The 144,179-nt window shown below is 40.4% G+C and overlaps 5 protein-coding genes across 13 annotated transcripts in view; 2 read left to right on the plus strand and 3 right to left on the minus strand.

Annotated features, from left to right (window-relative positions):
- LOC144522358 (PDZ domain-containing RING finger protein 4) overlaps window positions 1–3,705 on the plus strand; it is a 142,432-nt gene extending 138,727 nt beyond the window's left edge. For both annotated transcript variants that reach the window (XM_078257368.1, XM_078257369.1), the window contains one exon: window positions 1–3,705. This exon is cut by the window's left edge and continues 269 nt beyond it. In XM_078257368.1, the coding sequence (XP_078113494.1) occupies window positions 1–1,204 (1,204 nt within the window). In that variant the 3' untranslated portion in view covers window positions 1,205–3,705.
- A 49,863-nt stretch (window positions 3,706–53,568) lies between these two features.
- On the minus strand, window positions 53,569–61,256 carry gxylt1a (glucoside xylosyltransferase 1a). Of its 3 annotated transcripts, none has more exons than XM_078257372.1 (8): window positions 60,898–61,256; window positions 60,205–60,297; window positions 59,267–59,450; window positions 58,733–58,864; window positions 58,384–58,575; window positions 57,821–57,944; window positions 57,458–57,630; window positions 53,569–54,987 (listed from the first exon to the last, which is right to left on the minus strand). In XM_078257372.1, exons 1-8 carry the CDS (start codon window positions 61,113–61,115, stop codon window positions 54,826–54,828), a joined length of 1,278 nt encoding a protein of 425 aa, XP_078113498.1. In that variant the 5' UTR covers window positions 61,116–61,256; the 3' UTR covers window positions 53,569–54,825. The 3 variants fall into 3 exon arrangements, with proteins under 3 accessions (XP_078113498.1, XP_078113497.1, XP_078113499.1); XM_078257371.1 differs by having other exon boundaries at window positions 58,384–58,635; XM_078257373.1 differs by lacking the exon at window positions 60,205–60,297 and having other exon boundaries at window positions 58,384–58,635.
- Window positions 61,257–62,144: 888 nt separating this feature from the next.
- LOC144522361 (YY1-associated factor 2-like) lies at window positions 62,145–66,497 on the minus strand. Of its 2 annotated transcripts, XM_078257379.1 has the most exons (4): window positions 66,339–66,495; window positions 65,906–66,031; window positions 63,240–63,392; window positions 62,145–63,096 (listed from the first exon to the last, which is right to left on the minus strand). In XM_078257379.1, the coding sequence occupies exons 1-4, from the start codon at window positions 66,362–66,364 to the stop codon at window positions 62,856–62,858; spliced, it is 546 nt and encodes a 181-aa protein (XP_078113505.1). In that variant the 5' UTR covers window positions 66,365–66,495; the 3' UTR covers window positions 62,145–62,855. The 2 variants fall into 2 exon arrangements, with proteins under 2 accessions (XP_078113505.1, XP_078113506.1); XM_078257380.1 differs by lacking the exon at window positions 65,906–66,031 and having other exon boundaries at window positions 66,339–66,497.
- A 15-nt stretch (window positions 66,498–66,512) lies between these two features.
- Window positions 66,513–87,905, plus strand: LOC144522360 (periphilin-1). 5 transcript variants are annotated; one of them, XM_078257375.1, is made up of 11 exons: window positions 66,513–66,571; window positions 69,253–69,313; window positions 70,687–70,760; window positions 71,774–71,989; window positions 72,688–72,749; window positions 74,877–74,939; window positions 75,497–75,669; window positions 78,919–78,995; window positions 79,838–79,972; window positions 87,029–87,193; window positions 87,696–87,905. In XM_078257375.1, coding segments are annotated over exons 2-11 (1,086 nt in total). In that variant the 5' UTR covers window positions 66,513–66,571; window positions 69,253–69,312; the 3' UTR covers window positions 87,816–87,905. The 5 variants fall into 5 exon arrangements, with proteins under 5 accessions (XP_078113501.1, XP_078113502.1, XP_078113500.1 ...); XM_078257376.1 differs by lacking the exon at window positions 66,513–66,571 and adding an exon at window positions 66,578–66,738; XM_078257374.1 differs by lacking the exon at window positions 66,513–66,571 and adding an exon at window positions 67,864–68,052.
- A 62-nt stretch (window positions 87,906–87,967) lies between these two features.
- On the minus strand, window positions 87,968–113,680 carry prickle1a (prickle homolog 1a). The gene is made up of 8 exons (XM_078257381.1): window positions 113,336–113,680; window positions 94,915–95,118; window positions 92,922–93,035; window positions 91,933–92,070; window positions 90,932–91,135; window positions 90,523–90,709; window positions 89,556–90,422; window positions 87,968–89,439 (listed from the first exon to the last, which is right to left on the minus strand). The coding sequence occupies exons 2-8, from the start codon at window positions 95,101–95,103 to the stop codon at window positions 88,592–88,594; spliced, it is 2,547 nt and encodes an 848-aa protein (XP_078113507.1). The 5' UTR covers window positions 95,104–95,118; window positions 113,336–113,680; the 3' UTR covers window positions 87,968–88,591.
- Between the last annotated feature and the right edge of the window lie 30,499 nt (window positions 113,681–144,179).

Consider the following 144,179-nt stretch of genomic DNA (forward strand, 5'->3'; position numbering starts at 1 on the left):
TGAGTACGATCTGTTCTACAGCCACCGCAGCACCATTGAGTGCAACATGGGAGAGCAGGGCGGCGTACAGCATGAGCTACGTATGCTCAATGAGGAACTGCGCAGCATCGAACTAGAATGTCAGAACATTATGCAGGCCCATAACCTTCGTAAGGGCCAGCAGTCTCCCTCCACAGGCCACTCTGCACCCTCAACCAAAAACCAAAGCTTCCATCGAAGTGACCCCTCAAGGGGTAAGCTGGCTGACATTAATGAGAGGCTGGAGAAATCAGACAAGGACAGCTCCAGTGCCTATAACACAGCGGAGAGTTCACGAAGCACTCCTCTGGCAATGGACCGCTCACCGGAGCACTCACTCCAGAGGATGGTTAGTCTCACCAACCAGAGGAACCTCTGCAGTGGTCTTGCCACTGGTCCTTCTCTTAGCCCAAGCCCCATCCCAGCATGCCTTGCTTCAGTCCCAGGGGAAGGCAGCAGCCATGAATACAGCAATCCTTCTGAGTCGAACCAGACAACTCAGGCTGAGGAGGAGAGCAGGGGCAAGTTAAAGCCACGTTCTTCCCATATTCCTTACTTCTCTCCATCCCACAGTTCCCAGCAGAGGCAGGTCAACATCCCAGCACATGCCCGCCACTACCAGAGCTACATGCAGCTGATCCAGCAGCGCTCAGCTGTGGAGTATGCTCAGAGCCAGCTCAGCCTGCTCAGTGTCTGCAAAGAGCCTCAGAGGCCCAATAATGAGCCCAAGATGGAGTGGAAGGTCAAGATCCGCAGCGACGGCACGCGCTACATCACCAAGAGGCCTGTGAGAGACAAGATCCTGAGGGAGCGAGCCCTAAAGATTAAAGAGGAGCGTAGTGGGGGAATGACAACTGATGATGATGCAATGAGTGAAATGAAGATGGGGAGGTACTGGAGTAAAGAGGAAAGAAAGCAGCACTTGGTCAGAGCAAAAGAACAGAGGAAAAGACGAGAATTCATGCAGCGTAGTCGGCTGGAAAGCTTGAAGGAGAACCCTCAGAGCAGCAGCGAGGGTCGCAAGGAAGTCAGCATTATAGAGCTCAGCCAGAAGAAGATGATGAAGAAACGCAACAAGAAGATCCTGGACAACTGGATGACCATCCAGGAGCTGATGACTCATGGTACTAAGGCCCCTGAGGGAGCCAAGGTGCACAACGCCTTCCTATCAGTCACTACTGTATAAAAGAAAAAACACACACATTCTACCCGATGCGGTATAATATACTTGCCTCGTTAAATGTGGCATTTTTATGAGGACAATAGGAATATTTTTCACACTTTGTAACACAAAAAGCATTTTGTAAAGAATTTATCAGTGGTGTCATGGGATTATCTTCATGCTTTTCAGTATTGTTTTTCACATCACTCTGCGGGACAAACATTTTTCTATGAAATTATGACTATATAATTATTTTATTACTTCGCTCTAAACATTTTTATCTTTTCAATTCTATTTTCATATTTATGTTGTAACCATAAAACTCAAAATGGTTGTATGAGCATCTTAAGACAAGTTAAGTGTTTTCTGTTGTGTAATTTCTATACAATTGCAACACACAATGAATCAGTGGGTCTCCAGCCTTTCACTTCCTTTTTAAATGCTTCTTTCATTAACGTATCTACTTATCCTTTAAAGCTGAAATCAATAACTCACTCAATGTTGTTGAGAGGTAGTTGAAATTATGTTTCAGATTATTGGTGCTTAGACATGGACAAGAAGTCCAACTAGTCACAAAGTCTACCACACATCAGGAAATTATGATAGTTTAAAAATAAAGTTAAAGTAAGGTACAAATTTCAGCTTTAAAAGATGATAGCTTGAAAAAAAGAGTTGAGACAAAATAAATTCTTCGCTTTAAATACGAAATTATCTTACATTACAATCATAGTACTGTAATTGTTAATAGTAATTGTTAATATGAGCAAAAGTTTCAAGTCAACAACACAAATAACTTTTGCTAATATCATTTTTATTATCAGCAATTTTTATAAAAGCATTTTTTAAAAGTTCCAATACCTCATGTTACAGTGAAATACTTAAGAAGCTGCTACACTGACTGGTCAATTGAAAAACAACTTTGTGGACACAGGATTTATGTACTATATATATTGTACTTATGAGATTTTTTTTCGCATTAAGGACACAAATATCCCAAGAGTCAAAAATATTCTGACTCATTGCCAGTGCTGCAGCTTTGTTTGTATGTTTTTCAGCTTTTGATAAAATTTATTTTCTATTCAGTTTTATTTTTCCTTAATATTTTGAGGTTTTTATTCTACATATTCAACAACAGATGGACCTGCTCATAGCTTTTACATACTAGTATTTTTACGTCATCAACATACACCTTTACTCAGCATAGCCTTAACAGCAAAAATGGAATCAATGATACAAACCCCAATTCCAATGAAGTTGGGGCATTGTGTAAAACGTAAATAAAAACAGAATACAATGATATGCAAATCCTTCTCAATCTATTGAATACACTACAAAGACAAGATATTTAATGTTCAAACAGATAAACTATTGTTTTTTTTTGCAAATATTCACTCATTTTGAATTTGATGCATGTTCCAAAAAAGCTGGGACAGGGGCATGTTTACCACTGTGTTACATATCCATTTCTTTTAACAACACTCAAGCGTTTAGGAACTGAGGACACTAATTGTTGAAGCTTTGTAGGTGGAATTCTTTCCCATTCTTGCTTGATGTACGACTTAGGTTGCTCAACAGTCTGGGGTCTCCGTTGTCGTATTTTGCACTTCATAATGCGCCACACATTTTCAATGGGAGACAGGTCTAGACTACAGGCAGGCCAGGCTAGTACCTGCACTCTTTTACCACAAAGCCACGCTGTTGTAACACGTACAGAATGTGGCTTAGCATTGACCTCGCCCCATCCTTGCTTGTGAACGACTGAGCCTTTTGGGGATGCTCCTTTTATAACTAATCATGACCTGTTCACTTGTGGAATGTTCCAAACAGGTGTTTTTTGAGCATTCCTCAACTTTCCCAGTCTTTTCTTGCCCCTGTCTCAGCTTTTTTGGAACGTGTTACAGGCATCTAATTCAAAATGTGTGAATATTTGCAAATAAACAAAGTTTATCAGTTTGAACATTAAATATCTTGTCTTTGTAGTGTATTCAATTGAATATAGGTTGAAAAGGATTTGCAAATCATTCTATTCTGTTTTTATTTACGTTTTACGAAGTCCCAACTTCATTGGAATTGGGTTTTTTTGTACAGTACATTTGTGTGGCCAAACTGCAATAGAGAGGTATTATTCAGCCTTATTTATGCATAGTATAATTTGAGTTTATTGTAACTGGAAAAATGTTTTGCGGCCAAATTAAACGTGTTAGGATGATTGCCACTGAGCAGGACTCAGAACACAGCATATTAGATCATTGAAACCCTAAGCTGGTGAAATGAATGGGTTGCTATTTATCAACAGACTTTATAATCCAGTTACATGTACAGTATACTCATTCCAAATGCCTCATTTTTAACTGAAATATTGTAAATTGGAAATTTTAAACCAATCCCTGTATTTGTTTTGAGTCAATGTCAATGGTCTAATTTCAAGTAATGCGTAGTTGGCACATTTGTAGCCAGGTAAAATGTGTGATAATGGTGATCTTTGCAAAATAAATGATAATAAATTATTGTTTTTTGGTATCATATCACACTGGATCATGTTTTCTTTATTCAGACATTTATGGAAGAAGCTAAATCTGCTGCAACTCTGCAGTGCTTACCGGGCGCTTGAACTGTATAGTAAAACATTCAGCTGGTAAATGACGAACCTTGACCATAAAAATGATACTAAACTCAGCAAGGTTCCAGCACACTACCTTTGTTATTTTTCTTAGTTGTTTCTTAGTCAGATGTGTTTGAAATTTGAATGTCCTGTAAAGTGGTTGACGTGAACACCGTAAAAGTGAGCAACAGCAACAAACTGTGCTGTTCTTTTAGTCTTTGGTGAAAATGCTGAGGGACAATGTCTAAAGAAGAGATGTGGAGGGTGTCAGGGAATAGGGTCATATCAGGAACGTTAACAGCAACAAAAACTACATCAAGTCACTCCGGGGTCAGACCAGTCTGATGAAGTGAAACCGAATTTCTTGTTCACTGAACACACGTTCACCTCGGATATCTCCTTAGGAGTGGCTTTTTTTATCTCCCTTCTGTGAATATGTTAAGTGATTAAACAGAAGGAGATTTCAATTAAAATTACCTTTCACTCGGATGGCTTTCTGTTCATTAAAATGTACCAACTACTTAATCATTGCTATGGCCTTGTCATATGCAGGGGAGAGCTACTGGGACACTCTGGTCTTTGTATTATCTTAAATTGTCAGTGTGCTATAGCTGATACACTACTGCCTGAAGACTGTTCCATTTTAAGAAACTGATAAAATATTAGTCTTCCTGATGTCATACTTGTTTTCTTTTGAGTAGAAAATGTTCTTGGTTACATATAGGCAACTGTGTTTTTGTTGCCAAGTATTCATTTTCACTGTTTGGTTTTCTTTTGTTATACTTTTAATATTTTCATATTTCCAAACACTTAATGTGTTCAAACTGGCCTGTAAATCCAACTCCTTACATTACAAAGCTGTTGTTAAGCTTCTGTATCACTATGAAAGCACTTACTACTGACATACGCTACTTTATTTACATGCAATACTGTTCCATAATGCCAGGGTATCACATTTAGGGTGAATCTCAGGTTGTACTCCATGCCAAAGCCTTCTTTTTCCAAAATAGTCTGTGGAACTTAAAAGTGTCTCCATTTATACACCGGAACCTTAACATCCAAGTTGGTATTGAAATGTAGACGCCTGCCATCCCCCGAGCCTATCTGCTCTTCCCTCATTCATTAATTCTCTCACTCTGTATAGACGGAGACCATTTAAATGCCAATCAAAAGCCGCAGAAGAAAAATTGGTGCAAGACGACTTTTAACAATCAACGCCAAAACCAGCCCGAGTGCTTGCTAGCTAATTAAGTTCATCCCTGCGCCCCTGAAAGACCCAGTCAGGTGTAATTAAAATCGAGCCTGTGACAGCCATGGCATTTGTCAGAGCTACCCAGCAGTTCAAATACCAGTAATGACAGAAATGTCAAACAGATAGCAGTGGTTCGTCTCCTCTTCAGTGCTCCACTCATAAACACACACAGAGCCAATGCCTCTGTTATGAATGTTTGCTGATAACCTTTAGGATTCCCTGAACAGCAAAAACTACAAATTCTCTACCATTATTTACCCAGGGAGGCCCATATTTATTGACATACAGATCCACTTGACACGTGATGGGGCAATCTACTTTATAGTGCCTTCTCTCCCATTTAATCTCAGAGGCTTGTAACAAACTAGTAATTGCCTCGGATCATGCGTCTTTCGATGTCACTTTAGAAATTGAAGGCAGCTTTGATCTTTGATATCATAACTGCTGTGTTGTGATAATTGGCCCTATCATGCCAGATGTAGCAGTGTGTATGCGAGTGATATGGACAGCTACTGCTGAGCCAGCTGTTCTGAATTTAAACGCCTTAATCAAGCAGAAGACCATAGCGAGTCTGTTGATAGAGGATTATGGGGCATGGAATCACCTAACACCTCTTCCCAAAGTCACTAGGCGTCATCTTCAAAGGAATAGGGGATTTCTCTACAAAATTTGATGGCTATCCATCCAATAGGTGAGATATATCAATCTTGACCAAAGTGAGGGACCAACCAACTAGTGGTAGTAAAAACCGATCTGAGCGATCGGATCACAAGTGGACAGCTAGTGGACAAGTACAGATGAAAACACTTTCAGGACACATTGAGATTCGATCACTCAGAGCACATTCGGAGGTGGTCTAGCCACGTGTCCACATGTCCACATTCTTATAGCAATGAGAACGAGAATGTGTCCTGGGCCACATTAAGGACCGCCTACTCAACTGTGAGCGGAACTATGTACTCAATCAAAGTATTTATCATGTCACAGAAACCACTGAGAGTGAATCGTGTGTTTGGATGTTATTATCATACTGTGATGTGTTGCTGTTTTTGTTCCGGTGCTGCCTGCTCTTATATCCCTGGCTGTCTGGAGCTAGTGTATCTCCACAGCGTTGTCTGTTGTAAGCCGGTGAACTGAGTCGTCAAACCCCCGGCTGTGAACGGTTTCATTTCCTATATATTCTTCACAATAAAAGTCCCCTGTTATTTTGTTATTTAAATGTTTTTATTATGAAGCAGCAAACTCAGGAAATATTGGGTCTTCATCAGCAGTAACTTAACTCGACTCCTATAAGCAAATATGAAACATAAAATAAAGCAGATATAATATGGAAACTAAACTTTGAACCACAGATTTAGTTAGAAGCTACTGTCTACGAACGTACTGAGAGCTGAACTCACAGAGACTTTTAAAAACGTCTCTCTCCTACACAGGTCCCTCCAGTCAGGAGACATCCTTAAACACAGTAAAAACGCACAGCGGTGACATTTTTCTAAGATAGTCTCTTTTAATGTACTATGAACTTTGGAGATTCTGGGCTATCGAAACATGGAAAGCCATGATGTGTGTTAATTACTTCAGACTACAGTAAGTTGCCTCATTTGCAGTTTAAAAAAACATTCACTTATGCCCACCATAGTTGGTAGTCCTGAAAAACTCAAACACTTTGAGGGCCTCAGCACTTTCAGTTATGCTGAAAGTAAGACATTCTTTCAGATTCAATTCACTTTTCATTTCCAGCATCACAACGTGCAGAAAACCTTGTTTAAAGCCAAATGTTTACAGGCAGCTACGAATATAATATGAAAGTTACACAAAATAATAGTTTTAAGGATTCATTTAAAATCCTCATCCTCTGTTGTCTCACTATTTGCTTCATCACAGCTTTGTGTATTTAAACTCTCTGCTGGATATGTTTGTGTCCTTATTGGCAGAGATCTTTTATTGCTTCTGTGAACCATTTTTACTTTTTTTCCCCTTTCTTTCACACCCCCTGTTTTATGTGCTATTTGTTCTTTAATTTTCACCCCAACCAAATGCATTAGGGAACCTATTAAGCAAAAACGTGAATATTTCAGAGATTACAATTAATTATTCATAAAATGGGTGAACCAAACTGCAATACATACCGCAAAGGTCTCAAACATGTACAATTTGGATCACAATTAGAATATGGATAATACTCACTAAAACATATTGTATTACCGTTAGCCATTAACACAGATATGTGAGTATATTATTCATAGACGCATATAGCAGATTTTAAGAGCTGGGTAATACCCGCTGGTGGAAACATAATCTCTGCAACATTCAGCTCACACTATCTAGCTATAAATTGCAGGAACGTCTGTGTGTGTGTGTGTGTGTGTGTGTGTGTGTGTGTGTGTGTGTGTGTGTGTGTGTGTGTGTTATGCGCATATCTCTAGAACCATTAGTCCGATGAATTTCAAACTTGACAGGTGTCTTGCTACGGTGCCAAGTTTGACGTTGTTTGGATTAGAAATGCAAAAGATATCGTTAAATATATATCGGTAAGAGAGCACACATTGGCTTTTGACGCTCTAGCCGCTGGCCACTCCCCATCTCACACTGCACAGCACGGCACCTCAGACGCACAAAAGTAGCACTACTTTGGACTGTCTTTGACTTTGAATAAACAAACGACAACTCCCGAATTTAAGGACGTTTCAGAATCCCACACATGCAAAGCACAACCAGCTACAGACAACAAGTGGCAGACAGAGCGTGATGCCACTTACAGGCAGGCTACCAGACACTGCTTTTGAGTCACATCGTTGTCCGTGTTTGGGGGCATGTTTGGTGGGAAGGTAACCTGCACGTCACATGCAGACGCCACATGCAGAACGCTTTACAACAGCGGGGGGGTGTTACCGCCTTTGACTCTTTTCCTGCTTCCAACGTTAGCTACATGATTGCTGGATACACCAATCTTACTTTTCTTCACTTTCCTGGAGAACGGGCAGATAGCTGAAAGGAACATCACGACTGTTGTTGGAATAAGGTTGCCGAAAAAAGGCGCTACGCTTTTCCGTGTCTATTTTTTCACTAAGAGGAAACCCAACAAAAAGCCATTTGCCAACACTAAATATCAAACAAAAGCCAGACACTATATAGTATTAAGTTGCTGTGAGCTGTAGCCTACATTCACCACTTCTAACCAGAGGCAGAATATAAAGTAATCTCTGAGATTATTCCTTCACAGCGCTGTGCAATGCAAGAAAATCTCAGAGCTGAACCGGGCAGACACAGCACTTTTCATCAGACTCACCCCGGGTTAATTAAGTCTACTGCTAACTAATAACATTAACGTCACCAAAATACCCCCGCGACTCAAATCCCCTCCTTCACCGTTACCTGTCAAGCCACTACACCTGTAATGAACACCTGAAATGTTAAATTCAATTAACAATCCGACACAAGACAACACCTTCTCTCTCTCTCTCTGCGCGCGCACACACACACACACACACACACACACACACACACACACACACACACACACACACACACACAGAGTCTGGTTCTGGTGGTTGCTTGATTGAGTGCTCTCATAACGGGCCAGGTGGGTAGCGCAATGCCATGAATCCATGAGGCTAATGTCTGATTACTCCACATTGTCATTGTGATATTTTGTGATTACATTCTGAATCTGCAACGTTCTCTGTCAGGTAAATCAGTAAGTTAGTAGTAGGGTATACAGGGGAGTTGTATATGAAGTGGTTTGGGGTCCTTCTGTAAGTAATTTTGGAATACAATTTGGTTTTGATGAATTTTACAAGCAGCAATACCACAGGCCAAGCTATCAGCCCATTCCAAACAGGCACATTTTCAACGGGCACTGCACTAGTTACTCAAATTATACAACAGGTTTACTGCAGTGTATTCAAACAACCAAACAGCTTTAAACAACTTCACTCGTAAATAAATACATGTTTCTCCTTAAAATACAGGGGGCATAAGTAAGTACACCCTAATGTGAAATTCCCATAGAGGCAAGCAGATTTTTATTTTTAAAGGCCAGTTATTTCATGGATCCAGGATACTATGCATCCTGATAAAGTTCCCTTGGCCTTTGGAATTAAAATAGCCCCCCCACATCATCACATACCCTTCACCATACCTAGAGATTGGCATGGTTTTATTTCAGTTAGCCGAATAGCTGGTTTGATTTGCATTGAGAAATGAGCTTATGGAAAGTACCCCCATATACCCCATTATTAACCCCTAGGTTCGTTTTGCACCGAAATTGTTCTTTAAAAGGTTGCATTTTTCCTCATTTTTTTAATTAAGGCATTAAGATCAATTTCCAAAAGATGATTTTTTTATTCCTCTTTTTAGTCAACTTTAGCATGGGTTCATAAACTTATGAGCACCACTGTACAAAGTACCTATCCCAGTCCTTCAGACACTAGTATTTAGTCAGAACCCAAATTTAGATCCTAAATATTTCTTCAAAAATGATACATACAATTATGCATGAATTATACCTCCCCAGTCTAAAGTGGTAAACTGACTCTGACCCTGGTGTTTTCTCTAACCTCCAAGTTTGAGGTTGATTGACAAGCGTGGTCAACGTTGCAAATGCTATGCTGTATACAAATGTAACATGTTCATCGTCTCTACAAATCCCATTAACATTCCTGTAAAGTTTCTGTTTTTCTTATTCATGAGCTGTGGGTCAGAGTCCGTATCCAATAGAAATTACTAATGTGATTCTGAGTCTGTGATTGCATTGCTGAGCTTGAGAATTAATAAATGTCTGGCAGTCACTTTTATTACACAATGTAAACATTGATCCCCCTCCCCCTTCCCATGATATTTCAGTATCAGCACAGTTGCTGAGAAGAGGGTCCTTTCATTAGTCATGGTAAGCTCATCAGTTCCTGTTTCATATTGTGTATGTCACTTTGTGCTGTCATGAAGGAATTAACTGGACCGGTCTTCACATTGATTTAATTGGCTCCTAGTGTGCTTTCTAATGAAACTATAGCTTGTAGAGTAGAGTGTGAAGCGAACTGATGTCTGCACTTCTGCTATTATTAGAGTTCGCGGCAGGGTATTTTGCTTGTTCAGTCACCTTCTGGGTAGCAGGACACCTACACTGTGAGTAATGAGATTTTTACCAGGAAGCCTTGCTGGTCATAGCTCAGCTCTTCACTGCTTCCAGGCTTTGCCACAGGCAAGTCAAGCTGGGAATGATCCACAGTGCATCTGCAGAGAGCGAGCCAGTGAGTAATGACCTCACTAAATGTAGACAGCGCTTCTTTTGGATCATTGACATGTTGCAAATAAGTCAACTTACTTATAGTTGCATTGACTATCTTTGCAGTGAGAGGAAACTAAAATTCTAAAATCTAAAATAGATTTAAACCTCAATATCCCCCATTCACATAACATGACAGCAGTAAACTGCACACTGCAGAATTTTTAACAACCCAACTGGTGGGTAATAATTTTTTAAAACACAGGACAGGGCAATTTCACATTCACAGGCAGTGGTAGCTCTTCCCTACTGTAGCCCCACTTTGTGATTAAGGCTAAGAGAGTTTTTACAGAGAAAATAAGTCATAACCAGTACAGCTTGATTTGAATGTTTTTGGGATTAAGAATACATTTTATCTTTAGGAATGGCAAATGTTGTCCAACATTACCTGCTACCTTTACAAATGTGTGTGTGAGTATGATTGTGCTACCTTTGAGTGAGTAAGTGATAGATAGCCTCATATGATTTTCTAATGTGGAAATGTTAATGGCCCCATCTCAACTGGTGCTTTGTATGGAGATTGACTGGGAAAATTGCGCACATTAAAGCATTAACAGAGCCTTTTCTCAATTAACCATCACAATTCTGCAACTTAAAACATTCCCTCTATTTTAGTACCTTACCTTTATCTTCCATAATTATGTGCATTTCCTAGTTTACCATTTTAAATCCTTTGAAGTATCATTGATGACTACTCGTGAAAAACCTGGTGTCAACTCCTGTAGGTGATAATCTGCATTGCCTTTGAAGGAAGCTGAACAAGGTGTGCTGCTGCCCAAAGGAGGTTGGTGAACAACAGAGGGATTAAGTGAAAGCAAAAGGGAGGCTGATGCAGTCGACTGTACAACAGTGAGTCTTTCTCACAGTGACTGACCTTGAGGCTGGGGTGCACCATTATACTTTATTACAGTAGGTTATAGAAGTCTGTGCAGGCTTAATGATTCACGACTACTGATTTCATAGTGCTTTGCAGACCATTTGACAGTGCTGATAATGTAAAAAGAAAAACTATGACGGAAGAGCCACTGAGGATAACTGCTTTTGTTTCAAATGGCCTTTGGTGTCAAAAAGTAAAGTTAGATGTGACTTGAGCTAGTCAGCTGAGTAACACCACCACCGTACATACATACATATACACACACACACACACACACACACACACACACACAGCATGCTATACCTATATCCCTACCCTCTCTTTACTTTCTCCTCTCTATTTGTGGGGAAAAAGTTGCTACTATTAAAAGACCCCCCCAGGCACATTTAAGAGGTCACATTTTGAGGGAATTTGGAGTGACACATACATCACAGGTTGGCTTTTGCTAAAATACTGCTATAAGTTTTAATATCAACCCTTGCAGTCTCACTAATAATAGTGCAGATTCAAAAAGTGGAGCAATACTCATTGGGAGCAACACACACCACAAAATGTACCAATGCTCCAAATGGCAAATAGGCTATACATCACTGTCACCTAGATGCTCTGTTTTCTGAATATCATATCTGCATGGCACACTGGTTGTTAGGTCTCCTGTGGATTGCTTTATTGTTGCAGAGTAGCTACAGTATGGACTCCAAGATGTGAGCTAGATGTGTGATAATTCTGTTTATCTGTTAAACTAGGTTAAGGAGACACGAGCCATACATAGTTATATGATGTTGCAAAGAAAAATTTGTCACTATTGGTGAGAGACTCCAAGTGTTGTTTGCGCATGAACAACATGCTTTTAGGGATTTCAATTTGGATTTCTTTTTTTTTTTAATGCAAAATGTAAAACTCACATATTCTGCTGCAGTGGTTCTGCTTTTACATAGAATTATCTAGGATACCCTTGAGCTCAAAACTCCTCAGGTGTGCCCTCTGCTCTCTGGGCACCTGGGGATATGAGCACAGAGAGAACAAAGACATCCATCGTATGTAAAGATATGAGCATCACTGTTGTGTTGCAGGCGGCAGTAGCCGGGGGCGTTGACTTTATCGATCTTTCTCCCTCCCCTTTGTAGAATATTTTTTTTTAACTTCAAATATAGGCTAGCTAAGTAATAATTATAATTTAATTAGGACTGTCAGCATTAACGCGTTAATCGCGATGCGATTAAGGGTCGAGCATAATTCGTTAATTTTTTATAATCGTATTAATCGCATGCCGCCATTTATTAATTTATTTTCACTTAACTCGGCTTTGCGTCGTGCCTAACAGGCTACTATTTTGCCGTACTTCCTCATAACACATCCTGCTATTGCAGGAATAGCAATGCAGATTTCAGTGCCTCATTCTGGTGCCACTGATATGTCTGCACTTCTCTCTGATGCTCTGAAACAGATGTTACAGTCAAAAGAAACATTGCTGCACGTGACGCTAGTTAGCACTATACTCGACAGCAGCTAACGTTAGCCTACCACTAGCTAGTATCTAGATTAAACACGGTTACAATGCTGACAGCTAGGATTCCGACACCGGGATGTAACAATCTGCAGCTGCTGTTGTTGGAAAAACACAGATGGTGCGTTCAATGAAACTGGTAATTTACAGCCTCGTGGTGCATTCAAAGTTGTTCATTCAAATGTGTGACTAGATTAAATATATAATAAACAAATATGAATCTTAAAATCAAGTTCATAAAGTAAAAAAAAAAAAAACTCAAAGAGGGCAAAGGGAGAACAGAAACAGTATGCTGGAACAGACTACAGCAGGGCTCGGGAACTGAGGATTGTGGAACTCGGGGATCGGGGAACTGAGGGTAGTGGGACTTGGGAACCCCGGGGCTGCGGGCAGCAGCGACGGCGGATCCCCTCTGGTGGCCGACAGCGAAGACGAAACCCATCCGGCGGCCGAGCTTGAAGGCGGAATCTTTGGGGGCCAAGCAGGTCGACGAAGGTAGAGCCCCTCAGGCGGCCGAGCAGGACGGCAAAGACAGAGCCCTTCTGGAGGCCGAGCAGGACGGCGAAGGATGAGTTCCTCAAAAGCGCAGACAGGATCGCGAAGATTCTCAGGAGGTCGAGCAGGACGGCGAAGGTGAAGACCCTCTGCTGTAATGTTCTTTGCTCTTTATTTATATCTTTATTTTTAACTTAATACATACTATGTAAATATACTTATATTGTTTGTACCTATACTTATATTGTTTAATATTCAATCTAAAGAATGTGTGACGTGCACCAACACCACCAAAACAAATTCCTTGTATGTGTTAAAAAACGTACTTAGCAATAAAACCCTTTCTGATTCTGAGAACAGGCAGGATGTCGAAGACTCTCGGGCTGCCGTCGACGAAGGTGAAACCCCTCTGGCGGCCGAACAGGACGTCGAAGACTCTTGGGTGGCCGTCGACGAAGACGAAACCCCTGTGGCGGCCGGCGGCGAAGGTAGAGCACCTCTAGAGGCCGAACAGGATAGTGAAGGCAGAGCCACTCAGACGGCCGAGCAAGGTGTCGAGGACTCTTAGGAGGCAAATCCTTTCTGAAGACCGGCGGCGAAGGCGAAACCCCTCTGAAGGCCGGCAGCAAAGGCGAATCCCCTCTGAAGGCCGGCGGCGAAGGCAAAACCCTTCTGGAGGCCGGCGGCGAAGGCGAATCCCCTCTGAAAGCCGGCTGCGAAGGCAAAACCCCTCTGGAGGCTGGCGGCGAAGGCGAATCCCCTCTGGAGGCCGGCGGCGAAGAAGGCGATACCCCTCTGGAGGACAGGCAGACCGAGCAGGAGAAGGGGCAGCTGGGTTGGAGACAGGCGACGAATCAGCTGGGCTGAAGACAGGCGATGGGTCAGCTGGGCTGAAGACAGGCTACGGGTCAGCTAGGCTGAAGATAGCTGGGTCAGGGTCTGTCAACAAGGCAACAGGATCAGTAACAGGCAACAAGGCAACAGGGTCAGGAGTTGGCAAATCCGCCGACAGGTTAACTGGAGCAGGAGTCGGCCGGACCACCGACAACACGGGGAGCAGGAGTCGGCCGGACCTCCGACAAAACACTGGGGACAGGAGTCTCTGGGAAGCCGGGCATCGGCAAAGTCTCTGAAGCGCCGGAAACTGGCAAAGTCACTGGGGTGTCGGGCAAAGACTCTGGGAGGTCAGTCGACGTAGACTCTGGACGGCTGGACGTCAGCTGAGACTCTGAACGGCTGAACAGCACGGGCTCTGGTCCGCTGCACAGCACTGGCTCAGGTCCGCTGCACAGCACGGGCTCGGAACCGCTGGACAGCTGAGGCTCTGGAACACTGGTCAGCTCAGGAACACTGGTCAGCTCTGGAACACTGGACAACTGAGGCTCTGGAACACAGGTCAGCTCATGAACACTGGTCAGCTAGGGAACACTGGACATCTGAGGCTCTGGAACACTGGTCAACTCTGACTCTGGTCCGCTGGACAGCACGGGCTCTGGCCTGCTGGACAGCACAGGCTCGGGGCTGCTGGACAGCACGGAGGGCTCCGGTCCGCTGCACAGAACCGAGGGCTCCGTTCCACTGAACAACACCGAGGACTACGGTCCGCTGCACAGCACCGAGGGCTCTGGCCCGCTGGGGAGCGGTTGAACCAGTGCATGGCGTCGGGGACCATGTCGACCACGTCCCCTCTTACGGCCTCCACAGTTCCCAGAAAAAATAACCAGGCCGGTACCCTCATAGGACTGCTGGTAGTCGGTGGTACTCATTGACCACGTTGCAGGCTGGTTGCAAACTGGTAGAGAAAGTAGCTGACTGCTAGCAGGCTTGGAGGCAGGAAGGCTGGTTGGCTGCTGAAGCTCAGGAGGACTGACAGGCTTGGAGACTGGAAGGCCAAACTCTCTCTCAGTAGCCTGCCAGCGAACCTCCATGAGGTGCCTGGCAAAAACTGGGTTTTTCTCATGCAAATCACGAAAGAAATTAATCATAATTTCTCCATCAGAGTCCCAAGGGTGAAAATGTGGTTCAAAATCAAAAACTGCTGGGTCCATACTTTGTGGGATCATTCTGTTACGGCTTGACGAGGGATAGACAAAGCTTGGACCCAAATGCAGATAAGAAGGAGTTTATTGAACAAAAATGTACAAATCAGATTGTCCAGGGGTTGGCAGGCAGGCAAACACAAAATAATCCCGAAAGACTTGAAGACCAGGAAGCAAAAAAACACAGGAGACTAGTAGCCACGACAGCACACGACATGACGCACCACAACGAACAATGATCCCGCACCAGACAAAGACAACACAGAGACTAATACATGAGGTAACACATGAGGTAATACAAGGCTGGGCAAACACATTAGGGCAATCACAAGGGAGGGAAAACTAAAGACAGGAAGTAAATAGACAAGACAAGGGAGACAAGACAGACTTCAAAATAAAACAGGAAACAGAACATAACAGAAACTCACAATCATGACACCCAATGTCTCAAACCCAAACCAAAATAGAAACGGATTAAACTAAACAAGTGAGACGTAGGCCTATTTGCTTCCATGGTATCAGCTAGCCTGAAAGCTTCACACAAGAGAGCCGTTTTCTGTTGTTGTGAAAATGCATTCATCTCATAATTATGAGATCTTTTCTCAAAATTACGAGATAGGAACTCATAATTACAAGATCTGTGGAACTCATAATTACGAGATCTCTTCTCAAAATTACGAGATAGGATCTCATAATTACAAGCTCTTTTCTCAAAATGATGAGTTGTTTTCTCAATATTACGAGATAAGGTGTCTACATTTTTATTTTTATGGTGAATACACTTCCGTAGTTATCAGTTCTTGATGTATTTTCTTTGTTTTCTTTTTGAAAAGATGAATCATACTCTTTTGGGTTTACTGTTAATATCATAAGCACAACAGGCACCTCCTACTGTACTGATATACTGGTTGTTTTAAGCAAAATACAATTTTGTTATTTTATTTTTTCATTCAACATTGGCATAACATGCTGCTGCTCAGACAAAAGACAAGTGGGTGTGCCATCGCAGGCTTTATGGTACAGATTGGCTTTGCTCGCTGTTCAACATCCTATTATTTGATAAAATAGGCATAATGTATTGTAGCGTGCAAATGAATAGTAGCCTTCTCTAATATTCTCTCCTTTTCTATTGCAAAGTCCTCTCCCTTTCACATGCTCATCTCATATTATTATAAAAAAAGGTTTTGTAGGCATGTTGTAAATTAGATTACATTCAACAGTGGAAGCTGAATAGCTTGGCTAATATTTCTTTTGATGATCAGAAACACACAGTGACCTGATAGTCATTCATGTATGGTCATATTGTTGGACTAATGCATTGCATTAATTCAACCAATGATCCACGGGGCTCAACATTTCTTTCAAATATGAACATCCTGTTTAATTTCCTATCCTTGGAGGTTTTTCATGAGAATCAGAAAACTGCACACAAAGAATATAGATCTACAATTAAAAGAATGTAGGTTATGCAAGGTGTCTTAAAAAGGTGCTACACTGGTTTTCCATATTTTATGTATATAAATACAGGTTCACATTTTTATAAATGTTAATTTCCAAAGATACACCATAACAGGTGCATAATTGGCCGTCATCAGAGCAGAAGCATCATTTTGATCCATCATAGTAATCAGATAATATAGTAGTATGAGAGTTTAGGGTATAAACAGGGGTTAAATTGGGATTTGTTATGTGGGGTGGGGTTCAGGGTTGCTAGCTACCAAAGGCAACCTGCAACCGCAAACTATCTTGCGATAAAGGATGGTATCATTTTGTAAAAGCGAAAAATTGTTTAAGCAGAATATCAGAGCAATTTCCATTCTGTTATTAAACCTGTCTGTTTCTGACCTATTGTTCTCCCTACCTTGACATCCAAGTATCACTCTCTGCCATATGTGGTGTTTGACTGACTTACATGTGCACGGAGGTCGCTTCTTTTTTCTACTTTTTTCTTTGCTGTGCTATGTTTGAGTTGTCTTGTTAAAATGTACATTACACTATTTGTAATACCATTAATTTTCTTATAATATCCAACAAGTTTGTTTCCAAATGTTCCATTACTTTTAATGGATGATGCAGGGACCACCCTGTGCGCTGTCCATCCAATGCCATATTTACAACCAAATTAAAAATATTTGTTGTTCATCTACACATAACAAATTGTTATCTCACTATTTAGGTTTAAACATTAAAAAATATAGCTCCCAAGTCTCAAAACTCCTGCCATTGGTCTTGCTAAGTAACATCTTCAGGAAGGGATTCACAAGGCTGAGCAAAGAATTTAGAAAATCCTCACAAGTTTTGAAACCGGTAGAGAAAGAGACATTTTACTGATAGTTCTCAATGCTTGCTGCATTCTGCTACATGATTTTAAAACCAGCAGAGATAACGTTGCAAAGTGTGCTTGCCCTTTCTCTCTCCCTCATACGGCTGTCTCTCTTTCCCCCGCCCTCTGTCACAGACACACAGACAGGTTGCGTTCTCACTGTCAGTCTGTCTGGCTTTGGTCACATTTCCTCTCCAGTCCTCGGTCCTTTCCTCTGCAGCTGTCCCTAGGACGCAGGGTCCCAGCTTCACCATGGCTAAGGTTCTCTACTTAAGTTATCTCTCTCTCTTCAAATTTTGTTATTCTATAATGATATTACCGTTACTACTTTAGTCTAGATGGAAACAGGGGTCCACGCGCACCCCCCCGGCTTTTTTTGTGCCACCTGATTTTTTTAAATCCTTAATGTGTCTATTTTCAGAATCAAAAGAAAAGAATTATATAGAAAGTGGCATAACATTTGAAGTTAACACATTTTCCCATACAATTCTGACCCCAGGAATTTAATGGAATGGTTATTTTTAACATTTGACAACATATTGACCCTATTTCTGGACAAAAATAGCAAAAAATGGCCAAAGATGTGTAGAGGATCAACTATTTTTTCGTTTTCTCAAGCGCATAGGGTGATTTATTTTCACAACCTGTTATTTCTTTATCATTCAAGTGTCTATTTTAAGATTAAATTGGGTACCAAGCTGAAATAATGTCCAAAATGCTTTATTTTTAACCCTTTGCACCAAACCCAAAAAATCTAAATATGATATAAAGTGGCATAACTTTTGATGCAAACAACTTACAGAGACAAATGGACACATTTTTCTATACAATTCTGTCCCAGGGAAATTGTTATTTGTTATATTTTACAACATCTTGACCATCTATGGTCAAAAACAGCAAAAGAAGCTAATTTGACAATGTTTTTATTATACTAATAGCAGCCTGAAATGGGTTTTATTTTAACCTTTTACTGCACCTATCCTGAACCTGAAGAAATTGAAAATAGCTTTACTTTTGAACTAAACAAAACAAAGGAAAAACTTTAAAAAAAAAAAAAAACTTTTCCAGTTTTGGAAAAGTGGGGCTTTGCATTTGGCAGTTGGTGGCCGTCAATTGGTACCTGCAGATCGCCATCTCCCACTGCTCTCTCTTTTGGAAAAATTTCAGTAAGTATTTAAAACTATAATTAAGATACATATACCTTTGTAGTCATAACTTAAAGTAATTTTTCACTATAATCACAGGCTTTCGGGAATCAAATCTGTATTCTTGACTAGCAGTGTTGGTAGCTTAATGGTAGCTTGCTAAAGTTTTTGTTTTATTTTCAGGCTCAATACTTACAAAACATACATACTTACCATGGGGAAAATTTAACATTTAACACAGCTGAAGTGCCTCCAAAGAGGATTCGTTCCCTAACATGTATGTTATGTCTCAACTCTTTCTGAGTATGGTAATTTTACCACACTCAACACATGCAAGGGGGGGCCAAGCGAGAAGCTATCATATCTACACAGTATCCGAGATATGAGACTCTGTGAAGCAGCCAGTTCACCATACCGCATGATGGATATTTGTGAACAGATTCCATTAACATTAGAGGACTTGCCTTTGGATACAATTGGCTATCACCAAAACTGCTATAAAAACTTTACAGGGAAAATAGATCGTTCACAAGTGTCAAAGGCTTCTACATCTGGTGAATTATATCATTGAAAAAGGACTCTCTGCGCCATGTCAAATCTCTGTCAATTCAATCTGAAGGAGCTTCAAGAAAGTATTCCTTCTTGTTTCCCAATCAGTGTATTTTCTGTGACAAAGCAAAATCCAAGTTCAAGGGCAAAACTGAAGAGCTTACAAAGTTTCAGAGTTGGAAACACAAGGAATCAGCCTGGAAAGTTATTGAACCTAGGGCACAGGAATTAAAGAAAGAGGCTCTTTATCGCAAGGTGCAGGGAAAGGACCTTTTTGCAATGGAAGTATCATCCATCATGCAGAAACAACTTCAACACAGAGTACCAAACCCATGAGCGTGGAAGGGAGATGGCAGAAAAGGCAGCAGACAACATTGACAGCCTGCAGGCCCAGAAGATAGCAGCACATAACAAGTCGTATTGTGTGGTAAAGGATTACATTCTTAGGAATGTTATTGAATGCAAAGAGGTTGTCCAGCTAAGATCCATGTGCAACTTGTACATGAAGACATTGGAAAATCAAGGTTTTCCTAATCCTGAATACCGCAGTGAGAAATTGGCAAGACAGTTACAAGGAGACAAAGACATCTCTCATGAACTCACATTCTCCAAGGTGCAACACCGTGGGTGTATTGAGTCGAGACCTCATATACAGATCTAGCATTACTGTAGATGAAGCAGTTGGATGTGCGTACAAACATGGAACAGCTGACCAACTTCCAGAAGCAGCACTCAGCCTACATTCTCACAATATAAAGGCATTCAAAGAGTCAAAGGAGCTACCATGGCCCCGACAGGACAGGAGCTAGATGCTGTGAAGATGGACGTGCTTCTTCCAGAGCATCTTGTACAATTTCTGAGCTCAGTGGTGACTGGGACACTTAATGGCAAAAAGTGCGAGAAGACACAGAGGCTAGTCTATTCGATTACACAAGATGTGTGTCGAGCAGCAACTAACAGCAAGTGGAAAGTCCCAAAGCACATCCTCCTATGTACCACACTTTAACACCTCTATCAAAGCAAACAAGTGAGTTATAAGTTAATTTACTGCTTACGAGGTCCTACATTGTCAATGCTGAACTCTTTTTGATACAGGTATTTCATTTTTAATATTTACTAAAGCAATTTTCTTTTCTGTCTTTGTAGCTCACAACCATCCTTTCACGACTAGGACACTCAGAAACATATGACTTCAGTATGGAACTTGAGACAGCAATGGCCAAGGCTTCTGATGACAATTCCACCCACCTGACCCCTCAAATCATCACCGGCTAGGGAATAACTGTTTTTCACAGCGAGTGGGACAACCTGAACAGAATCACAACCAACGTTCACGGCTCAAATGTTGTAAACAACGCCGGGGGAATCATGATTCAAGAGGTGAAGGAGAGCCATGTGAGCACCAAGAAGAGGACCCTTCCTCTCTATGACAGGTCATCCAAGATGAGAAGCCTTAAGATCACACCTCCCGAAACGCTCCCACAGCTGGCATTCAAAAGAGCTGGCCCCAAATTCCAACAGTGCCAACTTTACCCCTCCTGCTGAGAACCAAGAGTCATATGATGTCTCAATGTTGCAGAATAACTTTCCAGGCTGATTCCTTGTGTTTCCAACTCTGAAACTTTGTAAGCTCTTCAGTTTTGCCCTTGAACTTGGATTTTGCTTTGTCACAGAAAATACACTGATTGGGAAACAAGAAGGAATGCTTTCTTGGAGCTCCTTTAGATTGAATTGACAGAGATTTGACATGGCGCAGAGAGTCCTTTTTCAATGATGATGATTCTTTGGACCTTTTTGGATTTTTTTCTGTAGTTTTTTTTAGTTTAAAATTTAATTTTATAAGCCACTTTATATCATATTTAGATTTTTCGGGTTTGGTGCAAAGGGTTAAACATAAAGCATTTTGGACATTATTTCAGCTTGGTACCCAATTTAATCTTAAAATAGACACTTGAATGATAAAGAAATAACAGGTTGTGAAAATAAATCACCCTATGCGCTTGAGAAAACAAAAAAAATAGTTGATCCTCTACACATCTTTGGCCATTTTTTGCTAATTTTGTCCAGAAATAGGGTCAATATGTTGTCAAATGTTAAAAATAACCATTCCATTAAATTCATGGGGTCAGAATTGTATGGGAAAATGTGTTCATTTGTCTCTGTATGTTGTTTACTTCAAATGTTATGCCACTTTCTATATAATTTTTTGATTTTTCGGGTTCTGGTCGGGTGCAGCAAAGGGTTAAAAATGAAGTCTTTGGGACATTATTCCAGCTTGGTACCTTGCAGATTCTGAAAATAGACACATTAAGGATTTAAAAAAATCAGGTGGCATAAAAAAAGCCGGTGGGTGCGCATGGATGATGTAATTTATTTGTTTTTGCGTATCAAGCACAATGTTTTTCTTAAAATTGTTACTTATTCCTTAACCTCTTGTCTTCTTCCTTTGTACCAACCTTTCTGTACTGTAGGTGCTGTTATACATATAATGGTACCCCTTATCTATGATTACAATGTAAGTAATGGGCTGTAAACATAAATTTCTCAAATACACACTAGAGTTTACCGACAGCCATTTCAGTGAAACCTTGTAATGTGAAAATCTGAAGTAAAACTACGTAGATAAGCACATATGACATAATGAGAGCGATATGGTGATAAACAGGTGTGATAAGGCCTATTAAACATACATAAAGTAAGGCATTATTCAGCTTCTACAGCCTCTACAGACGTACACTGGTGAACAACTTGACATCCACCTGTGTCTTTTAAAAGAATGATGGACATTATTACATCTCATGCCCCATCCACTCTAATGTTCACTATTAATCTCCTTCAGGCCTTGAAACTATAGTGACCTGGCATACACTAGAAAGGTCAAATTGGAAATGTGTACACTTAATGCAAATTTTGTGAGTATGAGGCTATACAAATTGAGAGATTCTTAATCTCAGACAGAAAGGTTAACCAATGTTAAGAAGGTGGATTTTCCCTGTTGTTGATTGTAAAGTCAGTGGTGATGGTGAGGATTTAAGCTATCAAACAACACGTTTCCTGTTAGTCATTGGAGCTTCTTGTATGGTGCAATAATACTTCAAACTCTGCCATCTCTCATCCCTATGCTGCTGCATTGCTGTATGCATTATGGGTTCATAGTGTGGAGAAATGAAATGGATTTGGCAATGAATTCTATCTCTGTGCGAACATGGCGGATGAAACAATTCTTGCAAAGCTGTATGACCTTCGACTACACCAAGATGGAACCTGACATAACCACCCGTTACCAGCTATTTACATTTGGCCTCACACTCAAATGCCAGGGATGCTATGCAACCATAATGGCTTACATTCCACAATGCCCTGTCATAGGGAATTGCCACATCTGAAAAAGAGGCAATTGTTTTTCTGTGGTGACAGTTTAGCCATTTATGCAGTACAATATGTCAAATGCACATCCTGCCTCTTAAGGTGGGGAAAACAAACATGTTACCCTGCACTAGCATGACACCTTTGGGGCATTGCTTAAACAAATGCATTGTCTGTTTCAGAGAAAAGATTAAACCGGTCTATGAGATGTCTATCAGCAGAGACTTACCCACCTTTGTGGGTGAAGTAGCAAAGGCAGTGGAAGCTGATTTGTCAGTCAGAAATCAAAATCAACACCCAGAGCTAAATGATGGAGGACAAAACATGCTAATTATATTCACCTGTCAATCCGTATCGGTCCTGTTTCACTGTCAGTCTACATCAACATCCCTTACCACATTATTTAAAGACTACAAAAAGGGCATTCCAACTCTTTTCAGATGTGTTAGTTTGCCTACAGCCAGCTGTAATTTTGAAAGGATGCAACAAAATGTGCAATTAATTGCATTCAAACCATTTTCTGAATTGTGATAGCTTATTATAAACTTAGTAATATACTGTATCTTTATCAGCATACAAATCATTCCTGACCTCCAGTTGCCCCCTCCCATGTCTTCCTGGCTCATCAGATGTTGCTGCCTTGCCTTGCTTGCTTCTTTTGGCAAACCTGGTGACGTGATTCACAAAACCATAGGTTTAGACAGTGAGGTTTACGAAAACTCTTTTCAACGATACTCTTTGTATCCTACATTAATTATTTAAGTACAGTCACAATCTCCCTCACTATATAGTGAAAATGGCAACTGGCACATACTTTTAACACATAGGTACCCCAGTTTTGCCAGTCAACCACGTTGTGAGTAGCGAGATCTCTTCTTGCTTTCTTTGATGGAAGGCCATAAAATATTAAATTCACAAGAGCTGTCTGGGGCGATTCGTTATTTGACGTGGGCTGTCAGCCTTCTAATAATCTACCTGGGTTTTGTCTCATTTGTGTGTGCCCATCGAGGTGCCTGTAATCTCCTTCATTATTAATCTCACAGAGCAGAAATGTCACGCCGGCAGCCTTGGTGCACACTCGGCATCATTTAATTCTTGTTTACCAGCCTTCCTCTTTTACCCCAGTGAAGCCACCCGCAACCGCCACAGCAGTATGCTTTCCCCTAAAGAATAGGCTTTTCATTCTGTCAGGAGACAGAGAATTTGCATTGAGATCTATAGTCTTCTCCCTGCCGCACGCCCCTCTTATCATTCCCCTAATGAATCACAACAGCTATTGTGCCTTGCATCTGTGTGTTGGTGTGTGTGAGCGTGTATGTGTGAAGATATCTTCAGAGCTCCTTGAGGAAATTTTCTAAGCTGAGCTTTTACCCTCTTGTTGCATGTTCTACCTCCTGATTAATGTGACATCACAGGGTTGTGTACCTGGGCAGGACCCCCAGTTGGAGTGAATACAGATGGAGCTTGGCTGTTTGTGGTTTTTGTGTGAAAACTGAAGCAGAAGTTTACTGAAAGAGATATAAGGTTTAAAGTGCCCATATTATGAAAAAATAATATCTGGTGCTTCCACACACATACAAACTTGGAAAAAAAAACATCCATGCTGTTTTGAGTGAGATACGTGTTTCTGAATGTGTCCTGTCTTCAGTCTCCGGGTGAGCTGTTCAAAATCTGAACGGCTTTCTACGTAACTAGCCGAGACGAGGGGCCTAGGGGGCTAATCGTTAGCATGCTAGCGCTAGCATGCTAGCTCGTTCTCAATGGCAAAACACTGCTACAACACACACAAATTCACCCTAATCTACAAAATAAATTGTATAGAACTACTTACATGTTCCTGTTCTGCAGGTATTCCACACAAAGTTGGAAGTGCGCCCTCATTTAGAAGAAGTCTCCTGGCTGTACAGGCCGAAGTTGCAGAAACACCTAGCTAGCTCATGTAATCCTTACCAAGCTACTGCACATGTGACTGACAACAAAGATGTTACAGAAGTTACGAGGTCTCACTCTGTAGCTAAAACAAAGACCTGACACAGGGTGAAGAGGAGCTGCAGCAATGTGCAGTACAACAAAAATATGGTGTTTTTTGAAAATTAAACCATGTAAACCTAATCTGATACAATCTCAAATTACAATTATGAACCTGAAAATGAGCATAACTCCGGATTTCCACTGGATGTGGAACGTCTGCGGAACGGCTGCGTGCTCCGCCTTCCGTCAATACCCACTAGGTCCGGATTTGTTGAGGCTGCGGCCATGACTGACAGCTGTAGTCACAAGGCCCCACAAGATCTCGCGAATTCACGTAGAATAGAACCACAAAACCAACACCAGTTTGTTTCCATCCAGAGGAGTAGAGGGGAAACAACTCTGTGCTGTGTTTTCAAGGTGTAGTGCAGGGAAATATGATCCGCCCTGAGCATGGTGTATTTTATTTTGAAAATTAACTGGATGTTTTATTTTGTTTCTGTGCTCGACTTCCTGTCCCGCACAATCTGAATTTTGCTGAATTGCTGCGGAGCTCTCCAGTGTTCGGCAAAAATAGAAGCTCTGCGTATCTGCTCCGGAGGGCTGTGGACCGCCGGAGCTGGGACGCAGTCGGAACGCAGCCGTTCCGCAGTCAGTGGAAATACACACATTGACTTTAATGGAAACCTAATGACTCCACCGACATTCCGGAGCGGATCCGCAGCCGTTACACATCCAGTGGAAATTGCCGGTAATATGGCCACTTTAAACAATAAATGTTATGTGGGCTGCTGGAATTGAGCTTTAAATTGATAGTGAATTCAATCAAGAATCAAGCTCCTTCACCTTGCCCTCCATTAAAAGTAAAATATTATTTTATTTCCACAAATGTTGATGATAAACAAGTTTTCTCCGGTGTCAGTCCCGTCTATTGTCGGTCGTATTTTAAGCTGGACTAATCAATATTAACAAATTGTCACGCAACCCTGAAGTGCTCCTAAACGCTCACAAAGTTTAGGCATATTTCAGCTACTTGTTTTGATTTATCTGCCCGTAACTGTACTGTTTTGATTCACTCACAACACAACTGTTTCCAATGGCAGCGTTTTTTTGTGAAAAAGCACTAACCCCCACAGTGCGCTACCTGACCAGCCTGATATTTTTCTCAGGAGATGGTGGAGACTAAACCAGAGCTATAAGGAGAGCATTGATATGAATATTGGACTTACATTTTGTCAGGATGTGTAAATAGGTAATTGTTTGCTAACACGTTTGGCATATTAACTTTATAAGGTGATAGTAGAAGAACTAGAATAGTTCAATGTTTTGTTCACAGCTACATCCCAGAAGTGGTTGAAAATTATAAAACAGTGAATACACTACGATAATGAACCATTTCAGTAGGCTAACTGAACTTTGTACTAGTTAACCAAAACCAAATATCTAAAATAGGGCTGCAGCTATCGATTATTTTAGTAATCGAGTATTCTAACGATTGTTCCATTGTTTAATCGGTTAAGAAATACTTTTGCTTTATAGTAAATATAAAAAAGAGAGGTTTCCTTTTCACAAAAAACAACATTTTGTATTGCTTAAATTGTACACAATTACAGAGATAGACGCTAATATTTTTAAGCACTGGCCACATGGGCCAACAAGCCCCTGGCCCAAATGTAAATCTTTTTCGCCCCCCTTCCCCTTCATGCCTCTGGCTCTTTACACTGGATATGCAAATGAGCTGTTCACTAAGCCCAGATAAATGTGACTGTACAAAGCTTACAGTAGGGCTATTAAACTATACTGTTCAGGGGGACACATTTTCTAATACTGAGTGAAGTTTAGAAAGAATGAAGAATGCAAACATCATCAGCATCATCTGCATGGTCCGATGTTGTCATTGACGTGCATAATAATTAGTCATGTGCAGGTGCCGCTGGTAGAGAGAGGGGCTGGTTTGTCTCCACCAGCAGCTACATTTACAATTTGACTTCCTGTCATTTTTTCCGCCTGTCTCTTATCTAAGCCCTTCACTATTTTCACTCTTTCTTCATTTGTAATCCGCGACTTCAATCTTCACGGCATGTGTCCACAGCCCGATAGTAATAATCATCCTTGCGGAAACACAGTGAGAGGTAGGCCTACAACGTTAAACGAAGCTTCGAGGCAAAGAATTTGGCATCAATGATTTTTTATAATCAAATTACTCGTGGAATTGTTTCAGCCCTAATCTAAAAATACATTATTTTTATTTCATCGCTCAGTGGAAGTGTATTAGAGCAATAGCCCCTGCAAACTGCAATGTAATGTATGTAGCTCATCAAGACTTTTTCTCACAGCCTATATATTTTCAGGATACTAACAACAGTTTCAAAGACATATCTATTTATTTATCGTTTCTATGTGCAAAAACCCTCAACAACAGAAACGATTCACTCTTAACATGCTTCTCAACAGCCAGAACCAGAAACATTAGCTCTTATTGACTACAGTTACATCATTACATCATTTGTCAACCTTTGGCTGCTGAAGAAATGCCTCATGCTGCCCATCAACATTCAATTACATGCTAGCTGTAGTTGTATGTTTTGCCTATATCGGCCTTTGGATTAAAGTACGGCAACACAGCTGGTGGAGGTATGAACCCAGATTTAGGATTAAGACAGAAAGGCTGTCTGGAGGTCCTGGAGGGGCTGAAATGGGAGGTTGAGCATGTCTCTGAGAGTGTACATATGTGTACCACAGAGGCCTTGGCAGTTCAGTGGGCCTGTATATTAGCACTTACCAGCTGTTCTTTCTTATGCCAACTCCTATTTTGTTTGCTGACAGTCTCATTGGCAGCTGCATGTGAGATGGGGAACTGCACCTGTCAGAATTATACATGGGGCCTCAGCAGCTCCACAAACATCACAACAGATGGAGAATGCTGAAGAGGGTGGCCTGTGTGGACCACCTCTTTTTATATTTTATTTATTTTGCTGATATTCAATAATCTCCCCCAGATTATTTTGTTTTAATAGTATGACTACAGTACTGGAGCTCAAAAATGTGACGTCACTCTTGCCCCAAAAAGTACGCTCTTCTCATCCTGTAACCCTGAAACATTATATGAGCACAAAAAGTGAGGAGAAAATAAGTTTTCCCAACAAATTTGTATGATAATAAAATAGCATGGTTCAAAGTACAGTGAAAAGAGGGCAAAAGGATTTTTTTCCCTGTATCATATCAAGATGAGCCTAAGTATAGCTGGTATTTTTTAGCTAATTTTTTGTCATAATGTGTCATAATAAGAAGTCAGAAACATATTCTTATTGTATCTACACTGCTACATGCTGTCGCTTACTGCCTGTACTGTACATCTACACACTGTGGTTCCTGTTTATGCTGCTTACTTCCATATACAACTGTTTGTAGCTGTGTTCATTTCTCTCTCTACCACCAGACTTCTCCTGTCTCTTTTCTTATTAACCATACTATCGCAGCATCTCTTCTGCACAATGTATATTCCATATCTCAATGATGTGTGACTGCAGGCACTGCTCAGAAAATCTTTGGGGAATTCAGTCACAGTCTTCACTGAATCTTTGAATGCTGCTTGGCTTAATATTGAGAGTAATACAGAGAACAGAACCTGTACCACCAAATGAAATTGGATTAGTATTCATACTTAATGATTTAATTTTGTGTGTTCCTGACTGACAGTTTCTTTTAATTTGGTTAAGCATTGTAAATTCAGAAAAATATGCTGATCAGAATTGAAATTTAAGCCACCAAAACTGGTAATTTGTTGAAACAAATTAGCACATGCCCACAATTTAATAAAATGTTTTTGAAGCATAGTCTTGATTTACACAGTATGTTTCAAAATTATTTCAACCACTTGCCAGTAGTTGATTTTTCCTCATTGCATTAATTAATTGTGTTTATAATTAGACTGCTAGTTTGTTGAATAAATGCATAATTAATAATACTTTTTAAAAGGTATAATGGCTCAGGGTTGGTTAATCAAGCGTTACTTCAGGTTAAAAGCTCAGGGGAGGAGTTATTATGACATTGCCTGCTGACAAGGCTTGTGGTGTAAAGTGCTACTGTCAGTACAAAATAGTACACAAGGATAATCAGCACTCCCATCAATATGCAGATTTGAGTGATGTTACAGACTTTGAACACACCTCTCCTACACCACAACTCAGAGAGATTATACTGTCTTTTCACACGGAATACACGCAACTTGCAAGTTTTATCTGTGGGTATGCAAAATGATGCTTAGTTTACACAACATGGTTCATAAAGTGTGTAAACCTGTCTTAATGAGAATTACCAGAGGAGCTTTTATGTAATTCATTTGCGATTTGTAACCTGCAGTTGCAATAATAGTAAATGCTCGCTCCACTCTGTTGTCATTGGTCAACCAAATTCAAACAAGCCACTGGGCGGGCTGTGCTTGCTCAGGCAACACCCATGGGCAGCACATATGACAAACTGGGCTGGCATTCTCAATCAGTGACTAATGACTAATTGAGGAAGTTCAAACAGGAATTTGAGCAAGGCATTTCAGGCAGTTGAGTTTCTAGTGATCTATCACTACATCACAGGCGTGTTTTCACAAAATAACCAGCAAATGTATATCTATGTCTCTATTACTGAATTCCTTTTCAGATGTTGAAAAGAGTATTCTTTTAAGTCTATTTATTTACTCTTCCACGTGCACCCCATAGCTCAATAAGAGCATCTATACAAATTTGAGCTTCTTTTGTTTTCTTCTTTCTTTTACAGATACATATGCCTTACACGGATAATTGACGATAAACTTCTCGTAGATACTTTACTTCTCATGTTATTCAATCTCGGTGAGAATGATACAGAGAAACTATGGTGTGGATAAGTCAAATTACAACACCATTATCCCATTAGAGGGCTCTGAACTGGGTTTGTTGAGTGGATGAAAAAGAAATATTACGGCCCTTGTGAATAGGTCTGCCACTATTTTAACTGACTGCAAGACAGCCGAACAATACCCCTTACACAAGGAATAAGCGAGGGAATGAAGAAACGCTGCAAATAATGAATGTACTGAAATTGTCTGGAATAATGAGCCTTTTGATGGGGGGATGTTCGATCATTTGTTGTCAGCCGTGGCCCTCAGACAGAGGTACCATTCGAAGATATCATCATTTCATTCAACCTGTCTATTCCTATTCATATTCAAAAGACCCCGGCGGCGGGGGCGAAGGGAACACGTGTATGAAGTACAATATGCAGGAGCGCCATTGTCTGTAAGAAGCAAATCTTTTTGAAATGCATTATCTGTCAAATTACTCCGATATCAGAATGTAATGAGGCAGACAGGCAGTGCAATAAAAATCAGACAATAACCTAGTCACATCTGACATCTAGGTAGGTGTGCTTAAAGGAGAATTCTGGTCGATTTCAACACGTAGCTCTGTTGTTTGGAAATGTGGAGTGCTGTCACTAGCAAGAAAAACTAAAACAATCGGTGCTGCCTACACCGTGTTATCCCCCTGCTAGCATTAGCACCCAACAGGCTTAAATAGGGCAAGTTTTAAATGTGTTTTTAGCCTCTAAACATGCTCGAAATGTCATTACAAGTGCCTACCCATGTGCAATGATTCCTTCCAAGGGAACACAGCAAATTTGACTGGAATATTGGATTGTATGAGTTCGACAATCTAGTGTGGACTTGACCCGAAAACAGGAAATAAACAGAGGTATGTGCACTGGCTGGATTAACGCAACTTTTATGCCTTTCTGTCACATCTACTGCAGTCAGATTCGCTGTGTTCCCTCGGAAGGAATCACTGCACATGGCTAGGCACTTGTAATGACATTTCGAGCATGTTTAGAGGCTTAAAACATGTTTACAACGTGCCCTGTTTAAGCCTGTTAGGTGCTAACGCTAGCAGGGGAATAACACCGTGTAGGCAGCATCGATTGTTTTCGTTTTTTTTGCTACTGACAGCACTCCACATTTCCAAACAACAGAGCTACGTGTTGAAATTGACCGGAATTCTCCTTTAAGTAATAGTAATATAAAGGATTTGATAATCTGAGACCCGCACAACAACAAACTCTCTCTGCTTCGATATCAGTGTGCATCAGAAGAGCCATGCATCAGATAAAATGAGCAGAGCGTTGGCCTATTAACTGAGTGGTAATCTTTTGAAAGGTAGCACTGATGATTCCTCTGTGACTCTCACAGATGGTCTGCTCCTCTCCATCTCTGGGAAGCCTACAGAAATATGAGCAGTTAATGAAAATGAATGGCCAGGTCTATGCTACTTGATTGCCAGAGCTGCTTTCATCAATACATCTAATAAAGGAGTCACACCTCCTAGTGGAACAGAATGGACCTGTGATGTAGAACAAATGAAATAGTTTTTATCTCATCTGCAGCGCTATAGTCTACTTCTGTTTTCAGTGAAGCAGTTTATCTAGACCAGAGAAGCATGATGGGTCACATGGGACTGAAGTAATGCAGCTCAATATGGATTACAGAGTGGGTTGATATATATATATATCATATAGTTTGAAAATTTCACAATTTCAATATTTGACATTTTCTGCCTCACCACATTTCATCTCTCAACTGCAGTAAAACCATGGCAATTGTGTATAAATTGTTGTTTTAATTAATATACAGTAGCAGACAATAAATAGATTATTACGTTATGTTAATTCAATTTAAACTATGTGTCTAATTACCCCACAGGCAAAACATTTCAATCAAGTCATTGGATCTGCTGAGTGTTCACAAATGGAGGGTCTGCCAGCAGAGAAGCCTGCTTCCATGGCCTTCTACAGAGAGCTTACTTAGGGTGAAACATAGAGGTTGGATTAGCTCTTTCCATGGTAAGCTCATTCACATACCTTAGTATGGAAGCACAATCTAAATGCAAATTGCTAGCTGATTTTGTTGTACCTCTGTCCTTGGGCATTATGAGGTGAACTTAATAGGTTAAAGGTTGTTTTATTGCTGAGAGCAATAATTGGAGTCCTACCTGTTGTTCTGATATGTCAGCCATTCAGAAGTGAGCATCTCAAGGACCATGGACTCCTTCCTTCTTATGTGGTCTAAGTTCATCGTCTAAGGTCATTGAGTGAGTTCCATGTTTTGCACAATGCTTGCTGATAGCCCTTAGTATTTTTGGGCAGAATATATTAGGACTTTTTCACCATAACAAAATCAGAATCAGCTTTATTGGCCAGGTTTGTGTAAACAAACAAGGAATTTGACTCCGGTAATCTTTGCTTCCAAAGTACAACACTCACTTAACATTAAGAATAAAAACAGAAATGACGGTAAAAATATAAAAAATACTGTTAGTGTACAGTATAACAGTACAATAGAATTTACAATTTTACAAAAAATATACAAAAGAGAGGGAAGGAATAGTGCAATATCAGTCAATAGGATTTAAATACAGTCAGGTCCATAAATATTGGGACATCGACACAATTCTAATCTTTTTGACTCTATACACCACCACAATGGAGTTGAAATGAAACAAACAAGATGTGCTTTAACTGCAGACTTTCAGCTTTAATTTGAGGGTATTTACATCCAAATCAGGTGAATGGTGTAGGAATTACAACAGTTTGTATATGTGCCTCCCACTTTTTAAGGGACCAAAAGTAATGGGACAGATTAACAATCATAAATCAAACTTTCACTTTTTAATACTTGGTTGCAAATCCTTTGCATTCAATTACAGCCTGAAGTCTGGAACGCATAGACATCACCAGACGCTGGGTTTCATCCCTGGTGATGCTCTGCCAGGCATCTACTGCAACTGTCTTCAGTTCCTGCTTGTTCTTGGGGCATTTTCCCTTCAGTTTTGTCTTCAGCAAGTGAAATGCATGCTCAATCGGATTCAGGTCAGGTGATTGACTTGGCCATTGCATAACATTCCACTTCTTTCCCTTAAAAAACTCTTTGGTTGCTTTTGCAGTATGCTTCGGGTCATTGTCCATCTGCACTGTGAAGCGCCGTCCAATGAGTTCTGAAGCATTTGGCTGAATATGAGCAGATAATATTGCCCGAAACACTTCAGAATTCATCCTGCTGCTTTTGTCAGCAGTCACATCATCAATAAATACAAGAGAACCAGTTCCATTGGCAGCCATACATGCCCACGCCATGACACTACCACCACCATACTTCACTGATGAGGTGGTATGCTTTGGATCATGAGCAGTTCCTTTCCTTCTCCATACTCTTCTCTTCCCATCACTCTGGTACAAGTTGATCTTTGTCTCATCTGTCCATAGGATGTTGTTCCAGAAATGTGAAGGCTTTTTTAGATGTTGTTTGGCAAACTCTAATCTGGCCTTCCTGTTTTTGAGGCTCACCAATGGTTTACATCTTGTAGTGAACCCTCTGTATTCACTCTGGTGAAGTCTTCTCTTGATTGTTGACTTTGACACACATACACCTACCTCCTGGAGAGTGTTCTTGATCTGGCCAACTGTTGTGAAGGGTGTTTTTCTTCACCAGGGAAAGTATTCTTCGGTCATCCACCACAGTTGTTTTCCGTGGTCTTCCGGGTCTTTTGGTGTTGCTGAGCTCACCGGTGCGTTCTTTCTTTTTAAGAATGTTCCAAACAGTTGATTTGGCCACACCTAATGTTTTTGCTATCTCTCTGATGGGTTTGTTTAGATTTTTCAGCCTAATGATGGCTTGCTTCACTGATAGTGACAGCTCTTTGGATCTCATATTGAGAGTTGACAGCAACAGATTCCAAATGTAAATAGCACACTTGAAATGAACTCTGGACCTTTTATCTGCTCCTTGTAAATGGGATAATGAGGGAATAACACACACCTGGCCATGGAACAGCTGAGCAACCAATTGTCCCATTACTTTTGGTCCCTTAAAAAGTGGGAGGCACATATACAAACTGTTGTAATTCCTACACCGTTCACCTGATTTGGATGTAAATACCCTCAAATTAAAGCTGAAAGTCTGCAGTTAAAGCACATCTTGTTTGTTTCATTTCAACTCCATTGTGGTGGTGGATAGAGCCAAAAAGATTAGAATTGTGTCGATGTCCCAATATTTATGGACCTGACTGTATGAGTACAGTGCAAGGCAGATCAGTGCAATGGTAATATATTAATAACAATATTGTAACTGTAGGAATTGAAATAGACATGAGGTAGATGAGCAGAACAGTGGTGATTGACTTTGTTCAGTGTAAGACTGGGGGCTATTTCTGAGTGTTCAACAGAGTGACTGCTTGGGGAAAGAAACTGTCTCTGTATCGGCTGGTTTTGGCGAACAGTGCCCTGTATCTCCTACCAGAGGGAAGGAGGGTGAACAGTTTGTGACCAGGATGTGAGGGGTCTGCAGAGATTTTTGCCGCCCTTTTCCAGGTCCTGGATGGAAAAGTCATTAAATGCCCACACTATGGACAGCCTTGTCAGTGTATGCCATTTAGTGGGCATTGTTTGGATATATGACATATACTGTTAGGGACATATAATTGTAGTGTGACTGGCCTCAAATGGACACAAATCCTTAACTCCAGCTGCACTAATGCCATGACCTGCCCATAAGGATATACAGTGCCTTATTACGTTAAACACACAATTGTCAAACTGTCTGAAAACAGGAATTTCCAGGATTCAGTTATCAGATATAATAGGTAATAGTAGTGACCAAGATACCATAATTATTCCTGCATTCAGTGAAAATATGAATTACTGAATATTTGTACATCTTGTTTTTTTAAATTCAGATGCCTCATAATGGTGAAATCAGAAATGACATTTTTGTTTAAGAACATGGAATGGTGTACAATGAATAATCATTATCTCACTGAAACTTAAAAGGTAGGTTGATTTTAAAAAAAAAGTTTGTTTATGAATTAGAAATAATTATTAATCATCAGTTCACTGAAACTCAAAAATTGCCCATGGTTTATTTCTGTTGTTTAGCCAATCCTCTTTATGTAGTGGACAAAATAATGGAAACACTTTGCATACCACAATACAATTCAGCAGCTTCACAAACTACACCCTCCAAAATGACCATATAGTTAAATCAACACCTTTTTAAAATTGTTTCAGCAAAACCTGAACATTATAACCTTCATGAAGGTAGGATTTATTGCAGGACTGTTGTATTAGACTGCATTAGTTTTAGCTAGGTGTACTTAATAAACTGTCACAGAGTGCACATGTGTACATTTGTCTAACATTATCTCTATATGCCGCCTTTGAAATCCAAAACAAATGAAATCAGTAATGTCTGAGATCTCACCACAAACCAACAAAAATCCAGAATCAGCAACAAGTCTTTGGTGATCAGAGGACAACAGGATGAATCAGTGACGACAAAAATAAAAAACATCTGGCGAGATGAAAGACTGGTCTCTTTCTGCAAGTGCTTCACTCTAAATTGTATTTATTTAGGGGACTTGGAAAAGCTCCTTTTGGGAGTTGCTGAGGCCAGAAAATATTATGTTACACCTGGATAAAAGACACCGCCGACTTACTGCTGAGATGAATTGCTATGTGAAGTGGGTTAAGCCTGCTCATTTGTTTAAAGGACTTAGCATCAAAGGGAAACACCCACAATATGTTTGTTAATACTGGATATTCATGTTTGCCCATCTGTCTGTTCATAATCCACAGCTTTGTTTCATTTTCTGGTAAAATGGCTCTATAAAATCAGATTCCTGTCTCATCTGAGCATGTCTGCTGTTGGTTAAGGTACTTGTCATGACTCATTCAAGTTAATTACCTTTCTAATCAATATGAGGCTTTAACCTTTTGTGACCTCTATGTTGTTGTGATTCCATTTAAGTTCAACTCTGGGGAATATGAACATATCTAAGAAGAGGAAGAGGGTAATTACTCTTCTCAATATGGAGAAAATTGATTTCCTCTACCACTGAAGTTTTTTGTCTAATTAATTCACAACAGGCAAAAGGCTAAAAATCAACAATTGTATGAAGTCCATCTGCTGAAGAAAAATGTATCAAACACCCTCTAAATAAAATGTTTTTCACATTCTCATTTGTCACCATGTGAGAAACAGACACAATGACACAAAAAACTCAGCTATTTTCACAATCTTCATAGTTTAATCTAAATTATGTCAGTTAATCTTAAAAAAGGAAGAGCTTGATTGCTTGTCTTCTGAGTTTTGCAATTTTTTATCATGACAAAAACCCATGGGTAAATTAATACTAATCCTACAGATCAAATAAAGTTAATTTAAATGGCTCAGGTATTCAAAACATCAGTTCGACAGCATCTCAACTCAAGTTCTCTGGCTGAGTTTAGAAAGCTTGGTGATTGGTTCTCTGATTAATTCCTCTTCCCCAATTCCCCCATTCCTCAGAATAATTGTTGTCCTGTCACCATGACAAGTTGTTGCTCATGTAAACCAGAGGGGGCAGACCTAGAGCCAGTTAAATTAACTCAAACTAAAGTGCTCAGTGGACTGGGTCACAAGCCAGTCAAGTCAGAGGTCACCTATCATAGATACATGACTTACACAGTTTTTCTCTAAGCTTATAAAAATATATAGCCCATGTTACCACAAAGCTTATATTCTGATACAGGTAAAGATCAGTACTGAATACTGAACACTAATAACATTCACATATCTAAAAGTTTATGTTCACATCAAATATACTATGCATGTATCAAATACATGACTTCACACACTCTTGTCTATGTTTGACACAAGGATAGCAAATTCACAAATACCACACAGTCAACAGCTGACTGAATAACCAATAATGAAAAATTAGAACACATTTAAAATTATTCAGAGCAGGCTCTGTCTCTGCAACTGTGACTGTCTGTGTAGACAGTAACTTATGCCAGCTGTGGAAGTCTGGTAATGTGAGACTACTTATGCCACAACACAATAGGTTCAGTGGCTTGGTTTCAATTCACAAGACAACATCAACAAGAGTGCAGCAAGAACAGCACACAGACAACCAGCCAGCAAAGAGGGTGTATCTGACACCGGGGTGAAGTAAGTTTAATGTTTGACATTCATCGGTTTTCGCGGATGTTACCTTAAAAAGGTCCCTGTCAATGCCTCGATTCCTCCAGTTTCAGGGTATATTGGAGAGCTTATTTAGGCAGACATTTCACAATTTTAGTTAACTCAAAATCACAAAAAAAGATGATGCAGTTCAGAGTGCAAATAACTGAATATCTGTCCAATGCGCCCGTCACTATAGACGTAGTTACATAAGTAAAATTGCAACACCACTTATTTTAATCTTCAATAACTTTTGTTTTTCAACATAGAACTCTCAAACAACTTTTATTACAGAGTTGCAGCCATTAAACATTTCACACTTGTGAGTTAGTAGAAAGAAACATTTTTTTATGTATTCTGTAAACAAAGCAAATAATGGTTTATGCACATTTCAAGATTGTAATTTTAATAGGTTTCTCATTTCTCAATATATTGACATCAAATCACCTGTATTATGTGTCAGACATCCTCTCACAACTTTCACAGCTATTAGTTTGTAAAAAAAAAAAAGAATGTATCATTTTCATCATCAGTGAGTTATTGTGTAAAAAAAAAATGGAACTGATAGTGTTGTGTGACAGGGAATACTAGGACCCAAACGCAGAGAGCAGGCAGGCAGGTAGGCAGAAGATTTGAACTCGAGGATTTATTGAAACAAAAACACAAAAATAAACCAAGGGAGTCCTGAGGCTTCAGCAGGCAAAAAACAATTGCAGAAAGGAGTAAAAGGGAATCCAAAAAACAGAAGTACAAAAAAACCAGGAACTACAGAACTGACACAGGGAAAGCACACAAACACACACAAACTAACCGGGCAAGGACACAAAACGATCTGACACAAGACAAAGGGAACACAGGGGCTAAATACAAGAGGTAATGAGCAAATAAGGGACAGGTGATACAACGGGTGAAACACATTAGGGCGGGGCAGGACAATCAGACAAGGCGGGAAAACACAGGAAGTAAAACTAAAGACCGAAAACAGACTATCAAAATAAAACAGGAAACAGAAATATGCAGTCAAAACAGGATAAACCGAAACATAAACAATCCTCAGAATAATACAAACTCAATCAACAGGGAAATACAGAAAACAGAAAGATAATAATCATCAAAAACAGGGAAACAGAAACACTCAGCACCACAACAGATAGTTATGAATGAGCTATTTGTGGTATAGTTTTTTATGTGTTTATCTGTAGAATAGCCTATTAACTATATGGAAGACCCTGGGTGTGATTCTGTTCTTTGTTTTATTTGCTATTATTGTACTACCTTTGCTATATTTTCATAATAATTGCATGATGATTATGATTTTTAATGCAAACCCTACATTTAAAATGATCTTCAAGTATAGATATGTCAAAAAAGTGATAAAAAGTCATATAAAAGCATGTAGAAAAAAGTGGTAAAGAGTCATAGTATAGTTTATTAAAAAAGGGGATAAAAAAGTAATATGGATAAAGCTGAATGGATCACCTAAAGAAGCAAAAGCCATCATGGTAAGGGAGTTGAAAGACTTGGACAAACACAGATGAACAGATATCTCTGCTTCGAATGGTTAATAAGACCTATGATAACACAAAGAAATAATTGCATGACCTAGAATTCGAAGGTTCTCGAGGTTAAATTATATTTTTGCCATAATTGCAGTGTGAATGTTGTACGTTGAAAGGCTGATGACTGGATGACTCCTGCCTGACTCCCATCTGACTCTCGCTTGACTCCCGTCTGACTCCTGTCTGACTCTCGCTTGACTCCCGTCTGACTCCCACTTGATTCCTGTCTGATGATATGAGTAAATAGAATGTAAAAAGGGTAGGTGTAAAAAGCAAATGCTTCAACCTTTTCAGTCAGTATTGATTAGAAATGAGTTAAGATGACACTGTATAAACCTTTTTTTTTTTTTTTACCATTTATGTATGTGATTTGTATCTATGTGATTGAAATAAACTAAAGTTAACTAAAGGAGGAAAAAAAACACTCCTGCTTGACTCCTGCCTGACTCCCGCTTGACTACTGCTTGACTCCCGCCTGACATCTTCTGTATCCAGAAGTTTCAGATTAGAGAGAGCAAGTATGAACTAAGAAGAATGTGCATGTTCCTAAAGATAAAGATTAGAACAAATGTAAAACAAAGATGTAAATCGGCAAAAGAAGTAAACGTGGAATATTTTAGATGAGGAAATGAAAATGTGTAACACGCTACAAAGATATAAAAAAAATACTAAAAAGAGAAGATGCTAAACAAATGTAAAAGTGAGGCATGTATGGCAATGTGTATGTGAATGGGAATGTATTTTGTTTAGTTTATTTAGTTATGTTTCATATCTTCTGCACGTAATATGGCAGGAGTAGTCTAGGAAATGTGAGGACAGTAGCTGTCCAAAAAGGGCCTGTTTCTGTTCTCCTCCTGACATTTCTGGTAGGAGAGGCAGTGCAACTGTTACTGGACAAGTAATTAAAGATTGAAAGCGATGGTATTGCAATTTTACGACGGTCCTATCTACATCTGTAGTGACAGGCGCGTGGGACAAACATTTAGTTTTTTGTGCTCTTAAATGCATCGTCATTTTTGGTGATTTTGAATAAATGAAAACTGTGAAACATCTGTCTAAATTAGCTCTCCAACATACCCTCAAACTGGGGGGAAATCGAGGCACTGACACAGAGCTATTGAAGGTAACCTCCGTGCGACCTCCGCTGCTCGGAGCTCCGTGCACTGGCGCCACAGAGGGAAGCCAAACACCATTCATCTAAACACACTGCCCACACAACGATGACACAGAGCTGGTTTAAAAAAAAATGTGTTTATCTGCCAATTTGTGTTAGCCCTTTGATGGATGTATGGCCGGTCCAAGGTTTTTCCCTACCCAATGCATATGGGGATATGGGTAATTTAAAATATACATATGGTCTATTTCTCTTATTGCCACAGACCCCATGAAAAGAGCAAAACCAGCAATGGATTGGTCCTTTCAACAAGTATTGTCTGTGTAGCCAAAACCTGATATAGCCCATTCTTTTGTGCAGTAGAGCTGTCCAAAAACTATTAAAAACAGATCGATGAGCCACACCGTTACACTGGATGCTATTGTCTTTTATTACCAGGAACATGGGTGCTGTAGTTTATTTTGAGTCAATCCCACATACACTATCCTGCTGCACTTTATTATTGCCTTAGTTACATTGTATTTGCATATTTGAATGTGCATGTAAATGTGGCCAATCATTTTACACATCTATTAAACAATCTATCTTTACTGCATTCTCCATCTGATGACTTGCACTGTGACCACATTGACGCACCAAAAAAGATTTGCTGTGCTACCAAAGCTACTGCTGATCCACAATAATAGAGGAGAATTTCTATTCAACCGCTATGCATGTTGTTGTCATAGACCGCAAGAGTGGCCACAAGGAAAACAGAGAGATAGTGTTTATTTGTATTCACTGTATAATGGAGGAGTATGTGGGAAAAACAGGAGATGCAGCCTCTGATGGGAGGATGTCTTCTGGGACTCCAACACCTGAATAATAATGACACAGACTGACAATTGAGAAGAGAGGAGTGGTTTTTAAACCAACCCTGTCACAACAGAGCCAAAACAATGGTATTTTAAGTAAAAGGGATTATAGCTTTTAGTCATTGTGGGAAGACTGGTAAATTCCCAGAAGGCAACATGGGTAGAATAGAGGACTTACAATTTGTGGATCTTCTTTTCCTCCACACAAAATTGCACAAAGTGACAGTACAGAGGGGCACAGCTGAAGGTATATAGTCAAGTCAATGCAGATAGGCTGAAGCGTGATTTATACCTCTGCGTGGACGGAGTATGGGCTTATCTGCTAATGTAAGCTACCGACCATTACCTTGAAACCATCCAGAAAATAGACAGTACTGTAGGGTGATTTAACGTCACTGCTCATTTTACACACAAACGCTGAGTGAACATTACTAGCTACATTTTTCATGTTGGTTTTGAGTGGTATGCACCCCCACTAACCTGGAAAACAGTTTTGAATCAGTAACGTTACAACAGCTTGTCAGAGGAATACACACAGACTCCTGCAGCGGCGAGTCAAAGGCAGAGGGGCCATCACAGCAGCGTGGCTAACATTAGCTTCTTGTCTCATCTGGGGTCTGATAAACAGTAAATTCATCAACTTCAGTGTCCACAATGCTATTTTCCAATAAACTGTAGCTGTCATATTTCACGGGCGTGAGTGCGGATTTCATGTTGCGGCTTTCGTCACTGTTTATCACTTATTGAGTGGAGTAGTACTCGCCCTGTTTATTTGGTTGCCATAACTTCGCGAGTGATCACGTCCTGTCACTGTTCCAGTTGCTCTGCTCACCCTAGGGGGAGAGAGAGCGGATGACAGTTCGCTTGAGTTCAGTAGAGCAGACAGCGCTACAAGTTTATGACTTTTCATAAACAGCTGAAGGAGCGGTGGTGCGCGGTGTAAATAGCGGAAACCCTGTTGTGGGTCTGCCCTATTTCTGATACCGTGGCGCTGAAAATTTTACCGTGGCGGACCGCCACTATGCTATCGAACGCTCGTACACGCACTGTACAGTGGGGGGATGGAGCGGGGTCACTAAAGAGGCGTTTTCATCCAAGAGACACTGTGATTGGTGGCTAGGATATGGAGCAGGGGACTGACAGCGACATAACCAATCACACTATGACAGACGCTTCACTTAGCACAAACTGCAATGTTTATTTTTAAAATGTATGTAGCCTACTGGCAGTCTGGCACACGGTATCGGCGCCTATGCTTGGTAGTGTTGCATTTCCCCCTATTCATTTCCTGGTTCTCCTTCTCCATAAACAACATGAAATCAAGGAGAGGGATAACTTTTCCTGCTACAGATTTCCCACCGTGGTCAGAAAACACATGGGAGACACTTTGTTTCTCTCACTATGAATTTAGAGTCGCTACTCGCTCCGAAGATAATCACTGTCACTCTCTCACTTCTCCCTCTCTCGACCACACACTCCCCACACACACACATGCCGGGTCGACGGACACACCAACGCACAAGTATAAACAACAGGCCACTTACGTAGGCTACGCCGAAAGCCCCGCGTGGAACCTCCGCAGAAACATAAATCACGCTTAAGAGTTTCAGTTCACATTTTCAGTAATTCTAACCATGAAATCTATTATTATTATTATTAAACTCAATTTGCTCACGATTTTATCTCCTCTCTTTATGTAAAAATGTGTTCTCAAGCAAGTCATTTGCAATTTCATGAATAATGCAAGTGCAAGAAATCAAATTGCAACGAAAACCAGAAATATGTTACACAAGGTTTAACATAATAATAAAGCCTCCACTGTTGATTATCATCCAACTCTGTCTATTGCTGGCTTCACCTCAGCTGTGTTTTTCTCTGCATTTCACACCTTAGTCTTAGCTGATGGAAAGAACAATCATATTATATCAGTTGAATGATTGCTCTTAACTTGTAAAGAGTAGCATTACTGCTATCACTTGGAGTCAGGGAAATATTACTAAGTGCTGTGGAAGATTAAATGGGACAATGCTCTTTGTGAACAAGCCATATAAATGTGATCAGGATAAGACATCTCCCCAAAATATTAATTGAATTAGGAATTTCAATAGAACCCTGAATAGCTTGTGATGAATGTGTGAGGATTTAGACCTGTATCTGTTGCTGAACAGGGCACATACTGAGTTTAATTGGATCGAAAGCATGATTATGTTAAGTAGCTAGTCCTGCTGAGTTGTACTATTTCCTATCTTCTTGCATTTACACATTTTCTAATGAAATTAAAGGAATGTGCAGTGGCATGAAAGGTTGTTTATAGTGTTAGCATGAAGCCAAATTATGCTTTTATGACTTCTTTTTTTATGATTTTATGACTGCTCTGGTACTCAAAAGTGATGTTGATTAGAAAGCAGAGCAGGAAACACTAGCAGAAAGCATTAGAGAAAACGCTGCTATATTATAATGCATAATCAGAGGGAGTGCCATCATCTCATAATGCAAGACAAGCCCGTCAAGGCTGACACCTGGAAGGTGATGTGTGATCTTTAATCTGAATTTAAATTAATTTGCATTTAATTTATAAAGGCCCAGTCAGGTTTCCTCTTCTAATTAGAACCAGAGATTGAAAACTATTTTTCACCTGCATGCTTGATCATATCCATTAATGGCTTGTTATGCGAATGATCATGTTGCCAAACAAGGATCTTTTGCAGGTTCTCAAACAATATTTACAAGCCAAGTTGATCAGTTGTTTTCTCCTCTTCCCAATGCTAACAGCAGCTCATGCTCATAACACTGAATGTAGCTAAATGTTTGTGTGCCCTCTAATCAGCTTTATACAAACAAACCACCACATAATGGTATCACTACAACAGCTGTAACAAACACACTGAAAACATGCCTTGCTAAATTTCCTACTGTGTAAAAGAAATAAAAAGCTGTGAAGCACATTTCACCTGTTTAAGCAGCTTTGTTTTTTTTGTCTTTTGTTTTTTAGAAATTATTAAAAGGATGTCTATTTTCTTATTTTTCTATTATCTTATGGGCTGCTCTTTCACTTTCCCAAAATTTTATTTATGAGGTACAGAAAATATTTAAAACATGTATTCAACATTTCTAATAATGATAGACTTTTGTTTGTATTTATTGATTTGCTAGGGTGCTGGCTTGGTGGAATAACCACTCAACTTTAGAATAAAGTTAGATTATGTGCTGAGTGAATGAAGCTGCTTTTTGGTCCTGTGGCTCTTTGGCCATTTAGCCCGGCGCGTATTAGCCTATGTATGAGTTATTCTAACAGTATATGAGTTGGTATTTAAACACCTTAATATATATGTCAGTCACGATAATGGTGAGAAGGATTATTATATTAGCATTTGTGTGTTGGTGAGATAATCATTTGAGAAGCCTAGTGGATTATCCTCCGATGTCACACGGTAGACCCCGGTGATCTGCAAACAGGATTAGAACTTAATCTTATTAAATTGTCATTAACCTGGTAATAAAGTTGCAACCCTTCTGCCAAATAAATCCAATCTTTATTAGAAATGTCAAATATTACCTGCATTCTGCATACATTTCTTCATGGACTATGTATTGCTTCATCCCATATGTCTAGAATCCCCTGCTCCTTCCACCACCACACCTGCCTCCCCCCCCCTCCACCCTCTCAGTCACTCTCTCATTTCTCTATCCTGTCCCCTGTGGAGCTTTCACATTTCACCACAGGTATGAACAGCTCCACCTGCAGCCTTGATTCCATCCCATCAGCTTTCATTAAGACATGTCTACCATCCATCGCTCTGCTCATCACTACAATCATCAATTCCTCTGTCAATTCCGGATCAGTCCCCACAACACTCAAGCTTGCATCAGTCACCCCCATCCTCAAGAAACCTAATCTAAACCCGGACACCATGTCCAACTTACAACCCATATCCAACCTCCCCTTTCTATCAAAAATCCTGGAACGTGTTGTCGCTGCTCAAATTAAAACCCACCTCTCCTCCAATAACCTGTTTGAACAATTTCAATCTGGATTCCGCTCACAGCACTGAAACAGCCCTCCTCAAAGTTACCAATGACCTCCTCCTCTCCTCTGACTCTGGCCACCTCACCATTCTTATCATGCTCGACCTTACTGCAGCCTTCAACACCATCAACCACTCCATCCTCTTGGCTTCTCCTGGCTCTGTTCCTATTTCACCAACAGACAGTTCATACACATCAACAACTGCACCTCCTCTGTTGCTCAAGGCGTCCCCCAAGGTTCGGTGCTTGGTCCTCTCCTTTTCATCGTTTACATCCTTCCACTCGGAAATATCATATGCAAACATGGTCTTCACTTCCACTGCTACGCCGATGATGTCCAGATCTACATTCCTACCAAATCCATCACCACAGCTACATCCTCCACCCTGACCAACTGCCTCACCGATATTCAAACCTGGATGCAAACCAACTTCCTCCAACTCAACTAGAATAAATCCGACTTGATGCTCATCAGCCTGAAATCCCTCACAAAGAACACCCATAACTTTAGTCTCACTGTCAACAACTCCACCCTGTCTCCATCTCCACACATCCGTAACCTGGGAGTCATCTTCGACAGCAACCTCACTTTTGAAAACCACATCAACCAAGTTACCAGAACTGTCTTCTTTCACGTCAAAAACATTGCCCGTCTCCGCCTATCACTCACCGTCTCTGCTGCCGAAACTTTGATTCACGCCTTCATCACTTCTAGAATTGACTACTGCAACAGCACCCTCTATGGCTCACCTGCAAAAGCCTTAAATAAACTCCAATACATCCAAAACTCTGCTGCCCGTCTCCTCACCCATACCCGTTCCCATGATCACATCACTCCCGTCCTTCAGAACCTCCACTGGCTCCCTGTTTCCCAACGCATCCAGTTTAAAGTCCTCCTCCTCACCCACAAAGCTCCCCATAACCAGACTCCTTCCTACTTCACAGACCTGCTCCACCGCCACAATCCCCCCTTGTGACCTCCGCTCCTCCGACGCAAACCTCCTCTCCCCACCACTCAGGACCAAGCACCGTACCTGGGGTGACAGAGCTTTCACCATTGCAGCCCCCTCCCTCTGGAACTCCCTACCCATACACATCTGTGACTGTACTGACCTGGACACATTCAAAACACTAATCAAAACACACCTCTTCAGATTAGCTTTTCATATACAATAGTCTTACATTTCTCACCGGTTTTATTGTTTTTAATTGCTTTTAATATGCTTGTTTTATGTGTTGGTTTTATTGCTTATCTGTTTTTAATGTGCTATATGTGCTGGCTTTACTGTAAAGTGTCTTTGAGTACCATGTAAAGCACTATATAAATACAATTTATTATTATTATTATTGTTATTATTATTATTATTATTATTATTATTATTATTTTTATTATTATTATTATATTCAATTGTAAAGGGTGTTACGGCAATACAAGTAATCAAATTATAAAAACTCAGAGCACCAAGTGTAAATGTTTCACTCAATGTAACAATTTAGAAATTACTCCACATCACAGCCCTTCAATTGATTTCTCTTGAACACCTCTATAGGTAGAATATTGAGTGAACGGAACATTAAATGGCTGCAGGGTAAAGGTAAAAGGGAATCCATGCATGCAGAAGGGAGATAATGAAATAGAGTGAAGTCAGACCCTTAAGGTTGATTCCGGTGACTCGCTTTAGGTTCCCCTTTAATTGAAATCTGGTTATTCTCTAGTCATGATGGAGTAAGTAAAATACATTTTCCTGACACAGTAATGACTGCTCCATTTTTAAAGTCCTCTGATTTTTCTGTAATGGCTGCTTTTCTGTAAAAATAATGTTTTACTTTAAACAATATTGTTGATGTGATGTTTTATGGACATAAAGCAGTTTATTATTAAATGGCAATTTACTGAGGGAGCCAGTTGAGTTCAGTTACTCTGGCTATAATAATACTGGTGGCTTTGGGAGAAAATATGTTGCGCAGAACAAGATGGTGGACTTACAAATTCATATATCATAGTCATGAGTCCTTTTGGTGAAGCAAGTTGGCACTGAGTTGTAACAGACAACACAGGATCAGAACACAACAGCAGCTGCTGTAAAAACTCACGATCCAAGTGAAAAAAGTCTTCTTGGAAGAGGTTAGGAATTGTCTTTCAATTCGAGTAGTTACTTTACAAAATAACATCAGAAATAGGTTTTCTTTTTTTTCATTTTTTTTTATGATTTCTTTTTTTGGGCATTTCAGGCCTTTATTTTTGACAGGGCAGCTTAGACATGAAAGGGGAGAGAGAGGGGGAACGACATGCAGCAAAGTGGCCTCTGTGTCGAGGACTAAGCCTCCGTACATGGGCGCACGCTCCACCAGGTGAGCCACCCAGGCGAGCCACCCAGGCGCCCAGAAAGAGGTTTTCTTGAGAAATATTCCATTACATTCTCTTCATGTAACCTACACTCACCTACTATCAGTCATATCACTGTAGAATTAGGCTTTCTATTGCCCCAAGCATGCATAAATAATGATAATGACTTACAGGAGCTTTGATGAGGAACCATCTCTGGGTTTTGGTGGTCAAAGTGCCCTTCAAAAATAATAGCGGGGTCTGAAAAATGGCTTTCTTGTTGCAATTTGTACTATATTCCTTATTTGAAACCATACAGCTCATTATGCAGTTTGCAGCTTGGTAACCCTAAATTGCATCGTTGCTGTAATGTGTCTGGTTAATCTATTTCAGTGTTACAAATGCCTTAGAGTGCAAGAAATAGAATGCGAAATTAGTTTGGGATTAGGTATTTATAATAGGTTTCACATGAGGGGCATGTCTATGTTTTTTTTTTTTTTTAGAAAACCCAGTTCATTTAACACTTTCATCACAGCCAACAGTTCATGAGGTGGAGAGAGACCTGGAGAGAGAAATGATTCCCATTCTGGACTGTAAATAGTCAACATAGTCAAACCTTTATGTATATTTGCAACAGCCTTTTAACCAAATGTTGTTAAATGAAAATATCTTGTGGAGTTTGTGGGACAGCCCATTTAGCCCTTGGGATTTACTTTGAATGTACTTTCAACTCCAAATGAGAGAAACTTCTCCGGTCTAAAACCAAGCTTGGAAATTCACCCATTAAAAAGTCTGTTTGCACTGACTCATTTGACCATGAATGTTTTTCAAGGTATACAAGGATTGTCCTTTTCCGTGTTAGAGATAAATGTTGTGGCAAATCCATCATGTGTCGACGGCTGTCAGACTCTGGGAAAAACAATTAAAGTTTCCAAGCATGGGTCGAGCTGCTCCAATAGTCAATGAAGCAACCTCTGTGTGTGGGCCCAGGGACGGTACATTCATTAGGAAATGCCAGCAAAGGAGGGATGCATGTGGAAGACAATTAAATGACCTACAGTATACAAGATTGAGGACTCAGGGGACTAAAAAGATGAAGGGAAAGACAACTGATGTGAAAAACAAAAGAACAGAACAAAGTTTGCTAAGTTCACTGTAATTATTTAGCAATAGAAACAACTTGGGTCAAAACAGGAAATGACAGAAAGTCACATAGGCTACAAGAGGTCCAGGAGAACTTTAGCAAACAAACCAAAAATGTGAGCCAAAGCTAGCCCCAGGTCGTTGGCATGCCTCCCAAAAGTCAACAGTCACACACACACACACACACACACACACACACACACACACACACAGACATAACCATATATTAATTTGCATGCAAACAGACAACACACACATTCCTGGCATTTGGCCAAGTCACAGACACTTTATTGCCACTGATGCTGCTGTCATGCCGGTGCCTGAAAGTGGATGCCCGTAATAGTCCATGCAATCAATCAGTTACCATGAATCACATGCTCGGCCCATTAATGCTGCTTGTCAGTGGTGTCTACAATGCAATCAAGAAAGTGCGGAGTATTGAATCATGGGGCATATTGTTCACTAACAATACTTGGCATGGCATTGATTTTAACCAATAGTCCTTTAGCCCTCAGGCACTGGGATGTGGCTCATTGATGAGACACTTTATCAGGGGAAAAAAGGTCAGTGGAAGTGATTGATACCCTCTTTTATGAGTGGCAATACAGATGGTATTACGTGTGCATTTTGAATGCTCAATCTCAATGACATTTGCTGTAACTGGGCCGCAAAAAGCCAATATAAGTGTGAGACTGAGTAATAACATCCTTATTTTTTCATGTTTGAATGTTATGCATCTATAAAACATGCCATGCTATCTTGTATGTGATAGCAGCGGAGGCAAGAGCCCTTGGGGTCAATGTGGACGATCTTTGAGCTGTTGTTTATGGCTGTTGAGTGAGAGAAGAGCTACCACCCATGGGTAGCGATAGAGTATAGATTATTTGTTGAAACATTGATCCACACAATGTAGCTGTAAGGCAGTGTGTCATTAATCTAGTTTACCTTCCTAATCTTTGAGGAATAGATTCAAATAATTTGCTAAAATGGGGTTTGCAAATTTAGAAAAGTAGATCCAGGAATAACTTCTTTTTTTATTTACACATTTTATATTACATTTACATTTACAATTACATTTTATTAGCTTATTTTTTAGCAAACTTTGACACAGATTTGCACTGTTGACAAACAGCAAGCCGTCCTGACAGTGCTGGGGGAGAGCTGAAAAGATAGAAACTGGAGTACAAATGGCAAAAATACATGTTTTGAATAAACAGTGTGAACTAAACGACCCTGCTAACTTATGCTAGTTAATTAACAGTTAGCAAGCTAGCTATAGCATGGAGAGCTCATCCGCTACTTTAATAACTCTTTATTGAATAAAATTATGTAAAATCCTTGGAACAAAAAGACAGTAAACGGCCCAGTACAGAGGAAATACAGAATAAGCTTGGAGAACTATTGGGACTGACTAGTATGTTCCCAAGTTGCGAGCATGTCAGTCATTAGCTATCCAACTACATTAGTTCACCAAATATCTCTAGTTTCTAAGATAGATCAACTTTTCTTTTCTTTTTTTTTTATTAATTTTTCATTGCAATTACAATTTTCGTGTTTTTTTGTCACAAACTCAGACACAGTGCATACATGTTCATTTAGCCTCATTGCATTTAAAACAAGGGTCAGGTATATTACTGTTGTATTTATTCAATTTAACAGGAGTTGTGTATGTCGGCATCAGCCAATATGGAGTAGCTGTAAATTAGAGTTAGCCGTTTTCTTCCAGTCGTTTTCTGAAATCTCCTCTTTTAAGTCTGCCCTCCATGTCTCAAGTCTGGCTATCAATGTTTCTTTAGAACCAGATGCAAGCCAGTTATATATTGATGAAATCAATCCCCTCTTATTGCAATTGTTTGTTATAATGTCTTCTAAGGATGTACAGGAATCCAAAGAGAGTCCAATATGTTCATATGTCCTTTTACCTCATATTATACATTAACCATATTAAGAACTATTGGATGAGCAGTATGTGTTCTTAAGTACTTTAGCTTCGCTGAATACAGGTAAAAATACAATGGTATCTTTTTCATCTCCAGAAGAAAAATAGAACATTATAGTTCTCAATTGTGTTACTAAATAGTACCAATAAAGATTGGGACATTTCAACCCCCCAGTATCAAATGGAAGATATAGCAGAGATAAACGGATGCGAGGACATTTCTTATTCCATTTAAATTTCCTGAGGACTGCTGTGAGTTCCTTAAACATTCCTGCAGGTGGGGTGAGAGGGATATTTTGAAATAAATACATGAATTTAGGCAATATGTTAATTTTTAATATATTTAATATCATGGATATCGGTAAGGGCATCCACCTTTCTATAGATTTATGTACTGAGTTCATTATTACTTCATAGTTTGTTGGTGCTATAATTTCTAAATGTAGTGTGATTTGATGCCCAAATATGTAAAATTAGATAAGAGCTTGAAAGTAAATAAGTATTGGTTTATATATTTATACATTATGAAATCCCTGCCTTACCTTTATAAATCCATTTTGGTCATCCCCCACAATTCTTGGAAGCACACCCTCTAGCCTTTTCGCCAAAATTGTACTGAGGATTTTAATTAAACTTATAGGTGGAATAACCTTAGCGAGCTAGCTGTGTGGCCCTAATGCTGGCAATGCCAGTCTGTCAGTCAGTCGGGCAACCAGTTACAGTATGTGGTCCAGACTCCAGACTGAAATAACTATTCAGATGGATTACTATTGGATGGATTGCTCTGAAATGTTGTACAGGCATTCATGTCCCCCTCAGGATGAATTGTAATATCTTTGACTTTTCATCTAGCATCATTCAGTCAACATTTTTATTTCTCTAATACTTTTGTTTAGCAAACACAAAACTAATGCCATTTTCATATGTACTCTTAATCTTGTTCCAAACAAAGTTGAACTGAAATTAGAAAGAATCCAAATTTGCAATATATCAATAGGTATATCAATAATTGTAACGTGACAAGATGATATCCATACTTTCCAATTGCACTGAACTAGCGATTTCATTTCATTTTCATATGCATTTTTCTCATATTGTTCGGCTTACAGTGGCAAATTCACTTCTCAGCATGATACTGAAGGATCCATGCATGGGTAATGCTCAACGGTATATTACATTAATTGTTTTAACTCCTGGCATATTAGCAGAAAATACCTGTCTCAGCAGTGCTGGCAAATGTATTATTGATCAAAATATTCAGTTAAATGATATCCTTTGTAGCAGGAAAGGTAGAGAACAGAGAGATAGCTGCACAAGGGGAAAATGGAAAACAGAAAGGGATTTTCTACCTGTTCCATTGAACTGTGTTAAACGTCTTACTTTTCTGTCATCCCTGTCCTGGTTTGACACTTTGTTCAGTTTATCAAACTGACAAGACACATGACTCACTGTCTTGACTAACTGGAGTCTCACCCTAACTCAGGACTTCTGTCTTGCAAAATGATTCTTTAAAAGTACACTTGATGATTAAAACTACTGTGTTGTCACGTATTGAGTAATATGATTTATCTATGAAAGCCTCAAGAGCCCTTTTATGTAATCATCATGTCTTCCTTGCAGCCCTTAAAACATATCAAGCTGTACAGTATGCATGAAGCCTTCCTTAAACTCTGAAACACAGTGTCATGGGTGAGTCATCACCCAACACAGCTCTGTCGGGCTTTCAAGCCTCTTTTAGCTCATTGTTTTGGTTTTAATGCATGCACAGTGAAGCTTTGGCAAAAGCTCAAACAACACATATCTTTTCTCTTATGTTTTGCCTTTATTACTAAATTTCTGCTTTTTCTTCCCACTATAATCTTCTGTCATGTCTGCTTTCCCACACTGCCAAATTCTGACATCACCTTATCTGACCAATAATATCTTTGCCTACTTTGCCAATCAGTCCTTGGATGCTATCCTATAGCTATCCTCAAATTCTGTCTTTCAGACCTACTCTTGCACAATCCAACACCCCCAACTCACCAAAATGAGCTCCAGGATGTTCCACAAGATTCAAATGAGATGTTCACACTTGATGCTCCAAAAGGAGGCTAATAGTCAAAGTCGTTCTCTGTTGCTTATCCACCCGTCCATCCATCTTCGTCCGCTTATCCGGGGTTGGGTCGCATAGCAATAAATATTGTTATATGCTTCAAATTGATTTCACCTTATTGAACTGTATGGGGGCTTTTGAGCAACTTTCATCAATCCCAGTATGCAGCGTTTTCCACTAATATGGCTCTGATGAACCTGTTCTACCCTACTTGTAATCTTTCTCAGGAGTTGGTTAAGAACAAAATAGAGCTTAAAACAACATTCGTTGATGGCACGAAATCAGCAAAGTCAGTTTAGTATTTCCAGAAGGAAATTATACTATACAGATTTTGTGTTTTAGGTTAATTCCTATTTTAGCGTTTTTTTTAAATCAGGAAACATTTTCCTACCATGAACGCATTTTATACCTCTTTGTTGTGTTATGTCTAAGTACACCACATTCCTAATGTCACTATATTTACATTTCAGTTATGGCAAGTTAATTACAGGGATGGGAGCAGAACAAATATGCTTAAGGCCCACTAACTCTCAGGGACCCTAAAAGTTTTGGTTAAGGAATGTGATGGAATCATAAATACCATCTTTCTGTCTTGTTTTAAAGGGTCACGAAGATGCCAGAGTAAAAGCCAAAGTGAAGTCAGGGGACACAGTCACACAACTCAACCTTGAAACGGTTATAATCAGAGTGAGTGCACATCATTTTTATACCTGGTCCCAGATGTAATGCACTCTGCGATCTGAAAAACAGATCCTGTCATCTTAAAAACTCTATATGTCCTCTGCACATAACTGTTGATGATGTAACTCCACACTCTCCTCATGTAAAAAGGATGTTGATGACTTTGCTTTGCCTAATGTTGCATAATTCTTTCTTTGTGAACCTTTTTACTGTGTTGGTCCATTTGCCTCCGACTGTTTCAATTTATGCCTGGGCTTTAAATCGTTATCGAACATTACGGAGGCCAAGTGGTGCAAGCAATAACATGAATAATCCATTGGCAGTTCCTGTTAGACCGAAAGAGAATGAGACCTCAATCACCATTATACTTAGGGGGAGTGAAACCATGCAGTACCAGCATTTGCCTTTCCCCCTAAAAACTGAATATGCTTTGCATATTGAAGTTGTAAACATCGATCTTACTAAGGATTGTGCTTGAAGGTATTCAATAATATAATTGAGCATTTCTCTGCAAATGTATTTTTGGTAGGGATTTTTTGTATCCCCACAGCAAATCAAAATATACATTCCTTAACCCCTTAAAGACACTATTGTGAGTAGAAAAAGTAGTACTAAAAGCTTTTATCACAGAGCTTCTCTTTTAAAAATATGAACCAGAGTCAATGTATGACTTTCCTTATAGTCATATAACTGTTGCTCATTAGCTTACAATACAACCCTGAACTGCCTAATATGCAAATATTTTAGAACTACTGCTAGGTTTCTACTGGCTTCACATAAATCAAGCTTTAGATGTAAGTTGTAAAACGTCTAAGAATACAGAAAATGTTTTCCCCACTCACTGCACATTTTGTAATTTCTCAGGAAGAAAAATGGATATATCTAACAGCTTCTTAGAATAGAGACCATTTTAAATTCATCATGCATAACAATTGCCTATTCCAGTCACGTCTGTCAATCTGCCTGTGAAATGAAGAGCCAGAGGCTACTGACCCAGACACATCAGCTCTTTTTCAGCCATCTAACAACACTTTCTGAAGTCTTCCCATTCATTTCTTATTTTTAGCTTGCTGCTGCCTTCTAGGACATGGCTCGTGCTCCATCTTTGTGTGGAGCGAGTGGGCAACAAGTACAGTTTATGCAAAGTGGTTATCATGACTGGTGCAAAGGCTTAATAAGAATACAAAATAAAATAGGAAACAGTGAATTGAGCATTGAGGAATTTCAGTCAAATAATTTAATAACACCATAATACATTTGCCTTATTACAAACACTTGTTGTAATTCCTTCCTTTTTTTGTGCAATATTCTTCGGGGTAATATGCAGCCAAAAATACTGTATATTTACTCTTAAAGCAACACAAGGTAATTCCAAACCATATTACATACTTTAGAGCAGTGTCCAATTTAAAATGCTAAGACTTTTTCCAATTCAGCTTTATCACAAGCATACGTATTTTAGAGATGCTACATACTGCTTTACAGACACCATTGGAAATGCTTTTTGATAAAATATTTACTTCATTTTCATTTGATATATACTTCAATGTCTATTCTGGCTTTTGAGTAATACATTCAAATGACAGATATGATTCTGTGTTGTTACAATCCCCCATTTTCTGATATCAATAGTGCAAATGTTTTGCTAAACCTGTCTGGCAGCCGATTTCATGACACTAGCTGGCTTGGTTGAAAACGAACCGATCTCTAGGACATTGTTCCAGTTAGGAAAACATGCTCATATTGGTCAAGTTACTGAAATTACCTAAATGCTATTACAATGTACAGTAAACAATTCTTTGACAAACTCCCATACCAGAATATATGAAACCATAGCCTCATGTTAACATTTTAAGGTAGACATCAAAAGTGCATCCTTTCACAGATGTCCAACAATAATAAATAATGATCATATTCTATATGTTTTAAGTATTCTTAATGAGCATTTCTTGTTTAAAAAGATGTGACAAACACATACCTAAAAAATGAAGATATCCCTTTTCCATGATATACTGCACTGACAAAAACTCTAGTACAAAACCTGTATGCAAAATTATAAACTCTTATAAAATAATCTTGATAAGAGTACATATTTAAGTACCCTGCTGCATTCATCTTCCCCCAAAGTCCTTAGACAATTGTACAAAGTGATTGTAGGTTCTTTCTAAAGTGTCGGTGCATTTTCCCCCATATGGCGAGAAAGCATACGTATGTGACCTGATTGTGTATTCATTAGACAGATATGTACCAACATTGGCTTCACTTAAGAATAGAAAATATAACCTGTTCAACAGATTACCCTTCCCCATTTCCAGTCTTGATATGCAGTTTGTAAACCGATAATGGTTCAGAGCTGACCTGAGTCTGTTTGTCATCCAGCTCATTGTCTTCACAGGAGTGTCTTACATTTAAGTCTTTACTTCCAGAGAAACATTAAGACACTAATCATGATATCAGTGACATAAGAGTGCTGTCCTGCTCATCTTCTCTGTGCGGCATCTTGTTGAACAGACATGATGCTCTGTTTTAACTTCTTCGTGAACAGGTGACTGGCTCTTCCACAGTAGGTATTTGTGGTGGCCTGTAGCGACGCTTCTAGCGGCTGAAGCAGTGAGGTCTCCATGTCCTCACCAAATGTGTACTGTGATGAAGAGAAAAGTGTGCAGGTATTATATTTTTGATTTCAGAATGAAGAGCAGATTTTATTACAGCTTTTTACATATGGTTATGGGTCTTTAATTTAGCCCTTCTCCTAATCCTGACATTACTCAAGAAAGAGTTTGATTTTTTTTTAAATCAAGCAGAGGTATGCGTTTTTATGCCTGTTGCCTGTTGTGACAGCCATGATCGTACAATAACAACTAACAAGAATTAAGTGCCACATTTATCATTGTCACTTCAAGACAATACCATTCTGCATGTGATTAATAACTGTCAATTCAAAGTGTGTTTGGATGATGAATATCTGTTACCACAACTATACAAGAATGGGCTCAGTAGGGCGTAACAGCATTGGTGAATTCTAAGAGCTGCAGCATTCCAGATATGCTTCATTATTGGATGCTTGTGTCACCAAGTGAACAGCAGAGATAAAAACGTCCAGCTCTTGTTTTTGTATAGGAGGTACACCATTCATTTACTGCTTCAGTAAATAAGAGGAAATCGCTATTTTATAGCATCTCATTTGACTCCAGTTTGGCCAAGCATTAGGTAACTCAAAGCACACTTTCTTTATTATCTTTCATATACTGCATCAGGCAATAAAACACCATTAACAGCTTCCTATCGATTTTAATGTGGATGCTGGTGCGTTGTCCACACAGCCATCATGATGTCTCAAACTAGCATCAGCACTAAAAATTTAACAACTCTTCTGTGGGCATGGCTGCGTAATGGTAGTGCCCTTTATTACAAGCTCCTCTGCTGGCTGGGAGAGCCTCCCTTGGGAGCGGAGCTGACTAAGGAGCTCTTGGTGGGATGGAAATGAGAGTTTCCTCCAGAATTGCCTGCTCTAGGCTTTAGGATGCTGTCCTCAAAGGACTGAGTGGGAACAAGGTGGGAGGGGGGCTGAGGAGCTGGAGCAACAGGAAGCACTGATAAAAGCTTCAACAAAATATAGCAAGCTTATGACAACAAAGGATAAAATGCTCTTCAGTAAGACCAGGCTATTTTCTAATGAGCTAATTTTACAACAAAGCCCTGTATCTTACTTTTATCTACCTAATACAGGACACATGTTATGATGATGACTAATGACAAACCACAGGACTTCTCCGCCTCCTAAAATCAGAAGTCTGGTATGTGCTGTCTGGGATGCTGTATGCGTGTTTGTGCTGTCGGAGAGACTGAGACTGAGTGCCCCATAATGAAGCCCGCTCGTTTACTTAATGGCTGAGAACATTGCCCGCACTGGTAGTGGCCAGGCTGAGCCCTGTGGAGGTAATGGATGGAGACCAGCTAATGAAGCTTCCCTTACTCCCCTGATTGCTGCCTGCATGTTGACCGGTGTGCTGAAATCAACAAGAGCAGATCGAAGGCGAGCCGCCAGCACAGCAGTGAGAGAGCTCTCCGGCTGGCTTGCTCGCTTATCGATGACGGATGTGTAGTGGACTTTTAAGCTATGAAAGCTGAAAACGCATAAATAACGCTTAGTAAATTTGACAGATGTCATTCTTTTTGTATTCAAAGTTCCGTGTTCATTTTGAAGTGCCAGTATTGCACTGGCGGTGCTCTGTAGGGCATCATACCAACGTAAGGATGCTACAATTTTGAAAATGTTTAGTTTACAGAATGTGTAAAGAGACAGCCAGAACTCACCAGCTGTTCCAAGTGAAACAGGCCTCATACAAACCCAAGGGGAGAATATTCAGAGGATGAGGATGGTGATTCTATATTGTTTTCTTATTATCAACAACAAAACAACAATGAATTGCTCCCACAAACAAATACTGTCTGTGTCCCAATTCTGATATAGCTTATACCTCTGTGCCCTTGATAACTTAAATTGTTGTCCAAAAACTTTTAAAAAGCACATCAATGAGCAACACAGTTTCATTGGCTGACATGTTTCTTCACTTATTAACTCTAATTCTTCACTTGATTTTAGTCTTTTAGTTGACAACATTTAAAGCAACCATTCCAGTGGTCAAAGCAGGGTGGGGCTGATTTGTCTGGTTTGGGAGAGCCAAGACAGGATGACTGAAATGTTTAACAGGCTATTGATTAGGCACTGGTGGAAGGAAGCATCCTTGAGAGAAAAGCAAAGGCCTGGAGTGCCTATTGATAATGTAATGGCAAGAAAATGGTTCTCCAAATAGTCTGGTCTACCTACACAACTGCCCTCTAAAGAAACAGAGGCACCAGAAAGAAAGTCAATAAAAATGATTGCTCCTTAGTAGAATAAACAAAGCCTTTTAAAACTGTACTTCTCCATACATTAAGTTATCCAGTTAGCCGTGTCTGGAACTCTTAACAACATTTTTGGATGAATAAATATACTCAATTCAGGAATCTTTTACAAGACATGGTGATTGTTAACAAATATTGTTTTTCTATTTCACTGCAGGGGCTCAGAGAAACCACAGACTTCTAGTTAGAGAGGCTGTCTCTACCTTTTGGATGGCCTCGTAGACAGCTCGAAATGCAGGCTGCTTGTCATCATGGTAAACTCCCCTGTTACCGTGGAGAATGAAGACACCTTCCTGATCAGCCTGTTGACAGTTGCTGCCATAGATACAGTGGTCTGGACGGTAGTTCCACTGGCAGGGGAACACATATAGGCTTTCTGTAACACAGCAAGAGACATGATTGGATCGATTAGGATTGTCAATAACTGGGTTACAAACCCTCAAATGTTTGTTTATTTGATGGTAAATGTCCAAAACAACAAACGTCTATAGTGAAGCCTCGTTTGTGTCCTGAACTAGCGCAACATTCAAGACTAAAAATAATGATGTATATGTGATAGCACAAACCTGGGTTATAGTGAAATATGATATTAAGAAGGTCCTGGTCACCCCAGGTGATATTGAGTTTATACTTCTGGAGAAGGGGCATCAGAATTTCCTCCCACTTCAGTCCAACTATTGTCATGTCATTCTAGAAGATAAAAATACAGCAATCAAGAGAGCATTTATATCATTTTGCATCAGGAAATCATAACTCTGCAATTCTGGAAAAATGATTCCTTTTGCCAACACTTCAACTCAAATAAACTGTTTTTTAGAAATTACAAGAGTGACCTCAGCTGGTCAATCTTGGTGCTACAGCTACTACTACTACTACTACTACTACTACTAATTTCATAATAATACTAATTTCAGACCTGGGCATAATACAACTTACATTTTAGATGTTTCACATCTGCTTAGCACTTCTTGCCTTCATAGGTGAGCACTTAACCTTAGTTTTAATGTCACAATGGCCATCATGCTACACTGGTAACATATTAAATTGGCAACGATACATAGCAACAGCTGAAAGAAGTTATCATGCTGCAAAAAACTCACAAGAAAAATATATTCTACTTGCACATTACCTTAAAGGATTTCTCCCTGAGGCGCGTCATGTTCATGAGCATGACCCCTGAGTTGATTCCTGTCTTGCCATAGTAAGGATGGCGGGCAAAACGGTTGTACCAGCCGATGCGTGGCTCTTCGTGCTCTGGAGCCATGGCAGCTAAGTGGCTCGATTTGAAGTGAGAAAGAAGGGCCCAGATGTCCTCTACTGGCTGCAAAAAAATGATATCTGTGTCCACATAGAGCAAAGAATCCACCTCCTTTAGGATCAGCTGGAAAACCGACCACAATAAAAACATATCAGTACATTTTGCAAATGTGTAATTGTTAGAAGTTATACGCATGCATGAAGGATGACTTTAGACGTACTGGCAGGAAGAGCCTCTGAGAGGCACACGGTTTGAAGAGCTTCTTCCACTCCTTCACATTCTCCTTGGGGAAAGTGATGGGGTAGATGGTGAAGTTAAACTTGGTCTGAACAGTCCTGGGCCAAGAGTCCAGCTTTAAGAAAAGATAAGCACCAAGAAAAATTTTACCTAAACAATATCCACACATTGTAAGGTTTTAACTTAAGATGTTCTTTGAAAAACGATGCATCTCAGCCTTTGGGCCCCAAAAAATGACAACTGTGTAAAAAGAAGGCTTTACTGTAAAAACATCCATACATTCAGAATGACTCTTTTTCAAACATGCCATGAGTTTGCTTGCACAATTTGTGCAATCGTTGCAAGAATGCTTTCTTAATGTGATTCTGTATACGCTAGTTGACAATGGCATCAGCCACAGATTTAATCATAACTGGGCCATTGCTTTAGGAAACTGTACAACCAGAAAATGAATACTCCGGTACTCCAGTGTAACTACAGTACATAAAAGTTCTGGTGTTGTTGGGATGACACTTACAGCATTTCTGAAGCGGTCATGTAGATCATCCTCAGCAAAGATGTAAAAGTGTAGAGGCTTTTTGCTGAGGAGAACAGCAGACTTCAACATAGTAAGAGTCTCCTCTAGCCTGGGGCCACAGGCCACCACAGCCAGGTGACTTCTTTCATCACTATGTTCCTCGACTGCAGAGCCTGACCTCTCTCTAAGAGCCAAGACAAAGTGAAAAGGAATCAGTAATTAACCCCAGTTGTTATTGGTACAACAGCACGGACACACAAGTGCAGGAGAGAACAAAGTAATGAAGATATCAGCAGGCTCAGCTGACTGGTGCTTAGCCCTGTAGGGTTGGAACTGGTATTAGGTTTAATGAAAGGACCACTTTGACAGTTTTCAATCATATCTCTGTATACATGTCATAGTATGGCATGTTACATACACAGTTATAATTGACAACATTATTTTAATTTTGTACAAGGCTCTAGTTATCCCCCAAATCTGCATCTGATGATGTTATTAAACTGTAACAAGACAGATTCAAGAAAGCCCCAAGACCTCAATTATCATTCTCTCGGCAAAAACTTAGACTAGACTAAAGATACTACTCCACCTATGACTGCATTGTGTAGAGTAGAGATGATAAAACAAGTACAATAGACATTTCAGGTTAAAATGTAAAAGTATTTGTACTCCAAATTACTACAGCCTCTAGGTATTCATGATGATAACAATGGCTTTACCCTAACAACTCAAAGTGTTGTCACTAAGTTTGAAGTTTGATTTCTGAGAACTGCTTGTACTAGCTATGACTTCAAAAACTCAAGAGTAGTTTCAAGGTATGAGTGCAGGAACAGGCTGAGCATTTACTCTTAACTATGAACCTAGGAAGTAGGTGAAAGTTGAGAGTTATAAATAACAGTAGTATCCATTTATAGAGATGCACACAAAATCAGTCATACCTAAGAGATGATTCCAATAAGCAGTTCACTCCACAAACATCAGCAGGTAGTCTCCAATATGGATTCCAGTAAGAAACTGACAGTGATTTACACCTGACAGAATAAAAACATGATCTTTTGCATCCTCAACGTTAAATCTCTTCGACATCAGCCATGTTTTGGGATTAGATCTGCATCTAAAGTTAGTAGTTTAACAGGTGGCCGTCCTATAAATCCAGCCAAAAGCTAACGAGGCACAGAATTAGCTAGCTAGCTAGCTAGCTAGTTGGCGAGCAGTAACGTTAATGGTAAATCAATTATCTAGCTAGCTAGCTAGCTAGCTAGCTGACAGGTGGTAGCTTTTAGAATTATAACAAAAAAGTCATTAGTAATAACACATAAAGTTATACACCGTGGGTGTAAAACAGCACAATGAATACGCTGGCTATATTTTCAATTAAATTATTATCAGCCTGGTAACGCTAACAAGCTAAATTAACCGAGTCATACGTTAACGTTACGTGCCGTTGACGTCAGCTTTAGCAACTCAATTAACGGTAGCGTTTCAACTGCAACATTAACGTTATTATTTTAGTCCAATTTAATAGTCACGCTAGCTTCAAAGCAACTGCAAACGTATGTAAAGCTAACCACTAGCTAAGTTACTAATGGGCTCAGTAATTAAATGAAATTAACGCTAACCAAACTAGCTACCTGTCAAGCTCTTCTACGCGGTCTTGAAGGCCTGTCAGTCCAGGCCTTTTCCTGAGAAGGTGCCCATAATCATGACTGCGCCTGTCGGGTATCCCCTGTTCTTTCAGGTTCCTGTCGTCTCTGTCCTCCAAGGTGGAGGCGAGTTGATTGAACACATACAACAGTGAAAAGAAGGTGAAGACCATGCACAGGAGAAATGCTTTAAGATAGCATCGCATTTTGCGTTTCAAGTTTTATGCGCTAACGGAACATTTTTGTTGATCTCAGCTACCATCTGATGATGTGCTACCAGCTAACAATCTATCTCATAAATCAATTCAGAAGCTAGAGTAAAATAGCACAGTTGGTGTTAACAGTTTTCCGCCCCACCCACATCGGTTAACGTTACACGTGTTTCGTTTGATCAACCATTTCTCCAACCAGTTACAGTGTGTGTACAGTAGACAGCCAGGTAACGTTAGCTAACAAAAATTCAAAGCTTGGTGCATAATTACATATATCATTGATATTGTGTCACACAGGATGGGAACACAGGGTCAAACATTCTGGTAGATGGTAAATTAGTTAAAAATGAGGATTGTGGAAGTGGTGTAAATACAACCAGACCCCTGCCTGAATTATCAGCAATGTATACTTTTAAGTATCAAATGTAAAATTGATGGAAGTGTAAACTTTACACATCCATCAATTTTTTCTTTACACTGTAAAGTCAATATCAGTTTCATTTTGTAGTAGCTGTTCTTTAACCTACAACAATGCATCTTTTTATAATTGAGCACATATTTAGTTTGTAGTGAATGAAAAGTACAAAGTTTCCCTCTGAAATGCTGTGCGGTATAAGTATAAAGTAGCAGTTGGAAATACTCAAGTACCTCAAGCTTATACTTACAGTATGTATAGTATGTGAGTAAATGTAATACTTTCCATCATTGCTTTTAGGGCCTTCCTTTGAAGACACAACTACAACAAGTGTAAGCAAACAGTGCAGTGAAGTGTGTAACTCATTGATTGACCTGAACTGGCTCCATAAGTTAAATACCAAGTCAATTGCCTTTTCATGTCTTGCCTTCATGGAACATAGCAGTCATGATATGAAAAAGGTTGTTAACACATTCAAAAATACAATATATTAGCTGTGGCGATGCAATAGAAAATAATTGAGGAAAATAGTTTTGTTCCAGTAAAGCAACTTTTAAGAAATCCATGTGTTTTACAAACTGTTCCGAAAACTGAAAAACATATCCAAGTATCTACAACTTATTTTATTTAACATTATTTTACAATATAAACCATTCTATAGATAAAATCATGCTCAACTCTACAAAGTGAATGAGAAGCATACTTAGAATAATTATTCAATATTTTTTCTTAAATGTTACAGTTAAAAAATGATTGCATCCAATGGCATAAAATGAGAGCTGGATAAGGCTATTAACCAACAGTGTTATGGTTTAATGATAATGGCAAAGTGGAAATAATGAAAAAAAAAAATTTATGAACATAGGATGCCATTAAGTGCAAATAATGATAACAAAATTCAAGGATAAACTACAATTCTGAGATGACTTCTTCCTATTTTCTTTCATAATGCATCATTTATTCGGTGCAGCAAAAACCAGCTCAGTGTGATGCAGATGTAACACTGAGGTGTTAAAACACAAGTAACCACAACACGTGGCACAGTGTCCACTGACATTCAGGATTTAATGCTACGGTTCCTTTTTCAGTTCATCATGACAGATCTTGCTGCAACAGTTCTTGGAGTTGAGCATACAGCATACGTCCTGACTCCTGAATTCTTTATCATTATGGGAAGGCAGTGAAAAATACAGTCCCAAACAAAGTGAATGCTATCATATTGGCATGTATAGTATTATTAATGCATGTTGAAGTTTAATCTCTAGTCGAGGCTGTTGAGAGTGCAGAAGAATGGGTTGTGCTGACTGGGAGTGTGAAGGTTAGTGAGTATCTCCATTAATCGGCGAGCCTTCCCCGCGGGGCGAAGAGCATCTGGAGACCCCTCGTTCAGTGTTATCAGAGCTTGAGCCACTTTGGCTGTGTTGGTCTGCTGAGGCAGCACTTGTTGAAGTGGACGTGGGTTTGGCTTTCTCCTGAAAGTCTGTGATTATTACAGTCAAGTCTCCAACTGTGACCTCTAGATGCTGGGCGCTGCTCCTGTCTATGTTTTTTAACCTGGGCCTGGTGAGGAGACAAACAGAGACAAACAAACAGATTTGAAAACTGCTTGGCTGATACGAAATATTTCAGTGGTGGCAAAGATCAAAGACCACTGAATATGAATAGCTATTCTGCTATTTCCTGTGAAAACATTAATTTATTACCTCATCTTTTTATAGCTTTTCTTTTTTAGTGTTAGTTCTTTATCACTCTTGTCTTTCTCTGATTTTTCTTTCTTCTCCTTTTTGGGGAGCGTGGGTGGTGCAAACTGCTGATTTGCTTGCTGTGCAACCAGCTGAGAAACAGGCCGTGGTTTTCTGAAAGAGACCCAAAAAAAAGTTATTAGCCTTATAGCTACATTTATATTACTGTAAGTAGGGTGAACATGTGGTTTGCACTGCTGAACTGTATAACTATTCAATATTACCAGGTGGAGCAGGCGGCTTCAACAATTACTTGAATTGGAAAATCCTGGCTGAATGTTAACTCTCCAAAACTCCCTAAAGCTCTGATAAAAAGTTAAAGGATAGGTTTCAGAATTGTTCAAGGCCATCTTAAAATAGTAATCAGCTTCCCATGTGTGCACTAAAACAGGTTTTGCTTGCTGTAATCATTCCTCCTGGCCGTGAAACGATCTATTCCGAAAGCCAATTCCAATGTAAGTGATGGAGGACAAAATCCACAGTCCTTTTTCTGTGTAAAATTACGTTCCAAAGGTTATCTGAAGTTAAGATGAGGCTGCAGCAGTCTGGGTTTATAAAATGAAGTGGGTATCTTCTAAAGTTAGTCTATTAAGTATGAAATGTCCTCTTCCTGTTTCTCCAAACAGTGTTTGCTTGATGAGCTGTAGTGGAGGTATAGTTAATATAAAAAGAGGGAATTTCACACTAAAAGCAACACTAACTTTGGACAGGAGAAATTATTATAGCAAACAAATCAAATCAATGTCCATATGTGCACCTGACTACTGTTTTAAGACCAACTTGAACATTTGTAAACATATCCTTTGAAGACATGCAAAAATGTCCTCTGCATTCTGCCACCACGGCACTATATTTAACAAGAGCACTGATGAGCTTGGCAATTTAGGCCCAGCTTTAACAATCTGATTGGTTTAAGAAATAGGCACAAGCAAGATCACTTTCTTCAACAAAAGTTTGTTTTTTTAAATGCATGCATGTCATAGTCCAGAAAAAAAATGGATGGTATTGGTATGGTTGGGTTACAAAACTGTAAGCTGGTGCAAGTCAATTGTTACAATCTTTATGGAAAGACCAACATATCACATCACAGCACTGACGCATTTCTCTCTTTTTCTTCTCTTACTTTCATCATTTAAGCTTTCAAATTTTCCTAATTTCAATTTTTACTTGTTACTTTCTCATTTTGTTTTAGGAGCATTGGTGAAAAGTTTCACAATGACTTCCCTTCATTTTTGGTCAGATATGCGATCGGCCTTACTGGCACTGAAGACTATGCTAACTCAAGACTGGCAGACTGGGATACATAAAGTGATCAGGTCTGCACTAGATCTTTTGAGATATTAATAACACCACTGTGCCGTTAAAACTGCCCAGAAATTAATAGAGGTAGGCCTATTTTCCCCAGGAGATGCCTTCACAGACCTAACTCTTTGCCACCCGCTGCCTGTGAGTTACCTTTTTCCTCTTTTTATACACCTTTCCTGGATAGGCTGTGATGTAGTCATAAATTTATTTTATAAATTATGATACCCGGTATGATCTATCCTGATGGGTTTACTCTCATCTAGTCTATGTACACACACAACATTTCACTTCCGGGATTGCTCCAGCGCCGCCGGAAATTCCGCCTGATGTCCCTCATTTAGGCCAGCTATACGTTGCCTTGAGCTTTCTTTGTGTTTGCATTCTAAACTCCGGTGGCTTTATGAGGACTGTCGGTTGTGTCTCCTCAGATCTCTGCAGGGTAAATCCAGACAGCTAGCTAGACTATCTGTCCAATCTGAGTTTTCTATTGCACGACTAAAACAACCTTACACGTTCCACCAAAACAAGTTCCTTCCCGAGACTATTTTGCAGAGGCGCCGTTGCTCCGTACGGAGCTCAGCGCCACCCAAGACGATTGTGATTGGTTTAAAGCAATGCCAATAAACCAGAGCACGTTTTTCTCCCATCCCGGAATGCTGTGTGGACTCGCCAGACCTTTCTCCGCAGAACTGTGGCGGAAGGTCTGACAAAGCGAGACTACTCTCATCGCTCAGTTGCCAGTTCATTAGATCCCCTAGCTAAAACTGATGTAGTCTTAATACCTGCCCTGCAATAAACCCTACCTTTATCATGTTAAGTTTTTAAAGAGGTGTTGACTCAACTCTATGGTAACTTTGGAGGCTGTGGATTGTGATTGTTAATGGTTGTAGTTTTTACCCAGATATTTTCTATTCAGTCAAGTGTTGAGCTGTATTTACTGCATTTACCCCCACACTGAGTTATTCATTTTCTAAGTTTTCAAAGGCTTCTCCCCAGTATCAGGGATTTAACTCTAGTGGGGAAATGCTTATTTCGGTTTCCCTTAAAAGTCCCAGAATTTGCCAACACAAGGATGACCTCATGGTACTGTAACGTATAGCCCTGACTACTCTCAAAAATCCATAAAGTTCAATCAACAATTATCTAAAACCTTTTCAACAAAAACTGAACATTAAACCCGTCATGAATACAATATTTATTGCAGAGCTGTTGTTGATAGATGTACCTTAAAAACCTAAAACCGAGTATACTTTTTTATCGTACAATTAAAATAGTTCTGCAGTGCTTTGTTCCTTAAAAATAACAGCTGCAGTTATTCTTACCGAGTTGACGTCCCCTTCCTGACATCACACATCGTGCACTTGAACGCCTCAGCGGTGTTCCTGAACGTGCAGACGCTACAGTCCCAGTACCCATCGTCGGCGGAGGGCTTCGATTGCCGCTTTGGCCTTCAGACAAAAACAAAACAAAACCACTGTGATAACGCCACAATTTAAATGAGCGCAATGATTTCAAAGAAACCCTGTTAGGTGAAGATTACCAGAACAGGAAAGACACTGCTCTAAAGTTCTTTTCTGCTCAGAAGTCAGTCTTTGAGGAAAAGGGAGCTTTCAGCTCACACAGGCAGTTGCCCCATATTAAACAAGCAGCCAGCCGCCATGAACACCAGTAAAACAGCTCCATCCATTGACCGAGCTTTCTGTTCTCAAACGGCCCGATAAAGTCTTCTTTCATAGAAACTAGCGACAGTTTTACCTTGTAGGGCTTTTCTTGTCTCCCATTTTACGAAACTTCGACTCACTGGAGTTAAAAAGGATCAATGTTACAGGTGAAAAACGTATTTAGCTGCTACTCAGCTGTCGTGGAAACTCCTGTCGAAGGGCGGTCACGTGACACGGGTTCACCCAATCACCTTTAATGTAATCACAACAGAGGCAGACATAACTACGATACATGATGAAAGGCGCTTTGTAAATTTTTACAACATGGTAAGAGGAAGGTGTACGCGCGCTTTAATGAGGAATTGGGAAGTGGAAACGTATACTTAACTGTTTATAAATCTGCGCTTCAATACATTGACATATTAGGGATTTGTGGGCTGTTTTTGTTTGTTTGAAGAGTTAATATAGTTTTACTTGCGTACTACAATTTCGAGGTAGGTGTGGCTACTTTACCTGTGTTTGTATTTCCATTTTTAAGATAAAGTTAACCTCATTGGTTCCACACATGGAAACTGAACAGTCACAGCAGCAAAAAGAACAATAACATGCATATGTGACCTTAAAAACGAATAACACTATCTTAATTATGACAATCTCCGATGTGAAGCTTGAAAAACAAAAAATAAAACCGTGCATAAAGCAGAAGATTAAATTAAATTAGATTAAATTAAAGAAGTCTGTTGATTCACAAATAATCGCACAAAATGTGAGGAAATAATGTTGCAGTCAATAACTAAAAACAAAAAATGTATTTAAATGATAATGGTGTACATCTTTACTTTATACCTCTACTCCTTATTTATTTATTTGTCAGCCACTTGTAGATACATTTAACAGTTAAGACGTTATATAGCGAACCTAAGATGACTTTAGAAACTACACTATATTGCAGCGAGCTGCGTGGAAGTAGCCTTAAAGCCAACGATATAGAACTCTGTAGACGTTCATTCAGAAAGCATGTACACGCGATACACAAAGGTCATCTACCCCAGTGTTTCAGTCATGGTAACCCAACAAATGTAACTAAACATGAACACATTATCAAGACTTAAACCTAGGTAACGTAAATGCATAACAAAAACACTAACAGAACATAATTTTCCCACTTAAACTAAACACTTAAACAACACTAATACCCTAGTCCCATGATGCTTTGCACTGCCATGCAGAACAGTTAACACAACGGCATCCTGCCGGCCGTTACAATATTGTTATTGATCAAATTTCCCTACTCAGTATATGCATTTAGTCAGACTTAGCTCCACAATGGCAAGCTACAGCATTAAAACAGTGCATACAATACAACATGAATTATATAATACTACCAATGTAAAAATCTAACACTGAAAAGGGCAATTTTGCTTTCTAATGAGTACTTTTACTTTTGATACTTCAATTTCAATATTTTACCTGTAATTCAGTATTTTTACATTACGGTATTGGTGCTTCCACTGAAGTAAACGATCTTCCATTACAAGCCAACATGAGTCCATTTGGACATTCCCATCAGCCGCCTCTAGATGGTGGCAGCGCATTGGCTTCTGGAAGTAAGTTCAGCGAAGAAGAGCAGACAGGAAGCTGGTTGTACCTACTGTAGTGGTGGCTGTTTTGGTTTTCCTTGCACATGAACATGAACATGAAGAGGAACGTCTGACTGATGTGTAACTTGGATTTAAGTTAGTGTCCTTTAGCGTTACGATAATATGTAAGACTCACTCAGTGACCACGACTATTCAAATCATTTTTTGGTGAGTGAGTTGTTTACGACTTCTTCCTCTGTTGTGATGCTAATAATCTAGCTTTGCTAACAACAGTGCTAGTACCGTGGAGTTTTCTCATCCAGTCATAATAACATAGCTACATTTTAGCAAAACGCATTCACTCATTGCCATTTGACAGCAGTGTCTCTATTATGTCAAGTCCCATTGCTCTTATTCATGAGGACTGTTCACATTCCCCACCGGTCTTTAGATACTTGGATCATTTGGATATATTCAGTTAAAAGAAAGAGGAGTAGCAGTGCCCTCTGCAGAAGCCACCGTTTATGAAAAGAAAGCAGACTGTTAACTCTTAAGGATGGGTATGGTCGGCGACCCATTAGAAGTGTGTATATAAACTCATTATTTTAAATCAATCAATATTTAATAGAGTGGCTTAATTAAACATTTGCGTTGTTTTGCAATGCCGAAAAGTTATGGCAGACTGTGGCCGGGTTGGGTCAGTGGGTGGAGCAGGCGTACGTATACTTGGAGGAGGTTTATGCCTTGATGCAGAGGTCCAGGGTTCGAATCCGAACTGTGACGATTTCCTGCATGTCTTCTCTCGCTCTCTCTCTCACCTAACTGTCCTGTCGAATAAAGGCGGAAAAGCCCAAAAAATAATCTTAAAAAAAATAAGTTATGGCAGAGTTATTGGTGGGGAATCATATAATTAGAATGAGGTTTATTTCTATGGTTAGAAATGATGTTGAACTGAGGTCAGAGTGTGTGCGCGTTAGGGGTGTGAATCTTTACTGGTCTCACGATTCAATTACGATTGTCCTGCCAACGATTCGATCCGATTCGATATCACTATGCGTCACCTCCTTAATATTATTATTTATTGCTACACATGGTTTTCATCAACAAATTCAAGCAGTCAGATATATATGAACTCCACTTTTTATTGTATCCGCTCTTAAAAAAGACACAGACAAAAGGCAAAAACAAAAAAAGCAGCAACTACAAAATCAACAAGTAACATCGATAGGCAATAATTGATTATGGCCTGTCACTGCAGTTTTGTCCACGTCCGCATTGATACGAAGATTCATTTCAACACCCCTAGTGTGCATACGTGTGTTAGAAGGCTCCATTTTCTGTATGTTTTGGGTATATGTCCAAAATAGTCTGTGGTAAATATGCCTATGCTGAGTCAGATAAACAAGGCTTTACCCCTTTCCTTTATAGGTTCTTCATTCTCTACTGAGACATTGAGGATACCAGCCAGGAAACCAAAATCATTCCAACAGTAAGTTAAAACAACAGCATTGTGGATGTTATATAAGCATAGCAATGCAATTTGTAGTCTTTCACACAGACTTTAATCTCTAACTGGACGTTTTTGGCTGTACACCTTTTTTAAGCATGCTAAAATTTTGACTAACAGCATGCTTACATTTTTAACAACTTTTTCCAGCATGCTTACATTTTGACATGAAAACAAAACATTGTGGTGCTTTGCCCTTTGCACAATTTCCAATGTCTTAAAGTTGTAGTCTGTAAGATTTGAGTTAGGTTGGTTCTAGTGGCAGCTATGGCAGTAAGATGTAATGGCAGGCGCGCAACTGGGACTTCCACATTTCCTTTAAAAAATGAACAGTGTCGACTGAATGACGTCGGTAGATTTCAGCTCTCACCTGCATGATGCCTTCACACACCTGCTCGAGTCCACACAGGTAGCAGTTTAGTCTAAGATGAGCTAAGAGCTAATACATTCATAAAAATGTGAGCCGTGTGGGGACATGCGCAGCCGTGGAGATGATAGAGCTGGGAAGGCAGCAGCTAGCTTACGTGCCTAACACGGTTAACAGTGCTAACACCAGCCAGGGTAAAGTTAGTGCACTTATGTTCTAACCAATGTGACACAAACACCCTACTAGCCACTGAGGCAGCATGTGACATAAATGTCAGCTGATGAAGTGGAGGCCGAGGAAGAGCAGGCAGCAGGCACATCTTTCCCCTTATTCGCCTCATCCGGGGAGGAAAGGGCCGAACATCCCCTCAACCCGAGTGGGGCGCCTTAGCTACATTGCTAACATTATTGGCTGACACAATATGGCCAACGATGAACAGCTAAACCAACCTGAGCATCAAAAAAGTGCAGGGAAGAAAAACTTGAATCCATACAAAATTTACTCCCTTTATTGATAAAATAAGGGGGTTGTTGTTGGTGGTGCTGCCTTCTCCAGAACGTAATGTACGGGCCGGCCTGAGCCCGAAGTTCCCAATTTACAATGGGAGTACAATGGAACGCAGCATAACCAGCAACTGTCAAGCTCCACCTGGGCAGACTGGGAGAGACCAACCACTGCTGACTGATGTAAAAACTGTGACTGTAACTAACTGTGCACACACATTTCAATTTAGGGTGGGAAAGTCGCCACAGACACTCAGATCCTATTACTTGACAAAGCAGCAAATACAGGCACTTTCATCAGTGGGTCATATGCTCAATCACCATTGTTTTAACTCACTTTTTCATAGCTAGGAACCTAACAGACAATTAACTAGATTGAAATCAGGTGACCTGTTTTCACAATTGGCTTTTAGTCTGGAAAACATCATACAGTAGCTGTAATTTGAGCTCATAGTCTGACAAACACACTCCTTTTTTCATTGTAGTGGCATATCGACGTGGTCGAAAATCAATTAGAGAGGAATACGAAGAGCGCTTCTCAGCAATGGATTCAAGAGAGGTAAGGGAATATGTTAATTTGCATGGTCAAAATGTATTAGTTGGACTAATTAGTGGGAAAAAACTGGTTCGTTAACAATCTTTGGTATCATGACGCTGTTTCTTATGTTGCAGTCTTGTGATTAGCTTTTTATGACCATGGTATTTATAAAATTATTGAGTGTTCATTCACGTTTTATTTTTTTGTAAGTCACTCCTTAGATACTATGCAAACAACCCAGAGCGTTTTTTCTCCTATCCTACAATGTATCTGTGGTGTAGCCAGACCTTATTCCACAGCACTGTTGAGATAGGTCTGGCAATGCGACATAACGGCAAATTTATTTTCTGTAGCTGTTGACGTGAAGTAGCCATAAAATGTGAACGTTTTGTTTACCATCAAGTACGTTTCTTAATTTTCCCCCCGCGTTCCGACTCTCCCTCCATGTTTGCCAGCTAGCTGAAATTATGTTTGAATAGAGTTTCAATCTGATATGTTTAAATGACGCCGGGCAAGTGTACATTTAATATTTCATGGCTCTCTAATGATGAGACAATTTGTATCAGTCGTTAGAGAGCCTTGAAATATTATGTAGTATGTAGGCTACATACTTCTTGCCCCAGTGTTTTTCAAATGTGCATCCAGAAATGAGTTTATAATCAAATGCATTAAATATATCAACAGAACCAACTGTTTGAGATTGATAAAGGTTGCTGTTTATTTTTATACAATAATTAACATTTAAAGTAAGAGTAGAGTAGAGTATACAGTGCTGTTTGGGCTATATGCTGGGAATGGTCATTCACATTTTATTATGGGTCCTTGAAAATTCATGGAAAGGTTTTGAAATTTTACCTATGAGTATGTGTGGGAACGCTGATCATAACATACTTTTGGATGCAATGTCAATTGTCATCATAGGAATAGGTAATTGTATGATTTGAAATGGGGATACTTCCAAGCATTCTGTCTACAAATGTAATTTGTGTAAAGAGTAGCTATATTATGTCAAATTTAATATTGTGTTATTTCAGGTGAAGGTCCATCGAGTTGTCAATATTGTTGAAAAGAGGAGCCCCGTGCCTCGGCCACTTGTGGAATTTGACAGAAGTTTTAGTGATGACCAGTGGTATGGTGGTCCTCGAAATTACCCGGATGCAAGAGAATGTCCCAGCGAAGGCAGTTACCCACCCAGTGATCGCCAGTACTTTGATGGCAATTTTCGCAGAAATGCATCACCCCCACGAAATGTAAGACAAGCTTGGCATGCCTAATTTATAAACTAACATCTGTTTTGTGTTACAGGTTGGAAAACAAGTGTAAAAAGTTAGAGGACCATAGCCATAGTGAAGTGTTATTGTTTTTTTAATCATTTTTAGCTGATTTAAATAGAAACATTAAGAAATGGCATACCAATGTGTATGACTCCAATCGAAGTATGTCAGAAAGTTACCAACAGAATGGCAATTTGCATTACTTTAATTGGGTTCTTGTAGGCCTTTTTGTAGTTCCCAACAACATCATCAATCATCAATTTGCAGAATTTTCCAATTAAAAGTTCCCCATGGAGTTTTTCTTGTAAACAAAGTTATGTTGACATTCAGTATTACTCACCAAAATATAGTGTTTATCCTTTATCTGCATTTACATCGTCATAAAACACTTTGTACATTGTTTACATCCATGTCTACAAGGAAACTTCTTTGCTGTCTTTGCTGGCATTGCAGCATATATTTTGTGCACTTCCGCCACTTGTTGATCAGTGGAAGTGTAAAACCACTGGCAGGAATGTGTAGCACGTCACTCACGTGCTAAAATTTATTTGCATCCTTATGGACATACACAAGATAAACAAAAACAAGGATCCACTCATAGATAACACCTCCATAAGCTTCTACATCTCCACAGGGAACCTTTATGATTGTTGTAATTGTGATTTTGTTTTCAGGAGGGCCCGCACTCCCAACAGTCTTATGGTAGAGATGATTTGAGGCATCAGTTAGGTTCAAGGTAATTCATATTTATTCTTCTACTAATTGACTGTTTGTTTGTCACATCCTGGTTATGTCAGATTGTCAATTGCTTCACTGAATTAGTTGTGTAATGCATCATACTGTCCACAGGGTGGAGGCAGAGGTCTTTCTTTTAAAAGGTGAATATTATTAGTTTGATAGCTATTAAATGACTTTAAGTGTGACTTTCTTTTATGTAATATCATTGAGAAAATATGGGTCTTGAGTGTAGAATCATCTTTTTAAATTATTTACTCTTACAATCCACCTAACAGTAAATAATATAACGTATATTATTACAAAGTGTTGCTTTGGCAAATGCCTTGCTAGAAAAGTATAGCTTTGGAATGTATATTTAGGAAGCATAATTCAATTATCTGTGACCACACTGCTCTTGAGATAATCAGAAGAGCTTAACCCCACACAGAGCAGCTAAGTCCAGCAGCTATAACTCCTACATCAACAGACACTCTTCTCGCCACGGCCACTTCAACATACCAACAGTTTACGGGCCCAGGTTCCCCTTTCCAGGAGTCATACCAGGCTAGAGAGGGGGACAAAGGGCACTAGTGTCTACTCACTCAGCCAAACAACCCCACCCCCACCCCTTACCCCACCCTGAGAGGAAAAACAGCTGGACCACTCCCTCTTCAGTCCAACACCCACACACTTCTCAGATATTCTGAGCAGCGTATGTCTTGTGTCTCTTTTGGTCCTTTCTGCATTCAGTTTAAATTAAGATTACATTTATATGAGATATATTCAAGTTCGGAATTACCCTAAAATCTGTCTGTTTAATTTAATTTAATTTTTTTATTTTTTTTTACACAGAATAGGACTGAGTATTTGAACCTCCATCACTTACATTGGAAGCACATTATGAATAGATATTTTGATAGCCAGTATGAACGGGAGGAATTACAACAACCAAAATATGTGACTTTAAACGTGACTATTGTTTTAAGACAGACTTGAAGAACTGTCACAAACCTAAACCATTCTTTAGTGGCACCCATGTAATAATGCTCCATTGTTTCATCAGAACAGTATAATAGCAGTGTTTTTGGTTTAGGAAAAAAAGAAGCAAAAGGAATACAAATGCAAATATTATCATCAGGTGTTTGTTTTGTCTCTTGGGACCCACAGTTATTTTTAGGCTTCATGAATTGATTGTCAGTATGAAGAGTATACGTCATACAGTATATCTCTGCTTCTGCAATAAGGTATGGCCTTTTCAATATGTGTAATTTCTGAGTGAAGGTCTGTCTGATAATTGCTTAATTTACTCTCCAAAGAGTTTTTGGGTTTTCCAAAATAAAGAATAAAACTTGTTTTTCTTTATTCGTAGCCTTTTGATGTTAGTTTTGTACTGCATGGATGGCAATTCAGTGTTTGGCAGAATGCAGGCTGGGTCTTGGCTACTTCAAACAGACCATGAGTCGTAAAAGTTTGAAGCCTTGTTAGACCTGCTCTTTGTTTGAGATGTGGCTTGAGTTCAGGCAGAGGCCATGGCAACCAGGTGCCTTTGGCTCATGTATACCTCTGGACCTAAAGGTTGTTGTTTGGACACAAACTTTGAGCCTGAAAAACCATAAAAGATGTAGGTGAACTGAACACTGACTTCTCAGTTCTTGTGCTAGGCCTATCACACGTTAGACAAATGCATTTTACATTGCATGGTTGAATAACAAGTTTGGTGACATTGCTTTGTGACTTCAGCTCCATATTTAGGCTTAAGCATGGCTCTGCCTACAATTGCAGACAGATAGGAGTAAAGGAAGACCAAAATTGGTCCAGCTGTCTGCCAACATGTGCCAAAGTGGAAGATTGCCTCAATTCCACAAATTGATCAGTGCCCCACTGAGACTGAATTTAAGTCTTTGTGGTTTTGTCTTCTATTTATTCTGTTTCCATTACCCATCTTAAGGCGTTCACTGACACTTTTTCTTCTTAAACAAGTAATGATGAAAATTGATCATTTTGAATTCACACTTAACATACTCTTGATTTTTTTTTAATCATATTTTCCCTGGACCTTTCTTTACCAAACAGTTATTGCCAGGTTGCAGAGTAGCTTTGCCAGTGATTGATTTGTCTGAATCTGTATTTATTTTATGTTTTTAAGGAACAGTGGCAGAGGTAGTCCCTATTTCCGCAGCAGAGGTCGAGGGTCAGGCCCTCCTTTAAGGTCAGTGCCAGACAGAAAAGCCGAGTCACTGCCCCCGCATGGTTTTCTACTATAAATGTATCAAACTGCCAAGAAGGGAGCTTCCAATCAAAATTGACACAATTATTAAAGGGCATTGTATTATTATTATCATTATTATGATTGTATTAATTGACATTCAAACACACTATATCTCACTCAATGTGCACATTTAAAAAAAACAAAAAAAAAACATATTTATTAACAACCTGTCACTGCGAAAGGTCTTTTTTTCTTTTGAAAATCTCGCTCATTAGGAAAGACTAAAAAGTTATGAAAGGTAAGCTTTTTTTCAGGTGAAGCTCCCTCAGAAGAATTAATGCCAAACATCTCTGCAGATATTCAATAATTACATTTTAAGAAAGTAATATAAATTCCCACGGCCAAATTCCCTTATTTTAAGTACAGGACACTTATAAAAATTGTCTTCCTTCCTCAAGCTGCCATATCAACACACAAATGGATACATACATGTATAGACATTGTCATCTAAAGCACTCCGGACTCCAGAATTTGTTGATTGTTGCTTATTTTCGTAGAGAAGACCACGGTGACTACAGGAGCTCTCTATCTGTAGTAAAACGGGATCGCTCTCCCGGAAGAAGGGACGCCCAGCCACTTGTACCTGCCCGCTCTGGATCAAACACCAGCAACAGGAGCTTCTCCCCCGACAGGGAGAAAGGCTTCAGCTACCAGCAGACGCAGCAAAGGCGTAAGTATTAAGTACTCCGTGGGTCTCGTACAGCTAAAGTTTACAGATTTGAAAAAGCCTCAGTTACGATCTAACTTTCAAAAGGAATGAAAGGAAGTGCTACCAGACTAACAGGAAGAGTTGTAGCAATGCTTTATTAATCATGTATGGCACTGACCTATTTTATGGAAATACATTTATTTGTTGAGTCTATTAGCTTTCTCACGAAGCATGTTTGTGTCATACATGTATCCACACTTCTTATGAATATCAATAATGAAACTGTGGTATAATAGCAGCGGCAGAGAAAACACTCTCCTCCTCTGTCTTACACCTTTGTTTTTAAACTTTTTGCAAGAAACTAGCAGTGATGGACTTAGCTGTCTGACCTGCTGCCCGAGTGGATTGTATGACATCCAATAACACTGCACCATTCTGAACTACCTGGCACTCTGTGATTGGCCATAGCCTGCAAAACCTGAAGGAGCACATATAATGGGAGTGCAACAGTGGATTTGTGAATTTACCCACATCTAGTACAATGTTTGTCCCTGCAGCTGTTATACCCTCTGTAATGACAACAAAAGAGGCAATTTTCCCATTTCACAGGGGCATACATATAATTATAATGTCTAAAGGTATTAAGCCATTCCAGGTGAAGCATCTGTTTTCAGAGGTGGTGTGTAATGTGAAGGGTCAGGGTGTGCTGAAACACGTTAAGATGTTAATTACACTAACACCACACACTTTTTCGAGGCTGGGGAAAAGGATACCCTTGGTTTATTGGGGTGGTTTGTCTTTGGATTCAGAACCTGACCTTTTCTTCAGTGAGAAAGCCGTTCATGCACTGGCTTAACGATGCCTTCAAAATCACTTTGGGTCTGTCAATTTACATGCTTTCTTTTTTGACTTTTACAGGCTTTAGAACTTTAAGTTAATTTATTTCAAGTAGCGCTGTCAAACGATTCAAATATTTAATCACGATTAATCATATTAATGTCATAGTTAACTCGCAATTAATCGTCCCTAGATTTATTTTTGTCCAATTATTTTTTTCTCATTTTAATGCTCTTATCATCATGGAAAAGTGGATCGGCTGGACATGCTGCGATGATAGCTCAGTTCACAACGACAAAACACACAGATCACTTTGGTCTTGTCAATGGAACCATTTGGCAACTTTTTTAAAGTAAACTTTCTATTAAGAATCGTATTGGCATCCATTTCGGTGTCTCGCGCTAGCCATCCACTCAAAACGTAACGTTAGCCTACTACTCTTTGGCCGGCTCGCAAGCCCAAACAGAGTGTGCAGCGTGCCTGTTGTTTTGTTTCCGGTCTAGCTAGATCCGGTGTGGTGTTGTAGTTTTTCTAACGTTACTAGTTGTTGCAAGAGCATGTGAAAAAAAACTACAAAGTTTGCTATGCCAAAAAGAACGTTAATCTCGCGATAAAATAATTGATGCCATTAAAATGGGTTTGCATTAACGCCGTTAATAACGCGTTTAGCACTAATTTCAAGTCAAGTCTTGGCAATCTTGAGCTCATAAACATGTATGGATTTACATTTTACAAAAATCTAGTTTAAAGTGATCTGACATAAGCAATATTATTAGTCTTAGACAAAGCAGTGTGGACAGTAATTTCTTCAGGGCTTTGATTTTTAAGACACAAACATATTAATGCGTTGAAAGCTTAGCTCCATGTCGTGCCACTCTTTGAAGATGCAATAAAACTGTGAGAAAACAGTTGTACCTCCCAGCTCCAATGCCATCTGGGATAACAATTAGACCAGCACAGCAAAGTACACAGAAATAGAGTTTTAGTCATTGGGTATGTATGCTAAGCTTTGTCATGCACACAGAAGCTGTGTGCAATGTCTTTTTACAAAATCTTGGTCAATGATGAATATGGGTCCACCACCTGCAAGGCTTGGTGTAATGTTCTTGTGAACTGGCAGTAGCGGAGCAGTTCAAGGCCTTCGGGGCCTTGGTGGACTGAACTCCATTCACAAAAACTGTCTGTTACAATGTGAAATGTCACCTAGAGTGTGTTTCAAACTAGATACAGTCGGGCCTATGGAACCAAACACGTGGATGTGTGCTGGATCACACCTTTTCCCAAGACATTTAGAATCACCTCCCCCCACATATTTCCGACATCATAATTAGGGTGGCTATGTCCAACCATTTTTGTCTAAATGTGTCCACTGTTGAACAATTTGAACATCAAGCCCCTCTGCACTAGGATTGGGTTAAAATAATCAATTCTCCAATTTGTTTGAGTGATCTGATATCGATTAATAAAATCTAGGAATCGATCTTTTAATATATGCCTTTTCACCATGAATGTATAAGTAAAACATATGGGTTGCTTCTTGCTTGTATAATTTACAGTATTAGTTCTCTGGGATTCTGTTTTATAGCCAAGGAAAATTGGTATTATAACTGAAATTTCCCCCACCTAATTGATATTGAATCAAATCGGAAATGTAATCAAATCGGGACCTTGTGAATCATTGACGATACCCAGCCCTACTCTGTACCATGGCAGGCCTTTTTGCCCCTTCAAGTGTCGCTATTCGGAACAGCTATAACACTTTTGCCTTTACACATAATCAAACAAAATGTTGTATTAACTCATTTGTTTTATGTATGTCTGTATGGTCCAGACTACAGTATCTGAGTCTTTTTGGAGTCTTTGTGGGTCCCTGAGAGAGCACCACCTGGGGTCTGCATAGTCCCCGCTGAGACTTAAATTAAGATGGAGGTTTTACCTTGGCTCACTCTTAATCATTGTGGGAGATTCCTTCAGTAAAAACAAACAACATATTTGTTTTTTTCCAGACACATTGGAGCCAGTAGAGGACAATATTTCAATTTAGGCACAGCTGAACTCCACCACTATTGTGTGTGAGGATCCAACCAGGGAGTATTAAAAAAAACAGTGATATATATACTTTTCAGCTGCCTCATAAGGCCTTGGCTTCACGATTGTGCACAATGACAAGAGTAATTGTTTGATGTCTTACAGTAGAAAGTAATTATTCCCCTGTCACAGACCACCAGGATGCTCCCCTAGGGTTTATTTTAATACAGAGCAAAATAAGATAAAAGACTGCTGTGATCGCCCGCATGTATTCTTTAAATCATCCTCTTTTTATAGTTGTTTCCCCTTAGTCAGACCTTTTTATTTACAATAGTTATCTGAGGAGAATATCTGCATGTTTTCTTCCTGTTCTTCCCATTAATAGTAATGATACTTTCTCCATAGATAAGACCAGTGTGCTGATGAGCCACACTCCCAACAGCTCTGTGGAGGAGTCTCCTCACAGCTCTGGCTCTTCAAAGGTAAAAGCAGCATTTGATGGCAATTGCAACCTGCTCTTACAAGAAACATGTTGCAGTGGGTAAAAAAAAAAGAATAAAATGAAATATAGTAGCATCTACTGAATTTGTACCATTGCACCTAATGTAACAGCTTGAAGCAATCTCAATTATGTGAGCTGCGCAGAGGTGTGTATATATACTGCAATTACCTACAATTATAGTATCCTCTTTACATTTCATAAGCATAGCAACACCTTTGGTAGAACATATTTACTCCCCAGCAAGACAAATTGAATTTGTTGCATAATTCTTGTGGTCACACCACCACAGGTTTATGATATTGCCATAATCGTTGTTATTGCAATCAACATAGCTCATATATTAAACACTTTTCCAGTCTTAGAGTGTCTTTAAATCCATCAACTTTATTGCTGTGACAATGTAACTTTTACATATAACTGTAGAGTATATAGTTACGGTATATAAATGTGTAGGTAATGGGCCAAAAACAGGCAAAAACACCAGTATGATACTGTAAAGACTAAAATTACATAAAAAAGAATGGACATTTAGGTCAAGTTTCCTCAAACTGTAAGTATAACTGACTGATCTATTTGTGTCAGTGGGCCTTTACTTTGATCTTTTGGCTGTAAGGATCCTTTAATCAGAGAGATGTGCTGTATATGGTACCTCTTTTCTGTTTACTGTTGACATGCGGCATGCATAATGAGACATGTACCAAAACAAGAACTTAACACCCGTAAGAGAGCAGGGTTGTCTCTATTATTTGAAACACTTTGAAATCAGAACCAGCTTCTAAACCTGGTGACCTCAGTTCTAACCCTTGACCTTTGGCCCGGCAGGAAAAAAGTCCTGCATTTGTAGCGGAGACGGAGGAGGTGGTTGCTGCCAGCATGGAGCCAAAGCTGACACCAGAGGAAGACCTCAAGGCTCGCCGGTTGGAGGCCATTAAGGCTAAGGCTCTTGAAATTGAGAAGGTAGTAAGATTTTCTCCATAAAACAACCTAACTTCTGTGGATTCTCCATATTATAACTTGTCTCACACTGTACCGCTGGGACATTGTAACCCCAAAACTGAGGCTCTGAAGGGGTTCACCTTACTCTGTGGTTGCCCTATGTTACATGTGTGGCCTTTACCCTGATCTCAAGGTGCATCACGTATCCAGAAAACCCTTTTACACTGGCTTTACGTTTTGGCGGCGAGTCAAGGGGTTGTTGTAAAAATTGTACATGTATAAATGTGCCTTGGCATGCTACACTTAATAATCAACAAACTGAGAACTATTTTTTAGTGGCGAGAAGGCGGATAAGTCAGCAGAAAAGTCCTTAGCACCTCAGGTTGTGATGCCTTTTGTGGCCAGCTATTTGGAGTTGAACTTTTTTCCCTCCCCTTCATCGCTCTGCACTACAGTACCACTTATCTGTTCCCGTTAAAGCAGGGCAGGAATTGCCCTGCAGGATGCAGGCGGCCCACCCACAGTGTGGTACGTCTCTTGGCATTAGCACACACATGCTTACCCTGCCATTTCCAACTGCTTCTACAGACGTGGTGAGAGGCAGAAACCTCTACCATGTCTTTACTGTAACATCTGCCCCAGGCTCAGTTAAACACACACCGATCCATCACTGCTGTGTATTGCCAAACTGAGCAGATCAGGTAGTGGGCAGAGCTGGATCTCGTAACTCCTGATTTGAAGGAACGGCTCCAATCCACAGCAGTTAGTGTAAAACAAGTGTGTCACGTACACCAAAATGAAGTACTCCATCATTTTCTTGTCTTTCCTAAATGGGCTATTTGTCTGATCAGCAAGGTCTTAATACTGTGTAAACAGCCCTGTTAGCATGAGGCCGGATCATTCGGAAATTGATTCGTCACAACAGCATAACTAATTGTTTTTCAGCCAAGAGCTTGTTGTAATGCATACTTTCTGTGGGTGTTTCAGGGTTCTAAATGACATTAGAAAATCAAACAAATCCATTTGACATCCCTGCTTGGGACACTGCTTGTCATGGGATTTTAAAATATGAAATGATTTTGTTACAAGTGTAATGACCAGCATGCAGTTGTTTTGTAAACTTTGTGAAGCAACAAGATGAACAATGGAGCAATTTATCATATTTTTGGAACTGATGACAGAACAAATATGAGCATGTAAAATAACAACAAATAGAAAAGATATAGTCAAAACTTAGCTGCCTGGGAGTAATTTTCAGAGAAGTCCATTCATCATCCCAATCAGCGCAAATGAAACATATCCATTTCAACTATTAGCCCCTCCATCGAGAGGTCCGGTTTGCAACTTGAGTGATTAAAATGGCTCTTTTAATATCCCCTAATGTGTACCAGCTCTCAAGTCATTATCCCACTTCCCTTATTATGCAGGACCCCTGCCTGCATCAATGCTCATTTAAACAGAGCCTCACTAAATGTCCATGTGAGTGCCTTTTGTATAATCACACTCAAACCCCCAACCTCCACCCAGTACCCCAGCACACTCCTGTCATGTTCACAATTTGGACCTCCACAAACATCCGATTTGGGCAGAAGCCCACTTTTTAAGGCTTCTCCTTAGGGCCCCTAGTGTTGCTGTTTCTCTTGGGGCTCCAGCCCATCCTGTGTGGCCCCTTAGTATCAGGCTTAAAGATCAGCTCATGGCTCCCACACGGGCGGGCAGGCTCTCTCCAACCTTTTCTCACAACATACGGAGCATACTCAGGTCAAAAGCACCCTTCCTGTTTGTTCAAGTAACATGGGAGCAGTTTTTACAAAAATAGCAGGCTGATTAAAGTCACTCCGCGATTGTTCAGTGCTGTAATACATGTAGAGCTGGGCAATATATCGATATTATATCGATATGAGACTAGACATCGTCTTAGATTTTGGATATCGTAATATCGTAATATGACATAAGTGTTGTCTTTTCCTGGTTTTAAAGGCTGCATTACAGTAAAGTCATGTCATTTTCTGAACTTACCAGACTGTTGTAACTGTTCTATTATTTGCCTTTACCCACTTAGTCATTATATCCACATTACTGATGATTATTTATCAAAAATCTCATTGTGTAAATATTTTGTGAAAGCACCAATAGTCAACACTACAATATCGTTGCGGTATCGATATCGAGGTATTTGGTCAAAAATATCGTGATATTTGATTTTCTCCATATCGCCCAGCCCTAAATACATGTGGAGTATTGCTCTTCGTCTCACACACATCTACATGCGAAGTAATGCGCATATAAATGTATGCATATGATAGACCACAGTCTCCAGTACCAATAAGGGAAATTTCTTAATTTGAGTTCATAGTTCATTATAAGGCCACTTTTTCCAGCCCTTTCCTCAAGGCTTTCAAGTGTGTAAAACTGTGTATACAGGATATAATGAAGTGAAAATGTAATCACTGTCAACAAAGGTTGTAGCTTGGGAAAAGCTTAGGAAGGTTTTGTTTTGAAAGATGGCAAACATAATCAACCCTAAGTGATTAGAGGGGTACTGGTTTGTGGGACATACACCACATGTTAGTGTCTCATTTAGTCCATGTTTTTTCTCAGAACTTTAAACCTGGAACCAATCTTTGCCTCTCCTGAATAATGCTCACTTAGTGAAGATGTTTAACAAAGGAGAACTCTTCACTCAAGAGGCAGTGGTGTGGAAATCCACCTGTGTAATGTTAAATAAAGATCATATGAAAAGGTTAAAAAATAGCCTGGAAAGAGACTCATACAGCATGTAGACAGATGGAAACCTGTGTTGTTGATCGAAGGAAACCTGTGTTGTTGAATGAAGTTGACCCTGAGCTTAGCTGGCCACACGTGTCGTGAGTCTCTCACTTCCTTGCGGTCGGGGCTAAAGGCTATCATTATGTGGGGATGCGCGGATTCGCTTGACATGATCTGCAGACATTAAATCATCAGCATGAGTCCAAACATCTCCCACAGTCTGGGATATTTCTGTCGGAGTTTACTCGACGTGCCTTCCTCTGTTTGTGTACAATGCATGTTGTAATACAGTGATAATAACCTGTATTGCTATAATATTCATAGTCATAATAGTTATTTTACCCTATCATAACATTTGATACATGTTTCCCTGTAACAGGAGCAAACGTGGTTTGAATTGTATGTACTGTACCACAGAATGTGGGTTAGGGATGCGGGAATGAACAGATAGGTGTGCATCAGTTATGTGAACATGCTGTAGCTAGTTCAGCAGGGGAATTATCAAGGGAGAGAGAGAAATTCAATTTTTAAAAAGCCATGAAGGAGAATTGAAGTGAGCTAATCATTGTAATTAGCAGGTAGAGAAATGTAGACCCTTCATTTTCTCCCACCAAGTTTTGTGTGTGTTATTTTAAAATTTCACATAACCTTATTTAGCCTACTTTAGTCCTAGTCTGAATCACACAATTCACAATTAATTGAACACCTGGGATGTTTGTCTCCCTGGCAATATGTATGCTCAGTAGCCTCTCTTTTAGACTTTTGCTTTAGGGCCTTTCTTTTGCTTGAAAACACAGTGTGCGTTTCCCATGTGGCACATTGTTTCCATCCGTATTGTTCCAAACTGAATGTCATATTATTTTTGTTTCTTTGACCTTTTCTGTGTGTTCAAAGCACCACCTAGCCAAGCTCCCTGCCAGGTTTTAATGGAAAATCATCTTGATACACACTGACAAATTTCTTGAAATAATTGTATACTAACAGTCATACCTTGGGTTTTCTTTCTTTTCTCTCTCGGTTGTGACAGTCATATACTTCAGTAAATTATAGATTACAGAAGATTTTTTTTGCTTAAAACCGTCATGAAATTCTCATCAAGTACAGTTAAGTCATGTGACAGTGATATAATTTACAAAAGCTTTCGTGATCGCTATACATATTGATGGATACATGATCATGAGTTAGCGTAGATACACATTATGTAATGTGTATCTAGGCAAAGACACAGCAGTTGTGGTTCTAAATGTCCCCATAACTGACAGAACCCTGGAATATAGCCGTTTAACCGGTTAACCTCACATTCTGCTCAAGACTGGACTCTGATTTAAGTTGACAGGCAGCATTTTTCTTTTCAAAGTTAACAAAGCTGATGGCTTGTGTTTTATTGCATTTAACAGACAGTTAATGTTTAATGAGATACGGTCATCTACTTTTGTTCTGCAAAAGCCTACGTTCCTGAAATGGTTCTGCGGTCTGAACATGACACAAATATACAGTTCCTACAGGAAGCTGCAACCATTCAAATCATTACTTCAAAGAAGTAGGTCATATCTCCTGACACTTCAGTAGAATTGATGCAGAGTTTTCCATCTGATGAAGTGATAACCTACAGCTGATTAAAGAATACAAAGCATGGTCTCTAAAAATAGATATATAGGGGATGGTGTTTTGGGGCTTAAATATGTCCTCTGTGACCACATATACAGGTGCTGGTCATATAATTAGAATATCATGAAAAAGTTGATTTATGTCAGTAATTCCATTCAAAAAGTGAAATTTGTATATTATATTCATTCATCACACACAGAGTGATATATTTCAAATGTTGAATGTTGTTGATGTTCTTTTAATTGTGATGATTATAACTGACAACTAATGAAAACCCCAAATTCAGTATCTCCGAAAATTGGAATATTACTTAAGACCAATACAAAAAAAGGATTTTTAGAAATGTTGGCCAACTGAAAAGTATGAACATGAAAAGTATGAGCATGTACAACACTCAATACTTAGTTGGGGCTCCTTTTGCCTGAATTACTGCAGCAATGCGGCGTGGCATGGAGTCGATCAGTCTGTGGCACTGCTCAGGTGTTATGAGAGCCCAGGTTGCTCTGATAGTGGTCTTCAGCGCTTCTGCATTGTTGGGTCTGGCGCATCGCATCATCCTCACTTCCCTTCACAATACCCCATCGATTTTCTATAGGGTTAAGGTCAGGCGAGTTTGCTGGCCAATTAATAACAGGGATACCATGGTCCTTAAACCAGGCACTGGTAGCTTTGGCACTGTGTGCAGGTGCCAAGTCCTGTTGGAAAATGAAATCTGCATCTCCATAAAGTTGGTCAGCAGCAGGAAGCATGAAGTGCTCTAAAACTTCCTGGTAGACGGCTGTGTTGACCCTGGACCTCAGAAAACACAGTGGACCAACACCAGCAGATGACATGGCACCCCAAACCATCACTGACTGTGGAAACTTTACACTGGACTTCAAGCAACGTGGATTCTGTGCCTCTCCTCTCTTCCTCCAGACTCTGGGACCTTGATTTGACCCAAAGGAAATGCAAAATTTACTTTCATCAGAGAACATAACTTTGGACCACTCAGCAGCAGTCCAGTCCTTTTTGTCTTTAGCCTAGGCGAGACGCTTCTGACGCTGTGTCTTGTTCAGGAGTGGCTTGACACAAGGAATGCGACAGCTGAAACCCATGTCTCGCTTACGTCTGTGCGTGGTGGTTCTTGAAGCACTGACTCCAGCTGCAGTCCACTCTTTGTGAATCTCCCCCACATTTTTGATTGGGTTTTGTTTCACAATCCTCTCCAGGGTGCGGTTATCCCTATTGCTTGTACACTTTTTTCTACCACATCTTTTCCTTCCCTTCGCCTCTCTATTAATGTGCTTGGACACAGAGCTCTGTGAACAGCCAGCCTCTTTAGCAATGACCTTTTGTGTCTTGCCCTCCTTGGGCAAGGTGTCAATGGTCGTCTTTTGGACAGCTGTCAAATCAGCAGTCTTCCCCCTGATTGTGTAGCCTACAGAACTAGACTGAGAGACCATTTAAAGGCCTTTGCAAGTGTTTTGAGTTAATTAGATGATTAGAGTGTGGCACCAGGTGTCTTCAATATTGAACCTTTTCACAATATTCTAATTTTCTGAGATACTGAATTTGGGGTTTTCATTAGTTGTCAGTTATTACTGAAATAAATCAACTTTTTCATGATATTCTAATTATATGACCAGCATCTTTATTAGCCTGTTTTTGTAAGTAGACGTGTATATAACTTAATAAACTTAATACTGGAAATGTTATTGAATTTCTTACTTGTAGTGGCCAAGAGAGTGGCTGTTTAAAGATATGAGAAGCCTTCTGTCTGCCCCAGTGACTCTAATTTGAGGGGAGAGGTGATCTGGGCTGCATTAACTCATCCTTGGAGGACCCCGATGTCCCAGACTGCTCTTTGGCAGGCTGGTGTAGCCCTAAACATCTAGGGTGGCTTCAGTGCAGGGCCTCACATTTAGCCTTTTTTCTCCAGGTGATAAAGATGTTGTGACCTTGCACCTGGGACTCTAATAAAGGATTTAACAGCCATTTTGGGTCAGCAGTAAAATCTGAGAGGGATGTGAGAGCTTGTTACAATGTAGTGTGAAAGAATGCTACGGCACATTAACATACTCTGACACCTCATGTCCTTTTTGTTATGGGTGGACATGCACTTAAATAGGCTCACATGCACACATTCACACAGCTGTTTCACGGAAAACACCAATTTACCAGAACTGGGTTCATTAAGTTCACAGCTTGGCGTTGATACAAAAGCTGGTCTGTAGTATTCAAAGAGCTGTCAGATAGAGATGCTTACGTATTTGTGAGGTCAGTTGAAATTTCCTTTTGTATAATATTAAATCTGTATGCAATAAGTATTCTATGTGCATAACATACCAACATAATGAGGTGCTTAGTGTTGTACCTTGGCCAAAGACTCAGAATACCAGAGCCACTTTACGATTTGATGTTCAGCCTTTGAAGTAAAGGCACAGTAATAGTTAAAGGCACTATCTTGGTTCCAGCCTAAAACTCAAGGCAACCACACCACCAAGATGAAAAACACTCTCAGGTTGAGTTTTAAAGCTTCAAGTAAATTCAATATATGAATAACCCTTTAATTTATATTGACCTGGAAACATTCAGAGTGACTCAAGAACAGACCAGTTTATGACGGTCCTACAAAAAGGTGGACTACAACTATACACTATATACTTCATTGTATCATTATGAATATTGACATTCTTGGCGTGATTGTTTTATGTTCAGCATTACAGGCAGGACTGTGAGACATTCCGCACAGTGGTGAAGATGTTGGTGACCAAAGAACCCAGTTTGGACAATCTTCTCCAGGCTCCACTGGATGAGAACCTGCTGGAGATCAAACAGCGCTGCCTAGATTCCCTCAGGCACTTTGTGAAGGAGCTGGACGAGGTATTAGAGCAGCCGGACACCTCGGCATAAGCCACAGGTCATAAAACAATAAAATGAGTTTTTTGCGTGTTTTAATTTTGTTCTTTAATCTAATAATAGTAACTGATTAATTTTAATATTCATATGTATTATTAAGTAAAGACAGGATATCTGGCGGTGGCACTTTTCCATTTGTTGAAACATAATAGGATTTAAGACTCAATGCTCGATTAAATAATTGTTCCAATGGATACAGTGAAATACCTATAGTATTATAAGTAAAATCAAAGGGCACAAGACACAGTGTCTAACCTCAGCAGTGTTTTTACCATGACCAATGTCAAATTATTACGTTCAGTCCCTTACTGATGATAGATTTTAAATGGATATAAATGAAATATTTGCTTAGTCTTATTGTTTAATTATTCTGTAAGAACAAAATGGCATAGTCAAATAATTAAACTTTCCTATCACAACCAAGTCTTTAGTGATATTAATTATGTATAATGTATTGTGTTTCCAGCATCTGTATTTCTTGCAGATGAGGCTGCGAGAGCAACTGATGCTAACTGTAACAAGTATTCTCGAGCCAGTATCGAAGGGTCCAACTCTATATGCTTTTAAATATAGAAGTAGGTCATGATTTTTTTTGTCTTCTTTGGAGTTGTAATCAAACAGCTTATTATATTTTAGATTTTTGGTTAAACTTTTGTAAATAAAAGCTTGGATTATGTGATGTCTCCTCTCGCTTCTTATATCTATTATGTACTTCTGTGCAGGAAAGAACAACACAAATCATGATATATAGTTATTTTTATTACAATTATCATCTATCTTAGCCTTATATTCCAGTTTGTACATTTATACAGATTACAATGATTTGCTTAGAATACAGTGACCCATAAATACACCACTCATCCAGGCCTTTTAATACACACAGTGTTTCTCTTATGTTAGAGCTGCACAAGCCTGGAAGAAAAACATTTGAAGACCTTGGGTCAGAGTCAACTTGTCAATTTCAGACCCCCTTATGGAAAAATGGCTCTGTACTAACTGCCAATAGTTAAATGTTACTGCCATTTTGGTACAAAGCATGTCATGAACTCAAGGGTATAAAAATAGCCATTTAGTTTTTTTTTATTCTACAATATATACAGTAATATCTTCACTGTTAAATAAACACACTTTAGATGGTGGTTTATAAATATGTATTACTCTAAAATACTTACTAGTTACTTTACTGGCATTGTTTTCAATGCTATGCACACACCTATGAAGACGAATAGGGATACCTGGGTAAATTTAGTGCTGTGAAGCATTTAACTGCAAGCAGGATGTTACTGCATTTTAAACTGGACATGAGGCAGAGGTGAGTGGCAGAGCATTACCCAAAGCTAAGGATAAGAGAGTAATAAAAGTCTATGAAATTATACAGTTTTTCCCCTTGTGCCCTTTCTTCTTTTTGGACTTAGTCCGTAGGCCGTAAGGAGGAGAGGACATGGCTGCCATAGGGCTGGGCAAGTCATCAGTGTAGTAGTGTCTATGGGGCCTGGGTTGAGGGATGGGCTGACCCAGGAAAAAGCCTTCTTCCTCAGAATCAGAGGAGGAAGAAGAGCATGTGGAGCACCAGTCATCATCATCCCCATACAGCTCCAAGAACCTCCCCATGGCTTGGCCCTGTAGCCCGTAGTCTGACATGGCAGCAGGACTGGGGTGGCCGTTGAAGGCTTGGTGCCCCTTGGGGCCGAGGGCGTTCCCTCTATGGTCCACTTTGTAGCACATTTGGGCTCTCTCCTTGGGCAGAAGGTTAAGAGCATTGTCAGAGCGAGACTTGCGACTGCGACGCCTCCTGTGGTGGTGGTGGCGACCAGAGGAAAGTTCCTGGCCCTGCTCCTCAAAGTGGTACACTCTCCGGCGAGTCCGTTCACTCATAGGTGGTTGGCGCACTGGGAGATCGCAATTGCCATTGTCCACCACGTCATCAGAGAACTTGACTTGCTGCGGCCTAGATTGTGAACGTGTTCTCCTGAGGGCAGGGATATAAGGTTTGGGTCTGTCCTGTGGAAGAGGTGCCTCCTCCTCTTCTGGAACATTTTCCTCCTGCTCAGATACAAGGCTCTTCAGGGAATTTGCACTTCTGTGTAGCATAGAGGAGTTGAGGGTTCCCATATTACTGGTTTTCTCACAGTCTTCGGTCTCCAGTTCATGGAAGCCTTGCAGGGAATATACCAAAGGTCTATCTTTACTGTCACCATCTACTGAGGCCCCTGGAGAGGAGAGAGAAAAATGATAAGGACTCAAGACTCTGTTTTATAAAACAAGCATTGCCATCCCATTAAATATAATTTTCTAGGATCTGATGCATTATGTCACGTCTACTCACCGGTAATATTGGAGAGTGCCAGTGAGTCCATAGAGTCTCGGACACTCTGATCTGTCTTCTTGAACTCGTCCGTGATGCACTCCAAAGAGTCATTATACCATTGTGGCTCCTCTCCCTGGAAGCCTCCTCCAGCCCCATGATCCAGCTCCAACTCCTGGATCTTTCTGCTGCTCGCCGGACCTGGGTGGCTACCATAGGCTGAGTCCCCTAGCCCATCTTGTGACTGGGCCCAGTACATGTCAGCCTGGTACTTCTTACTGGCCAGGTTACCCCTTCCTCCACCACCACTGCCGGCTTTTGATGACTCCTGCTTCGACTTGGCATCCTTTTCAGTTATCCAGAAATCTGTGGGTCTGGAGTCATTGGCTTGCTGAAAGACCCCATGTTCTCCAAACTTTAATAGCAGCTGAGTCATGTAGTCTTCATGCTCAGCCCAGTCCTCCTCTTGGTCCTCAGGTGCCTCAGTCTCCTCACCATGTCCCCTCCAGAAATGCTCATCAGATAAGTTCATGTGGGCAAGCTTGTTGGTCAGGGTGTCGTCAGCGTTTCCACTGAAGCCAGGGAACTTATAGTTGACAGAGGGTGAGAAGAGGAGCGACTGTCGGCATTGATCGGCTGAACGACTGCTCTTGCCCATGCGCACACTGCGGCGGGATTCACGTGAGCGTGCTGACTGGAAGGCAGAGTCGGAGGAGTCAGAGGCATGCACGTCTTCCCCGAGACTGCAGGCCTTGGAGCAGTAAATGCGGCCCTGGTGTGGCAGGAAGGGGCAGCCCAGCAGAGAGCTCTTACACTGGGCACAGCTGAAGCAGCTTTCAGTGGCATGCCAGTGGATCCCATCATAGGTCATCTGAGCATGATCAACACCTGGAAAATGGGAAATGTTGAGGTGGTTAGCAATACTACTCTAAAGTCTAGACAATAATGACAGGTGCTGTATTTTAACTCTAGAAAATCCTCATCTTACCGATGTGTTCGCCACAGGCCTCACAGTACTCTGCATAGAGAGACTCAAAGCAGCCACAACAGTAGGGTCTGCCGTCCTTCATGATATAGCGCTGCCCCCCCAGGATTGTTCCACATTCTAAGCAGGCGAAATGCTTCATGTGCCAATGGCGCCCCTCTGCTTCTGTGCACTCATCAGCAAAGATAATCTGTAGACATAGACGTACACTTCATGAGACAAAACTGCCACCTTTTGCCTTCTTAGCTGTCATCAGTCTATATATTCATGTGGATTTATTCAAGACAGTAGAGATATAAATTAAATGTTATTGCTATCCCAGAGTAATTCTGAAAGGCCATAAACTTCAAACTCTGGATGTTTTTCCTTCACCACATTGTTTTCTCTCAGAATTTCAGGCTCGTGGTTTTACCTCATCGCAGGCTGAGCAGCGTGGTTTGAGTAGCTCAGCATGGTGCCTTCCACAGTGGATCTTTCCATCATGGTAGAAGTAGATCAAATCCACCAGCATTTCGCTGCATGTGGAGCAGGCAAAACATGCAGGGTGCCAGCACAGCCCAGGGCCTGCCCTCGAGGAGAACACTGCCATTTCTCCACCATTGATGTTTTCACCACACTGCAATATGCAGACATGATCAAATGGTTGATTATAACATCCTGTAATGACTGTAGTTCCAAAATGTTCTGTGATAAGATCATCTGAATCCTGCATAGGTGATTACATCTATCACACAACTGCATGGATATAGCTGTAACACAAAACCTAGCTCATAGAAACTAGAGCATCATATTGAGGAGGTAAATATGTGTCCCATCTGTGTGTGTGACAGTTCATCAGGTTGTCCTAACTGCAGTCCCAGAGTGGCAGATTTGTTTATCTTTCCTGACCAGTCTTCCTGAGCAGGTCATCAAATGAGGACATGACTTTTTAAATCAACTACAGTGACTTTGAATTATGAAAACAAGAGAAAGCATGGATTTCTAGTGGAGAGCTACATCAATGGGAGTATGTTTTGACAAGGTTTATGGGCACCCTGTGGCTGCTCAATGATCATTGTAAATTCTAAGTGAAAGACTTGTCATGAGCCACTCCAAACCACTCAGCAGTGAGGTCAGCATGGCTGCAAGTCCAGCTTGCGTTTAGGGAGCTCTTGCATAGCATGTCTGACACTAAGATCTTTATTTCAGCTTTCCCTCTCAGGCTTTAGATAAAATTGGATTCAAATTAGCCAAATACCAAATGCATGTACAGAGGACAGGCAGCAAATATTTTTCAATACTATAGTTGAAAAGGGCTTTGGGTTTAATAACAATATGGGCTAGATCCTTGACTTCAAAACAATGTTATACCACAAACACTCTCCCAGTCCTCTGCACAGTTGTAAATGATAGATGCAAGACAAGGAAACTTACATGCTCACAAATGCTGTTGAGAACATTGCGGGGCAGCAGTTTCACTGTACCCCTCCCCAGTGCTTCCTTCTTCCTCTGGACACTGAACATAAGTAGCTCCTTCTTCTCCTCCTCACTGAGGGACTGGCAGTAACGTACCTGGAAAAGGGTAGTGATAAGTTATGGGTACGAAGGCCAATTTTACAATCACATACTTTTACATCAATTAGTGGGATTCCTTTTTTTAGGAAGAAACAAATCTGCTGTGGTTCAAGTGACCTGTTCATATTACACCCCTCAAAGGACCCAATTACAAGACTGTCGGCCACTAATAAAGTTTATAAACTTAGGCAAGTATGAAAGAGGGCAGAGTGCATACCAAAGCATGCTGAACAAAGGAAACTCTTGAACCCAGCTTGCCCTCCCTACACCCCCTGCATATCTTCACCCACAGTTCCCTGATTGAGAACATCATTTTTACTACATGCCTTTTTGATGTTTCCCAAAGCCTTAACAAGAGGGAAAGCAGACGTTTACACAAACAAGAACTGTATTTAGAGTGAAATTAAGAGGACGAGCAACAAAGGAAGAAAGGCAGCCAAGTTGAACTGTGGTGCCACCGCGACGGTGGCATCACATAAAGCCTCTTTCAACCAGCATCCCTCTCTCCCGATGAGCAGTCCTCGTAAAAACCACTGCTATGACAAAAATCCTGCTGGTGGGGGCTCCCGGCAAACATCATAAAATCATCAAGTCAAAAGTCACATTGTGCCCACACTACATGTCTGCAAGATTGTGGAACAAAAATCCCCCAGTGTGATGTCAACGTGAATGCCAAGGGCATAGAGATGGTGAGGCTGTTAACACTGTGGGTTTTGTGGGAGACAGACACGGCTACTAAAGAAAAATGGAGTGTAAATCCTCTCTGCAGCCGTGGCACAAATTAGAGGACCTGGGTTGAATTTTATGATACTTGGCATTAACGCACATGCAAATAAATATATTCTCACCTCATTATCATGCGGTGGAAGTTGGTAGAGGAGCTGCTTGATTCTAAACTTCTCTCCAGGACTGTTCACATAGGGGATCTTATCCTCAGGCAGACAGGAGAAATATAACTGGACCTGGAGAAATCATGGCATGGAGTAAGGAGATTACACACAGAAACACCATCTGACACAAAGCCAATTCAGAAAGCCCCAAGATTATGTACTAGGTTTTTGTTGACAGTGCTGAAAAACATTTAGAAAAATCCAAATGTATCACTGATAATGAGGCAAAAAAACATTTTAAGGTTCAATAAATCCCCACACAAGAAAAGTGACGCCTCTTCCAAAAGATATATTCAAGAATGTGTGGTCATCAATCTGAACATATATCTGTTTTTGCTTCCCTAAGAATTTTAGCTTTTTTACACCCAAATCTTCAGCTATATATTATTGTTATGATCTTGGATAGAACGGCCCATATTTATGAACACAAGTTATTTTCCAAGGAACTAGAGAACGACACATTAATTTGTGACACATTCTGGGATAAGTCTGTGTAAAATCTATGGAAGACTGACTTTGTGGAATCAGTGTTGTGGAAGTGTTTGCTTGAGTTTTTCCTAACCCACAAATCAGCTTTATTTCAAAAGCACCACACAAAGCACTGATGCCCTTTGATGATTATGAAATAATTTTCTTCATAAATCTGCATTAAACAAGTCAAAACAGGTCAACAGGTCAAACCAGTTTAAAGGTTTTATTTCTCCAGTCATATGCTTGTCTCTATAGGGATAGGACAAAGCAGCCTGTCGCTGTGGCACTTTGACCCTTGGGGCTGACCACTGAAAACTAAACTTTATGAGGGAGGAGCTTTTACAGCCAGCCAGATAAAGAGGTGGGATGTGCTTGTCTTGTGTGTTGGGGGGGCTTCCTGCAGCTTTGGCCGTCTAGAGGGGGGGTAACAGCAATTTACCCTGACAATCAACCTAATGTTTGCCCCCCACCATAAATTATGCATTTCCATGCTGCTATTACCCCTTATCCAGCTCCCTAGGGGCAGCTATCACCCAGGCCTTATGTGTGTCTTCACTGTAATGATGACCCATAATACATGGCCCATTCAGGGCAATGGCTGCAGTAAAGGCTTTACAGTTGACCCATGCATTTCTAAAACAAAAGACCCTGCATATTTAGGATTTAAGGTTCTCTGTCGCTGCGAACCCATCCCTTCTTGCCCATCTCTCCCTCATTGCTTCCATGTGTGTTGTTTAAGTGAAGCGATGGAGAGAGATGGAAAGGAGGAGAGAAACAGAAGGAAAAGAGAGAAATGAGGAGAGAAGATGGGGAAAAATGCAGCCAATTTGGGAAAAGTGCCACATCATGCTGGCTGCCCTGTGGACACAACTAACAGCCCTGCCTATGTTTGGAGGAGAAGGCTTGTTAAAAGACGGCCCCTTGATTCCTGATCCTGCCAGCAGCAGTCGGCTCGACCCACCAAGTCCTCCTCTTAACAGATCTCTGATAATCACAAGCAGACTTTGCCATGCCACAGTTAGTAAATAAAAGTACACACATCCTGCCTGTAAGTGGCTGCATGGTAGAGCCTGACATGTCTGCCTCAAACAAAGGGACCAAGAAAAGGTTTTATGAAATATGTCTTCTGTCCCATAAGTGCCATTATCCAGACACTCTAGTTGGTGTGTTATTCCGTAATGTACCGAATAGCATTTATCTGGGCCAGGCAAGTGGGCTAGAAGGGAATAAAAATCAGGTCAGAGCTGTTTTTACTCTCTGTCTGGAGGATAAACCATATTTCACTGTGGTAAAGATTTGTGAACCAATGAAATAGGTACCAGAATAAAAGAGAACAATATTGTTCAATACGTTTTCTTTGTAGTACAAGAAGGCCAAATCCTAACTAAGCAGGCTTTTTTAAGCTTAGCTCAGAACGCCTTTATGTATTTCATGAACAATGTCAATAATATTAGTCTATTGTAAGCAATATTTTGCTCACCTGTTCAGGCCTAAGGCCAGGTGGTACCCAGGCGTACTCCTCCAGCGCACAGCCTGAGTCATCGTCGGAGGTGGAGCTGCGTTGGAAGCCAGAGGTCAGCTTACTGACTTTGTGCTCCATCATCAATTCTCGCTTGCGCGCCCCGCCCTGGAAGCCAGCTGCCGACACTGCCGCACTCGCCAGACTCATCAGACTCTCTTTTTACTAGACAGACAAAGCAAAAAGAAATGCAAGGATGGGGTGGAGGAAAGAAATGGAAATTGGGGTGAGGATAGGAAGAGGAGGGAGGATCGAAGTAGACAAGAAAAATAAATGTTGGTAAATCACACCATCACTGTCTCTTTCATGAGGCCAGCATCCCCCCTCAAAAGCCCATTATGGTATCTGAGCAAGCTTTTCTTGGTTCACTTCTGGTGATGAGTCTACTTCATAAAGACACTCACAAAGAGAACTATACCCTTTCACTGCTATTGTGGTGGCAGTTAAACATGTAACCTCCTCATGTGGCTTTTGAGGATACAGAGACCATTAGGAAATTCCCAAAGCTTCATGAGGTGATGTCCGATCTCATTATAGAATATATATTGTGACAATAACAAGCAGTTACCTATTCATAAATACGCAGTGAATTCAAAGCTGCTTATATGTATGCCCAGCTTTGGGTAATGTTGCACAGACCTCACATTCCTTCCTATGCTGTGATTCAGTTTGCAATCAACTTAAAAGCAAGAACAACACCAGACACTGGCTGTTACATTTTTAGGTTTCACCTTATTTGATGAGCTTGGGTCTGAATGAGTCATCTTTCAGCCTGTTGAGATGCTACGTCATACTTTGTCCCAAGAGGGGCCACCACATGAGATCTGATGTTGGCTTGATCAGTTGAGCCTGAGGTCTGTATAAACACAGGCCTGGCCTTAAGACAGGGCCACCATATGGGGAATGTCCACAAGCCTAGTCTCTCCCTTCATCTCCCCTTTTTCTTTGGACTGTTTGTTTTCCAACCTGCTGCAGTGAGTGTCTGATTATCCTTTCATCTTTTAGATAGACAGAACAATGCCAGACAGGTGAAGTAGTACAGAGAGATGGATAGAGGAAGACATGGATGGATGGGGTCAACAGATACTCGGTTGAACACTGACAATGCAACAGAGGGAGAGAAATAGAGCAGGGAGATCAAAGACTGGCACAGTGTTGATCTATGTGTGTGGTGGCCATAGTTACTAATGCTTTTCTTTACATCCGCACCAGACATGACTGTACTGCAACAAAGATAGTAACAATATAAACCAGTGCATAGTTGGATTAAATATAAAAAAAAGTTATTGAATTATTAGTTATCTTTTTTGTCAAATCAACCGATTCAGTAATGTCTGTTAAATAGCAATATCATCCTTAATTGCTAACATGCCACAATGCTACTGGTCATACCAGACCAGGTAAGGAAACTTAACCTGTTTCAGCAAGTTATGAACACCTGTTAGTTACTAACCAAATCACTCCTACAAGCCTACTTTATTCCCTGTGCTGCTGTTAGCTTTGCAGGACCAAGCAGACATGGAGATGATGAATGTGTGTCCAGTTGTGGTCATCTCTCACAGGCCAAGGGCTCTAGCTGAGATCAAATGGGAGCCCAGCCAGCGTCCAGTACCCCCCCCCCCAAGCCTCTACCCCCTATGGCCGGCAAGGGCACCGAGGGCCGCACAGAGACAGCTGACAAAACCAGACACACTCAAAGCCTTTGAACACCGCCGTGACAGTAAAGGGGCCTGAAAATCTGCACTCTCTCGTGGAATGATATATATGCCTGGCTGCCCCTGGGTGTGTGCAGCTCCTGTGCACACATGAAGAGGGAATGCACATATTTACGCTGGAGCCAACACTGATGCAGGCGTGCGGACATATAGACACAGGCTACTATAGAGGCAAAGCTAGTCCACACAAACACACTCAGCAACATAAACCTGCCAGTCAGCTATATGCTGACATGTACCCTACTTCTTGTTTAGTGACAACTCTTTTTGAGATAGTGGCAAACCAGACCCTCCTGTGGATGATTAACTGCTGCACACACAGCATGCCAGTTGAGGTGGCTACTGGCTATTCCTATCAACCCATCTCCCTCAAGGACAGGTCAGCCCTGTGGCTTCGCCGCCATCGACGGGCATGGCCTCCTCTAGCCTGCCCAAAGACTATCAGAGTTAAACGTGATGGATAGTGGTGGCAGTGGATTCATGTGCTTTTTTTGGGAATTCGTGCCTGCATTACACCACAAAGTGTCAAGTCAGGCGGATTTGCTTATGACATGTCCCATTAAAACAGCTCTGATGTCCTAAACAATGGCGGCTTTGTGAAGGAATCCACTGAAGACTTGTTCCATCAGAGCCTGTTTATCTCCCTTTAAGTCTTTTTTTGTCTTGAAGATGTGTTGGGTTATCTCCTTATACATGACAGTTAAAGCCCTCAAACCCAGATAACCTGTCTTCAGATGATGGTTGGGGGGGCGAGAAAGAAGACACTCTCTTGTTCTATTCGCATCTATTGACTTGCAAATGAGACCAAAATAACCTGCAAAAATGTGGCCTTGTTTGAGAGTGTCTTGGGTTTCACATGGGAGATACCTAACTATAGGCAGGTTCAGTCAGGAGCCCAGAGATTCACATTTTATCAGGCATAGACTCACTCGTGCGCTACATTTGTTAGAAAGATGTTTGCTTTCACATGTTGGCCAAGTCACCGCAAGGATGTCTCTTACATAGCCAAACCTGACTCACAGGAATGTCAGGTTTGAACTTAAGCCAGGTGCGCTAAGAGAAATAAAGGATGTACACAGTTTGATGTGAGGCAAAGCGCCTTACAACCACATCTGCTTGCATGCTAATTTTTCCGTTAGATGTCATGCAGTTCATTTCCACCCAACTTTGCCCAGAATGCTTCCTTAACTTTTTGAATGACGGAAGCACTGAGCCAAATAACTTAACCATGCTTATACTGACTTGCCAACTCACTGATTCATCACTTGTTCTGGCTTTTTAAGTTTTTCTCCCAACAAGGGACCCATAGTTTGTGAGTTTAAATTTCTCCCCCTTCTTATTGCTCTGCTACCCCTGCCCTCCTCCCACACTAGCCAGACCCCTGCAGTCCTGAATGTTTAACAGCCCCTCGCTCTTTTGTAAAGGTGCTTGTTAACATGGCTTTGGGAGCTGCAGTCCTGCATATCTGACTGATCTGCCCACAGAGGGCCAGAAGGTGGTAGGGTTGCTGTCAGACTGAGGCTAAAATGGGGTGACTGACATGTATGAAAATGTTAATGTGTCTTGTTCGACAAAAGAGATGAAATGTAAGTTGAGGCAGGGGAAAAAGGGGAGTTGGAACACATGCTAGCTTTGAATGGTTTTCAGTGAATGAAGATTTTAAAACATCCCACAAGATACTTTGAATGAATGAAGTTGCCTGTGTTCTAGAAAAAAGGTACAAAATGACTCTGATAGTCTTGTTGCACATAAAGCTTGTATTCCAACAAGTCCTATATAACAGCAGGTCAATGAACAAGTGGGTGCAAACTTGATTCATTAAGGAACAAAAATAACCACAGATTTGTATTCATCCTTAAAAAAGCACTGCAAAGACTCTGCATCATGTGTTAACTACAGTGTAATGTTATTTATCACTTTGTGGGATACAAACCTCTCACAGGACTTCATACTGTGACTGACCAATAAATATAGCCGTCAGTGACATTTTTAAAGAGTTTTCAGCAACACTTTAACCAGAGTGCCCCCAAAATCCAGACACTGGAGCATTGGATTAACAGCCCTTGGGAGAGTGCACAGGGAAAATAAGCAGCTTCTGGTCTGAATTACTGTCTATATTCCTCTAGGAAGTGGATGATGGACATGCACACAACCCAACACAGTGCCCTCTGTCAGTTTGGACTGGCCCAACATGTTTAACTTGGCTCCTGCAGGATAGGCTCTACTTCAAGAGAAAAACAAGAATTTCTGTTCAAAATCCTTGCTTACTTGAGCTTGAACTGAGACAAATCAGTTTTTATGTCAGAAGAGATAAGTCTTAACTTCCAGCATTTTATTGCTCCCTGCTGTCCCTGTATACACACATATCTATAAATGATAGTCTGTCAACTGTACCTAATATGTTGTATCCCTTGTAAAAAATTATTCAGAGTGATCTAACAAACTAACATTATCATCGTCCAACGTTTAGGCCAGATCAGATTAGTTAGCAGCTTCACACGTATAGCTAAGTAAATCAGCATTTTAGATTAAACTTGTAATTGAATGATCTAATTTACCAATTAACCGTCATAAAATCAAGAACTGAAAAACAACACGGGATGTTCATTAATGACATTTCTGCCTGCAGAAGATTTGAATCCAATCAGATTGAAAATGCAATTGTGGAAAAGCTGCTGGAAAGTCTGAGTGCACCTAACAGGAGACCCAGAGAGGAGCTCAGTTTATGCAGTGTTGATGTGCTACATGGCTGGAGTTTGGTCAGCTTATTGAGGCCTCCTTTCATGGCCGGGGGAGTGTTTTTACAAGACCAAATGGATGGGAGTGACATCCCCACAGAGATCTACACTATGGGGACCACCTGCATGCACTGGCCAGACTGAACTAAGACTCAACACACATGTGCTGCTGTCACATAGCGGACATCAAACACATTTACATCCCAGTAAAGTATTCAGTTTGCAGTATACGGGACCTAAAATCAACTTCAATTTGAACATTGGCACCCTTTACACCATCTGAATGGAAAAAAAGTCCCTCTGAAGGCAGATTTTGACACAAAACTCCATCTATACATGTAATGTGCTGTATGCCTTGTGAATCATGCAAAACACAGATTAATAATTAAACCACCCTCCCATTAAACTAATTAATCCAAGAGACTTTGTGTACATGTCTTCACTTTACAAATCACCATCAGGGTCAAATAAGCTTGGTTCTAGTACACAGATCAGGATTAGGTATGGTATAATACTCTAACAGCTCTAACTTACTCAAGTATTTTTTCTTTCAGCCTCACTACAAACAAAACCCATTCCTCAAAAAAAACAAAAACAAACAGATAACATATTCAGTCATTTCCCTGCTGGTCTTACCTCAGTGTAGGCCAACTCTCCTGATGCGAGCAGAAAAAATGATCTTATAATCACAATATCCAGTCCTAGATTATTCTTCAGCCTCCATATCTGTATGCAAGATCCTCAGAGCTCTAATTCCAGGACAGAAGCAGTCAGCCTTCTCTACCAGAGCTGTCAGCAAAGCAACAGCCCATATCAAAGGTGGGACTGTAAAAAGTCAGTGAGATGTCTGAGTGCGTGGGAGAGTGTGTCTGAGAGGGGTGTGTGCGTGTACATGAAGGAGCTCAACCAGATGGTCATCCCACCCTTTTCTCTCTCACCCACCACTCCTCCTCCTCCCTCCCTCCCCCGACCCAACCCCCCCCCTAACCTCAGCCCGGCCCCTTAACCTCAGAACAGCCAGTCACGGCAGGGTATGGAGGAGCGAGGAGTCTCTCCTCCGCTGACCCTCCCCTCTTACTTCAAACACATGCTTCCCAATGAGAACCACCATTAGAGCTCCACGCAGCTCACAGGAACGGTGCTTTTAAGTAGCACATCAGTGATGGCAGAGCTCGTTTTACCACACTGACCGCATCATCTCCACAACAGCTTTCACATGACATTCTTCGTTCTCCTTCCCTATCAACAGCTCAAAAATGTGGGGAAGGTGGTGAACATAAGAGTCAGGACTTGGTTTATCTGGTGGTTTGTTTCTCTTCTCTCGCGCGCTAAAATGTCACTAAGTTACAGAGAGCTGTTTGCTAACTACAGCTTTATGATTACAGAGTGATTGTTGGATCAGGTGAACAAAAGATGCTTTATTTATCCCACTATGAAAAATTGCTTCCTACCATCTACAACAACCTGGCTCAGCCTCACATAAGCCTTCCCTCTAACTGAACATGATGTCAGCAAGTCTAAATTATCAGTCCAGTTCTCAGGCCTTTAAGATGAATCACAGAAGGCCTATACAAAGAAATTATTTGAACCACAAAGCTGTTAATATCTGTTTAACATTGTCTATGTGAAGGTTAAAAATGTCCCACATTGTTCAGCTCAATGCAAAATGGATAATGTAACTGTGTAATGGGAATCCCAATGGAGTCACCTGAGTTCACCAAAATGCTACAGACACTAGATATTCAGTTCACAGCCTAAACTAATAGTCCATTAATTGATTAGCTGATTGACAGAAAATAAATCCACAACAATTTTGAATTTTTAAATACTGAATTTCTTTGTGTGTAAGTCTGTTGCTCAGACAAAACAAGTTATTTGAATATGCCAACTTGAGCTCTGGAAACTTGTATTAGGCATTTTTAGTTGCAAATATAATGCAGTTGTATGTATCTTCATATCCCAAACATGAATAACCAGGCATAATATTTAACATCTATTCAAACAAATCTTAGAAAAATCATCAAAAGAGATCGAAGATGCAAGCTTGAAGATGCAAGACAGAAGCTTTATATAGAATTATAAGCATGTTCTATAAAACCAGGGACGCAGTTGACCTCTGCCTCTCCTTCACCTCTGCAGGAATGTCAGAACGTGATTCTCTTCCTGTTGCCTCAGAAAACAAAAGTGACCAGTTCAGGTCAAACTCTGGACAGTTGCACTTTTTGCATCCTTTTGTGGTTGTTTTGATTGCAATGTCAAAGTGTTACTTTCTCCCAAAAGGACATGTTTTTTAGAGAACTAAAAAGAACTAAAACGTTTTTTCCATCCTTTTCAACACAAGGGTAAACATACTTTAAGACTGTAAAACAAAGCAATAGAACATTTTACTAGGAAGCAAGGAATCTATTAAACCGCTAGAATTGTTTTCTTTATTAACATTTTAGAAGCTGTTTGATTTTATGGCGATGACGTCAGGATGTAACACATGCGGCCAGCATTTACACTGTGGGGTTTTTAAGTGGGGATCATAATACAGGGTTCACACAGTTCAATACTAGTACGTAGCAGAAGCAGTGAAATGGTTTGAAAAATGTATGTTCAAATAGCATTAAAATGGAACAAGCACTATGGAATATTTGATTTACATGCACGATTCTGCCAATTAATTAATTATTTAAGACAAATACACAGTATATTTTCAAAGCTAGTTTGCTGCAAAGTTCACGGTCTCCTTTAATCAGATCACAGCTCATGACTGATATGTTAAACTTAGGACAGCAGAACATCATTGTCTATATGCTAACTGGTCAGAAAACCTAGTAATCATAAATATCAGCCAAAAAAAGAAAAGCAAAAACATGGCCACTCATTCCTGGTTTAGCACACCTTTCATGACTGACAGCATGTGACTTTACTCGCCCACACACCTCACATTCACACCATTATGTGTTGAAATATCACTGCGTGGGTGGTGAATGGTGACCGTCATTTCACTGACATCTAATTAAAAAAAAACAAAAAAACAGCTTAGACAGTATTGAACAATAAAATGAACGTTTTATCCAAACCAGGAAAAACACAATTGAATAAATTGATAATTGATATTCTGGGGCTTATATACTAATATTTGGGTTTCTGCATGGTGCATGTACCATTGGTGTGTGGACAAAGCCATTGTAGCAGCCAAGGCCAGGGAGGAGAGGCAACCTTTAACAGCAAACCTCAGGCCTTTGTGCTGGTCCAAATGACTCTGAAGCCTGCTCCATTAGCAATTATTAGAGGGGAGGGACAACACAGCATCCTGTCACTGGGGGGTGCATTCATGAAATGCAAAGTTAAGATGGTAAACTAATCTGGACAAAAGTTGCAGAGCCTATATATAACAGAATTGTGCCCGAATTACTTATAATGTAGAAATGAATCACCTGTTTTGTAATCCACATTTAAAGGTAAGGGAAACGGTTCTTCTCATTTCAAAGTTGCAGAAGAAAGTTAAATAACAGGTTAAGTGCAAAGAAGCAATCACAGATATCTTTGCAATTCAAATGTGGGGACATCTTATAGTGGAATTTTGTGAAAGAGAATAAGTGGCCTTTGACAATGAACTAATGCGAGGACGACTATTTCAAGGCATCTGTGGATTATCTTTATGTCTCCTAAATCAGAATAACAACATCCTCAGTCTCATTCAGAGATCGCACAAGTCTATAGTTAGAGGTAGCTGACTGCACAGTTCAAGGTTTGCCTCAGATGGTTGAATAATATAAAGTTGGACAAGTCATGCATCCCTGACCTTTGACCCAAGAAGCACCAGATGACCCATAAATCTATGGCCCCGGGGCTTTACGGCCCATTCCCCTGTCATAGCCACAACGACCTGAACAGCACCTCACACCTGGTCTGCACCTTCTCACCGCTATAAAAAGAGGAAAAAAACGCCCCATGCAGTGAGGCAGCAGAGGTGAGCAGCATGCCCTGACAATGACAGGTACAGAGTTGATGGTCATCAAAACCAATGCCCAACGATAAAGCTGCATTCTTCTCTGGTCCAAACACGTCCTCGAAGAAGGGGACCCATAAAACAAAGCATCTAGTCAAAGCCGAACGCTGTATCTTACAGTAAGCATGTAATCCCCATGTGAAACATTGTGTAAAGATGCACACTAGCATGGATTAAAGTCTTAAGTAACCTGTTTAAAAAAGATAATTTTAAGGACCAAGAAATGCCATAAATTGGGGTACCAAAGGAGGCAAAGGGAAGGTCAGTCTCTAACTCACCGTCATTGATGACCATTGTTGAGAACAGCTCTCACTGGTATGTGAGCTACCTTATAAAAAGTAGGCATTGTCAAGGTTTAAATGACTTGCCAACGGGTATTAGCAGGACACAGGCCCAACAAAAGCCTCAGTTATAAAGGCCAATAAAAGCCTATCACTCTACTGTAATAACAATCCTTTTTACACCCTTGAAGAGGGAGGAAAAGGTCAGCTGGTAGAGCAGTCAGCGCATTGATATTGACTTAGCTAGATTGGCGCTGACAAACTCAGGTCAGACAGTGGGCTGGTTAGCCCTATAACCCTCACATAACCCCTTTTACTGTTTCACTCTGACACATTGGAGGCAGCTGAGGGCAAAACTTAGATCTAAGCTTAGTTTCTGACAGGAGACATTTGTAAAATATTAAGGAGAAATATATTCTCACTTGACCTCACTAAAGATCATGTGTTTCTCAAGGGCGCTGAATAGTAAAAATCTAAATGAAAAAAGGACAGGATTCAATGTTTATTGGACTGAATTACTTCTGAACTTTTCAACTCTAAAATCTAATTTCTTCTCAAACAGCAACAAAAAAGGTCACGTTCCTTAAATCCTGAGTCCATAACCAAGCTGTCTGTGTCTGATTATTAAATTACAGTATGTAATGCTTTTGTATAAAACCAATAACATGATACTTGTTAAGTAGATGATGTCAGTTTGAATAGCTCTGATTTAATGGAGGCAATCTATGAACATATTACTTATGTACCTATTCATTTCTGCTTTAATTAATTTGCTGTAACCCTGTTGTGTCATGTATGATGTAATGTGACATGAATGTCCAGTTTCCATAGAGTAACTTGTAATACATGACATAACACCTCTCTGCTGAACAAAGCCATGTGTCAGCACACTGGTTGTTTCGTCCCTTTATCAAAAGTACACCACTGTCTGCTTTGCCAAACATCGCAGCAATGTACAATTGGGACGGCTCATATTTCACCCTCAATTTGACACCCTCTCACCTAGTTGTAAAAGCCGAACTTCATTGGGAACAATGGGAAGTGGAGCGACAGAGCTCCTGGGGCTGTTAAAGGGAGGAAGCCCCTTTATTTGAGGACACTATAACTCAACAAAAGCCTGTGGCTGTCTACACACAGAGCAGGCCGAGGATGAATGGGCTGCTCTTACACTACTCACTTGCACTGACAAAAGCACTGGATCAGCAAAGGGCAACGCCTGTCATGTGTGGTCTTCATGGACAAACTGAGAATATAGATATACAATTACAAAACAGCCCTATAAACACCTTAAACCAATGAGTTCAACCAACAGGTCTCTGTTCGGGTCTCTGTCACTATCATGTTTTATTTCTTCATTGAAACTTTAAAATTCAGTCAGGTTTTCCATGCCTTCAGTTCCATGCTATGTGATCACTCCTGTTGAAACAGCACCCTGTCAATGTCCGGGTTCAACCTTTTACGACTTCACTACATTTTTAGCTTATGACCTCACACAGAAAATCTAGCACACCACTTAAACCTCACACCTCACACATCTGGGCTTTTCTCCTCAACTTTCCTCACAGTTCAACAGTATATCCTTCTAGGCAAGAAAAGTATTTCCTGTGTGTTTCCAGCCCTGGGCTCAAACGGACACATGAATGAGACCGCCGTAACAAAACAGGCAATACTCGGGCATGAGTGCATGAGCAAGTCGCTGTAGAAGGAGAGGATGCTGGTTTTTTTTTTTAAAGGAAGAGAAAGTTGGCAATTTCCACACGTGGAAGCATTTTCCTGAGCCGCACGGCTTCAAAAGGCAAACCATGGAATCCAACAATACTCTGAAACAGTTAAGAGCTGCTCAGCCAGGATCCCACTAATGATTAACATTCCTGGAGAAACACTCCGTTACAGTCTTTTTAGAGCATTCTAATTAAACACATGCTCCAGTGCCACAGCACAGAGGGAACTCTGACCACTGAGAGCGGGGATGCTTCTTTCTAGCTCTGCTTAATTGGACACAATTTAAGTCATTTAGGTGGTAGTAAAACAGCGGAAAGAGCAGAGGAGAGGCCCAATGATCTCCCCTGTAAGGCTCTCTGTTGCTCTGATGTTGACCCTTTCACCTCCTCACGTGACTCACATTGAAATGTACAGGAAAAAGATTCTAAATCTACTCTCTTGTTTGACTTGCGAATTTATCGAGGCTGGTTTTATATGTGTGTCTTTCAGAAAAGGACAAGGTTACATGTTTGGAGGTCCTACATCTTGGGAGGCCCCCTTTTATATGTGCATCTGTTTGCCACATTGAGTTGCTTTTCTCTGTGTTCTTTGTGGCTTCGACATATATTTTTTGACATGTGATATATTGTCTATAACGAATTGCTGAGACATGATCTTTTTGCACGGGATACCAGAATGATAGCACGTATTGGGAAACAAGTTGAGTAACTAAATGGTAACAATTTGACTTCTTCCACTATTTAAGCAGTATGGTGACTTACGTAGATTGTTCCAAGACCGAGAATGGTCGGATGATTGAAACATTTGTCTTGTCACCTTTTTACCCATGTTGTATTATGTAAGGTTCCTTTAAGAAAGTATAAACCATAGGGCATCCTGGTGGCTTAAAGGAGCAGTGTGTAGGATTTAGGGGGATCTATTGGCAGAATATAATATTTAATTAAGTATATTATATTAAGTATATTATAGTATATTACACTTAATTATAATTAAGTTTTCATTAGTGTATATCATCTGAACAATGAATCGTCATATCTACATAGGGAGCGGGTCCTCTTCCATGGTGCTTGACATTTTGCACTGCAATTTTTCTACAGTAGCCCAGAACGGACAAACCAAACACAAAAGATTATCTAAAGATGGTTTTTAAAGTTTACCCGCTACCTAAAGGACACCGTAGGTTACTACATGCTTGGAAAGGGAGCGATATGGGAAGGGGTATACGGTTTGTTGCAATCTGCAACCTCACCGCTAGATGCCACTAAATCCTACAAACTGGTCCTTTAAATGTTTAAAGCGCTGACCATGTAATCGCAACCTGACTTGACTCTTACCGGGGATCTTGCATGTTATTGCATACAATTTCCCACATTTCTCACCCCTCATTTCCTTTCCGCTCTCTTCTATCTACTTCTTTTATTCTTATGTAAGATAACAAGGCCAGGAATTGCTGTGACATTAACAACTTGAGTTGATGGCCTGCCATGACTGAATGAATAATACTGCTGGCAAAACACACTGAATTGTATAATAATATTTACAAAGGAACTATATTTAATGTGAATCGATTCCATCATACCAGATCCAAGAGCACACAAGCTTGCCTGTGGACAAAAGAATACATGAGTAAGCTGAGTGTGCATTTTATGTGTGTGTGTGTGTGTGTGTGTGTAGTGGTGTGTATATGTGCTGTGCATGCTGTGTGTGTGTATGGTACTTTAACTAGCCTCTCATGTGTGCAATGGAAAAAAAGGGCACAACTGGCTGCATATCACCCCCAATTAAGGATACGGTCCATAGAGTAGCTTATTCTTAGTAGCTTACACATATAATACGCCTGTAAACTGTCATAGCATCAGTGTGTTATTTTTGGAGCTGCTAATACTGAGGTCGCCTCAGTAGTCGACACATTTCTAACGCATCATGGGCCAGCATAAAGGAACATGTGACAGAGTGAGCATACACGCTGTGTGTGTTTTAAAAAAAAATAACAACCCTTTCCACATAATCTGAGATGCCTTTTCTTCAAGTTTTTATTCCTTTCCAACATCATAAAACATTCTCCCTGAATGGTCAAGTGTGTGTGTTTGGACCGAATGCACACCCACACAGATGTACACATCTGGTGAGCCACTGCTCTTGTTTTCTTTGGGAGCCCAGCCCCGAACAGGAAGACAGTGTGAGCATAGCAAACAAAAGCCTGGCTCTTTGAACCGGCCTCTCACCAGGAGCTGCCGTCAGGTTGTTGTGGCCAAACGAACTGTTTCTGTGTCAGCTCAGTGGGCCCATTGTGGGCCTCAGGGTGCTGCTCTGCAAGACATGTCCTCAGTTGGCCTTTGTCAATATTGACCCATCTGTATGTCATCCTACAACATCGGCCTTTACTGTGATGTATTTCCAACTGATACTAATACATTCCCTCTGTGTAAAGAGAGGAATTAGATTATAAAGTAGTAAATGCTAATCAGGACTCCTGCAATAGTAAACTTAATAATAGCAGTGAAAACATGCAGTAAATATGAGAGAGTGGAGGTGGTAGAAAACTTTGACAGTCCCTTGACCTCAATGTCGCAAACCAATTTAGGTGACAAAAGCATTTAAAAATTGCATTTGAATATGAGTTTTGATAAATAATAATAGACAGAAAAGTAATGCTCTTTATAAATGCCTGATAGGAAGTCATTCAAAATTAGACTTGCCATTTTAATTTTGGTTGCAATATAAAATTAGGAAAATATATTTATGTTCTGGCCTTGCACACCTTGAATGTTTGCTGTTTTACACTTGTTTTTACTTAATTTATAAATGCCAGCATTAGCTGATTTTGAGGCAAAATGACTCAAACTAATGGACTGGAGGACTGCATTCTTATATCTTATATCTGGCCTCCCTTCTTTGCATGATATTACTTTCACTGTATCCCAACCATTGTAAAGACAAGCGAATTACAGTATGCATAATATAGATGGACTTGCAGTAGTTCAAACATTGTTTTGAGCAATTAGTAAGCCTGATCGTGCCAGCTGTTGTTATACATTTCCTGTCAGCTTCACTTCAGAACCTGTTCTCGATATCCAACCCTGTCAAGGTGCAACACTTCTGGAGCTAAACTAATTTAATGCTTGAGATGAAATGGGAAGGGGGTCTCATGTTTCATTATGAATGTAAAGCATGTGCTGTGGTACATATAGTATCTGGTGATATACAGAGCACTTGCTATTCTTGGATGTAAGATCCCATTAAGGAATTATCTTTGAATTAGCTCACATGAAAAACTCTTCCTTTCCAGCAGTTTAAATCTTTTCCAGAGAGAGCTGGACGGGAATAAGGTATTGATGTATTGCTTTGTGATCTTTTTAATCTTCTTAAGATGTATTTTAGGAGTTATTCAAATTGGTTCTTACGATTAAATCCAGCATTGTGTGTTTGTGAATATGGCCAATCTCTTGTGTGCATACATTTCTTTCCAAACCTAAATAATGGCATCATAAAATATGACAGGATTAAAGTTTTAATGAGGAAATGTTCTGAGAGGAATATTCTGGCAGACATCCAGCAACTGTCCCCACTGTCTGAAACTGTAAACTGTAACCTTTCCCAAAAATCTCCAAATACCTTTGTTGTCAGTCCAAAAACCTCTTGCCCTGCAGAGTCCATTTTTAAACCCTGATGACCTTTTCTATATCATCCACGCTTACTGACTTCACCCCTGTGACAATGCCAACAGCAAAGGAGGAACAAGAGCCACAAGAAGAGGAAGAGTGGGTGTGTGTGTGTGTGTGTGTGTGTGTGTGTGTGTGTGTGTGTGTGTGTTTTGCATATTTCCAGCCGTGGGTCCGGAAAGCTTTAACTGAATCCCCTGTTGTGTGCTGGGGAAATGAGCTGGGATTTTTAATGACTATCTCAGGGTAATATGTTTTCTTTTGCTTCTAGCCCTTGATGCTGTGATTGCTTGGATGGATCCCTATAGATGTGGAGGTCAGAGGAGAAAACACACCCTCCTGCAGTCAGCCATGTCTGTGTCAGGCTGGGTCAGATGAACTTTCCAAAACTCCATCTGACATTTGGCATCCTTACATCTGTTGTTCCCCCTTATTAAGGACAGACATGTCGATAATAACCATCTTTGTAGCACTGCACCATGGTTATCATGCAGTAACGAGAGCTGAGCATCATGCCTATACATGGTGGTGGTGGTGATAATAAAATACGTGTGTCAAATATGACTTTCATCATAGTGGTGGTCTGATGGTTAGTCCCGCAATTATGCCATGTGGTTACCAGAGATCTGCTGGAGCATTAAACTCCAGTGTGAGAGCCAAACCCATTTTCTCTAACATCATCCTACATCTCCTAATAAACAGAGTTGTGCCTGGAAGTGCTAAATCACTAGCTACCTTTAATCACTTTAGAATAATGCTTAGCATGTGGATCCAATGTGTGCCACTGCTGCAGGCACTGAGTCTCATATATGATGCCGTTTGAAAGTTACAGGAGGGAGAATTTTACGGCACGGCACCGACAGCAGCATCCACAGTGGTTATCCTAATCTCTACAACAGCAGTGTAACAGTGCCCTAAATGTGACCATCCAGGCCACCGTCCATTCAGCCGAGACCAGTGACCACAGATTCAGGGACCACCAGCGTTTAAACAAGCCATATTTCATACAGCCTCCTGCCAACCTACCACAAACAGTTTACAGTCAATGCGCTCTGCTCTCTGGAGTTTGTCTATGGCAACCTGACTCTATGCCACATCTCCCCATCCAGAGTCTTGAAAGACTGGCGTCCTCTGACAGCTCCTCACAACACACGGCCCTGTCCCGGTCTGCTTTTAGTCCTACTGTAGTGAGCTGGACCACGTCTGGGGATAAAAGGCTGCCAGAGTGTTTGGCTTGCAGGCGATTTACACGGACGCAAAGGTGATTCATTCTAGCTTTGCACAAACAGACCTCTGTGTACATTTCACTGGTACCGGGCTTTTAAATCAACAGTGGGAAACGTATACACACGGGCACTGGGACTTACATTCTGCTCATTCACACTCAGCTGGGTGTCTGTCTGTAGGTGTCAGAGAGTGTATGCGCGTGGCAGCCATACACACATATAGGTGACCACTTTGTCTCTGTCCATCTGCTTCTCTCGGACACACGCACGCATGCATGCATGCACGCACAAACACACACACACACACACACACACACACACACACACACACACATGCCACAACATGCCCCACTGTTTATGTCTGAGACTGGCTTCATGTCTGCGATTTGTCTCCACCTTCACCACTCTTGCTGTGCACTAATGCGAAAGGCACTAATGTTATAGCTAGGTCCTATAGTCGAAATGTACATTATGAGGTGCTCATACAAAAAACAGGCCTTTTCTGCTGCAGAGTCCTACATCCGCTATGCACTTTGGTACTCAAATAAACCATCAACATATTCCACATTTATTAAGCGAGCACTCATAAACATCCAGTTGGCAGAGGAGGATCAGGAATGGTTTCTTTATGCTCTGTCCAAGAAAATGTATGGTAAGGCCAGCTATTTTATTTCCTTGCATTTTTGTGTTCACACACAAATTTATAACAATATGCTTTTAAAGTCTTATGATTCTATTAATGGTACCTTTGATTCAATTCTGGGCTTTGGAAATGAGATGTGAACAAGTGCAATGTGACTCCAAAAACACCACGTGTAAATCATTTAGTCTATAAATAACTTAATATTCACAAAGAATTCTCACTTGCAGCAGATCATTGAAAGTAAGAGCTCAGCTCACGTCTCCCCTAAAACAAGCCTTTCCTGCTAGATCATCTACGTATCTGCAGCTGTGAAGCATGAGACCCAGATTTGAGCAGATATACACTATGTTGATACATCCAATAACAGTTTAGAATATGTATGACAACACAGAACTTTTATTTCTGCATTAGAAGCTGGGTCTCAGATATAGGCCATCATTTTGTATGTCAGTACTTACAATGGCTTGTGTTGAACAGCTGTCTTTAGCTTACACAAAACCTCAAAAGTGTTTTTGTTTACTCTTATTTCCATAAATATGTGAAGTAGTTCAGGTTGTAAAGGCAATACTACTGATGAGTTTATGTGACTCCTTGGCAGTGAAGGCGTCAACCTTTATTCTAGCCACTAGGTGACACCACCCCCTTGGTTCTGTGCTCTGTCCTCTCTGTATCTCTGTCCACAACACTCACACTCACTCAGAGTATTTCTTTCTGTATCATCTTCTTTTACTGGCCAGGGAAAAATAAATACCTCTGATAGAATGGTTAAAAGTGCTTCAATCATGGATGGAAGTGACCACGTTTCAAAACACCTTCTGGTGCAATTACAGCAACAATTTTGACCTGGTGGATTACACTTTGAAATGGAATTGCTGACATTGTGCAGAACCTGCAGTTCCTCCTTTTTACTCTCAATGTGCTCCAAGGTATAATTTAATGTATTTTAATCCATTTTACTTGTGTAGTCCTACAATACCTCAGATCACTTCCACAAGCTATCCCCTTGTCCAAATAAAGACCATGGCATTTCCTGAGTCTGTCCTCTCACCTAGCTGTCAGGCTTCAGAATTGTTCTGGGATCAGCAGTGATCTGTTTTTGTCAGCTGTGGTCATAGTGGCAGATTTTAGGCCAGTCTGACTTTGCTTTTTTGTGCTTGGTCTGAGCCAAGTGGGTCTGTCATTCTGTCAGCCCCCAAGAGGGCATGCACGGGACTTACTGGTTTAAAGTGATGTTTACCGTGTTTCTATGAGAGCAAAATATTATCTTAGACTGCCTTGGTTAAATATAACAGTAACTGCTATCCTGTGCCTTGTAGGTTTAGCACTTTCTGTCACAGCTGAGAATGGAAATGTTTGAAACTTGAGGGTGTGTCATTGTTCTCCAAAGGAAACACTATATGGCATGTTTAGCTCTGCGCAAGGTCCACAAGGAGTGATGAATTCACTCAAGCAGCATGCAGGGTTCTTTTTATTTAAAGAGCTGACTGCACTGCAAACATGCCCTCCTAATAAATCCTCTATGCTCATGCTCAGTTACATTTTTCTTTACATTTTTATCAAGAAACAATGCAGAAAAGTGCAGATCACACTATCAGGGGGATAACACCTGACGCAAGAAATGTCTCTAGAAGCTGATTTCTAGTTCAAACTAGTTGTTAGATGTATTCACTTACTTTAATAAAAAAAAAAAGTCAGTTCTGAATCTAAATTAAAAGGCTCGTCAGAATGGGTATTTTTTTTTGCAGCTAGTGCAATTTTTCGGTCAAGCCATTCCTTATGCATCATGGTTGGACTTACAGAAAATGAGAGTGTCTTCTCATACTGTAGCCTATGTGGCCAGGGTTCTTGACCACATTCTCCCTCACTCAACAGCACTCTTGACAGCTATTGAGCATTGCAGTGGCGTACAAGCGACGGTCACGAAGTGCCGAGCAGTTGTCACCAAAGTGACAGGCGACAGCTGAGTCCATACATCTGGAGGCCCGGGGGACTCCACATTTCCACCCGTCTCTGACCCAAGCTTTTTCAGCGTCAGAGAAATGAGGTTAACATGCAGGGAAAGTGAAATGGTGCTGCGTAAAAGCGCAAAGGATTGTAAAATGAAAGTCAGTGTGATGACTTTTGGTGGCTGACACAAGGAGCCTCTATATAGCATCAGTTCCAACTGATGGAAGTTTTGCTGTTTTATCTAGACTATATATTGTTGAAAGCGTTTTGTTTTATTTATCAAAACCACAACTATGAGGTCGACATTTTCTTCACCACTACGTACAACTTGAAAATAAAGTGACTACAAAAAAAAATCAAATATAGATTGGTGCAACGTAGTGAAATTGTTTTAAAAGCGGCACAGACTTCTGAAATAAAGTCAAAAAATGACTGTTAAAATACTCACCCCCCAAAGCGTTTAGCCGCAGTGAACCTAGAATCCAGATCCAATATTCCTGAAGTGAGAAAAACGATTCACGCTGCGTCTCATTGGCATACGATGAAAAGTCCAGAGAGGGTGCACCTCTGTGTCGCAAAGCTGAACACAGAGCTGTGCAAAGCGATAAGCTTAAACTCCAGATACTGGCTGCATTGGAGAGGAGCGCTGAAGGAGCCTGGTCTGACTTCACCCGCTGTCACCACATCTCAGTCATTACAGCGGCGCACGGTGCGCTATGGTGTTCCTCTCGACGGTCACAGTGGAATGACATTAGCGTTGCTCCCTGCCTATTGGCTTAAACAAGCAGCCCCACCAATCCTGGTGAGACGGACCAGTCTGGAGCTCAGTGGACAAATGCTCCTGTGAGTTTAACTCCTGCTGCTACAGCGGGGAGTTCCAGAAGTGTTTGCGTAATTTAAGTGCTTTAAAACTACTAAGTGAGTTAATCTTCCTCTGTTGCCTTTACCTACAGGCTGCCCTTACCTTTATATGAACTTTTGCCTTTATCAAGGCTATATATAAACCAATAAAACTTTGTGAACTTTAAAATGTAATGTTTCTCTGTTTTAAATATTAACAACTCCACTAATTCATGTTCAAAAAAGACTTCATGTGCAAAGACTTTGTTACCAGGTATAGAAATATGATCTTTTTTTGCAAACCTATTTGTCCCTAATGCCACCAATATGAAATGTTTACAATGTGCTTTATGTTCTTCCACACAGACTGTGTAACACTACTCCTATTTACAGTGTGCCATGAAAGGTAAGCTTATATGCTGAGTTAGACAAAATGTTCTGGGGTGATCAAAGAAATGAAGAGAAAGGCCACCGCCCATAAATCAGTGCATGAGCACAATGCAATTGTAAAGATTCAGGTTTGTGCTGCATTCAGAGTCACACAAAAGGTTGTTTTCTGTAGATTTAATTTTGCTTGCAGAATCAGCCCACTGTTTACATTAATTTTATGGCACCATTGCAGTCATGTGTGCTAACCACATGTCAGGTTGTCAGAACATGACAACTTAAATACAACTGAGATAAGATTTTTGACTTGTGGACCTTTAGAGAGTTCTCTGACCTCCTGTGACCCAGATAAGGTCTTTCCATGACAGCAAGAGTGACACTGTGCCCCCAAACAACTCAACCAAATCTGGATCTTTTGTCGTTTCTGAAATCAAGATCTGAAGGTGTCTTTGGAATTCTGCCTTCTCTAAAACGTGACTGCTGAAACATGAAACATAAATGTGACTAATGCATCCATTTAATTACGTGCCCTTTGACTTTCATGGCTCTCTCTCTCACTGGAGCAGACGCTACATCTCTGACTGACCTCGGTTACGACCCAGTGACCGTCACATAGATCTGAGTGCGTGAATGCATCTTAAGTGAAAACAGCTTTAGCAAGCTCAAACCTGTCAGTCATTCTCTACACAGCCCTGGCATTCAGCAATGGAACATATTGTCCAGTCCAGATGGATATATGCTACTATTTGTTATTGCACTTCACTGCAACCGCTCACTGTGCATCTTCTTTATCAGAGCTGCAGATATGAAGATGATTTATAGAATTGAAGCTAACCTGAATGAGGTATCACATGAGTGGTACCTCATTTAACCAATCACATCACATAGGCCGGGGAATCGGTCACAAAGAACTAAGAGAACTACTACTAATAATAATAATAATAATAATAACAATAATAATACATTTATTTTATATAGCGCTTTAAAAGGTACTCAAAGGCACTTTTCAAGGTAAAAACAAAGAAAAACAATAACAAGACCATATACATCATAATGTATAAAAACAAGACCTACATTAATCTAACCGTAAAATATTTTTCTTTTTTGTCTTTGTCATTTTAGCATCAGAGCTAAATAGTTTTTTTATGTACTTATAAATATATATATACTTATATATATATCTATATATATATATATATATATATATATATATATATATATATATATATATATATATATAAATATATTTGACCTAAATCTATATATTTATTTATTTCAAAACTACACTGATAAGTCTAACTAGGATAGAACATGCCAAAAATGTATCCCTGCTAGCATTATCTTGAACATAAGTTACAGCACAACATCTGAAAGGAGGACAGTTCTAAAATGAGTTGTGTATGTCAGGTTTCTGTTAACACAGCACTGAAGCAAATAGATATCATTTCAAACCACTGATTATTTTGCGAAGCCATTTTGCCTTAAACCAGAATGTTCAACTGGCTCGACCTGAATTTGAAACCTCTCTCGATCACTTATCTTGTCTCTTTTCAGAGCTTATCTCCAGCTTATCTAATGGGATATTTATGGTGGCGTTGGAAAAAAACAACTGAACAGCATCACTTACATGACTTACATGACCCATAAACATGCTTGGCATACTTTCCAGCATATCTCTCGTTAATATGTGGCATGTGACTTTACCCCCATGATTTTTAATAACATAGAACTTGATTCTGATTGCTGTGTGTCAAATGTAATCCTGTTGAATAGCTGAGCATAAGTGCCTCACTTGGTCAACAAACCAATATATGTTTTTCCCTGTCACAGCTGTTTTGTATTTGTCGTGCTGTGTGACAGAGCACCAGTGAATGTGTTGGTTAAATTGTTGAACCCTCTAACAAGATTAGGAGCTTAAGGCAATGAAACCCCTGAAACAGTAGCTCACCAACAAATCTGCTTTAATTACAGAAGATGATGATTTTCTTCTTTATAAGTGCTATTTACTGTTTGCATGTAGATCCATGTAAGGGTGCAATGACTTGACAATTTTCTTTGTCTTTCTTTGCACTCTTCTCTCTCTGCCTGCAGAACATTTGTCCTTCAATTGATGCTCTCTTCATATTAATTATTGAAAGAAAATCCCTAATGTGAACCAATGTGTTTTTCAGCTGTACAGAAACAGTAATAGAGCAGTTTTCAAAGTCAGACCACTGACTTGGAGACCCCGTTTTACAAGCTTGTGGGAATTCTGCATTCAGCTTTGGTAATTCCCATCTGCATCTATATTTTACACTCAGGAAGTGTAAATGCATCCAGTTAAGTGGTAAACAGTGGCATACATTCAAGAACACAAGTTTCAGTTAGTGATATTTGGCCTAAAATTACAATAATTAGGCTGTCTAAGAGATACAAGTCTCTATTTAACACCTCAAGCCACCAACAGTAATGCAGTTATAACCTTGGTTGCTAAGTTGAGTTAGTGTGGTCCTAATCAAGTGGCTTGCTCTGCCTTCCATGTTTGCTCTACTTTTTATGTGTGGCTGTATGTTTGCTTGGGCCCAGGGTGAGTGAATATGAAGCTACGTGTGTAAACTAATTTTGGTTTGATGCAAGTTATGACTTCCTCTAACCTGCTGGGGTATTAGCATAGTGGAATACATGATATTAAGAGATAGGGATGGAAACTGTGTCTACCCCAGAAACATATTCCATACACATATTTCATTCCAATCAAGAAAGATATGAGGTAATTGCTTGTTGCTGGAATAAATCCACATTGAGTCACATTCAAACAATTTGGGAGGGGATTCTTTTTTTCTCAAAGGGATCTTGTTTCGTTGAGTTTAGAAAGGAAATCTCCAGTCCAAACAGGAAAACAAACAAACAAGTGACTGGGACAGAGGCTGGAAGGCAAATTAAGGCAGGACCAGTTGACAGAGCAGTTGGACCTCTTGACCAGTCACCTGGCTGCTGTCCATATTCAAACACTGGTGACCAATTAGGGACCACTGGTCACCCCAGAGCCCCAAAAGGCCCAGCTTTACTCTGTCTGTTGACCGGTTTGTTGTTGGACAGCTTGTCACAGATTGACAAATGGGATCACATTACTAAAACAAACAAGTTAATGCATGAGCTGTAGATAAAGCACACCAGTCAGACCCTGATTGGTTTCCACTGTTTCGGTAGAATCCTATAGAGAATGGCAGTAATAGACTCCATGGTCTAAATGAGTTGCTAGAAGAACAATAGGCTGTTGGCATTCTGTTTGGCTTGCTGATGAAGCACTCTGTAAATACCAGACCATTATAATTGATATGTTACACTTTAGCCTTTGTTGGCTCTAATTGGCTCTTGCTCAAGTTCTCCTAAAATAACTACAAACACTCACTGAAACAAGAGAAGGCTTGTTTGCTGACAGCATGCTAATTATGGAATTGTTACAGGGTAGAAGTAGCAACCAACTGCTCGTAGTAGTGTCATGGTATCTGCTGGCCTCTCCATCCCTGTATCTCTACTGGGGTTTGCTCGTGTGACATTGTTTGTTAATGGTATACAGGCAGAGCATGAGGGAGTACAGGGGAATGATTTAACCATTTTGGTATATGCTTTAATTTGGCCAGAGCACATGCATACTCTTCCCCTCCCGGATTGAATTTGAATCCCTTCTGCTCGAAATCTTAGTTAGTTTTGGGCAAACAGCTAACCTGACTAACCTGGCCAAGAAATAGTCTGGCACATAACCCTCTGGAAACCTGAAAACTCTTTAGTTTTTTGTACGGATTACAGAAATACAATTTAACACATAAGTTAGTGAGCTTTGAAGTGTTGGTAGTTGTATTTTGTTACCTTTATACAGTGCAGACTAGCTGTTTCCCCTGGCTCCAGCCATGAGAGTGGAATCAATTGTCTCATCTTGAAAAGAAAGTAAATAAGTGTATTTCCCAAAATGCCAAACTATTCATTAGTTCATTCAGTTATGTTCTGCCTCTTGAGGTTACACAACAACACATGAAATGTTAGTTCACTCTGGGTTGGAGAGGCACCTTTCAGCAGTTATTCAAAGTTAATGTATTTTCCTGCTATTGTATCCGCCATCTGCAATCATACCTCTACTTTTCTCCCCAACAATCATTTCAATAGAGGTTCCACTCTTTGATTTAGATGTATCCCGAAGGAAGTTTATATATGCAATAATCCTGCTCACTGAAATGTGTATTGTTTAACAGAGTAATATTTTCGCCTTAAAATAAGGCTTGGGATGACCAAATTATTATGATAAAATAACTGTTCTACTGGTTTTGCATACAAAACTAGTCACCTTTACAGATGTTTATATGTCATACAACCATCCAAACCCTATTAAAGGCTTGCCAGAGGTGGTGCTTCTGCATAACATGACTTTGATCTTTGGTCAATTTGTGGGGCCTTATTATGTGTGATTTCAGCTGGGAATGTGCACGTGGAGAGTCTGAGTTTAATGTATTATCATCCCTTCTCTACCAGTTCAGTTTGCATCTTTGTTCGTGTGGGCCAGCTTCCCTGCTAAATTTTTCACACCCCTCTAAATGTTACGGCTCAAACATAAATTGTCATAGGATCAGACCCTGATGTCAGCTGGGTTCCGTTGCTTTTTTTTTCCAACTGTGTGTCCGCCCTCAGCCTTTCATTCTTATCCCAGATACTGCAATGTTTCTGCTATTAATTCCCCAGCTGTGGATTGAAGCTCCTTTAGGCATGCTGCATTCCCCAGGCCGTCCTTCTGTCGCCTGTGAGATACCGCAGAGCACACAACCTGCACTACTATTAAAATTCCTTATGTTACCCAGATAAGGGACATAAGAGGACCTCTGCTTTCCCTCTGCCTCTACTTTCTTCTTGTCTCTATAATGTCTTCCTTCCTTCCTCTTTCCCCCTGTCTTCACTAAGGACTCATGATGCTCCTGTATTTGCTCAATCTCTCCCTCCCTGTCTGAGTTTTCAGACCTCATCCAATCATAACTAGCACACTGGCTCCAGTGTTTGGTTTCTGAATCACTGTTGGTGGCTCTTTGACACTCTGCTTTTCTGGAGCTCCAGACTGCAACCAACACCTCCTGAGGGATATCTCCCCCAGCAGTTATCCCCTTTTTAAAAGAACTTGGGAAGACTGACATTATACTCCAGGCAGTTTTTCATGTATAGATATACCCAGAGTGTGTGATTGCATGATTGCAACTCCAGGAGAGAAACTGATGAAGAAATTGACACCTTTATACACTTAACACAAGCTTGAGAATTGCTGTGGTTGAGAGATGTCACCTGGAAGCTATTGGTATAATTTCTTACCCCGCGTATATAATCCCTTTTCAGCATTATCCTCTCAAAGGTCCGACCCAGTGGATAGTGTCTGTACATTTTCAACTGCAATCCTGTGCAGCTTTCAGCGGCACTAGGCTGTAATTTAATGTGTGCCTGTGGAATTCAACGTCAGGTCATATTGCTTCAGTAAAGTACCATCAACAGCTTTGTTCCGCCACAAAAAAATACATTAACAAAATGAGGTCAGCCGCACTTCTGGGCGACTTTTTAAGTACCACACATTAGTTTTTACAGACTTGTTACAAGCTGAAAAAGGCCAGATAACAAGATTTACAGCCCTGGTTCTAGTATCAGCACTAGCAGGCATAGGTTTCTGCATTTTACTTCAACTTGTGACACTGTGATCGTGGAATTTGCTCTGATGAAAGGTGTCTTTCCATGCAAGGCTTTTTCGTGTTCTTGTAGATCAGTTATCCTAAGGATCATCAACCTGGGGCTGCGCCAGCACAACTCTGTCTGCACCTCTGGAGGACTGACAGGCTGATGGGGGAATGTTTTTTTGGGGGGTGGGGGTTTCCTTGGAAAGGTAGTCTGAGGGTAGCTGCCTCTCAGAGGAATCGGCCCCATTCCCTAAATTCCTTGCTCGACAACCTGCTTTGGAGGAACATGTTTCAATTGCAGATGCTTATTTGTCCAGCAACAGCTTTTCTGCAAAACTCAGGGCCCCTGTGCTGCACCCCTTTCCACAATCACTTAAACTCTCCTTTCTCCCTCTCGTCATCCCTCCCTCCCTCCTTCCAACCCTCTGTCCCGTGGAAATGCGCCATTGACAGATCTTTATCAGCAGCCCCATCCCTGCTCGGGCTCGCCGCTTGCCTTTGTTTTATTTCACCGACCAAGCGCTGAGCCAGGATGAGGGATTTGTGTGCGCTTCCCTCTGCAGCTCTGCAGCCCTAATGTGAAACTGGTGTATTTGTGGTCGTGACAATCCTTTTCCACTCTATGCATGTTGCTCTGGATGATAATAACATGGGTCTGTGCCTGGGGGACAACGCAGTGTGGTCAGGGTCAGCCGCAGATGGTTGTGCCTGTGGAGGATATAAACAGCAGAAATGTCAAAACATCCCTCGGACAAGAAAAAGGAGAGGGAGCAAAATACTGAAAAAGTGAAAAACAGAAAGGGAGTATAAGTATGCCAATGAGCAAAAGTTAAATAGAGATTGAAACAGCCATTACAAAGACTCTAAATATAGACATCATGTAGAAGACATGTGGAACTGCCCGCTTGTCCTTGTTGGTGTGATTATATGGTAATGGTGAATGGAAAGTATGTTGAGCAGTATATAAAACACAAGGCTGTGGGCAGGAGGTGTCGCCTTTCATCCCCCTGGGCTGGGGACAAACTGAGGCTGGGGTTGGATGAGAGAGAGAGAGAGAGGACCAATTCCACACAGACACTCCAAAACTACACTACATTACCCAGAAATCATGGCCACCCAGGCTTCTAAAAGGTAGAAAGGACAGTGAAAACTAAAAGTGTTTCAGTTTCTCTGCTCTTTCAATTGGCAGCAATATGACACCATATGTGGAGCCAACTGCTTGTGATTTTTTTCTAGTCCTTTTCACATCATGTTGTTTGTTAATATCTCTTCATTCATTTCACGCAGTTTCCCCTGTGTGTAAATTGTTAATAATATTATCTGAACACCGAAATAGGCCCAAATAAGTCACCTAAAGGACAGTTGTGTTTTTTACAATCTCTCAAAAGACTCATTACAGGATGTCACTTGTCAGGAAAACGTATACACGGGTTGTTTTACGCATTTGAACAAACAAAATGTTAGGACTATAACTTCTGTTCCCAGAAGGAGAGGAATGAGTTACAACACATATAGTATTGGATATCATGCCCCCGCGTGGCATGAGTGAAGACACCTCTATTCACGCCTATAAGGCAGATGATCAGTCATCCTTTAGTTCGATGGCTGCTCTTCACTGAGCCCAGCTACTAGTGGGGCAACCTAGCGTTGTACCTCGTTCCTCTCCTTCAGGCAACAAAAGTTATAGTCATAACATTTTGTTCCCTTTCAATCGATTCACTCGGTACAACACATATAGTATTGGACATGTATTTACGCCCCACAGAGCAGCCACCAAACCAGAGTCAAACCTACAGCACTCTAGTGCATCGCAGGCCGGCAGAAAGAACAGAGTGAGCCACCGAAGGGGCAGTCACATCCAAACGATAGAACCAATCAAAAGTGGGATGCACAAATAAAGCTTGATGGTCGCCTACGCACTTTGCATAGTTCAAATTGTTATTTCCCCACTGGGAATAAAAAATTAAAATCGTAACCACAGGCCTCAGCCATCGGACTCCCATTAAGAAACGCATAACGAGAGGGTGGGCGCCTGGTGTCACTGCCTCTGCACGGATGAATCACCTCCCCTGCTGTTTGGGAGAGGAGGTCCCTATTGAGAGGAAGCTGTCAGGGCCTCGCTGCCAGCATACTGATTATTTCAGTGTACCACGACTTCGCTGGCCACCGAGGGGACACCAGGATCCGGGACAGGCCCTGCTGGCTCCAGAACCAACAGTATCATTTCCACCGGGGGAAATGCATACAGGAGCGTGTTGGGCCATGGATGCGCTGGGCTCACTTTGGTCCGTTATGGAAAAGAATAGAGGACAGTGGGTATTTGCTCCAGAAGAAAAGAGGTCCACTTCCGCCTGGCGAAAACGTTTCCATATTTGAGCCACCACCACTGGGTGCAATCTCCGCTCTCTCACAAGCGGTCCCCCCCTGGAGAGAAGGTCTGCTGACAGGTTCAGGCAGCATGGGATATGAGTGGCTCTGAAAGACAGAAAATGCACACTGCACCATAGAGAGCGAGACCGTCAGGGGAAGTGAACGGGTCCCTTCCTGGAAACCACCGTCGTATTGTCCGTCCTGATCAAAACATGCTGGCCTGTCGGAACTGGACGAAAATGTTTTAAAGCCAAAAATGTTGCTAAAAGCTCCAGGTGGTTGATGTGGAGTTTGCTTTGTATTGGTGTCCAGACCCCTCTCACTGCTGCACCATTGCACAGAGCCCCCCACCCCCTCAGGGAGGCATCTGTAGACACCACCTTGCGAAAAGACACCCTCCCTATAGGAGAGCCCTGGTGTAGTAGACCGGGCTCTCTCCAAGGAAGGAGAGCCGACATGCAAGATGGAGCTATCGTCAGACATGTATAAAGTACTACAGACCCATACTTGAGTAAGAGTACAAGTGCTCTATCAAAAAAGTGACTTGAGTAGAAGTTGAAGTGCTCTTTAAGCGCCACACTTAAGTAGAAGTACTAAAGTATTCAACATTTTTTGTACTTAAGTATTGCAAGTAGTTTATTTTAAAATGTACTACTCAAGTACTGAAAGTACAAGTACAAGTATTGCGTTATGTAGTTATTAAAGAAAGCAGTCAAAAGTTTGAATATCATATTGTTTATATTATGTCAAATGTTTAGCCAAGGCTGTAACCAAAGGAATTAACAAATATGAATTAAATATTATATTAAAAATAACAAATATTAACAAATACTGAAATAAAATGTACAATTATCACACTGTGCAAGTAAAATGAACATCCTCTCCAGCACAGTAACGATTAAAGCCCCCCAAAACGTATCACACACTAGCTAGTAACGTGTGATGAACAGGAAAGTTAGCAAGCTAGCAAAATACAGATAAACTAGCAGTTTCACATCACAGGGTAAAACAGTTAACATTCAGTACTCATGGCAGACTGAAACAACTCAGGAATAGCTTAACAATAGCTAAATAGAAAGAGTACAAACTTACATTGTCTCTGACTTCTGAACAGGCGACCGTCATGAAAAGAAACAAAGCGATCTCAGGGATTTCTTACGTAACTAACGTAGCCGTAACTACACACACTGTAACCTACACAGTCTCCGTAGCGTGAGGAATTCACAACAGTAACGAGTAACGATGCAGCACATAAAACGTCGGTGTAAAAGTATTAAACTCATCGAAAACATTTACTCAAGTAAAAGTGGAAGTAGGAGAAAAAAATAATACTCCAGTAGAGTACAGATACAGCCTATTAGTACTTAATTACAGTAGTGAAATAGTTCTACTTTGTTACTTTACATCTCTGGCTATCGTCAGCCTCTTCTGGAGGTGAGGTGGCGAACGCAGCCAGTGAGATCGCGTCCAGCATTGCTGCCCAAGCAGCACTACTCCGATCATAGACGCCATCATACCCACTAGCTGTAAAATCATCCGGAAATGCAGTTTGCATCCCAACTGAAATTGAGCAAGACAGCGATGAAACGCGACCACTCTGCACTCAGACAGACGTGCCCGGCTGAAAACGGAGCATATTTCCAACCACAGGAAAGAAAACTGCTGACTCAGGATCAGCAAACTTTTCTGTAGATTTACCGAAAAGCCCAGTGCTTGACTAGTGACAGCTCCACCGCTGTTTGCTCTCTGGAACTCGCTATCAGAGCCCAATCGTCCACATAAGCTAATATGCGAACGCGTCTCTCGCGGAGAGGAGCTAATGCTGCCTCGTCACATTTGGTGAAAGTGAGGGGAGCGAGAGACAAGCCGAATGGCAGCACCAGGTATTTGTAGGCCGTGCCCTCAAATGCGAACCTTAAAAACTGCCTGTGGTCTGGGTGTATTGCTACGTGGAAGTAAGCATCTGTAAGATCGATTGTTGCAACCCAGTCCCCCGGGCTGATGGCAGTCAGAAGCTGCCTGAGTGTTAGCATCTTGAACCTGTAAGTTCTCAGGTATTTGTTTAACACTCACAGATCTAGAATAGGACAGAGTCCTCCGCCTTTCTTTGGAACAACAAAATAACGGCTGTACCAACCTTTGTTCGTCTCCGAAATGTGAACGGCATCACCAGTCTGCCCTGGTTTATCTGATTTGCAGTTTTTTGTCATGTTGCCTTCAGGAAATTGTGTTACTGCGAGAACTATGACTGAATGCTTTCTATCCACCATATACATGTGATTTTTACTGAACAAACTGATGCCAATGACAAAGTACAAAATACGTGGTACACTATAAGAGCAATAAACTGTGCCAGATTGTGCAGTTCAGCAGGAACAATGACCTCCCACTTCCACATACGACTTTAAACAGGCAAGTTTTAGACCATATATTTTCTTTCAAATTAACAAAACATTTGGCCCTGATTTAGCTCCATACAGATAACACATCCCAGCTTTCAGTTTCTGTCTCTTTGGTTTGCTTTCTGTTTGAAAGCATTCACACACACACACACACACACACACACACACACGCGTGCAAGCGTGCACATACGCATGCACGCATGCACCCACACCTGTACCCACACATACACAGACAAACCAAGTGGCATCAACTGCATGACTAAGAATGTCTCCTCACAAAGATAGTTTTTTTTATAGACACACTGTATCTGTGAATGTCCTCTTGTTTCATTTGAACGCCTTTGCTTTCAAAACGATCTGCGTCTCTCACTCAGTTAGAATTTAATGAGGTGGGGACAATGAAAGAAAGCTGCACGGCTTCTGTGCTTCTCTTAATGACCCAGCTATTACTATTGTCACAGTACATCATTACCATTTCCACTGTGTGATTTCTATTGTACACTGTGCTCATTAAAAATGTCACTAGAGATATTTTACTTCTTTAGCCTGAAACAAGCCAACATGTGGCCTTTGAGGGACGGATCTGTCTAATTAGCCAAAAAGAGGATTTCCCCCTGAGATCAACTTCTAAAAACACACCCACTTGACCTATTGAAATTAACAAAACAATCCTACATCTGTGCCACGCAGGGAATTACTTGAATCTGATATCTGAGGAAACAATCATTACCTTTGATCCTGCGTGTGTGTGTGTGTGTGTGTGTGTGTGTTTATGTGGCACACACACACACACACACACACGCACGCACACACACACATGCACACACACACACACACACACACACACACACACACACACACACACACACACACACACAGTCCACAGTCACGGGTCATGCTGTCCCATTAACAAGCAGTCTTCTGTGACGTTCAGAGACAAACTATTATAATATGTATGACTCATTTTCAAAAGCTGCCATGTGTTGGAAAATCAGATGAATGTTTTCTGGAGAGATGACATGTGGGTGATTGTGACTGAGGAAACAGTGATGGATTGTGACTAACTGGTGAAATGCATCAATCAAAACCTGGTTTTAGTCTTCCACACTGAAGTAGTCATTATATGCAGCCTGTAACAAAATGAAGGCTTTGCTTTCGATAGACTGCTGTTAATTTTTTCTGAATCAAGTAAATTCAGAGTTGATTGTGACTGTAATAAAGGTGACCTGATTATTTCCCGTTTCACACTTCAGATGAATAATGTTTTTCATATTTTTCTTAGTTTGGGTCCAACCTTGACAGTAAAGTTTAAAATTGAGGGCTGTCAGCATTTACACGATTACTGAATTGGAGTCTTTTTACATGCTCCTTTCTTTAAGCAACCCTGCAAAATTTGATTTGCATATGGGATATGAAAACACAGCGTTCCCAAACACTGTCATTCAGACTATAACATGTGCGCACAATAAGCTAAGAAAACTGAAGGTAGGTTTGTTAGCAATTTGAGCAGAAAGCGGTTGTTTGTTTTTAAGAACCTGTATGTGATGTAAAACTGACTTTACATACTGCAGGACAAATCATTGACCCCGTTTTCACCTGGCTTTAACATCCGTTCTGAGTAATCGGATCACAAGTGGACAGCTCTAAGTGCAGGTGAAAACTCTCTCAGCACACACTGAGATCGGATCGCATAAACTGCATTTGGAGGTGGTATGTGTCCACATTCTTATAGCAATGAGAACGGGAATGTGTCCTGTGTCCACATTAAAGACTGCCTACTCAACTGTAAGCGGAACTACGTACTCATTCAAAGTATATTTTCAGTCCTATTGTAGTTTTCTTCATGGATTTGGAACATAAAACCCTGAATTTCACATATTCATACATACAAGTCACAGCTTGACTATTTTTTTTTGTGGGCATTTTAGGCCTTTAATTCCACAGGACAGCTGAAGACATGAAAGGGGAGAGAGAGGGGGAATGATATGCAGCAAAGGGCCGCAGGTCAGAGTCGAACCCGCAGCCTAGCCTAACCCTAACCGCTGCGTAGAGGAGTAAACCTCTATATATGTGCACCTGCTCTACCAACTGAGCTAACCCTGCCACACAGTTTGACTTTTTAAAAGACTTATTTGACTGTTAGGGTCACAAAAGTGGTGTCGGCCTTAGGGTTAGAATGCCTTAAGTGTCCTAATTGTCCCTTTGTGTCCCATAGTTGTAGAATCAACCATCAGAAATCACTGACCTTGAGGTTTTTTAAGTTCATCATACGACAGAGGCCACTTGGAGATCAGTGATAGCAAAGTTTGAGTAGCTGTTAGGGGAACAAAAGGTGTTGCCACTCAGATGGTGTAGCAGAACGTCTGTGTATACACCCCTGTCAACAGCTCTCTTTCTCTTGTTCAAGTGCTCATCCATCAGTTTAACCCAACACTCCTTTACTGTCTCCTGCATAATCAGCGCAGTGTGGAGTGATCGGAGCACCCAGGCGACCAACTGCCGCGAGCAACGGAGAGTGTCATCGCCCTCCTTTTCCTACTTCAGGCATGAGGCATATGAGACACTGCTGTGGATCATGTGCGCAGTCTCACAGACACACAGCACAGGCACACACAATACTACAGCTATACACTTTCAGGTCAGTGAAGTGGCGGTTGGAGTGTCGGAGCTGTGTTCATCACTGCGGATATAGTCTGTCACCATCATAATGGAATGGGATTTAAAAATATGCCTGCAAGAGAGAAAAATAAGAGCTCTCTACAGCTTGGATGGAGGAAGCTTGTTTAAGTGTTCACATGTTCTGCAGGCACGTTTTTGATGAAGACAAATGGTCCTCTTTCAGCCGGCACTGAAACAGGAATTGAGTTGGACAACGGGGCCGATCAAGCCAGTATGAAGATATAATTACAGAGTAAACTAGTAGCATAATTCATTGTCAGGGCAGACATATTGTTCTGGGTAATATTAGGCAACGGTTTGTTCCACAGAGTCAACGTGGGCCAAGAAAAGGATCACACTGCAAAAAATATCCATCTTTGGAAAGGCACATATTCTTTAAAAAACACATTTGATCACCAATTTATTCACTTGCTTAAAGGGAAACAATATTTTTAGACTCAATTCTAAATAAACTTACTTATTTGGTTCTTTAATACAGACATAAGCAGAAATGGTTGCAGCTAAACTACTGAGTTGTACAGAATGGTTAGTATTTAATTAGCTTATGACAATCTAACCCTTTGCAGTGTACAGTAAAGTTTAAGCTAATGTGGATGGCTATTCATGACTTCCCTTCAGGGCAGTTACTGTAAACCCTGGTGAACATTACAATAAGGCATCAGAGGAATATAAGACTTGTTCCAGACTGTTATTACAGTGATGCCACAGAACAATGCCAGACAGATGTCACTGTGAATGAGACACTATGATAAGCGGTGAATGACACAGTTTAAGAGGCATGAGTCACTCTGCAGACTGTTTTCCTCACTATTCTTTACTCAGCCATTTCACTGGCTCTTTTGCTTTGCCCAAGCAGGAGATGTCATCAACATAGTTCTGGGCTGGCAGTATAGAGGAGTGTGTGTGTGTGTGTGTGTGTGTGTGTGTGTGTGTGTGTGTGTGTGTGTGTGTGTGTGTGTGTGTGTGTGTGTGTGTGTGTGTGGTGTGTGTGAAACAGAGAGAGAACAAAAGAGTAAGGAAGAAAAGAGGTGATTGTGTCTGAATAGAATGTTTTCACTGTCATTTGTTAAATCTTCCTTATGACTAGACTGCAGACTGTTAAATAAACAGTTGCAAATGAGACCACCAGCACCACACTGTGATGAAAAAATAATATATAATAATGTTTAGTCTAAGTGAACACCAAAATCACCAAAAAAACGTAGCAGCTGCATGTTAGCTTTAATAAAAGGTGTCATTGTATTACATTATGATTAATCTTAAATTACCCCTGCTGCACCAATCCCTCCAAGATATGTCTGGTTGGTCCATAATAAGATACATTTCAAGTGTACGGTGTCATAAATCCAAATTGGAAACACAAGAAGGTCTGACAATCTGTACAGATTTATGTTGGGTTTGTGCTCAGAGGATTAACACCCTTTTGCCTGAGCACAAACCACAGCTGAAATAACCCAAAAATGATCCAAACTCTCAAGCAGTCAGTGTCACATCAAGTGGTGCAAGAAAGTAGCATGAATTATATGGAACATTTTCTTTTTATGTGCTATAACAGTATGAGGAAGAAGAAAAAAGTCCTAACATGGTGTCCTCCTTGCAGGATATGATAATAATTAAGTAGTATATTGAATTATTCCACTATCAAGATACAACCAAAGGAGGGTTTGTATGTTTTGTTTTATGGAGGGAGGGATCCAGCGGCTGGACCAGTGATGCTTGATTCAGTCTGATTGTTGTCAGAGCGGCCTGACCACCAGCTGTGTCCAAACAATCCACACCCTCTGCCTGTGTCTGGGAGCTTTGACTGGAGCGGGTGGTGATGGGAGGGAGGCGAGGGTGTGGGTCATCTGAGGGTGTACCAAAAGCTCTCTCTCTCTCTCTCTCTCTCTCTCTCTCTCTCTCTCTCTCTCTCTCTCTCTCTCTCTCTCTCTCCACGCTACAGTAACTTCTGCTTCTGACATGTGGAGGCCCTGGGCCCATCCATCCTCCCCCTGACAGGCAGGGGAAGGTAGACAGATTTGGTTTAGGCTTGCTGCTTTAAAGTCATAATGTTTGACATTTTTTCATTTATAGAAATGTCTGTTATCTCTCTGCCAGTTCATATAACACTGTGATTCAGTAGTGATTTCCATACCCAGCCAATGTAACACTAACATAATATTTGCTGCTGTATACACCTCATAGTTCTCTGGTGCATTGATGTGCAGGGATTGTGCATTTTACACTCTCAACGGCACTAAAACTGGGTTTTTTAAATTACAGCTAGCTTGAGTGATTAAGAGTCAAACTTCAACAAAATAAAGCGCAGGAAATGGCATCACAGTACTTGCCATAATAATTGTTATGCTAGAGTATGTTAGATTAATGACAATTACAGTAACTAGCAAACGTGTCATCCAAATTAGCTAAAAAACACTATTTGTAGGTGGAACAAACTCATGGAACTCTTGATTTGGTCCCTCTTTGGCTGTCTTTACAAAATTAAATAAGTAATGCATGTTGAGCAATAAAAGGGGAGCAATAATAAAAACCATCCTCAGTGGGCAAGCTGGCTCGTCAAAAGTTTTGTTCAACATTGCACATATCTTCCCTCAAAAAAAGGAGCCAGGGGAGAGACTTTAAGAAAAACCGGAACGATATAGGAGAGCTGTTGCAGTGCAGATGGTGCATCTTAATAGATGTGAGTGGGGCAAGCTGTGATAAGGGACCATGTCTTTGAGCAGGGAGAACAGGCAATTCCTGCTTGGGGGACTGTGCAGCATCTGCAGCCAGACATTAATAGATGACTACAAGAACTAGGTTGACAAATTGAATGCCACCGATGAGTAATGACAAGAGACTTGTAAAAGAGAGATTGTCACAGGAAACTACGGACTCAATTGTTCCTAAATGCACTGGTGCATGTGCACAGTAATAGAGAAGAGCTGTACCTAAAATACCTAATGCAACATTTCTACTTTGCAGTTTACCTTTTGAAAAAAGGGAGTTGCAATGTTGGAGCTGCAGGCTTAAAAACTATTTTTATCCAAGAATGAGAAGCAAATGTGTACTATGACATTATATTTTTGGAGAAAACTAAACTGCCCAAAAGCAGATGGAGATGATATCAGAGAGGTTACGTACTGTGTATGTTGCTTAAAGCAGCTTTAACTGATATTTTTATGTTAACAATGTATCAAATGACAATGTGAAAACTATTCGACAATGTAAAACAGGTCAGTCATTGTAGAATAATCACTTGAATCTGCAGCTTCGTTTGGCCTTACGAAGCTTTACAGTGAGTTTTAGCTCATTTTTTTAGCTTTCCAGCCCACAACTTTACTGTTTTGACCCTGTCTTAATGCTCTCATAGTGTTGTTTTCAGCCACAGCTGAATTTTTTTTTTTAGGGAAAAAGCTGTAAAATCATCATCACCAAACAGCTAAGCTATAGATATGATAGTGGTATCAATCTTCTCATCTAACTCTCGACAAGAAAGAATATTTTCCAAACTATTCCTTGAATAATCCCACTACTACCAGCATTCCCTTTTCCCAAACAACTGGATAAGCACATGCCTATGGGTATAGTTCAGACTATGGATATTCTGATTTTGCAGAGGACCATGTAGTGCAGACTCGCTAAACTTACACGGTGGCTTTGCCCTTCTATTACGTTTAACAGTAATCTTTCAACGTCTTTGTAAACTATGTAAACACAAAAAACCTGTGGCTGTGAATGGACAAAATGTAGTCTGAATCCAATCTCTCCTCACACTGGGATTTAGGGATAATGTATTAATAACTACAAAGAAGCAAAAGGACCATGCTCAGCTTGCCTAAATGTGCGAAGACCATAATAAACTTTCAGTCGGCTGAGTTCTGCGTTCCCCAACACCTTTTCCCCTGACTGGCGATTTGCAGCTAAAAACATAGCGAGGGATTGAGTCATATGGTTTCACTTTGAGGAATATACTTTCCTACATGCACTCTGAAAAGCTCATGTTTCCATTTTTGTAGGTGTGGTCTTCTATTTAGGTCACAACAGAACTCAGAGGAGAGGAATTCCCTGTGTATCCATGTGAGGGAGGGTTTTAATGAACTGCTCAGTGATTGATATGGGGCGAGTCAGCTTACTTTTTCATGGAGGCACGACTGTTACTGTTTCATTTTTGGGAACAAGAGACGCATTACGGAGCACATACTGAAAAGAAATAGAGGTGAACATGTCTAGTCAACAATTTGATGATATGCATAGAGAAAAATTCCAGGAAATCTGTATTTCAGAGCCACGATTATCCACATATAGGAAAGAATTGGAACCATACATGCTCAACTCTTCATCAGGTTTTCATAAGCCACATACCAAATAGTTTTTCATCTGTGCAAATAATGCACGTGTGGAGGTTGAGGGTGGAGGATCATCCAGCCAGTGCTCCAACTCATACCCCACACTGTTTTCCCAAATTAGTTGACTTTACTAGAATGCGTGGAAAGCCGTTGCCTAAAACTGTCTAAGTTTTTACACAAGGTGAAACTTACCAGGTCAAGTTGTATTAACACAGAGCGGTAAATTGTAGACTCATCAAGTTTACATTAGTAGTCATTACTAAAAATCATTAGTAAACATAAATAATTGTTTTCTGGAGTCATGTTGTCTAAAATAAGCATGTTAAGTTAAAGATTTAGTGCGTAACTTTTTTATATTAATGAACGTCCGTTACATTCAAGCCATTGCCAAATGAGTTGCTACAAAGCTAATTAGACCTCTTCTGAACAGTCCATCAGGTTTTTTTAATCCTCCGTTTCCTCCTTGGCTACAAGCAACTGTGTGGAGGAGGGGTGGGCGTGGTGCGCGATCAAGGAAGGCTTGTATCATGTGGATGCTCCGAAAGTTTTGTTGTCATTACTTAGAATTCGTCATGGGGGAGACAGAAACTACACACTATAGCTTTATACATGCATATAAACAACAATTATACAACATTAAGCTACTTATCACTATTAAATAAATATTGTTTTTCCTTTATAACAGTATGATTTTAGTAAAAATATACTAAAGACATTTGTTCCAAAAAAAAACAAAGAAAAACAATACACACACAACATTATAAATTCCAAATGTATTGAAACGAGTGGAAAGTTTCACTCAGAGAACAGCGTTACAAGTTTAAAAACTGTGTACACACAATTGAACACTTCCTCACTGCCCAGAGCCCATCGGTCCTCACCCGGGTCTCGGTCATGGTGCAACAATAAATGTAGATAAACATGAACACTTTGTCAACCATACAAAACTAAAACCCAGATAACATAAATGCACACCCAAAACATTAACAGAACATTATTAAAACACACTTTAACCAGGACAGAAACCATTCAGAATATTTCTTTTCCCATGAGCCTTTGCACCACTTCAGCGCAGAACAGTTAAAATGACCCCACCCCTCCCATACTGAAACTTAAAGGTGCTCTCAGCAATGTAACACATTTTTTAGGCTACAACATTTTTTTGTCACATACAGCAAACATCTCCTCGCTATCCGCGAGCTGCCTGTCCCCTGAACACACTGTTAAAAAACGGTCTCTGTAGACAGCCCAGGCTCCACAAACGGCAACAAAAACAAACAGCGCCAACCTGCACCACAAAACATAACAAACAGTGTTCCAGCCAATAACCGACAAGAAAGATTTGGGGGGGGGGGGTTGGGGGGTTAGTGCGCGGAAGGGAGGGGATGGGATGAGGAGGAGGGAGGGGCAAGCTAGCCTCCCTTTTGTTTGACAATACTTCGAACGTCAACAAGAAGTGACGTCGTCACCCAACATCGCTTAGAGCACCTTTAACATCCTCTGTTATCTCTGCTTAATATTATCTGTGCACTCCATACTTAAGCTGATTATTACAAACAACTAATGTGATTTAGTAATGAATATGTTTTTTAACAAAACATGAAAGAATAAGTAGTGACCACTAAAAAAATTAATTACAACTAAATCTGGGTTTACAGTGCAGGACAGCTTTCTCTGATGAATAAAGAGAATGCTTTATGGCATTTGGTCCTGCTGGTTCTTGGCCAGTCATGCACCGCCAGTCATGCACCACAGCATATAGCTTATTCCAGACAGCAGAGAACAAGCGGTCTCATTAAATGGAAAGTTGGTTTGTGAGTGAGTTTGTTACATACCACATATCGATTTAATCGAGTCTTGGGCATCTAAAAGTAACCTGTAGAAGACATAATCTTGTCTGGTCCTCAGAGGGTGTAAATGTATGATTTTTCCTTCTACATTTTACACAGAAAGGGAGTGATTTCATGACTTCATCTCACAGAACGAAGGATTTTCCAGTTCCTAATGTGTCATCCTCCGAGCATCACCTTGCTGGAATGCTTTCTAAACCATTAAACTACCAGCAGATGTTAAACATGTTGGAAAAATGTTTAAACTTATCTTTTAGCTTTTGCCTTAATCCTAAATGTTGGCATTTATGCTTACCTATAAAATACAATGCAACATATATAATAAGTAACACAAGTTAACGTATTTATTATACAAAATGGCCCCATACAGTTTGTTGATTACTTTAATCTGTAACAATGCATAATTTCTAAACTGATCACGTGTTTTGGATATAAAATCTTGATCTTAAAAATAACTAGTAACTATAGCATTTAAATAAATGTAGTGGAGTAAAAACTGCACTACATCCTTCGAAATGTAGTGGGGTTGAAGTATAAAGAATCATACAAAGAAAGAAAAACTCAAGTAAAGTACCTAAATATAGTAATTGAGTAAATGTACTGTCTAGTTTGGTAATTAGCAATTAGCTTGAAAAACCAATACCCCAATTGACCCCAATACCATTTGACTGGTTTTGAGCAACATTAGCAGTTTTCTGGGGTATTTGTGCATGAGTAGGCACTTTTCCGCATGTATGTATGTGCTTGTGTTCGTTTGAGCCAGGAGTGTGGATTAGGTCTGGTCTCTGGCTCTCGTCAGCACATGCCGGACACGGCGCTCTGAGGCCCTGCATTCATTCCATGTTGTTTTCATTCCCCCACCTTCGCTAGGTGCACAAAAAATGTTTTCTCAAGTCTTCGCATTCCAGCAAAAAAAGTGCTAGCATTTACTCTTACACACACCTGGATTGTGGCATTTCATTTGATACCCAACATTTTTCAATTATGCAGCACAGCCCAAAAAATATGCACCGTTTCTTCTTCTGCGCTAAACCGTTTTGGCACATAGGACAAGCAAACAAACTGTATGTGAAGCTTGATTAAACACATATTTCCTAATCCTTCATGTATCAGAGAAATCTACATTTATCTTGGCCATTAGTGCTGCTGAAAATAACTGTATGAACATGATTTTTTTTCTCTCACAGAGGGGCCCTATCACTCTGTTAGCACTGTAAACTGAAGCAGGAAATATCAAGGCCTGTAATTACAGTCAAATACAGAAGGTAAGGAAGTTAAGTAACATTCCTGATCAGAGTGCAGCCTGGATGGAAGACACACAAGACTTCCTCCAGTACACATTCATTTATTAGCTTTTCATTAGGGAACTCACGCTTGGTTTGATCCTTCCTCAAATAAAGATTTCCAATAACCAGTTTTAGGTTTTCTACTCCTCAGTAGGCAACCTCTATAAACACACATCATGGTTTCATCAAACCTGGCATAACAATGTTATTCCATGTTGATGCGAATGACTCTTTGATGGCCTTTTGCTTTGATCCAGATGACATCCTCTGTCATTCTGCGACTGACCAGCCGACAGGAAGCAGTTGGCATGCTCTGGCACATCCTGAGTGTGGCCAGCCGCTCTGCAGATGGTTTGAGCTAAACATGTTGTGTCATCTCACAGCCCTCTTACCGGAATGAGACTTGGCTGAACACCTCCTGCCCTCAGCAAATCGTACCACTACAATTAAACTTGTCATTCTGTTTGGATTTTTGAGATCTGGTTCTAAATTTGGATTTAATCAAGCCACATTGTTCATGCGAACATTTTGTTATGCATCTGTCTGTTTCATTTGTTTTTTTTTCTTCTTTTTAATCACACATTTAAAATTATTTGCACAGATTGGATAAACAATGTTGCTAGATTGCATCCAGACTGATGAGGAGCCAGAGTTGGAGTGTGGAGAGAGTCAGGGTGGGTACCGGGCCTTGTTAATAAGGCTAGTGGCGGAGGGGAATCTGCTAAACATCAGCATGCTAGCATTGTCATTGTGAGCAAGTTAGCATTCTGACATCAGCATTTAGCTCAAAAGGCCTCAAGTCAAGCGTCACAGAGCTATTAGCATGGTTATAGAGTCTTCTTATGTTATACGCTCCTGGATGCATCAATGTTGTACGATCTCAATCAGTTGGTGTAACATTTTCTTTAGACAGCACAGTGGCCCAGTGGTTAGCACTTTGGCCTCACAGCAAGAAGGTACAGGGTTTGAACACTGGTCGTCCCAGGCCTTTCTCTGTGGAGTTTGTATGTTCTCCCTGTGTCTGTGTGGGTTTACTCCAGGTCCTCTGGTTTCCCCCACCACTAAAAACATGTTCCTCTACCAAGCTGATGTGTGGTAAGCATCTGGCCACCAGGTGGGTGCTACACATTGGTGGTGATGATTTACAATATGATTTTAGCTCATCTCTAAACCATAAATTACTTGATAAGCATTTGTCAACTGTGCTGATTATAAAGGTAAACAGTTTGATTTATCGTGCTTTAATCTCCTTGAAGTTACTTCACTGATTTAAATAAAAATGTTGCATTTAATCATTTACAAGTAAAGCAGTTAAATCATTATCTCTCACCACAAACAGAAATAGAAAAGTCCTAAACTTCTCCGTGTGTGACTGTGTTGTCATGTGTTTGTGTTATACGAGCATATCAACTGAATGATTTGTATGATTGCTGGTGTGATAGAGGGGTAATGCCTCTGCATATCTCATTCCTGAGAGGCATGGATGACAGTCTGTCTCGTAGTTGGGTAGTTGCCCCTATGGCATCCCGGATCACACAGCCGACCTCATACCAGAGAGATGCGCTGTACTGACGAGGAGCTGAGATTCTAGCACCACACAAACAGCCCTGAACAGGGCCGGCTTTCAAAACAACACTGCCGGTTCCGTTTCCTCTCACTGATGGTGTGATTTGTGGATGAGTTGAACAAGCCTCCACTGTATCGGCAGAAGGTTACAGGAGGCCATGACTCTGCCAGACCTTAAAAGTACACTGCGCATGTCTTCTTCCACTAGTCTTGTCTCTGCTTTTCTTCCCAGGCCTACAAGTGGTCACTCTTTCATAGACCATTGGAAAGTCCAGTTTGGAGAACTTAAATACATTCCCTTCTTGCAGGATCTTGATATGATTCACAGCTCAGCTTCCAGCGGATGTGTGCTAGCATAGTTTTTGCTGGTGTATTGGCCCCGGGGGTGCTTTGTTGTGGTGGGAAGCAGTGCTGCTATCCCAACAGAGATCTCTTTCGCATGGATTTTGGACAGCAGGAAAGCCAACAAGAGGGGCTTTCATTTGAAATCCTCTGAACTGGTTGCTACTGTACCATCATACTTCCCGTATACCTTACCCTAGCGGAAACAGATCATATCTTTCCTTATCGTGGGGATAACTTAAGCCATATTTATTTAATTCTACCAGTTTGCAAAGGCAACAGTAACTCACATCATTACATCATATGAGCATATATATATATAGAGATACAGAGTGCATAGTGTAACTAATAAAAGATTATACTTTCCCACAAACCAAGATAATGCACCAGACACATGTTAATGTTTTGACCTGACTAAAAACAAGTCACTTCTCTATTTAACAAGTTTCAAATACTCTTGGCTTGGCTCCATAAGTTGGACGGTTGAAAACAAGCTAAAGGCAAAAGCGGCGGCTCTGAATGTAGGGGGAAATTATTACGACCGCACAGACCTTGGCTTGGACATGATGGTTGTTTACTGCCAAGAAAAGCAACTCAGCTGAGGAAACAAGATCATTCTGACACTCTCCCAACGAGTCGCCGGCTCTAAATTGATTTTTTATGTTTTATATGGTTGTAACTTGGATGAACAGTGCAGTACTCACATAACATAAGTCACTCGAAGGGAGGCTTTCCCACTTGATATTCTCCCATAAATATGAACCCTCTACAGCTTTGTCAATAAGTATCTGCTCTTGACAGGATAATATAAAAAGCACAGACATGAGTTTGAAGAGTTGCAGGGCTCAGATGAACATCATGATGCTGAAGTTGGCTGGCTGCTGTTGAATTATTTTAAAGTCTCAGCAGTGTTGAACATGTGAAAGGCTTGAGCTTGTTACTACCTTGAGGTCTATGTAGTCCTGACTCATATAGGTTATATTTCCCCTTGGCCCTTACGGTGTCTGCCTGGTTCCCAACCAGTCGTGGAGGGTCTGCCCTCAGAGCCAAGAGGTTCACCACTCAGTGAACTCAGTGCCTAGCAGTCAAGGGTCAAGAGCCCAGGGCCAGGCCTCAGCCTCAGCATCTGACAGTTATGCTTACAGATCATACTCAGCAAGCTGATTTGTGAGGTTTACACAGAGCATGGGCGGGATTGTCAAACAAAGCTGTTTATGGCCTAAGTGTTACCTGTGTCCTGCCCCTGGAACATAATTTATAGCCTATTATTCTAAAACTACAACACACAGGATATTTAACAGCAGTGACAGGAAGTAACTAAGTCACAGAAAAGTGAGAAAATATTCCTCACTGAACGACAAAAGCAGCCTCTTAAATAACTGCATTTATCTTCAGGCCTTAAAAGGTACAGTAAAGCTTTTCAACTTTAAAAGTAGCCATAGTGAAAAGCTAATCATCTTTTAAAGAGGGGCAGAAAGAACAAAGTGGCCCATTGCAAATCTTGTCAAGGCTTTTTGAAGAGTGCTTTCATAAAGCCTGCTGACCCCGGGGTAGAGTAAACATTCCATTTGGCCTTCATGACTCGCCAGTAATTACCCAGACTGCCCCAGGGCCTTGCTCACTGCCTGGCTGGCTAACTGACTGGCTGGCTGGCTTTACTAGCTAACAGACATACAAAGAAACATGCATGCATTTCCTAACAGGTTTACCCTACATTAACAAATCAAAATGCATTCATAAGGGGCTTGTAAATCCCCCCCCTTATAAAAGTCAGACTCAAAGCAGGGGGATTCTTTCTAATGGAATGCAGCTTGTAGGTGTTTTAATGGATGTGTTTGGATTTTTCCATTCTTGTCAACTATTCAAAATGTTTTTGCAACTCAGTGAATTACAGCATTGGAGCTTCAGTGCCTCCTTGCATACATTCATTAAGGTGTGTTGACCACTGAATGCTGCTGTTGGTTGCAGTAGTTGTTACTGTCTGCCAGCGTTGACGCTGGATTGACGCACTGACTTTCTGCCCTCATACACACACAGGTCTGATTGTCCTCTGTCCGGCTCCACTCCCTCATTATCTGTATAACTGCATGTCTGAGACCTTTTGCTCAGCAGCCAAGCCAAGTCTCCACAATGCAGAAAAACATCCAAACCATGATAATTCACCTTTGGGACATAAATACGTGTGTCTGGCATTACTAATTTGGTTAAGATGTTGATCCAATTCTGATGCTCTTTACATTCGGTGTTAAACTTATAATTAGGAGTCTCACATGGAACACTGAACATCAAAAATTTGCTTTATTGGCATGAAGCATTACGTCGTTTTCCCAAAGAACGTTGTACAAGGTTTACAATGTAAGTATAGTCATTTTGATTTTATGACTTCTCTCACTCACACACACACACACACACACACACACACACACACACACACACACACACACACACACACACACACACACACACACACAAACGCACAGACTCTTTTTTGCCCTTAGCTACATGTACGGTGATGCTTCTATATGTCTGTGTGTGCAGGATTGTGACTCCCCTTGAGCAGGTGATTAGGCAGGGATTGAAACAAAGAATCTGGAGAGACAATGCTGAAAGAGTATGGGTGGTCAAATTACAGTTTTTTACAATCACTTTGGCACTCATTTCAGAACCTTGATGTAATTTTTCAAAACTCTAGACACAAAACTCACAACCAATGATCAAAATACACATTTTTCAAAACTCTAACACTTTTTTTCAATTGCTTGGATACAATACACATAAATCAAAGATAATTTGTTCATTTAACAAAGATCACCTGTTCAATATGACACAACTTAACATGAAAGTACTACTATCTCAAAAAGCAATTCACACATTACATTTCAGATGATTGTCTATTCATTTCATTACAATGATAACTAACTATCAATCAATACAACTACTCAAAATGATAAGTAACTGTTGCATTACTCTTAATGCATAGTTGTATGGAAACAGACAAACAATATTCTATTTTTAGATCATGAAAGTTTCAAGATAACGAGATTCATTGTCACCAATTAGTGTGGAACATGAACCAATTAGACTACATTATCTATGGATGTAATATTTCATCATCATTCTTTACTGTAATGTACTACTGTTTATCACACACTGTTTCTATGGTCCCATGTACCACCTTTGAGACTATTTACAGTATTGACAGTACTGTACTGTATGCATGCAGGCCCTTGGAATTTCTTGTCCAATTCTGCCAACACGTTACTGATGATTGAGATATATACTTTATATATATATACTGTATATATACATATACATATACTTATATATACTCATACCATATTGTTCGCCATGCCTGAAGGTTTTTTCCAAGATGTTTGCAATAATTGCAATGTAGATGAGAACCTGCGGCCAAATCCACAAGACAGAGTTGATGAATATGTAGAAGTACAGTAATCACTTGCTTGCTTTTTACAGTACAAGCAAGTTGAGGAACACTGCATTTGATGCTTTACAGTACTGTCTTTTCTTTTCTATTTTGTAGCTAATTATTTTGCTTTGATTCAAATAAACCTATGTTGTGATCATACTGTATTGTTTTTCATCAATACATTTCAGGTTTGTCTGTATTATTTGCTCTACTACTGCAGTACTTTTACAGGGAAGTCTTTACATCTAGTGCCATAATGAAACATGTATCACCTATTTTGTACTACAATATTTAATGATTGTACGAACGATGACCCAGTGAAACTATGGGTAGCTTGTGTGTGGGTGATCTAAAGTAACGTTTCAATGGTATTTCACAATAAATTTGTTTTTTGAACCAATGATTGTGCAAGTGCAAGATTTATTTAAAGATATGAATGCACAATGCAATGTTTTGAACATTGGACAGCCTGTGTTACAAGTGATGATCGTTTTGAGTTTTGTGTCTAGAGTTTTGAAAAATGACATCTGACACTGAAATTAGTAGCAAAGTGATTGTAAAAAACTATAAAATGAAGTGAGGAATTCAGTTTTTGGCAAAGCAAGGCTGTGAAAATTTTTATGAATTTGCATAATCTGCTAATTTAATTTAAGTGAATCAATGTAATGACTGCAACCCAAAATGTTGCAAACATGAAGAACCTAAAAAGAAAACAACGGAAAACTGGTGGCATAACAAAAACGTTTTACTCTAATACATAAAATCATCCCTCTCACACACAATAATCCTTCAAATTTAAGTTGTCTCAGCACAGCAGCCATTTCAGCCAATCAGAGTGACCCAATCTTCAGTCTAAAAGGTAAATGATCATGTTGTTAGCTTGATGGATGTGCCTTTCCCGAGAGCCAGCACTCGTCTTAACAGAAAACCATACATAATTTTTAATTGGCTGGGGTAGACTGGAACTTGTGATAATTACAATGTAAAGTGAGTGGCTACTATGGCAAAACCCCACAACAACTTATAGGTCCAATGTGTAGAAATTTCTCAATTTCTTCAAAAGGAATACTTGGAATTGATGGTGTTGGTAAATATTCATGAAAAAGGACAAGTTTGTGAATGGGCAACACAGATTTTGATATTGAACAACTAAACACGTTACACACTGGACTTTTAAGTTCCAATAGTGGATCACCCATAAACTAAGCATGTGTGAGCCTTTAAGCGTGTTACCTAGATGTAGAGGATAATATGTCTGTCTGATAAAAAAAGAAGCAAGCTGTGGTGGAAATGTTTAATTCCTTGTAAGTTATGCATTGAACGTTTATTTCAAACTTGAAAATCTGTTTAAAAACCCTTCAGAATAGTTTTTATAGTTTAAAGCCATGTTACCACATGTTGTAGCAAGTGGTTTAAAAGGACTAGGGGAGACTTCTGAGCTGAATGCAGGTACTGTTCACGCAAGGCCCTCTCTGAATACATGTTTACTCAACCGGTCACATGTCCAAATCTAAGCAGAAAAAAACAATATTACCGTTTTTCAGACAGATTAACCCTAAGATTCAGGTTAACAGCCCTCCAGCGCAGGAAATTCCTGTTTCACATGCTATGAGGGACTCTGTCTTTAGCCACAATATGAATTTTGATCTGTGCTGTTACGACCTCTATGAATGCAATCTATAAATCCAAGGGACATGAAATAAAATTGTTTAAGTCTTGCAGATGGAAGAGTTTCTATGGAATGGTTTCTATGTCAGACGTTTACCATTTTATATATGGTTGAAATACTGAACCACACACATACATTTACAACTGTTAATAATGGAATGGCAATGAAATGAAAAGAATTCAATTCCAAAATCAAAAGTCATAACTTTTTGTAAATCATCTGGTACAAAAATTGAGAGGACATGCAAAGAATAAAATAAGAGTGTAGTGATTGGTTGAGCCACATTTGGGGTTTTCAACATTAAAGATATTCCTGGATCTTGGGAAGAAAGTCTGATAGGGTGGATTTTCCATGCTTGTGTGCACCCATAGTCTGTGTAAATAAAGGGAAAGGGCTGGTAGGGCTCTCGCAAGGCTGTGCTCTCTCTGCTCAGACCTTATAAGGAGGCTTGCTGATCAACAGAGCAGTCGCTGGGACATTTGATCCACAGAGGCAAATGGAGAGCACTTGCACTGGAAACAGTGGGCAGAAAGCCTGGGGGAGGGGGAGCTATCATGGTTAACCATCCTGTAGGTTGCACTGACATTTCTCAAGGAGTTTTCCAGTAAATTTATTCTGAATGTGTGGAGGGGTGACTGCACCAGGAAGATTTTTATTATATAGAGTCATCAATGGAGATATAAATCATTTCACTGTTATTGTGAAAAGAAAGTTCAGTGATGAAACAATATAACTGAAAATCGTTCTCAGCTGAAATTGTAACATGCAATATCAGCTTACTTTTCCCCACAGGCAACAGTTGCTGATTCACTGTAGCTGCTGCGATGAGAAGGTGCTGCCAGTCTCACCAAGACTTCAAGATGAAAGAAATGAACATGTTCATTCCTGAGAGCTGTTGACAGCAGAACTGACTTCCAGGTCAGGATGGGTAAGGATCATTCACAGGGTCCAGACTTTTGAGGTAACCACCAGGAAAACAGCTGGTCCTGAGCTCTCCTTCCACCCATCCTCCGTCACTCATCCCATTTAGCGAGAGCTGAGTCATCTAAATGAAGTGGACACTCCCCTTACCGCCAACCACAAACCCAGACAGTTTACTGTTATCTCACGCTTACACCATCAATGGGAGCTTTGAGAGTCTTGGATGTTTGTTGGGTGACTATGAAAGCCTACGTGAGGGATTTCTCAAGACATCTGTTTGTGAGAAATCCTCCTGTTGGTATTTTCTTGGCCGTAAGTTGAACCTGAGAGAGTGACAGTGAGATGTGATCATGCAGGCGCATGCGGGGTCTCAGGTGGCACAACGTATGTGAAACATTGAGAAAAAGTCAAGCAAGATGTGTAGGAGGTAAGAGAAGGAAAGACCACCAATTGCACAGCAGTGAAGCGAAACATTACACATTAGCACCGTGGGTTCACTGATTGGCCTTAAGCTGCAGCAGCCCAGTTGAGTGATACAGCTTGGTGACCTGGCACCCTTATCAGTGAGTGTGTGGTTTGATAACTGATCCCTCAGTGGAGCCCCCGCAGGTTCCACATCATATAAGCCCAAGGGGGCGAATACCTGTGATGCAGAAACGCTGTTAAAACATGGCGATAAGTGAGTGACAGTGCTGTGTTGCAGCTGTGTGGCTGACAAGTCCAGAATGCAGAGGCAGGTGTGAGGACCAGACCACCTACAGTTGTAGCTGAAAGGACAAACTATTATCCCCCCCCTCCTAGTCCCCCTTAAACAGTGCAGGTGTACCAAGACATAGCAGTCAGCTCCAAGTCTTAATTCGTCACATCTTCTTCTGCCTTTGTTTCTCTGTCTCTCTGTCTTTATACCTTTCTATTTAACACAAGAATGTTAATTATTAATGAGGCCCGAAAATTGTCTCCAGGTACAGAATGTGGGTAAAGAGCAGTGCTTCCTAACTGTTTTGGCTTGTGACCCCTTAAGCTCAATTCACCTTATTATAATATTATATTATTGTTCAGACCATAATTATGAGCAGCCTAGTGGGAAAAACCATTCACACCAACTTGTGAGTTGAAAATAAAAAGCATTTGTCAGGGTGGCTCATAGCTCACCTGGTAGAACGTGCACCCCATGTAGGCTCAGTCCTTGCCAGCGGCCCATGTTCGAATCCAGCTCAATGCCCTTTGCTGCATGTCATTCCCTCTCTCTCTCTACCCTGTTTCCTGTCTCTCTTCAGCTGTTCTACATAAAGGAAAAACTTTAAAAACAAATTGTCATTCTATAGTTGCTATGAGGGGCTATTGTATCGCAATATCTTGTGGTTTAGAAGATTTGTTTATTATATATAACAATCCTCATAAAAATGTAATACAGGTGGGATTACATTTATCTCAAAACATATTTGCTGATTAGTAGTGCAAGCATAAATTCAGGGTTGGTCAGTAAGAGCTCATGGGGATTGAAATAAATAAACAATAAACAACAGCCTTGTAGGTTTTAGACT

This window comes from Sander vitreus, chromosome 8, assembly GCF_031162955.1.
Source record: "Sander vitreus isolate 19-12246 chromosome 8, sanVit1, whole genome shotgun sequence".
Classification (NCBI taxonomy): Eukaryota; Metazoa; Chordata; class Actinopteri; order Perciformes; family Percidae; genus Sander; species Sander vitreus.

Coding starts and splice junctions, on each gene's coding strand:
- gxylt1a (XM_078257371.1), bottom strand. CDS start 61,115: ATGCGATGCTATCTTAAAGCATTTCTCCTGTGCATGGTCTTCACCTTC. Junction 57,945..58,383: donor TCAGGGAGAAATCCTTTAAG/GTAATGTGCAAG, acceptor TTTATCTTCTAG/AATGACATGACAATAGTTGG. Junction 54,988..57,457: donor TCTACGAGGCCATCCAAAAG/GTAGAGACAGCC, acceptor TCTTCATCACAG/TACACATTTGGTGAGGACAT.
- LOC144522361 (XM_078257379.1), bottom strand. CDS start 66,364: ATGGGAGACAAGAAAAGCCCTACAAG. Junction 63,393..65,905: donor AGGAAGGGGACGTCAACTCG/GTAAGAATAACT, acceptor GGTCTCTTTCAG/AAAACCACGGCCTGTTTCTC. Junction 63,097..63,239: donor AAAAGCTATAAAAAGATGAG/GTAATAAATTAA, acceptor TCTCCTCACCAG/GCCCAGGTTAAAAAACATAG.
- LOC144522360 (XM_078257375.1), top strand. Junction 71,990..72,687: donor ATGCATCACCCCCACGAAAT/GTAAGACAAGCT, acceptor TTTTGTTTTCAG/GAGGGCCCGCACTCCCAACA. Junction 87,194..87,695: donor TTGTGAAGGAGCTGGACGAG/GTATTAGAGCAG, acceptor TTGTGTTTCCAG/CATCTGTATTTCTTGCAGAT.
- prickle1a (XM_078257381.1), bottom strand. CDS start 95,103: ATGAGTCTGGCGAGTGCGGCAGTGTCGGCAGCTGGCTTCCAGGGCGGG. Junction 91,136..91,932: donor TCAACAGCATTTGTGAGCAT/GTAAGTTTCCTT, acceptor TGCATATTGCAG/TGTGGTGAAAACATCAATGG. Junction 89,440..89,555: donor GGCACTCTCCAATATTACCG/GTGAGTAGACGT, acceptor TCTCCTCTCCAG/GGGCCTCAGTAGATGGTGAC.